This window comes from Pagrus major, chromosome 13 (genome assembly GCF_040436345.1).
Source record: "Pagrus major chromosome 13, Pma_NU_1.0".
Taxonomy (NCBI): Eukaryota; Metazoa; Chordata; class Actinopteri; order Spariformes; family Sparidae; genus Pagrus; species Pagrus major.
In genome coordinates, this window is record NC_133227.1 from 20,339,739 (window position 1) to 20,483,917 (window position 144,179).

Consider the following 144,179-nt stretch of genomic DNA (forward strand, 5'->3'; position numbering starts at 1 on the left):
TGGTGAACACCAGTCCGGCAGGTCCCCGTGGACGTCCGCAAACTGTTCTTCAACCCCAAACACACAGGCTCAAAATAACTCCTGTCCCTTTATCTAAATTAGATTTATTCCCTCCCTCCCTGTCTCACACACAAATAGACACACAGTTGCTCTGCTGTCTTGCAAGTTTTATGTCCTCACTCACGCCATCTGTTTTTAATTCAGTGTGTAGAAGAGCTCAGGAATAGTCCTTTTATTTGTAAATGTCAAACTTTCAAGATTCTTCTCTGACAAATTACACAAATATGTATTGTACAGTTTTTACATCTGGGATTGCAAACTAATGTAATTTAATGGCCAACAGCCTCGCTGCGGCTGTCATAGCAATGCTCAGATACAGCACACAGAGGAGAGGAGGGAGATGGTGTAATCTGTGAGATTTGGCAGCAGCGGCTTTTCCACAGGGAAACACTGTCCTCTTGTGGTAAAGTTTTTGAGATGAGAGCTCATCAGTAATAAAAAGGCCTAATTGAATTATAACAGGTGTTCTTGGACAGTGGAAACATATGCTTTATGTACATGTCAAATCAGAATCAAAACTAAATATAATTGAAGCCTGAGCAGTGACAATGTGCGCCCAACAGCCTCCCAGGACAAAGGAAGTCTTAACCGTTGCCTAATCCTTAATGGATGAGGCTGAAGATATTCTATATTTTTCATACTGTCAACAAATCCAATGAATCCATTGAAAAGACCAAACACAACAATAAATGTGTCCTTATCAAAGCATAGTATAGCTTTATACACTACTATATATTATTATTATATATTTTATTATACTATTACACATTATACACCAGAATGAAAAGCTAGCTGTATTAGGTCAAAGTCTAATATTGCTAAAATTAAAAACACATACACAAGCCATACTGTTGCACTGGGTGACATGTTTTTTATTTATTTTTTTTATTCTGATTAACACCTCGTTGCCGTAAATACTCACTAGAGCACCAAATGTGTATCAGTCCACTGCTGAAAATAGTCCCCAACAAAATGCACTATATACTCCATTAGTATCCTCTGCTATGACTGCAGTACACAACAGGTTTAGGAAATTACTTAGCCTTTTTTCAAAATGTATTTCAACTATATATTTGTGACCAATTTTAAATATTTGCGTCTTCATTAGGAACCAATGGGCTTGAGGCTGAGTGCCATAGTGTGTGCGTGTAAGTTGTAAAGCAGGCTATTGTGAAATGGACTGATGCATTGTTAGTTTTGGTATTTAAAAGGGGTTTGATGATAATAATACAATATAATGGAATAACTCCAGCTTTACACTGGAAGGTTATGTTTGGGGGTTTTATTCTCTCATTGTCTTAAATCACCCTCCTCAGTCATCCACTGCAGTAGCTGACAAAAAAATCACATTATCAGCTTGTTTGAAATGTCAGTCATTGAAGGGAGGGATAGTGTGCAAGTATTACAAGGGGATGAAGTATAAGAAAACCTTAGCAAAGGGAAAGAAAGAAGTGTAGAAGAGATTAACTTTGCCAGGAATAACTCACTGTTTGGAGTTTGCCAGTCACCACAGAAGAAGAGTGAACTGAGTCGACCCCTTGGTAAAAGAAATGGAATTAATAGAAGAAGTTATAGTATATATTGGTAAATCATTTATTTGAATTTTTATTGAAATATATTAAATAATTGGTATCATTGTGTATGTGGATATTCATTGTCGACAACGCATTAAGCACTGATAAAAAGTAGAGTAGAGATAAAAAAAATCACGGTTTTTGAGTAGACATTACCGATCTATGCGTTCTCATTCTATGTCCACGTTCCTTGTCCCGGAAGTAAGAGGTCGCCGCTCTGACGTCACACTCCCAACAGCGCGAAAACTGTATGGCCACTTTTTTCATCCCTGAAGCATAACAACACGCTGAGGTGAGCTGAATTTGTAACATATATACAGCTGGAAATAACTGCTACGAACGAAAGCGATACTTTTACTCCACAGAGGAGCTGTGTTTTGACCAGTGAGTCGCTAATTGTTAAATACGGCAACGTAGCGTGTAGTTAGCCGAACTGACGTTGTTAGCTAGCCTGCTGTGTTGACAGGTGAGTTAGCTGTGTGTCGTGTTAGCTTTCCAGACGCGTTTGAGCTGCATACTTCAGGTCATTCAACCTAATCACGTTAGGAAAGTAAACTGTGTTAGCTTGTTAAACATCAGGTCTCCGTGTTGTCCTAGATTCATTCTTTAACTTGTAAGGAAAATAACTTTAGTCAAAGTTACTGTCTGTTAACGACAGCCTTTGCATTGGTTAATTAGCTAGCTCAGATTTTCTGGGAGGTTGTTACAGATGTGTGGTGTGTAAAGCTGAATGCTGCGTCTTTGTGTTTCGCTTTTACTCTGGGGACAGAAAGCAGACCTGTCCCAGGTGATCTGAGAGACCTGGACTGATACTAGCACATCTATATTAAAGCTGGCTGCTTGTTTGTTTGAGTGTATCAGAAATGTTTTTGCACATTTACATGAAAGTGCATAGCTGACTTGCATGCACACAGATCCATCTAGTGCATAAAGCAGTTCAATGTTATCTTATGTATTTGTGTATATTTTTATATTATTGTTTTTTTTATTTTTCTGTTAGTCAGTTCCTATCTTGCACTGCTACTTTTTTGTTATTGTTTGCACTAGGAGTAGACTGATTATCAGTCAGGCCGTTATTCAGCATTTTTATGATTATCAGTATTGTTGCTTTTGTGTCCAGTTGCAGATAAAATAAATACATTTTAAAATGCAGTACTTCAGCTCTGATTCAGCAGCTTTTCTCTGTTAGTGGTCACAGTTCTGTGCTCTCAGTGAGCACAACACTATATGATGTCACGAGTAATAACCGATCAGCACTGAATAATCTGAATTTGCTTGCTGAATTTATCAAATAAATGAAGTGGACTGAAATTATTAAGTAGCAGAAAATGGAAATACCAAAGCAAATAACTATTAAATTGTGCATCGGTACAGTACTTGAGTTAACTGTAGTTGGTTACAGTCCAGCACTGGTTATTCTCGACTTCGAGACTTAAGAATTTTTTATTTACTTGAAATGTAAATCAGTTCCAATTATCGGTTATCGGTCTCCTGGATTACTAATAATCAGGGTCGGCCATGAAAAAAACACATGGGTTGCCCCCTAGTTTGCACACTTGCTGTGTCTAACTGAATTTCTCCTATGGGGGATCAATAAAGGTTAAAAGGGAGCTGCAGATCAGAAATGTATTTTGGCCCTAAACCATTCAGCTCTTAAAGAACCAAAAGCAGAGCATTAGTAAATTATTTGGCACACAGGAAGCCAGTGTAAAGATCTTATAATTAGAGTGATGTGATCCTCTCTGCTGGTCTTGTAGAGGCCTCTAGTTAGGTTAGGCATGAAAATAAAATTGCCCAACTGGCCACCTTCAGCTCAACAACCTGCCAGTGCCGACATATTCACACAGGGGTGTGTGTAGCACTCGCAGAGGAACCTACTCATAAACAACTTATTTTGGTTCTGTATTTTTTAACAACCACCAGCCTCGTTCCACAGGCTCTCTTTATCTTTTGGAGTCTAACAAATAAACAAAATAAACTCACAAACTGTCAGCAACGGAAATATTCTTACACCTAATTTTCTTATTAAACAGAAAATGCAGCTGTATACTATCACTGAACTGAGACGAGCTGTGCAAAATGTCTTTTTGATGCCACCGCAGTACTTGTTAATCTCAGGAATGATATGGTACGACCAATTTTGCTGAAAGACTTGTTAATGTAAGTTAGTAGCTGCAAAGTGCAAACAGACACCACCCAAATGCCGCACGCAGCAGATCAACTGATATCACCAGTAACCACGATAAGCTTGTTTGTCAGTGTTGCACCAGCTGAATTTTAAGATGACAATGCATATTAGAAGTCAGTATTCGTCTACTTTAGCAATATGTTCTTCAGTTGATCTCACTTTGAAATGCTCCTTCTCTTTCTCTTTCTCTTTCAGAAAGCAAAAATGTCAAAGATAAGCAAGATGAGCATCCTAGGGGTGAGGAGCTTTGGTATTGAGGATAAAGACAAACAAGTCATCTCTTTTTTCGATCCCCTGACAGTGCTGGTTGGACCCAACGGAGCAGGGAAAACGGTATGAGAATATGTTTTGGTGAGAGCAAAGGTTGGACTGTGAAATATGACCTGTAGAGAATGAACAAGACAGTTGACAGCATCCTTTTGAGATGACACATATACACATTTGGTCAGATTTTTTTCTTTTTTCTTTTTTTCCCTCCCTCCCTCCCTCCCTCCCTCCCTCTTTCTCTCTCTCTTTATTTTATTTTGCAAGCAGAAGTTGGATCTAATATTTCCAAATGATAACTGCCACTCTGATAACTGATTTTTTGCACAATATGACCCTTTTATTTTACAGACTATTATTGAGTGCCTTAAGTATGCAACTACAGGAGAACTGCCCCCTGGATCTAAAGGAGGTGCCTTTGTTCATGATCCAAAGGTGAGCATGTTTTTTGTGAGGGCCTGTAGAAGGCTTTAAAAAAAAGTTTGTCAGTATCCTTAATATTTCACAGCTAATGACACAGGGATGATATTATTTTTTGGTCCACTGTGGTTTGCCGTTTACCAGCTGCACTCAGAAGAGAAGCACTGCTGTCTACTAGATATTAACCATTTTACTTTGTGAATTCCAGGACGCCCACGAGACAGATGTGCGAGCACAGATTCGACTCTTATTCACGGACGTCAATGGAGAGAAAATGTCTATCCAGCGCTCCATGTCCTGCACTATGAAGGCAAAGACCTACACCTTCAAAAGCTTGGAGCAGGTCATTACCAGAATAAAGTAAGCCACAGTCTAAAGCTTCTTTACTCATATTTTGTTTTGTTTTTCTGAACTGATTTTGATATAACATGACCCCTGTCATAACATGTGACCTCCATCATCATTCATCCAGAGACGGTGAGAAGGTGAGCTTGTCATCAAAGTGCGGTGAAATGGATCGGGAGATGATTTCTTCACTGGGCGTGTCGAAGCCTGTGCTGAATAATGTCATCTTTTGCCACCAAGAGGATTCTAACTGGCCACTTAGCGAGGGCAGAGCACTCAAAGAAAAGTTTGATTCCATCTTTGCTGCAACCAAGTAAAGCCAACTCATTCTTATATTTTTTGTCTATTTAAAAAAAAAAAAAAAGCAAAATATTAACCTCTATATGCCATTCAGATATTGCCATTAGAAGGGTACCTCTTTACTATCTCTTTGTGTCTCTCCCAGGTATATAAAAGCTCTGGAAACGATGCGTCAGCTGCGCCTCAAACAGGCTCACACAGTCAAAGAGTGTCAGGTGGAGCTGCGCTACCTGAAGCAGAACAAGGAGAAAGCCCAGCAAATCAGAGAAACGGTTGCCACTAAGGAGGCTCAGCTGATGTCCTCTAGAGACAGCGTCCAGCAGATAGAGAACCAGATTGATCCACTGGAGGTTGGTTAATGATTTGTGTTTGTGTGTATGTTGATGTACATACTTAATAGTGAAAAGGCAACCAGATGATCTCATAAACAAAAGATGCAAAAGGCCGAACATCTTCACTTGATTATTCATATGATATTATCATGTATGTATTATTAATACAATATCGGTATTTAATTTTTTAATATCATGGTTATTGTGAATATGGCAATATTGGCACACCCCTAGTCTGAAGTATAACAGTAGTGCATGTTATGTAATATTTTAACTTTTATGTTCATTTTCAGGATCGTCTGACTGATATTGACAGGAAACTGGGGAAAGTGATGAACCTAGACAACGACATCAAGGCTTTAGACAGCAGGAAGAAGCAGATGGAGGAAGACAACAAGGAGCTTGAGGAAACCATGGAACAGGTATAAAAAATGTTTTGGGAAACTTGACAAGAGGATGAATTAAGAAGAGAATGGGAGAGAAATCAAATGCGTAAACAAAGATGATGAGGCTGAAAAGAGGAGCAAAATATAACCATTTGTGTTTTGTCTGAGGGTTTATTTTGCTAAACACCTGCTTAATAACACTCCAGACTCCACTCTATGAGGTATCATTAACCCAAATGAGAAACTAATATAAAGCGTGCAGATGGTGAATGAGGTTGTTGTAATTCTGTAATGACAAGCCAGTTCATCACTGGTCTGTATTGATATGAATTTGTTTATGACTGTTGGATGTTACTGCTCCTCTGCCTGACAGAAGCTAGAAATCTCTTCCTTCCATCTGTTCTCAGTTGTGTTTATGTCTGCCGCTGAAGACTGTTTATGTTTGAGAGAGTGAAATTGTCAGCAGCGGATGGCACTTTTGTACGCGTGTTGTTGCGTCACAGGTGAATTATCATTGTGATAACATGATGGTGACATTTTGTGTTTGTCAGAATTATAAGTTGCTTTCTGTGGTCATATTCATTTGTCTCTTCTCTGCAAATAAAAATATAAATCAGAGAAGCGGCGGTAGAGTGACTTAGAGCATTAAGTAATTTAGCAATTAAACACGTTTATGGAATCTTTCAGTCTTGTTTGATTACTGTAGTTACACTAATGCCTCACATGTGATGTAGTAATGATGCAGTGCTCTCACTCTGTGCAGGCATTGTTGCACTTGAAAGAAGGTATATGTGGTGCCTTTTATCCACATCATTTTTAAAGATCCATTGGTGCTTATATTTTTATCACGGAAGGCCCCAGTAGAGTGAAAAGTCTGACCCTGACGGTGCTCATTGAGCTTCAGGGCCACACTAAGTCAGTGAAGTGCGTATGTGACAGGTGTTCCAGGGTTCAGACGAGCAGCTGCAGGAACTTTACCAGAACCACCAGAGGACAGTGAGGGAGAAGGAGCGCAGACTGATAGACTGCCAGAAGGAGCTGGAGAAAGCTGGTCGGGAGTGCCAGAGACTCAACAGAGTCAAGGCTGATCTCCTGATGGAACAAGGTACACACACCTGCATACCTATCAGTCTATATACCTGGGAAACTAATTGACATTTTGCATGAATTTTAAAGCACACTCTTTTTGTTGCAACATGTTTGATATCATATATCCTTGACTGCACTGGCAATCTTGAAATAATTGTTATAGTTAAAGGAAGGATAAAGACTGATATCCCCCTCTTTTCCCAGGTCGTTTACAACTGGAGGCTGACCAACACACTGAGAACATTAAGAACCGCGACAATGAGGTTAGAGTTAATTATTTAACTGTATGCGCTTGTACAGCAGCACTGAACGCACTCTTAGTTGTTTTGTTTGGAAGGGATATGCCTACATATTTTGACAACATAGAGCTCTTTTTCCCATGGAGGTCGAATACACTCACTGTAAGTTGCTTTGGACAAAAGTGTCTGCAAGATGAATGTAATGTAAGGAGCAAGTCCATCACACCAATGATCCCTTCAGTTTTCTAACAACGGACACTTACTATACTCAAGACTAAATATGGTGCCATGTATTAAGAAACAACAGCTGTCATGTTGATAAATACTTATAAAATGTAAGTAGAGTGCCACTGTTTTTATTAATTGCATGGATTTTACCCAAAATTAATCAGTTAACCATTTATTCCAACTTAAAGAATATGTTTAAATTTGAAACTTGTTGGATAAAGCACTCACATGCAGTATCTCTCCTCAGGTTCGCTCTTTATCATCCTATCTGGAGATGGAGGGTTACGACCGACTGCCTTTCTCCACCCTGCAGCTTGAGAGCTTTCATCGCCAAGTTAAACAGAGATTTGAGCAGGAAAACCAGACAGCCAGTCAGGTCATGGTAAGAAATGCTCATTTTGATTTCTGAAATCGACAAAATAAGTCACAACATGCTGTATACAATATTTTATTCTGCAGATAGGATCTAGATTTTATCAGTGCCGGGAAGGAAGATCAGTTAAAATCCCCACAGTGGAAAGCGTAGGGTGTGACCTTAGAGATATGAACAAAATCTTGATCGTCAAAGCTTTAAAATGTGCACATTTCATGTACTAGAATGTCAGAAACAGTGTTTGTCTGTCCAGATTGATAGTTGCTGTATGGAAATGTTCTCTCGTTGTGTGAATTATTAAATTCCTCTATGTTGCAAGTAGATATATCTATATCTATTGCTGTTTTTGCAGGATTTAATGCTATTAAACAGCTATTGTTTCACCTGCAAGAGAGACTTTGAGTAGCAGTCAGTCAGATAGCAATTAAATGTGCCATTCATGACCTTAATACCTAATTCCTCCTCTTATTATTCTCTCCACTCAGGCAGACTTTCAGGAAAAGGAGCAGCAGAAGCAGCAGTCCATTGATGAAATGAGGGATAAGAAGACCGGCCTGGAGAGAACCGTGGAGTTAAAGAGAGACATGCAGGGAAAGAAGCAACAAGAACTGAGGAACTTCAGGACAGAGTTGCAGAGACTGGAGGGTTCATCTAGCCGACTGCAAGAACTGGAGAGTGAACTGTCCAAAGCGGTGAGTACTCAGACAATGGCTACGATAAGGTTTTGTTACATGGTGTATTATCAGCTGTTAAGTGTGTGTAAAAGTGTGTTATTGAACAAAGATTTTTTTTGTTTTTGTTGTTTATATTTTATGATTTTTACAGAAAGTTTTTCCCTCACAAAATACTTATAAACCACTAAATTCACAGCAGAGTTAATCTCATACATAACATCTGGTGCCATGTGCTCTGATTGCACACTGTGTGTGTGTGTGTGTGTGTGTGTGTGTGTGTGTGTGTGTGTGTGTGTGTGTGCGTGCGCGTGTGTTTTCCTCTTCAGGAACGTGAGCTGCAAAGCACAGTTCAGAACTCCAACGTGGAGGAGCTGAAGGCTGAAGTCGTGGAGCTCCAGAGAGAAAAGGCCGAACTTGACCGCACACAGAGACAGCTTGACAAAGAGATGGAGATGCTCAACACCCACACCACCGCACGCACGCAGATGGACATGTTGAAAAGGGACAAGGTAATATGTTAACGAGATTCCCAGGAAAGCAACTGGGGTTAAACTTTGCTCTCTCTCTCTGGCCTCAGACACAGGGCTCTCTGTATTTCCTGAGTGACCCTTTCTGTTGATAATTTAACACCGTGTGCTCATCTCCTCTGTCTGCTTTTCCTCTTTCCCCTTCTTCTTTACCTGCTCCTGCTGTCTCTCCATTCTCTGTTGGCTCTCCTCTCATCTTTCCTCTATCATTCCTCCAGACAGAGAAGGAGGAGCAGGTGCGTAAGATCAAGTCTCGGCACAACGAGGATCTAGTGTCACTGCTGGGCTACTTTCCCAACAAGAGACAGCTGGAGGACTGGATCTACACCAAGTCTAAGGAAGTCAATGCTACCAGGGACAGACTTGCCAAACTCAAGTTAGTAATATGTATTTACATCAAAGCTCACACATTTGTCACAGCAGACAAAAAAAATCACTTTCTGTGGCACTGGCTGATATTGTTTCATGATTGTCATAACTCTTAGCAAGGACCTGGCATCAAATGAGCAAAATAAAAACCACAATGCTACTGAGGTGCGGAAGAAGGAGCAGCAGCTAGCAAACGACGAAGAGAAGTTCTTCAATGTGTGTGGCAGTCAGGATCTGGAGCAGGACCTGGGCAAACTGCAAGAAGATTTGGAAAAGGTCTCCAAACAGAGAGGTGAATGCTCAGAAATAGAAATTAGAAGGAGATTCTTGGTGCACACACTAATAGTAGTCCATGTTGAGAGGTGACATGACATTTGTGTAACAAAAAAAACAAACGGATGAACCAGCCAATATGGCTGTCAGTGATGATACAGACAGTATAAGAATACCATTTTTACCTTGGAGTGGCTCTACTTTATACTAGTTTTTATATTGGTAGCATTGATCTCTATGTTTGGGGTAAAACAACCAAGGAGCTATAGCAAGACGTTTTAATATTTGTTAGCTTGGCTGAATATTCATTACTGATATCTGCAATGTCACTTTGCCTCATCAAAGCTCTAATTCAAGATATCTGTAATTATATTTTTACTAATCCAAATTTAGACATGCCAGCCCATGCTAGAAATATAGAGGATTCAATTCCTGCAGTAAGACAGTCCACAAGTGACCACCATTGCTTCTGCTAACACTGTTCAAAGGCTGTGCTTGCCTGATATCAAACGAAGAGCTTTGCATTAACAACTTTAGACAACACGATTTAGACTAGTCCTAATAACATTTGAGATGTCTGCAACTATTATTTAAAGTTGTCAAAACCTAATTGTAGCTATCTGCAATTGTAATTTAAGATAATTTAGGAGTCGAGTGCGTTTTTCACTGATATCACTCCACTGTGCCATTTTGTCTAGTCAGAACAACATTTCAGATAATCTTGAATAACAACTGGGACTAGTCAAAATAACTTTGTTGAAGTTTAAGTCACATTTGCACTCATTTCAACAGCATAATAAAGCCTCTACTTGTGTTTTTATAGCCATGCTAGCTGGAGCTACAGCGGTGTACACCCAGTTCATCGGCCAGCTGACAGAGGAGAGAGAGCCCTGCTGCCCTGTGTGCCAGCGGACGTTCCCCTCAGAGTCTGATCTGCAGGAAGTCATCAGTGACATGCAGTCCAAACTACGGCTGGTGCCAGACAAGCTAAAAAACACAGAGCAGGACCTGAAGAGGAAGGAGAGGAAGAGAGATGACATGGTGGCTCTCAGACCTGTCAGGTATGGAGAAAGCTGGCTGTGGCAAGACAGAGATTGTATAATAGAGTAACAAGTGAGCACGTCTGTCAGGACATTTAAAAACATTAAATGCATTTTTAAACAGGGCTGCAACTAGAAACCTCTGTATGCTTCAAACAAGGTGCTTGTCAGATTGTTGGTGAGAAAGTATGCTTGATTTGAGCTTCTCTGTGAAGTACTTTTTGTTCATTCTTCACATAAATACTTCGCTCTATTCTATGACTGCAAGCCTTTTTTGGTCCGGACATTCGCTAATGATTTAATCATCAATTATTCTATTATTAAATCATTTATTTGAATTTTTTTTTTCTCCTCACAAGCTGAAACAAGTGAACGTTGGGTGTTTATGTAGCATTTATTCATACTGTTGTTTACTGTCAACTATTACATGCTGCAGTATAAGTCAATATCATCTACAGTGTAGTTGCAGTGTGGTACTAGGCACATATCTTACATCTCTATTTCTGGTAGCAATTCTACTTATAAATGTAAAGACGTATATAGTTGTCACATATAGTTTAATGCAAATTTGTACAGTTATTTAATATTTTATTAATTGTATATTTCTTATGTCTTCTCGATTTATATTTTATTCAAATCTCTCTATAGTGTGATATTTCTATTCTTGAAGGAGCTACTGTAATATACACATTTTTCCACTTGATTGCCCCCTAGGATTTTAAAAACAGTCTCCTGTAACCAAAAATGACAAACAGGTATCAGGGTTTCACTACTACAAGGAAACAGTGGCTTTATATACAGCACAAGATAAAACCAGAACACTCTCAGGAAGGTTCTGACATGTTCAGGATTGCCTTCTTTCTGTTGACACGTCAATTTTATTCTTTGTAGCCCAGTATCACAAATCATAATTTGTCTCGAAGGGCTTCACAGTCTGTAAAGCATTAGACATGCATGTGGTGCCCATGAACAACTTTTAAAGTAGCTTGACGATTATCTTTCATGGATGCATTTCCCAATTTCAGAGTCTGACACTAGGGTACATTAATTATGTATCATGATCAAGACAATTAAAAACAGTAAACTAAAATAAATCACAGACGTATTCAACCATTCACCCAATCATAACACACAACAGATCGTAGACTTTCTTGTCACACTAAAAAAAGATATTCAGCTTTAATCTGCTGTCTTTATTCAAGCAGTATGGCATGTAGAGAAAGGAGGATGAGTTCTATCTAGTCCACTACAAGACTGATATACTGAATTTGATTCATGAAATAAATGACCATGAAAAAAACATTATAGTCAAATAGAGTGCTCAACTAAATGTGTTTGACATCAAATACTAGTCTGCCATAAATTGTTTCAAAACCTTTCAGGCAAAAAGAGTGTCTTATTGTTTGCAATTGGCCTCTTTACACTCTTCACACTTACGTGAGCATGCATAATTAACCGTATATGAGTATTAAAATCATTGTATTAATTTGAGCTTATTCTTGTCCTTTTTTCCCCACTTCTTTGTTAGAGAGTAGAGCACATGCTTTATGTCATGCCCCCCACCAGATGGAGCTAGATTCCTATATGATTGAGGTTTTATCTTTGGTTCCCTCCACTGGCTTTTCATGACCTGAGCAGACCTCCTCAGTTCAGAGTGAAGTTACCCAGCAGCCACCCCCTTCACTTTTTATTAAATAACGTTGTGTATATATAACCTAAATAACCTTATAACAAATTAAGTGATATTCAGAGGAGTTTAACATTGAAATTGCAGAGGAAAGCTCATTCAGCTGAAACAAGTATAGAAAGTACAAAGCATAAATACAGATTGAACTGATAGACCTCCCCAAAAATGCCTGCAACCAAATCTTATTCTGGGATATGGTAGACTCAAGTAAAGACCTGCACCAAGTTGAACATATGATTTCAATTTTCTGGAATACTCCTGACAGAATGACAGAAATGTCATATATAATGCATTACCTGTGTGTATGAGAGGCCCTCTTGTAGTTTGAGTTAGCTTGAAATCTCCAAATAGGAAATACTGGAGTGTTTTGTACTAATTTAATGGAGATCCTAACAGACTTGACTGATGTTATCAAAGTAGAAGGTTTTATTGAAAAATGTTGCGCTCTTACATTGTGTCTCAGTTATCAGGTCATTGATTGGGCTTTCTTGTAGCCTTTAACCTTTATTTTGCTGGATAGAAATTTGGCATCTTTTGCAATTTGGCACCCCTCACAGTTTCTGAGTCCAACACCACTGTTGTAAAAACAAATCCTAGATCGAACAGTTTGTCCGACGTAATGTAAGTGCCAACTACAATGATCCTAACACTGTGATCCTACCCTCTCACCCCAGTTTCATAGTGCAGAAACAAGTGATAGTGGGCAAAGTGGATGACACAGAGACACCATTCATGATATTACAAGACACTGTAACATCAAAATGATTTTGAAGCTGTTATTTTTAGGTAGAAAGTTACAAAGTATTTCTCTAAATGAGACAACAAACCCAGATAATTCCCATATTATGTGTGCCTGTTGAATCGTGTGGTGGAAACTCTTCGGGAGTCGACGAAGAGAGAATATTGAATAGAAGTATCGAAATAAATGTAACTTAGACCTTTATTCTCCACTCAAAGTATAATTCTTCTCTGTTTTAGGCAGTCCATTGTACAGCTTCAGGAAAAGGAGTTGCCTGAGTTAAGAAACCTCCTGCAGACTGTGAACAGGGAAATCGAGAGGCTGAAGAGTGATGTAGAGGAGCAGGAGACTCTGCTTGCTACTCAGATGTCAGAAGAAGAAACGGCCAAGGCCTGCCTGCAGGATATATCTCTCATGGACAAATACCTGGTACCATCCTCCTGTCTTTTTGACCATCTTGGTCTCTTTCCTTCCTGTGAATTGACAAGTGTCTGGCAGTGTCTTTCCTCTATCTTTCCATTTTAATCCCTCCACTCTAGTCCATCCCCTCACCCTCCAGATCCACCCTATGAGATTCTTCCTTTTCTTGTCATTTTCTCTATTTTCCCTTTATAAGTTGCAAACAACGGCACCATAAAGAAAAGTTGAGTGAGTTGTAACACTGAAAAAATCTTGGTGATTAGGAAACATCACTGCAGACATTGCAAATTCCTGGAAATGTATATACCCCCTGTCTTTCTTCATCATTCTTACTGTATATTTTCTTTCCAGATGGACCTTAAAGAGCTGGAGAGGAAAATAGCTCAACATGCATCCAAACTCCAGGGAGTAGACCTGACCAGAACCACCCAGCAAGTCAGTCAGGAGAAACAGGAAACTCAGCACAAACTAGACACCAGTAAGATGACATCATACGCCCACTAAGAGGGAAATTCTGGTGTCCGTCTCGGTCTTATTTGGTGTCAACTTAAACCTAATTATCATGACGTCAGAATTTCAAGTGAGAAAGAAGATTTTTGGAAAGTGCGGTTGTTTGAGGTACTCATCGTATTAAAGCAGTTGACATGCCTCCAGTTTGGAGAAGCAGACAGGAGTGTCTGTGAAGGAAGTTAAGCAATATACTGCTATGGATGGGGGCCACAGCAAAACATCTGTTAGCCACCTAAAAACAAGGCCAGTATGTTGTATGCTATATTTAGAATATTATTACCGCTCCATCTCAGAGCCAGATGGGTGTTTTTTTCCAACTGGAGACCAAAGCTGTTTAATTGCTATCTTTAAAGCCACCAGACTCCATTTACAAAAACAGTAATTTACCTCGAAGAACACAGGAGTTGCTGGTCTATAGCCGCCTTGATTGGTTAGTTTATTTGTGTTATTTTGTGACTTTGGTGTTTTAGAGGGTAAGTTCAGATTGACCTCCTCCAAAATACTCGACGCAGTACTGACACATCTTAAAAACAAACCGCACTGACCATTTTGTAGGCGAAGAATCAAATCAAATAAAGTGAGCAGCATGTTTTCTTTTATTTTCATCATTATTTTTTCCCAATGGTTGTATTTTCATTATTATGATTACCCTAATATGACAACTCAGGTGAGGGTTATTATTTTATAAACTTTTCAAAAATGAGGCATTGTGGTGCTTTCATCATTAAAGCCACATTTAATCTAACAGTCTATGTCATACTTTGGAAAACATCTACACTAAAGATCAGTTGTTGGTCCCCAGCTGCACATTGTTGAGTTCAGATAAAGGAGTCAAATGAAAGAATACAATAGAGTATAAGCATTGCAATATTTTTTTGTCCTTTTCTCTGCCTGTTTGTAACATTTTTGGGTCCTCGCAGCCTCGAGCAAGATGGAGCTGAAACGTAAGCTGATCCAGGACCAGCAGGATCAAATTCAGATGCTGAAAAGTTCGGTGAATGAGACGAGAGCAGAGAAACTCAAACTCAGCAGTGATATGCAGAAACAGCAGCAGCTGGAGGAGCAGTGCATCGAGTTCACCACTGAAATACAGGCCTTAACCAGGGATATTAGGGTATGTTTTATTGTTTTTTTTGTTTATGTAAACAACTTCTTGTAAGATGTTGATGCACAGGCACTGATGAATTACATTTTGTATGTTTTAAAGTTCAAGTCCACTCTCTATTATTTTTAATTTCTCTGCTTCTATTTAACTTGTTGTTTGCTTCATGTATTTTGTAATCTGTGTATGCTCATAAAGGAAAGTCTGTCTTGTCTGTAAATTTCCTCTCACTTTGTGCCCAACCAGCAAGCGAAGGAACAGCTGTCCCCTTTGTCCGCATCTCTGGAGAAACTGCAACTGGAGAAGCAAGAGCTTGTGGAGCGCAAGAGGCAGAAGCAGGAAGAGGGCCAGGAGAAGGTGGACACATTCTCACTTTTGTCAGTCTTTCACATCTATCAACAAGCTTGTTTCACTCATATGGGATTAGACAAGGGTAGATGATATCCTCTGCTTTTTATCTCATTTTATTATATCCTGTTTTTATTTCTTCTCTTTTTCCTCTTTTCCTCCTCTTACATTTGCATAACCATTATCACATTTTGTGGTGACGATTGAAGTAAAAGATTAAGAGTGTAATCTGAAAGCATTTTTCTACAAAACAGACAAAAAGCAGCTTTAAGTTTCTTCTGCTTAATGATCAGTCTTTGTCTCACTGACAGATCAGTGCCATTAAAGAGAGAGTGAAGGCGATCACCAGCTTGGAAAGAGAAATTACCAAATACGTTGATGACGGCAAAGACGAATACAAAGAGGTAACGTGTCCCACTGTCATTCATGGATCATTTTGTATTTGAATAACTTTGACATTGGCTTAGCTGTAATTGTGTTTGGATTAATTAAAAAGTATTGAACGACTTTGTTGACATTGTCTGTTGATGTTGATGCAGCAAAAAGAGTCTGAGCTTCAAGAAACCAACACTCAGCTCCACGAGGCTGAGAAAAATAAGGAGAAGACCAACAAAGAGATGGGAAACATCCGTCAGGACATAGACACTCAAAAGGTACAGTCTCCTGAGTCATTATTGACTTTATTCTCATCTTTTGGTCTCTTTTTTTTCTTCTTTTACATGGAAATTGTAAGTTCAATCCACAAGTTAAGGACTCAGTTATCTACTTTAACTGTCAATGTTGCATCCAGTTTTGCACCCATTTGGCAATAGAGCACTGTGCTGTAGGGACATGGCCCTCTAGTTGCAAAACATTTCTGTTAGTTACATTTTGAACTTGTTTATACTTCTAAGGTCCAGGAGCGCTGGTTGCAGGACAACCTGACCTTGAGGAAGCGTGTTGAGGAGTTGAAGGAGGTTGTGGCTAAACGCGAGGTTCTTATGAAAGACATGGGCAACATGCAGGTCTTGCAGCTACGCCAGTAAGAACACTACATCTTTATAATCATGTGTAAGATCAGTAAGTAGTAAAAGGGAACCAAGCTGCACAGAAACCCAGTCTCTTTTACCTCTGTGGTGTCCCACTTGAATTTGTCAAGGTTACTCATGGTCAGGCTGATAATAATATTAGAAGTTAGCAATGATGTTTTTACCTCAACGTTTTTTGTGGTTGTCCAGAGAACGACGTGAAGGCGAACGCAAAGTGGAAGACCTGAAGAAGAACCGCAGTATTGCACTGGGTCGTCAAAAAGGATTTGAGGAGGAGATAATGCATTACAGGTGAGATATGAAGATCTATTGTTGGATTTAGGCAACTCAGAGCGTAACTGAATTCAATATCCAAACTATGCTCTTTAAATTGATTGCTTGCAGAAAAGAGCTGCGAGAAGATCAGTATGACAAAGCTGATGAGCGCTACAAAAACAAGATGATCACAATGAGGACCACAGAGCTGGTCATAAAAGACCTGGACCTCTACTACAAGGCCCTGGATCAGTAAGTGTTGCCTTAACATGTACACACACTTATATGGGGTGTTGTCCACAAAGTATTTCTCCTTGCAATTCAATGTTCAGGGTTTCAGGGAAGTGAGCTTTAATGAATTAGATTATTAATTAGGGCTGGGACGATATACTTGTCTCTTGATTCAACAGAAGCTATGGGTGCTGTTATGTATCACAATTCATAGGTATTGTATTCAATATTACAATTTATTGTGATTTTTGTTCGCTTTTTTAACACTAGACCACGGGAAAAATTTTAATCATACACTTGCGGACACTGTTTATCATGATCATTGATTTCCAAACAAATGCTTGTTCCATTGGTCAGTCTTTCTGAGTCTTATTTCAGCACTACCATTGCTACACTTCATATGAAAGTGGTAAATAAAACACATAATTAAACTTAGCTGTTACTACTCATCAAGCTAGTGCTAAAGGAATAATACATAAAATAGAAAATATGAATGTTTTTACTGTGTTCGTGTTGCCCCCTCATGGCCTGCAATATCACTACCTAGTAGTGGCTGTATTTTTAAACTTATTGGGAATGTTGAGTTTGAGTTTTGACCCGTTGAGGTTGCTGTAGCTGGTCAGTATGTTGGAGTAGTGAAGCCGCTGAGTAGCAGATTGAATTACCAATGTGAAGTCGGCACTTATTAGTTCATTCTCACAGAACATATGGAATACTGTATTTGCTTGCAAGTATGAGCACACGTGTTATGTTAAGCACATGAAGTAAAACGCAGCCGTGATGCTAGCCTCTGTTAGCACATTAATGGTAATTCCCTTTATGTGTTAGCATGGAGCTATAAGTGCTAGTTCTATCTGAATGACTCACAAATCAAAGATCACACCTCAAATCAAAGCTCACACCTAGTATTAATGTAACTTTTCTATGTTTTTTGTCGTCTGAGCTAACACACTCAAATAAATTAAATTGATTAATTAAGACAGATCCCTCCCAGGATTGAGGATGGATGCCAGCTGGAGACCTTTCCTTATATTAATGCAACAATAATATCTTCTGCTTTTTGTGATACATTTTCTCAACCTGGGAAAGTGAAAACGGATGTCAATGAACGATTCCTGTATGAAACCACAAAAGCATGACACATATACAAGAGAATGTTTGCACAGTTTTGCTTTATAATATGAGAAATGTCTTAGCGCAGATAATATTATATTATTAATATCATTTTATTAATATAAAATATTAAAACTACATTGTTGTTTTTCTTGGCCACTTAAAACAACTGCAGACTGTCATATTTGTTGTATAAGGGTGGTTAAATTATCAGAAAACATACTTAAAATCTGTGTATATCTTAGAATGGGTTTTAGAGGGTCCCCAAAAACTATTTTTTCCACTACACAAAAACTAAACAGAGTATTTGGTTTTGTTTATAAAAGAGGCTTCGTTTTTACCAGAGAGTAGTCGAGTTTCTATGATTTTCTTAACTTTAGCACCATCTAACCATCCTTCTTGTTATGAGACATCGGTGTGTTGTCATCCGTATAGTCCCTTTGAAGTCTTTAGGTTGCAAGTTAGAACGTCAGCTAGGTCATTGTGGGAAAACTTTGAGCTTGAACAGTGATGTCAATTCTCTAGTAATTCTTCCGAGCACTGGCATTGGGGGCTGCAAAAAGGCATCCGATGGAAAGTTCCACAATAAAGCGGTCGACTCTTACTAATTACTAACACTGAGGTGCACTTTTAACTTACAGCACGAAGGTTCTGGGTTTTAAACTACCGACCGGTCGGGGCCTCTCTGTGTGCAGTAGAGATGTTCTTTTTGCATATTCAACCTGTTTATCATATCATTATTTTTAGTCTATAATGTTAAATCTGAACCTCTAGTACTTGGAGCTGTGACGCACCTTGTGCTATAAAAATATGAAGCTAATGTTACCTGAAGCAGCTACAGTGCAGAACTGTCAGCAGTAGCATTTACTTCATGCTAATTCCAGTCAAATAGATATCAAAACACAGTGAGATGTGACTCACCAGCATTTTATCATTATTGCTATAAGTATTCATGTATGAAGTAGGGTTGTATGGGGTTGGTCACATTATGATAACCATCTCAGAAAATGTTACACAATTACTATTATTATTATCAACTACATTGACCCTTAAAGAAATGAGAATAAGAGGTTTTTGTTTTCATCTTTTTTGGTTGAACAAACATTTTGAATATTCTCACAAATTATTAATAACTTGGTATAAATTTGAAAATGTTTTTTTTTTTTAATAACACTAATATGGTACAATTCCAGATCTGTAGATCAGCAAATTTACACAGAATGATAATTGTGAATGGCATACATTGAAACCAGTAAATATTCATTCACAGCAATCAAAGCAAATCAGTGACGACATATATGGTAAAGTGATTACATGTGACAGCAGTCGACTTTTCTTTGTGTAGGTGGAAAAAGTCTGTGGGTACAATGAGACACGTCAGTAGTCCTGAGATCGAACTTTGTCTTTATCATTACTCATCAAAATTTGCATCGCAACACAACAAGTGTTGTGGTAAATAAACGGCAAGCATTTAATGTGGAAAGCTGTGGTTTAGTGTTGAACATTTCTTTATAACCCTCCCAGCAATGTCACATTTATCCGGTATACATTTCCGTGCATTTTAGAGCTGAAATTTTAAGTTGATGTTGTATTCGCATTGAGATTCATTGAGAAAGAAAGTCAATTGTAGTTGCAGCCCTAATTCATTAATTATTATGATGATAAAGTAATTATTCTGAGTATCAAAGCAAAGAAAATTTTGAACAGACACATTGGGTATACAGTAAGAGGTCAGTTTTTAAAAGAGAATAAGGAATAGAATTTATCAAATATAATTGATGCCCAAAAATATTTACGACTAGTGCAGTACCCATTCAAAATATGTTGTTCGGCACAGATTATCTGGTAATGTGAAGGGTTTACAGATCGAGTCTAAAGCCTCCTTAACTGCTCACAGACTCATTGGGGCCGTCCCGATAATATCAAACCTGTTTGATATTTACTGTTTAAAACCTGGATGATTGCATTGGTACTTTTCAAGCCAGAACACAACAACTAATGAGTGAGACATCCCGGAGCAGCAAACAGTTCTGCCAAGCAACAGTAAACAGCTCGCCCTTGAGAGTAACATTGGCTAGCATAGTACTGTCGACAGAAACTAAAAATGTCCCCTCCAGTTCTCTCTGAAAAATAGATAACCTATGTCACCCCGCCCATCCAGACTTGTTTGACCTTCTGCTTTTGCTTTTTTTCTCATGCGTTACAACAACAAGTTGTTGCACCAAGCTAATCTCCATTTTGTTTACGTCTGCTTCCCCATGAGATCATATGAGAGGGATCATGGGAGTCAAGCAGAGTCATGAAGCCAGAGCGCTGAAGCTGCATGGTGAGGTGTTTGCTGTTTATTCAAAACGTGTCCAAATGGCACCAAATTTGACACTGCACTTCCTTGTAGATCAAAGTAGACTGGATGACTGACAGACCGACAGACAGACAGTAAGACAGGGTGAAAATTTACTTAATTTATAAATGTTTTAAGAAAGAAAATCCAACCCAATTTTATGCTGTTTCACGAAGAAAGGACTTATCACAAAATGTCTGGTTTGTTTCCAAGAAACATGACTGAGCTACTATCATTGGTATCATTGCAATGTGGCATTTGCAGTTATGATTTCAGTGATAAAAATGTGCAGTCAATTGAAAAATTATCAGCAGGGTAGGGAAGCACGACATTGCACAGGTCATAATGTTGAAGAACTTTATTTGTGGAGTTTTAATTTCAAAACGAAGTTGATTGCAAATAAAAAAACTAGTAGGTTACTGTTTTATTAGATCACCAATCAGGCCTTTGCTCATTATTCTTTTTTATTGATTTTCTTTACCAAAATCTATTCTTTTCATTGAATCCTCACAGAGAAAATTAAAATCTAATCAAAATCTGTGTGTATGGTCATGGTTTTACACCATTTTTATTATTCTTAGATACATGAATAAGTCTGACAGAGACACTAACTGAGGATGAAAGGCATGAGTGAGCCTCAGTGAGGAAGTGTGAGCTCACCATCTCAGATACCATCTGAAAAGAGAGCTGAAGCAACATTTACCCATATGTGTGGGTTCGTTGAGCCATCAGTGTCTACACTGTTATCAAGATTGAAAGCAGGCTTTTGCAGCCTAACTGCAGACCATACATCCAGGTCACAGTTTCTTTCTGAATACACAGAAAAGGTTTTCATGGTGAGATGTTTTGATTTAGGAGTTGAATATGAAACTTCCTTAATGGCCCATTTACAGACGTCAAAAATGACTCACTTGCAACAAAAATTGTTGTGTGTGCATAATGCATCAAACCCCTGAAGACCACGCTGTGTCACGTACTCTGTTTCATTGTCATAATTAGACTTTTGTTAATTCTGTGCCTGTGTGTTTGTTATTTTATTTACAGTGAACAGTGCTGATTAATTTTAGATTTAAGGTAAATGCAATTAACGCCACAACCTGGACTAAGAAACCTGCAACCCCATGTAGAAGGTATCTGTGAAATAAGTGGACGCAGGAAATGTGCTCAAGTCGAAAACTACTAAAACATAACTTAAATGTATTCAATGATCTGCAGGCAAAGCAAAGCAAACTAAAGCATATTACATACCATTGTATAGCAACTATATGTAATAGCTTTCCTCATTAATCCCTTAAAACAAATGTTAACAAAAGAATCACAGTTTAAAATGTATTACCGCTAAGCAGCAACGAGCAACTGACAGTAGCCTCCAGATTTTATTTAAAATCGGAAAAAAGAGGAATTTTTACTCATTGTAGTGGGAACGGTTTTGTTTCAAACAAGTGTGCCACTATACGTGATACTGAAACAGAACCCGTGTTGAGATTGCGTACATTTAGGGGATTGGAAGTATCTTGAAGAAGGCCACAAGGTTACTGGTTCACAGATGGAAAGCAGTCACTGTTGGTGTTGAAAACCAAATCTCGTCTGTGGAGTTCCTGAATTTCTGTACTACTTAAATATGATCATAAAAAAGTAGTAATGCGAGGTTAACTGAACTCACATTTGGGTTTTGCAGTAAAATGGTTCTCTTGCAAACATTTGCCTGGTATCTCACTACGGTCCGGTGAGAGACCTCTCATGTTATCACAGAAGTGGTGTTACCTCTAAACCTTTTTTGTCTCGGTTAATAAACATGTTACAACCACAATGTTGCAGATTACACTGGGCATTTAACAAGAAAATGAACAAAAAGATGGTTCATTATTAAGTTTTGAGTTCCAAACACACCACCATAGTGACCTTAACAACTGAAGCTGACGTCCACAGGCAAGTTGTAAAGTCACTCTAACATTACGTACACACTAGTTTTAATGTTGGTCCTTGTCAGCAGTGCTTTTCTTTTTGTTGAACATGGGTGTAATTGGTGTAACACCAGTAATACTGCTGTAATAATTGCTGTTAAGTACAGATATTTAGCATGGTGTCTCAGGAGCAGTGCTGTAAAAATGGTAGATAGTTTTGTTTTTATATTTGTTGTTTGGTTTTGTTTGTTTTCTACCTGATGTGAATCATGACTTGTCTTCATCTCGTATTTGGGGAAAGATTTAAGTTGAATCTTTACTCATCCATAATAGTTTCACATAGAGAAATGCTCTCTTCTTCAGGAACACCCTACTTACTAGATTACACCGTCTCACAGCTGGACACTGCCCAGTACAACCACAGGCTGATCTGCTGGTTACTGAGTGGTAACTGTTTTATCTTTCAGTGGGGTAAACGGTAGAAATCCTGAGAATCTCATGCCAGCTTCCATGTATTTGATTTTGATTTGATTTGGCCAACACAGCATTCAAAGTTTGTGTTGCTATCACTCTACTGCAGCTCAGGAAGGAACACAAGGAGAAAATTACGTACTAAATAGGCCATAACCATTTTCCAATTATAGTCATTTTCTTCTGATAAACTTAAAAGCAAGGACTGGATTTTGTTGTGTATCTCTAACATTGTCAGGTTGGGAGGAGATCTTCAATAGCCAGTATGAACGTGAGTGATTTAAAAATATGATTTAATCCAAATTAAACGATATGACATGAAAAGCCAAAGAGAGGCAAATACTTTTATTGGGCTTAATTATCAGTATGCTGTTTCTTAAATATAACATCATTCTATTCCTCTGATCATGACTAAGTAATATCTCTGTTGCTTTGGTTACCCATGCAATAGGAAGTCTTAAACCATGCTTTTTCATCTCATGCATGAACAGTTACGTACAAGATAGAGTTGGTCAGATTGATGGATAAGGACTGCTTTACTCCCGCTGTCTTTTCTACCTTTCTTTATGGTTTGTCTTTCCACCATATATGGGCTTGGATGAGGCGCTGTCGGTAACACTGTTATCACTCCGAAGTTTACAAACCGCATAAGTGTTTCTCATCAGTTTTCTAGATTATAGACAAAATGCTTCTTGGTATTCCGGAAAGCAACACAGGGTTGCCAGGGTTGTTTGTATCTTTTATATCAATACCGTTGTCACGTGTCAATATTGCATGGATTTAGTAAATAAAAAATTGCTGTTGCCATCATTTTTAATCAAATTATCAGAAAATAGCCTTTTGTTCGGAGTCAGGTCGGGCCATATGCAGATATGCAACAGCACACCTCTGTAACCTACATAAGACTGATTGTTATCCATCTGTGTCAGTTTGAGTTCAAATGACTTCCCTTCATGTAAGCATCCATAATGTGCACACTGAGGTACAGTCTGCATCTGTTCACCCTGTTTGGTATGACTCACTGAACACTTCTGTATTATTAAAATATTTTATACTATTCGACGTCAATGCGATATTATAACTCAAAATCATAAATCTGCTTCTGTCTTGAGCTCAGTCAAAGATTTCTGGCTTCTAGGAAGGTAAACTAGTCTAATGTTGAGTTTGTAGCATTGATTCCTTTTTGTGTTCTGCAGAACCATCATGAAATTCCACAGCATGAAGATGGATGAGATCAACAAGATTATCAGAGACCTGTGGCGCAGCACCTACAGGGGTCAAGGTGTGTTTCACTTTTGAGTAAAATCTATTATTTGTACGTACATAGTTCTTCTTCATTCTTCCATCTCTGTGTCTAATCTCCTCCTGCCCCCTCTCCAGATATCGAGTACGTAGAGATCAGGTCTGACGTGGATGAAAACGCATCAGCTGGACTGAGGCGGAGGGTTTACAACTACAGAGTAGTTATGGTGAAAGGTGACACCGCTTCGGATATGAGAGGACGCTGCAGTGCCGGTCAGAAGGTGCCAAAAAAGTATTCTCTGTATAATACATGAATCACATAAACCTCTTGCATGTGTTTATGTACGAAAGCAGACTACAAAAAAAATACACAGAACAGGCAGAAGTTTTCTAGTTGATGTGTTTTTTTTTTGATTGATTAATTAATTCCTGTTTTTACTTTTATGTTTTCGTTTCCAATGTCGGTCTAGGTGTTGGCATCCCTGATCATCCGTCTCGCTCTGGCAGAGACCTTCTGTCTGAACTGTGGGATCCTGGCCCTGGATGAGCCCACAACTAACCTCGACCGAGACAACATTGAGTCACTGGCACACGCCCTTGTAGAGTCAGTATACACTCACACAATATTTTACCTCTAAACTTGACACAAAGCACAACCCAATCCCTAATCTTGACTGACCATCATACCTGCTGCCATGCCCCCAACTCTTACCTGAAAACATAAAACTAACTGTAACCCTTAAACCAAGTCTTAAATCATCACACAGACCCCTGAAGAGGATTGAACTAAATCCGGGGTTGTTTTTTAGGCCAAGGACTTCTTAGGTGATAGACGGAGCAGGGACCCCCTACTACATAAATTGTATAAAATTCTGTTGCACATTAAACTAGGCCTTCAGTTATGTGTAGGGCGGCCTATAGTGCCTCATATAAACACGTCGGCAGCAGTTGTAGCATGGCTGATGTTAGGCTATTAGCCTCACCCTCTACAATTTAATGGTTTCTTAGGTGGAGGTTGGTGCACAAGGATGTCAATGCGCTTGGAATTATAATGTAGATAACTAGCCAAAATGTTTGAATAAAGGGAGTTAGCGTACGATTATTTGAAGGTGCTCCATTGCACGAGTAAACGTGAGTAGACTGTTGTGTAAATTAAATGCTTTTTCACAAATGTATCTTTGCTAATAATATGTTAGATTCATTTAAACATTTACATTTTTGAAAGTAATTTTTGCAGTAAAATTGAGGATACCCTGTTGGAGACACAGGACCTAAATGTTCTCATTCTCAAGGTGCCCACAAAGATAGAATTACAAAGATACACACAGTGACTGTGCAATGTGTTGGCTCTACTGTAGAAGCCTCTTCACTCATGTCTACAGCCTTGCTTTAGCTTGAAGGCTGTTATTAGACTGATAGAAGCTCTGCACCAGCAATGCAAAAGGCTGCTTTGATATGCTGTATATATTGGTGAGAAGATGAAATGCAAACCAGGAAGTTAGTGTAAAACTTTTAATACCGACTTAAGAATTCAGCATCTGCACACTGCTACAAGACACATGCAAATACATGACTTTTTGCTAAAAAAGAAATCTATCCACATTTGGCACTTGGTGGGCGGAAAAGGCATATTAAAAGAAAGATTTCAGGATTTTATGGATCGGTAACGGATCATAAAATAATCAAATAATCAAATAAAGATTTATTTGAATCAGAGAAGGACTTTTTTTGTGCTTTTTTTTTTTATAAACCCATCACCTATAAGGAAACATGCTTTTTTGGTATAGACTAGTCACATTCACATCATCATCATTTTTCCATCTTTACTAGCAAAAAATAAAATTGAAAATTTCCCCTTTTCTATCATGACTCATCTAGCAATTACACTATGCCAGAATGATTGTGATGTGATGAAGTTTTTTTTGTTCCTTTTTTTTTAATTGTCGCCCTTGTGCACAGTGCTGCGGCAGAGTTAAGATAATCAAAGTTCATTGGTCACTGTCTCAATGAATGAATGCTGTCGTCAGTCTGAAAGTGCCTTTGTGGCATTTACAGAAGCAGTTGATGATGTGACATAGAGATACATATACAGTGGGTCCTGACATGCCGAACACTAAACATATCGACTACATTCTCAGGATTATTAGAGTTCGAGTGAATCTTTTACCAGTTGCATTTAGAGAGTTGGAAATTCCTTAAAAATTAAATTAATGCAAGCTCTTCTGCAACCAAAGTGAAATTGAATTTGGTTAAAAATTATCCTGAAAAGGTCTTAAGAAGCATTAAATTTAAGTGCGCTATACCTTTACTCAGCAAGCACGGTCAAGTCTGACTTTTTACAGTGTGAACTACATGATTTTGATATACTTCTTTATCTCTTCTCCCCAGAATCATCAAAAGTCGCTCCCGCCAGCGTAACTTCCAGCTGCTGGTCATCACCCATGACGAGGACTTTGTGGAGCTGCTGGGGCGGTCCAGCTACATCGAGCACTTCTACCGAATCCGCAAGAACCAGGACCAGAACTCTGAGATCACAAAGTGCAGCATCAGCTCCCTCTCATCATATCTCCACTGAGAGCACAAATGACTCTTTAAATCCTTCTGAAATGCACAGTCATCTTTCTGCTTGCATTGATTGTGGTTGGGCAAAGTCACTGTTCAGTTGGTTTAGTTTAAAAAACACCCTCAGTTTTGAAGCATGATGAAAATCCACTTTCAAGTCACTCCCTTTGTTAACTGGTTGGACAGTTAACTTTAGACTGGCAAATATCCATAATGTAGTAACACTTTCAGTCTTTATCTACTCAACACAAAAGATAACTGTGTTTTTCTCCATTCAGCTGTTGTTTGAAGGTTCTTTGGATGACATCACAAATCAAAACCGTTAGAGACAAACTAACACTAAATGTTATGATCCTAATCAGAAGCATGAACAATTTCCACAGCTTTCTATATTGTCATTTTGAAACTAGCACTGGTGTTTGTAGTCTTTACAAAGTGTTCAGTAGACAAGTGATGGCAATAGAAGGATCTGTTCTGCTTTGAAAAGAGGGTAATATTGCAGTTTGCAGTTGTATTTACATGTTTGACACTGAGAGCTCATACTGTTCTGAAATTAAAATTTCTTGTGAAGGACACAGCGGTCTCTCTTTCCTTCTTGAGATTTTTTTCTCTTGTGGGAAACCTACTAGTATCTATAGATGAGATTCACAGAATCCGAGCTCAGTTTGGGTGAATTTGCGCATCAACCACAGCTTAATCAAACAAATCTTATCTCTAAAACGCACACTCAATGCATTTTTTTTTTTTTTTTTTTCGGTAATGAGGGGAAGAACGTGGCAAAGGCGTAGGCCAAGCAAGTATAAATCTCGTTTACTCAGCCAAGACTTCAGAACAAGCTGCCGGCTGACAATTGAAAAATCACTTCAAGAGCTTCCAGAGGTTGACAGCCAAACAAGCTTGTATCATGAAGATGAGGATGCTTCTGCTGGTGTCGGCTGCAGTGCTGCTGGTCAGTCTAGCGGCTGCCAATCCTGCTCCCCAGAGGCTCAACGAAAACCTGAAGAGTATCATTGATCTGGCTGAAAAATTAAATAAAACGTTCAATCTGGTAAGAGCTCAACATTTAATTGCTGCATTACCTTATTAAAATATTTGACGTGATAATAAAAGCTGACTGAAGTGATTAATTATCTAATTTTTTGTCTTGTGTCACAGGCATTTTATGTGGAGGATGTGGAGGATCTGGTCCAAGGTACAAACCAATGTGAGGTGAGAAGAATGTTTTGTCTTTGAAACCTCAATGCTTGTGGTTTATCTAGTGCAATATTCAAATTGCATGAGCTGCAATTTTTTGATACCGGTGAAATGTGTCACAAATTACGATTTTAATTATAAATGATGCATTGTGTTTTTAGAGAGTCACCATTTTAAGATTTTTTTTTGAGTGAAAGATAAATGCAAAAGCTACCGATTCCCACTAAAATTGGGACTAATACTGCAATCACAGTATCTGTCAAAATAACGTTAATATACTTCTGACAAGCCAGCCCTAGTGCTGACATTTGGCTAATGTACTGATGTTGTAGTTGGACTGTAAGAATAGCATTTTTTGGCGCAAGCTTGTGTTGGTCTTGTATCTGTTTTTGTACCAAACACAGTAACTGAAGAAGACAAATTGCCAGGGAAATGGTTTGTTTTCAAAGGCTTATATGTTGTTGCTTATGTCCCATACAGGATAAGTTCTTCTGCAAAGTGCACGATATCCTGCATAAACACGAACACTTTGCCAAGGGAAAGGAAGCGAAGGAAGAGAAGGAACTTGTGAGGAACTTGGAAGCATTCATCAAAGGCAAAAATGTGAGTCTTCCTTCTGACATGAGGTCAAATCTGCGTTAGGACAGTTTAGAATACCACACACATATTGTACATTAATAAGGGAGTATGCTGAACCAGCATGATTTCTTGTTTTTCAGACAAACTGCACAGAGTTGCTAATGGCAGTGACACCTGCAGCCGACACCAAACCGATTACCAATCTTGTAGGACACCTCACCAAATGCATCCGCAACAGGAACTTCTTGGGCAACCGCTGAACTCCTCCCAGACCTGCGACTCAGCTGTCAGTGGATCACTTGAGTCCTTGAAAGTTTTTTGTTTTGTTTTGTTTTTTCTAAAAGAATTACATTTTCAAAGATGGTGTTATTGACGAATGGAAAATTATTGGAGAATATAGATTGTATTTTATAAGTATGTTGTTTAACAGGTAAAATAAGTTTGTTTCTTTGTGTTATTGTTTTTATTTAGAAGAGATTAGAAAGATTGATTTGTATTGAGTTATATTCAAGCAAATTATTATCTGCAGCCCCTCAGCACGACGCACAGCCTGCTTAGTTCAATACTACAAACAGTACATCAATGTAATAAATGTTATTTTAACAGGTATTTACTTTTACCTGCCTGGTTATCTGGCAGTCACTGTTGCAACTTGATACATGGTTTGTGCTCAGGTCTTGGCTCAAACAACTGGACAGTGTTGTGACCCAGATCTGAGCACTGTCAAATACACCTTCATATTTATTTTTCCATTGTATTTAACATAAGTTAATAATTTAAGGCTGTTTTATATATTATAAAGACATATTTATTGCAATCCTGTCCTACAGCATTGAAGTATGTGTTTACAGAAAAATAAATCTCATTATCCATGAGGACAGCGTGTGTGGAAATGATTTGTGCTGTACTGTACGGCATGTTAATCAGAATTTACAGAAATACACTCTCTATAACGTTTATTTGTATCTTTTGTGTTGATTTTTGATGATATACTTTTTGACTCATTCAGTGTTTCAGTGTACTTGCTTGGCTTTGACCTCTTGCAATGTAAGTAAATAAGTTTGAGTAACGCTGGGCAATAGTTGTAAACTATAGTGCCAAATTCATTTTAATTTTTGGTGTGTGCTGAGAATTGACCAATGTTTTATTTTTCTTCAATTTTTTTATTTCTATTAGCTGTACCATGATCTCATTGTATGCTCAGTGGCATTAAAGTGTTGTTGGTACTCTCAAATGTAAATGTAAGATTGATTTCAGTATGGGAACCAAGCTGTGCAAGCTTAGAATTTCATAATGCCAAATTTTAAGAATATGAAAAACAGGCCAAATCCCTTTTCAGATTAAAATAGGTGAATATACTTTATTGATCCCATGAGCGAAATTATGTTACAGCAGTATTATCAACTCAAGAATTAGAAAATAAAAGATTTGACTAACATTATAGAAAAGAATATATAAGAATTTGTTGTATCACACAAAATATTTTGTTTATGTGCAACTTGTTTGCAGAGCAACTGACTTATAGATATCTACTTGTACTACTTGCCTTGGATGTCAACACAACATTATTTACAGCACAAAAATTTTGACTTGAATCATGTTTCAACACTAATCCAAAAGGCTTGAACCCCGCAGACTCATGGTCAGTCCCACATCTCGTAAACCTGAAAACCATGTTTAAAATGGATCTTTAAAATGCCACGTGGCGATGCCTCGTCCTGCTCAGTAGTCTCCTGGATCCACACACTTTACATATATTATCATTTGTATCAGATATTCTGTCAATGTTAAAAGGTTTTTTCTCAATATGGCACGTTTTTCCTCACTTGAATGGAGGGTCTCCAGCAGTGGCGGTCCTAGCTTGCATGACGCCCTGGGCGAACCCCCCCACCCCCACCCCCCAACAAAATAAGTTTTTATTAAACTAATATTCACAATATTATTATGACTGAAATGTGCTTTATTTGGAAGCAATTTGTGATGTGATTGACTTTAGCCTACTGATTGCATTAGTTGTGCACTATTAGATGAATCTAATATGAATATATACATAACTAATTTCTCATTTTGGTTTGCAGTAACTGGGCAATTTTCATTCTCATATTTATTATTATTAATAACAATACACTGCCCACACTGTCTATAATTACACTGTTTATATTTGTACATATTATGTATATACGATTCTATTTCTTACTTTTTTATTACATTGTTTATTTTTTACTATTATTATTGTTTATTGTTATATGGAACTGTCCTTTGACTGCTGCGACGCACAGATTTCCCCGTTTGCGGCACCCCCTGCTTCACCGCTCCCCCGCACCAGTAGGGGGAGCTGAGGTCCAAAGATGAACCTATTGATCACTGATTTGATCTTTTCACTGTAAAACTTTCGTCGCTACAACAATAAATGACTTTATTGACAAATTTCATGTTGCTTTTCCCTAGAGACTTGGATTGTAACGCTGTATCTTAAAAATTATCCAATTGTGGTTGTTCATTAGAACATAATGCCAAGAGTTTCCAAGGTTTTTTTTAATGACACATATAGTACTAGTCTATTTGTCACAGTTTTCCCTTGAGGTTTAATACCCTTTGAAATTATATTAAACGATGTAAGTAAGATGCAGGAGGTCAGATGAATTGATGGATTATTCTGCTCTCTGTCGTTTATGCTGACTTTCTCAGTTGTCTCTATACATTCAGCCATATATGGGCCTCCGAATAGCTCTGTTGGTCATACTGCCGTCACTCTTCTGCTTTAAAACCACAGTAAAAGTTTCTCTGCAGAAGGCTAGATAAGACAAAATGCTTCTTAGTATTCAGGAAAGGAGTCCCCTGTCAGCTCCACTTATACAATTTTTATCAGTGTATGTATTTGTTGTGTATCAATACAACACGGATAAGAATTGTTGTCGCTGTCATTGTAACGCAGAATCTACAGTACAACACAATACATGTTTAACTAACATAGAACTTAATATTAGTTCTACATTACATAAAATAATCTGACATGAAGGCACTTGAAGGCAATTGGGTACACTCAAAGCACAGAAAGTGGGAGGGAATGGGTTAATCTAGCTATTAGTGGTCTAAGAGGAAGTGTTTGTTCTCCTCTACAGAATGACATTGAGATTACACATTTGAATGCTCCTGCTCCATTGCAGTTTTCTTACTTTAAGTGAATATAGATCACATTTAAAATCCATGTATGGAAGTGTGCCTTTTTTGTTATTCTCATAACTACAAATTATAACTGTAGTTGTGCTTTTAAACATGAACTTGTCAGCTGCAAATATAAGAACCTTGCTTAAATTCCATGTCGTGCAAATAGGTCATGAAGTGACACTAGGAGCATAGTTGACACTAGTAGGAAGTATAGGACACTGGCTGAACTGGCCATCTTATTATCTCAAAATTTTCTTTATTTGAATCCTAAGTTATCCTAAATAAGTAAGCTATTTCTTTTTCCAATTATTTTTATTGTGGTGTGGTGTTAACAATAATGCAACAGTTGGCTTGACTCCGATTTTCTCCAGTTCAGCATGTTAAAACTCAATTTATTTGAGGAACTTGATAATTCTACATCTGATAAGTAAAGACTACAATCGTCAGCATATAATGATATTTTAGTTTCTCCTACAATTGTTACTCTTTTATTACCTGCCAGATTTTATTTTAAGAGCTGTCTCTCTGTATATCAGGTTCAGTGGCGGTTCCTCATATGGGCAATACAGGCAGCCACCCAGGGCGGCATTTGTGGAGGGGCGGCATGAGCACCCGCAAAAAAAAAAAAAAGCGAGCAGACAGTTGCCCACAGTAACCAGCTCTGTAGCAGCCACCTCTGGGCTTATCTCATCTCAGCGGATCAACCCCAGTGCCGACCCGTACCAGCTGCCTTAAATTTTGTGTTGCTCATTTACACGTCAAGTCAATATGTCATGTTGCCGTGTGGGGAGTGGGCGGCTGGGCGCCCTCTGTTTTGTAAAGGTGCATCTGCTGCTGAGAAAGTCTCACATACAGAGGTTGTGGAAGAAGGAGAAGGGGGAGGGGGGCAGATAGGTTCAGCTCTGGACCTCAGCTCTCCTTACTGGTGCGAGGGAGCGGTGAAGCAGGGGATTCAGAATCAGAATCAGAATTCCTTTATTAGTCTCGTAAACAAAGAAATTTGTGTGTCACAGCAGCCAAAGGACAGTTCAATATAACAATAAACAATAATAATAGTAAAAAATCCCCCAGTGCGTCATGCAAGCTAGAACCGCCACTGATCAGGTCCTTTGTTTTATGCTCTGCTGTGACAGTTGATAATAAATTACTTGTAAAACAACCAGGCTATAATTTCTGACGTTCTCTGGTGACTTTCAGTAAGTGATTGCTTATTGGTATAGCAGCTTTCCTATACTGAGTTCAGAGAAATTTGTGAATTTGCTCATCAACCACACAAATATCAGTCACATCTGATCTTGCACTGCAGACCGACAGCTTGATCTTTGTGCTGAGTGAAACATCACAGCAAAGGCGTGGGCCAAGCAAGTATAAATCTTGTGTTCTCAGTCGAGACTTCAGAACAGGCTGAGTGATCAATTCAAGGGCTTCTTGAAATATCTCCATCTTGAGGTCAACAACCAACAAGCTTGTGTCATGACGATGAATATGCTTCTTCTGGTATCTGCTGTGGCTCTGCTGGTCGGTCCAGCTGTTGTCAGTCCTCGTAATATTCAGGAGTCTGATGTAAATCGGCTAAAGCTAAACGCGATATACGAGCAGGCTGAGAAATGCAGTGAATCTCTCACTGAGGTAAGAACCCCTTTGATGAATACAACTGTTCTTCCACTTATTAACATCCTATTGTACCTGAAGTCCATATCAAACTCATTCTTCTAATATGTGCTGTAGGATATCTTTGTGGAGAATGTGTCACTTCTGACTCAAGGCAGGGACCAATGTGGGGTGAGTGTTTTTGAAACATTAGTTTTAATATGAGCTCTGAGTATTTTTCAGAAACAAATAACAGTACACTAATAATTTTTCTTGTATTTATGTAGCTTTTTGCCAAAGAACAGTGAAAATTTCAGATATTTATATAAATAATTCCCAGAAATATTACAGTTAGTGTCCTGTGTGTGTTTGTGTTAATCTATACATTTTCTGATGGTCAAATAAGCACCAAACACAGTAACTGGAGGGTAAAAACATAATAAGATCTGTTTCAAAGCAGCCAACAGAAGCTACAGAATTTGTGTTTGTATGGCGGGTTTATTTGATGTATTTTTGTGTTGTTTTAGAAGTTAATATAAGATTTTTAAATACTTTTGGTCGATTCCATTACATGGTCGTAACAATAACGTGTGCTCCCCTAAACACAGTTGTGCATATTAAAAAGTATTTCCAAACCTTGTCTGGGGAAGTTATAAGAAAATAAAGCAAAATTCTAAGAATAAAATAAACTCATCTTTTCTTTGAGGATTTTAGCAGCATGTGTTTTTGCCGTTGAGCTTTTTGGTTTGCTATACATTTTTGTCTATGTCCCATACAGGATAAGTTCTTCTGCAAAGTGCAAAAGATCCTGCTTAATAAGCATGAAGACTTCTGTAAAAGCACGGACAAGACGGTGCTTGTGAGGACCCTGCAGGCATTTAACAATGGCAGAAATGTAAGAGTTGGTTTCTTCTGACAAATGTGGCAGAAATCTTTCTTTAAACTGGCGAAAACAAATGAAATGTGAACATAGAGTGACAGTGGAGGAGCATTTACACAGGTCTGACATGATTTGTCTTTCAGTGTACACTACATGGGGTGACAACAACTGTGGAGGTTCCAGTATCCAAACTTTTGGGACATGTCAAGCGCTGTGTCCAGCACAGAAACTTCCACGGGACATATAAGAAGTAGCAGCCCCTGAATAACATGGAAATCCACCAAGAATATGTTTTTTTCATTTTAACATTGAATATGTTGTGGTCTGAGCCGAATGCAATCAAATACAGGCTAAGAGGTTAGAGTTAGCTTGTTTATTTATTTTTTGTCCTGTATTTAATATAATTTATTGAGCTATTGTGTTAAACATATTTGAGTAGCATATTTATTGTAATGGTATCATACAGCATTGAAATACAAAAATAAATCACACTTGTCATGAATGGAAATGCTTTGCGTTATGTGTCGTTTTAACTGAATTTTATGGAAAAGCGCCTCAATAAACATATTAAGGCATGTCATCTCACAGTATGAATACTGGTGTCATTAAGCTGCTGGCTGACTTTTGAAAGTGTGCTCTTTCACATGTGAAGATATTAAATGTACGTATTGCTGCCGTGCCAGATAAAGAATCAGATCAGTGTCATGTTTAGACTTAAAAAGTTTATCATTAAAAATAGTTTTTTTTCACTCACAACAAGACACATTATTACATCATACAAATTCAGCGCAAAACAATAGAACAAATATATTATTTATCTTGTCATGACGTGAAACGTTTCAAGTTACAACATGATATCACGTCATAACATGATAATAATATGTAACAATGACCGTGATATTAAAAAATTAAACATTGCTATTGTGTTAATTACACACATATGATGATATTGTGTGAATAATACAGCAAAGATGTTCGGCCTTGTGCATCTTTTGTTTATGAGTTCATCTGGCTGCTCTTGCATTAGTGACTGATTAGTTTGATAGTAATTGTCCTTTTTATGGGTTACAGACTCTCTTCACCTCCCTGCACTCATATATTGGGGGTAATTTATATGCTAAAAACAGACACAAAACACATAGTAAACAAAACTTTAAGAGACTGTGATAATATCACTATCGTAAATTTGTTTGGCCATGATAATCATGCAGTGAAAATCTGATATAGTGGCAGCCCAAAACGCGATAAGCTTGTATTTCACAGTAATGTGAAAATACCTTGATAAAGCATGAAAACATCTTGTAACTAACATTTTTCTGGTTGTAACATGATATTGTTCTGTTTGTTTTGCAATGAGCTTCCGTACTATTCAACTAATAGTCGCCATGCAGCAATTGATTGGTAAAAATTAAAAAAAGGAAGTTTTAAATTTTAATAAATTCAAAATGTATTATACAAAGATGATTTTAAGCAGTCCAGACTACAAATTTAAAAAAACAAAAAAAAACAAGAAATCTTTGAATAACCTTCATGACCGCTCATTGATCATTTACTTTTCAACAGGACCAGAGGGAACCACCGCATGATGACAGTATTTTGTTATTTATGTGTGTGCAGAAATAGCAATGCATAAACGTTTAGAAGTTCAAATGATCGCTCAAATATTGATGATTCTGTAAATCATTCAGCCCCCAAAGAACTTCTGAAGAACCCTGTGTTCATGGAGTGCACTCAACCAATCGGCGCACCCCAGAAATACATTTGTGTAGCTGCTCTCTGCCTGGCTGTGGTGAGCTGCCTCGCCGACTGACTGAGGAGCTCTCTGAGAGAAACATTTTTCACCACTCTTTTCCCCCTTGCCTTGGACAATGTACCCGTCACTCAGTGACTTGATGCAATGTGAGAGCTATGGGGAGGCTTGCTCTTGGTGGTGGTTGGGTCTCTGTGTGGCGTTCAGCTGTGTGTATGTGCGCTACTGAACCGTGGCTCCCTCATTACTAAATAAAGAGAATCACTCTCCTTTTCAACAGCGCTTTTTATAGAACTGTTGGAATATTCCCAATACTTTGTAGAACCTTCCTTCTCATGCTTCTCTTGAAGGACTTCAAAGGACAAATAAATTCATAGATCAGTTTTTGTAATTGAAGATGAACCTCTGCTCGTTCAGTGGGTCACTACATTACATGAAGACGACAGACTGGTAAACAGAGATAAAAACTTGTAACATTTCTGCATTAAAATGTTTAAAAACAAGAAAGAAATCCATAATTTCACTCAAGTTAACGGCGTGTTTCATTCGGTCGTCTGTCTCTATGACATCAGGGAGAGAGTCAGAGAGTGAGGAGCGTGCAGTAACGTAACGTGGATAAAACTTTAAAGCAGTACCTCGTCTGAGATAGAGGTAGATGTAGATAGACCGGTTGCTTAACAATAAAGACAGCAACTCCCACGATCCCACGTTTCTGACGTCTTTTGTTTTGCTTTAATTGAGAAACCCCGAGTGGCAGAAATGACATACTGTGCATTTAAGTAAAAGGTCACTGTGCAATTATATAAAAATACACAATAAAAAGAAAATAATAACATTGTTTATGCTGTTTTATTTTTTTTGTGAGGTAGAATGCTTTATTATCTGAGCACGTTGGGGAGAGTGGGGCGCAGAAAGTTAGAAATCCTAGTACCATTTTGCATTTTTAAGAACACAATACAATACAGGAGGTAACTGTGTTCCACCATTCACTTTCAGTTTAACATTAGATTATGTGGCAAATAAGACCTACTTTCATTGTGTAGGAGCCACAATTAAGTTTATAGTTAATTAATTTTTCATCTAAAATGTGTCTGTACAAATGTGTGCACCCTCCTAGTGAGGGGCGCTAATCTATAAATTGGTGCTGGGGACAAGGCGGGTTACAGTAGACACCGTCATTTACTTCATTATTGACCTACATTTTTGGGAAAACACATTTGGACCCGTTTTTAAGCCAGTAAGACAATCACATATATGAAATTCTTTATTTTGAGTCCTAACAGCCCAGATTATGAGCTGCTGACAGTGTTTCAGATCAAAGTTTTTTTTTAAAAAAAAAAAAGAAACTAAGACATTTAAAAGGTATTAAATCACTCAGCAAACTAGATTTTGGACGTTCCGAGATTTGCATCCACTTGTTTTTCAGCCGATCAAATATATGAAATTCTGAATGTTGGGTCCTAACAGCCCCGAATATGAGCTGCTAGGCTGCTAACAGTGTTTATCAGGACCAGTTCCAACCTCAAAAGTTTGACAGTTATGTTTTCTAATGAAGCAGTTTAATTTCAAAGAATCTGTGTTACCAGTAGTATCATGTGGCCTCTTTAAAGGATAAAATAAGATTTGCGTTAGATCTGTTTTCATGGCTACCAGTTCAAACCCCATGTGGGAATGTTTGCAAGTATGCAGATGAGTCTGAATCTCCCTGAGGCGATATAACCTGACCTGTTATTGAACTCTATCACACCGGCTTTGCTCTTCCGATAGGATCCAGCAGGTATCATGCTGATGACACTTACTGCATCTCACAACAAGAGTTCAGATCTTTGCTTCTCACCAGCATCCTATAACAAAACAAATCCCTGTGTAAAAGCGGATCAGGATCTTCACAGTGACTTGATAAATATAATTTTGTGACGCTCTTGATCTGTACACACGCAGACATACGCACTCAGCTGCCTCTGCTGCGTTTTTATTGTGTTCTTGGTCGATTAGCCTCGGGGCTGTCTTCAGGGCCTGGAGCCAGTGGGAGCAGGGGAGGGGAGGAGCGGGTGGCTGCATCTGCCAGGGGACCTCCTTCAGGGGCCCCACTGTGGCCTGGCTCGGTTTTCATGTCTGTCTTCAAAAGCACAGCCCCGTGGAGGGAGAGAGCGAGAGACAGAGGGGAAGACGTAGCGCTGCCATTGTTATTTTCCCGTGTGCCCTCAGTCTGTATATGGGTCTGCAGTGGCGCTGCGTGTCAGCACTGAGCTGCTTTACACGTCCTTGTTTACATGTTTTTCACCCTCAAGGCGATCAGAAATGCAGAACATACACAGTACTGTCAACAGACATGTTCCCATCCAGTGTTTATGATTTTGTAAGCACTCCTTTCTTCCATTATTTTACTTAATTAGTAGCAAACTCTGATATATATGCTACTTTAGCAGAATACTTGTTGTTGTAATAATATCGTTCAATGTATGGAAGATGATTAGAGCCAAAGTTCTGACTTTAATGTCAGAATATGATTATATCATTGTTTACACTACCTTTTATATGACTTATTTTGTATTGTAGGTTACTTATTTTCCTAAATGTATCTTATTTTATTTTATTGTTATTCTTTTAGGTACTGGTGTCAGCATTTACTCCTTTTACACTACTAGTCTACTGCAGTGGCGGACTCAGGATGTGTGAGGGGCAGGGGCAAAATAAAAGGGGGGAACCAGCTGTATGTGGTGGGGCACCAGCACACAGAAACTCACCAGATACATTTACAGTGAACTGTAGGGGGACTCTAGAAGGCACTTTATCATGTTTTATCTACCATACGGCATCCAAGACGGCACTCACGCAATGTTTTGGGTTTTTTTTTACATCCATGGCGCTAATCCTCTTCTGTATCTACAAAAAACACAATGTGCTCTACGTTTCTACAGCATATACTGTACCTTTAATATTCAAAAAAGGGCTATTTTATAGGTTCCTCCCACATTATATTGTATTTATTATTGATAATACAAAAAATAATTTGTTTCCTCTGCCCTCTGTTGTTGTTCTCACCTGTCTTCGAAATTATTAAATATATATTTTCTAATATATTTTCTAGGATTTGTGGAGGAGCAGAGACACTTAACAGTTGGTGGCAGCGTTACACCAAGGCTGCATCTGTATTTTTGAAAATTAAATAGAAGAAAAAAAAGCAGCTCTCATCCTTCAGTCTTTTGCCAGGATTTAAAAACCATACTGCGATACCTGTTATTCAAAGCAGGCGGAGTGAAGAGCTAATTAACAGTGTGTAAGTGGACATGGCTTTGATTGGACGATGTCCCCCTCCTGTGTAGGAGGGCGTAGCCTCCTCGTGCCACCCCTCCTCTCATGGCTGCGGGTCCTCTGGGTGCTCCTGCTGTCACAGGAGTTTAGTTTCAGGCTGTCCGGGCCGGCAGGGACGCATTCACCTTGACATGATCAAGTTGGAAATGAAAAGAGCTAAATCCAGACAGTCAGGATGACAGCCATGTGGACCGTCAGGGATTTAGTCAGTTTCTTTCCGTGATTCTCTCTTTTCTTTTTTATTTTCTTCCCATTCACGTGTCATTTCTCTTCTTCTTCCTTCCATCTATCCTTACTTTCCTCCTTCCATCTCATTTCATCCCTGCGTTTTATCTCTTCCTCTACTTCCTATTGTACTTCCTTCATCCCTTCCTTGATAGTCTTCTGCGTGTCCCTTCTTTTCCTGACCTTTTTTCTTTCATCTTCTCTCTCTGACTCTCTTTCTTCCCTTTCCTCCTTCCTCCTCCAACACTTCTTTCCTCTCCTCTTTCCTTCTTCCTCATTTCCCCCATCTCACTACACTACAGCCACATTTTCTTAGAGAGGATTGTTATGTTCAGCAGACTGTACGGTGATTATACGTTCATATACTCTAATCTGAGTTTGTGTGCAGACCTGCACCCGACCAGCTAAGTGCTTTGTAGAAAAAAAAATCACGCCACAGTCAGTTATTTCTGGCTGGGTTAATCTTATTTCTCTGGGCACTTTGATAATGGAGAGGACTTGAATAATGAATGGGGTGTATAATACTGTTCTTCAGGCCCGCTGAATGAATTAAACAAGTGCCTATAAGTGAGTTTCTGTGAGTGTCTCTAATACAGCGTCCCTCCTTTGTCCTTTCCAATTCCACGCTCTTATTTTGTATTTTAGGGATTCAAAAAATTACAAACTTCTGCAGGAAGAAAAAAAACTGAATAAATGATCAAATGTCATTAATTTATGCTAAAACAACACAATTGATCACAGCTGTAGAGGAAGGATCTCTCTGCCTGTGCTCATGTCCCGTCATGTGTGTGTGTGTGTGTGCACATCTCAATAGCCTCTGCATAATGCATGGTGTGTTCGGTCGTCAGACAGCTTGACCTCACACACAGACTATGAGACTCTAAATGTTTCTCCGTCACAGAAGTTCACTGATCTCTCTGCAGAGCTGACACTTAGTGAAATAATAACAGATGAATGATGTTGCGTGAGGAGGAGGGTGTTGATATTTCAGAACATAGAAGTGTTTTGTTTTTTTTTTCACTCATTAATAATCATAATTTGGTTTATTTGATATTATTAGTAAGTAAAAGTGACACGAGCCAAGATTTCTCTTCAGTCACAAACTTATTAATACTGAAAGTACTGGAACACTGTTTTTATTATTTCATTTTCATTCCATTATATGTTATTTTTATTCATAATTAATTTAGAAAATAGTGAAAAATGTCAGTCACAGGCCCATCCAGACCAAAACATCCAAATATTATTTTATAATGATGAGAATAACAGGAAACTCTCTGATTTGAGATGCTGAAACTGAGAAATGACTCAGAATTGTTTTTGATCAGTTTTCTGTGAAGGGATTCATCAAGTCATTGACTAATTATTTCACCACTATGTGACACTATTGTGCCAATCTGTCCTGTTTGCCTATTGCACCATCAGAAGCAGAAGAAGTATTCAGATCCTTGACTTTAGTTAAACATCTCTGTAAAAATGCTCCAACACAAGTCAAAGTACTGCATTCAAAACTGTTTAAGTTTAAAAAAAAAGTATTATCAGCAAGATTTACAGTAAGTATTAAAGTAAAAGTAAAGTCTAATGTTGAAGCCAGCCGAGGCGGAGCTGAGTAGTTTTATTTTTTGGAGTTAATTAACGCAGTTTTCACTCTAAATTTAGCAAAAAAGAGAGAAATATTAAAGAAAGTTTGCAAGAAAAAGTTTTTTCAAGCATCTACACCAACCACCGTTGATGTCACTATTAGAACTTTACAACTAAAGTTAATTTACAGGTATTTACCTAATATATAAAAAATGGGGTTTCCAACAGTAGATTTAGTAAGGAAGACGAAGAATCAGACTTTTATCTATGTTGGTATTGTGAGGAAGAAGTATTGTTCAGGGTTGAAGTTGAAAAGTGAAGCTCTGTGAATAATATTTCCAGCTTTCCTCTCATCCTAGTGTTTGGTGTATTTAGGGGACGATGCAGGAGGGAAATACTTGAACAGCATCATCTTTCTGATGGGAGCGCTTCCATATCTGAAGCTACGAAGAGAAAACAAATGATTTGAAGCATCGTTTCCTCTCGAAGGATGTTATTAAGGAACAGAACTTAATTTTTGAACCTGGGTGGGACAGTTCGAGTCACGGAGACAGCTGGAGAATTGATACTACCAAGTCGATAAGGTCAATTAAAGGGATATATACATTTTATTTATTTATTTATTTTACCTTTATCTGCATAAACCAACAAATAATTATGTATGGCAGTCTTTATATATCTATATGTACGAGGTTTATATAGCTGCATAAAGATTTGTGTCTGTATTTACAGTGTGCATACGTGTGAATACATGAATTATGTGTACACATATGGATGTGTGTTATTGGATATTAGTAGTACTCTAACTTATGCCTTATAATGCACTACTTCATGCCACAATTAAATTCCAATGGGAAACAATTTCTTTCTTTCTTTCTTTCTTTCTTTCCTAGTGGGATGTAAACCCTTTGACCTTATTAAAAGAGTAGGAAAACATTTAGATACATCAGAATTGTATGATACAGTCGACCCAATCACCAGAATAAATACTAGCCAAGTACATTTCTGAAAAACACCAGATAAGTTAAAACTGAACATTTCTTTATGTTGCAATTTTCCGTTTATTTAGGTTGAATTTTCTATTTTTCTCTCATCACAATTAGTTATAGTGGAACAAAGAGCTGTCCGTCTTAATAGAAACTCACACATGATGTGGATTCACACACCAAAGTGTAGAGAAAGGAGAGAGGAACAGCATCTCCTCCCATACCTTTAACGGACATCCATCACCCTGGCCTCGAGTTTCCAGAGAGTAACACAATCTCCCTGTGGTGTGTGTGTGTGTGTGTGTGTGTGTGTGTGTGTGTGTGTGTGTGTGTGTGTGTGTGTGTGTGTGTGTGTGTGTGTGTGTGTGTGTGTGTGTGTGCTGCACACAGGTATGTGTATAGACTCGAGCAGTAGGTTTTGGCTTCTGATGATAATAGAAGGTGACTAATAGAGAGCGCAGAGGTAGCTGTCTCCCATCGCTCTGGTCACATTTGTTGCTGCTGGCATCAGATGAATTATTGAGTTGGCGGTGTTTGGGGCTCCCACCCCTCCGCTCACATTCCCGCACTCTGCTCCCAAAGATGACAGCCACCCCGTGTATGTGTATGTGTGAGGGACTACATGTATATGTACGTGCATGCGTACTTCGGCAATTAGACGGAGCCTCATTCTGTCAAAAATGGTCATCCCTGCTTGAAAACAGCTCAAGCAAACACAGACATCTCTGTTTCTTTCCCTCCTCTTTTTATCTCTCCTTATCCTTCTTTTTTATTTTGGTTTTCTACATTTGTCATCTTTTTAAAGGGGCACTATGTAGAAATCCAAAGTCAGAATTGTGATATTTACAATATTAATGAGGGAATAAAACAAACTCTTTTTCCATTACTGAATAAACGAGCAGTTCTCAGACGAAAATGGGCGTCCAGAACACTGTTTGGAGCTAGAATGGTGGCAGGGTCCGCCACATATAAACAAAGTAAAACAGTATGAAATTGTGTTGTCCTTTAAGGTCAGTTTGTTTATTCAGTCAGTGAAGATATTTCTCTTCTGATTGAAATGTCTTCCCCAAAACTACATAGCGCACCTTTAACGTTCGCCCTCTCCAAAACACAATCTTTAGCTCCTAAATTCTAGTTATTTTTTAAAAAATTGGTTGCATTCGCTTCGGTTCAGAAGGAGTTTTCATATTAAACATAATGCACAAATTGGCCCGACGCACCTCCATTATTGCATGAGAAAACGCAATATACCTTTCAGCTGCTGCTGAATAATTGAAGTGCCCTCAGTCGCCACATGCCGCTAACGCTCACAAGCCTTCAGCTCAACTTACCACACAGCGACTACGTTATGATATCAATATGGGGTATTACAAAGATCAATTATTCAGACGGTCCACGCTCCTTTTCTTTTTTTTTGTTACCTCACATTTACGTCAGAAACACCTCATTCGCAGCAGCCACGTGGTGCGTTTGAGGCCCTCGTCCTTATCAGACACTTCGACAACACTTCTTGATGACGAACCTTCTTCTGCTACGTCACGAATAAATGTGACACCACAATTCCCATTTTTATCTCGCCTTCCTCCCCCCTCTTACAAAAAATAGTAAGGCTTTAAATTATTATTAATCACTGCTCGGCATCAAAGAGAATATTAATAAGAGCCACAAACGCTTCCGTGTATCGATCAACAACCCCGCCGACAGTCTCGGTGGGAAAATCAACACACCCGCGGGTCATGTTGGCAGTGAGAGGAAGCTTTTTATTTTATTTATTTATATTTTTATTTATGTTTTTAAAAAAGAAATGTTTGCTTATTATTAGGAGAAGAATGTGACGCTGACAATATTTAGGAATTGCGAGTAAAATTTAATTTTAGCAAACTGGGCCTCCTGTGGATTTACGAAGATGCACGGAAGAATTAAAATGCGACACATGCCCTCTCTCCGCTGAAATAAAAATAGAAACGACATGAAAAACAGGCCCGTATTTACACATTTAATACATGATATTGTAAAATAATAAAAGGAGGAAATACTCACTTATTCAAACAAGAAAAATACAAAATAAAAAACTTAAATTTCCTTTTTTTTTCCCCCTCGGTGAACCTGTTGTGTCCCGTCTCTCCCCAGAGTCAGACTTCTGCTCCCAACTCCTCCGCATTACCTCGTTTTATACCAATATATAATTAATATTGCATCGTCATTACTTAATAATTTCAAACCCCGTGCTTGCACACGACATAACCCGGTGACACGAAGGCATCCATAATTAAAAACTGCGCTAATTACAGGCAGGGGGGGTAAAAAGGGGAGGGGGGGTCATTAGGCAGCGTGTGGGGACGCACATCTTCCTGCGCTCCGCCGTGTGAAAACTACTGTGAAAGTGGAGGCCCTTTCATTTTCTGGTGCTTATATCATGTACGACAATACATATTTAATCCCAGCAGAGCTTTGGGGAGTCATAAATAAAACAACCGGGTGAGTTGACAGAAAACAAACAAAGATATATATTTATATATGTGTGTGTTTTTATCGACCATTGGATAGGTAGAAAATCACGTTTTTTAAAAGAAGACAACCCCTCATGATGAGTCTGATATATTCTGCACTTGATTAAAATAAAGCACAAAAAAATAAAGTCGCTGCTTCAGAGAAATCTTTAGAAAATAACCAATAATTTATTAAGTTTAAACTTCACACATTTATTTTTTTCAAGTGAACTCAAGAGTGAGGAAATAATAAATACTTAAATTAGGTGACGTAGCTCTAAATATACTGTATGTATATATTTATATATATATCTGGGCTATATAATAAATATATAGCTCACCTGTAATGCTCCGAAAAAAACAAAACATGTTCACATCAAAATACTAAAATATAGCAGCAGCCAAAGCCACACGGATGTGCCTCATATATGACGGTGTCGTTTTCCATTTTTCTAAATAATTCAAGATCAACAGACTCAAGTGTGTCATGCCTCGTGAAAGCATTACGGTAATTATTCATATTTGTGCGTAAATGACCATCACACAGTTCATGGAGAGGGCAGATTCGTTTGCAAGAAAATAAATGAAATAATAAATAAATAAATCAATAAATAAAAGGTGGTTTGAACCCCTCGCATGAACTCACATTCGTAGATGGAATAAAATAATAAAGAAGTGGAAACACAGTTAAAGGTGTGATGGTGAACTTCTGCACATGTGAGCCAGTGATGTGAAGGATATAAACTCTGATCTCGACCAACGTTACAGAATAAAAAGAAAAAAAAATAGTTATCTTTCCATAAAATCATCATTTCTTTCACCTCCAAACTCTTTTTGTTTTTTTTGTTGTTTTTTTTAAAAGGTGAGTTAACATCCCTGAATGTGACAAACTGTCAGGGTTTGGAAAGTTCGTATTTAGTGTGCAAGATACATGATCGACAACATCAACACAATCATTTAGAAGTCCACATATTCATGACAAAAACTTGGAGAGGGAGAGAGAAAAAAAAAGTGCGACAACGAAGAGTGAGTGACACCAAAAAAGTCTTTTTGGAGATAATCCAAGACGAGACGTGAGGAGCTGCTGATAAATCCCTGTTAGTTAGGCTACTGAGGCTCTTATTAATCACTCGATCAAAAATGTAGTAGGCTATTTTATTCATGATGTGTGAAAGTCAGTGCACCGCAGAGTATTTCATTCGTTTCTGTTTTTGCCGCTGGTTGCAAAACCACACTCGAACCACATTCTTTTTCAGGTCCAGTTTTTCGGCGATGGCCGCGATTTTTTCCGAGGAGGGCCGAGGCTGGATGGCAAAGTACGCCTCCAAAGAGCGCTTCTCCGGCGCGGCGATGGACGTGCGCTTTCTTTTCCTCTCGTTCCCATTGAAAAGGTCCGGCTTGCTGCTTTTCTCCCGGTACGCAGCCTCCGCCTCCTCCAGCCAGGCCTGGAGGACCGGCTTCAGCGCGATCATGTTGTTGTGGGACAAGGTGAGGGACTCGAACCTGCAGATGGTGCTCTGGCTCAAAGACCCCACTCCTGGGATCTTGAGGTTGGCCAGCGCCGACCCGACGTCCGCCTGGGTCACCCCGAGTTTGATCCTCCTCTGCTTGAAGCGCTCGGCGAACGCTTCCAGCTCCCTCGGATCCGACTCCACGTCGTTGACGCACGCCATGCCGCCGTGCACCGACAGAGAGTGAGGGTGCGCCATGGTGGCCATCGCCTGGTGCAGCTGCCCCATGGTCTGCAGGTGGTGGTGAGGGTGCTGGTGGTGGTGCGCCGCCGTGGTCATCCCGGGAGGCTCCGGAGCGCCCATCCCGGTCACGGCCAGGCTGGTGGAGAGGTGGTCCAGGAGGTCCCCGGCCTCCAGAGTCTGTCCGAGGTGATGGTGGTGATGGTGGGAGGCGATGGTGGAGGGGATGTGGGAGATGGGCACGGTGGTGGAGGAAGAGGAGGAGGCTGAGGTGCAGGGGACACTGCTCATGGTATGGTAAGTCACGTCTGGTTTGAACGGGTGACTCTTGCCGTGAGAGACAATGCTGTCAGCAGCCGCCAGAGCCTCTGCCCGTGCCAGCAGGCTCTCATCAAAGCCTCCGAATATATTGCCCTGCAGCTGCAAGCAAGAGTGCGCATACTGGAGTCAGTGGGGAATTCTGTCAGGCAGCTCTCAGGATCTAAAAAACATTTTCCAAAGGCAAGCAGCGCTGAGGAGAGGAGAGAACCCTCCTCAAAGCGCAAGTCATAAAAATTAATATGAAAGCAAGAGCATTGCTTGAATAGACATGTGGATGAGAGAGGAGGGGGGTGAGGAGGGGGGGCTGGAGAGGGGGGGGACACAGACAGAGAAGAGAGAGAGAGGGCGAGAGAGAGAGAGCGGATAGAGAACAAAGTCCTGTCAAATCAACTTTACAGACATTTCCAGTGTGATATTCTTCCCCTCCTCTCACCCCCCGACCTGAACGTACCTGCGGGGCGGGCAGACAGACTCTGCGCATGCCCTCCGAGCCTGAGTGCAGGCCGGGATACTTGGGCTCGTGCAGAGCCGGGTGCATGGAGAAATGCTGCTTGCCGTTCATGGTCATCATCCTCCTCCCTGCACGCAGCTCGCAAGCAGTGTGGCCCCTGACATGAACGCCGGGGAGCGGACAGCTACACAGCTCCTCTGCTCTCCCTCACCAGACTGAGCAGCTCACACCGGCAGCGCCTCCCGGCGTCCCCCTTCTTCCTCCCCTCCTCCTCCTCCTCCTCCTCCTCTTTCAGCCTCCCTCCTCCTCCCCTCCCACCTGCTCCTCTGCTCAACTTACAGGTTGCAAATGTAGTCCTCAGTGCGCAGGCGTCGAACAAACGCGACCAGAATCACTCTAATATTATATTAAATCATTGTTCACTGATGACTGACGGAGTTCAAGAATGAGTAATACGCGTTTTTATGAAGTAAACCTCTTTTATACAACTTTTTTTTGTTAATTCCAGGAAATAAACGGGGCCCGAGTTGAACTCATTTACGCGTTCAGCGCGGGATTACGCACATCTCGTCTTGTTCAGCATGTGTTCAATGTGTCAACAATGCTCCACTAGCTGAAACACTTTGTGGGGCCAATTATATTCGCATATGTAGACTTTAAAACAGCGTTAAAACTTGAGCGCCACCCGCTTGTTTCAGCACCATGGACAGCGCAGCACCGCCCGGCTCCACAGATGGACACACGGATGGAAACAGTAGTTCTGGTTCTCGGCCCACATGCTTTGACGAGTATCTCAGGCCTACAGGTTGCTGACCAGCTGACCCGAGGTCCTCGTCCTTCCTCTCCGCCCATGCGAAAGCTCAATCCTCCATACAAGGCTTCTCATGTGGCCGCCCGGTTTAAGCTCACGGAGCCGGGGGTTGGACGGGCCCGAAAGAGGAGCCAGGCGGCCAGAGGCGCACCGATGACACAGCGGGTCCATCCGATCCTGTCGGCCGCCTCTCTGGTTCCCCAGACTCTGAATAATTTAGCAGCACGGTGGCAGGCATCCATTACCACGTTGGCATGTTCTTATTCATTACACAGATTAAAACAGCCGAGGCCTCTTTTTTTCTCACCACGCAAAACCTGTTGCAGGCCGGGGAGAGATAAGTTTAAGAGCTGCATGGAGACTGGAGAGGGATCTGTGCGTCTTGTATTGATATAACCGAACACGATGAAGATACACTGTAAAGAAATAATAACTTTATTGGGTTTTCTCCCATTTATTTTACAGATTTTCCCTTTTTTTTTTAAATACACAAAATATTCACCCAATTACAAAAAAGACCTTGATTTTACACATCTAATGTAAAATAACAAAATAATAACAAGAAATAACAAAACAATTCTACGGATTTTCCCTGTATTTTTCAAACACACAAATATCAATACAATTACAGATCTGGCCTGTGAATTGACATGTTGAATGTAAAACCACATGAAAAAACTGTAACTTTGAATAACCAGATTTTTTTTTTTACAGAAAATGAATTTCTCTCCGTCATATAAATACTTCCGCAAAGTTTTTTAATTGAAAAATGTTGAATCCAAGGTTAATAATTACATTTATTAACTTAGATAAAGTAAGTGACGATCAACTCTTAAAGAATTATTGATTCTGGTGTGGTGTAGTTGCATAGATGTTTGTTAACTGACAGATATCTTCTATACTTGTGGAGGTTTTAACAACATAAACGTTGAATAAATGTGTTTTTTATCAACTTCCTAGCCGTTTATTCACAAACTAGTCAGAAGCTTTACTGTGAAGACACCACTTGACTGTTGAGTGTAAGACAGTGCTGAGAGTCAGGGTGGCTCACATTTCCCATCATGCATCGTGCTGAGCAGTTTCTAAGTTTGCTGTTTTATGTGCTAAAACAAATGTTACTGTTTGTTAGTGACCGTTTAATGTTCCAAAACACCTTTTGTCGGTGTTTGTAATGCGTTTGTTCAGAACATCCTGGCTTGTATTGATATTTATGATAATTTGATTGTTTTTATATGTGTAAATATCACTTATTTAAGATTAAAGGGCCAAATAATAAAAAAGATGTCATGCAATATTAAAGCTAAAAGCTGTCTTTTATTAACTTTTTTTTACAGTGTATGTTTAGTTTAGTTTTTTTCTTAAAGTTTGATTGATACCTTTTAATTACAGATGAAATCTTTTGATTTACTGAAACAATTTCTGAGGAATGTATAAAAAACACAAACATATATCACTCATAAACCCTGCTGACCTGTGGCAAAAGATACAGAAGTATCCGCTGTCGTACCACCAGACTACAGAGCAGCTTCTTTCTTCACGCTGTACGACTCCTGAACTCATCCTCAACACTCCACTATAAAAAATATTTTTCCTTGTTTATCGTAAGGGGACTAAAACTTACAATCCCATATTGTAAAATGACAAATGAACCTTGAACCTTGCAGAAAAGGCCACATGTGAGAAGCTGTGCGTTTTAATCCCGCTGGATTTATGAGATGTTGGTCTGAATAAACCCTGAAGTCCCTTTTCTCAGCCTTTGTCCTACAGCTGGGGCCATTCATAATTCAGCACTCGTATGTTCACAACTCTGTCACCTCTGTGCTCGTCATATTCTGAAGATTGCTTCTGACCTGTTTTATGGAGAGTGTTGTCGTATTTGTGGCTAAATGTGACGGCGGCTCTTCTGTTCTCACCTCCCCTCCATCTGGCCTGCATACACGCCACCAGGAAGACCTGAGTACTGTGCCCGCATTCACTCCTCCACCCACTGTGAGGGGTCATTTCCATAAAGAAACATCCGCTTCTTTAATAATCATAGACTTATTGTTATAATTTTTTTGGTCAAATTTTATGAATAATCCTATTATCAAATATTAATGGCAGAATTTGGCTTCCATAGAGCCCACTTCCCCCAGTACTTCTTCCCTCACCTCGCAGTCACAAGGCCGCCACGGGACCTGCCGGGAGCGGTGCGCCCGCCCGGGCCCCCAGTTTGAAATCCCTTCCCCCGGGGAGAGCCGAGAGTCCTTGCATTAAACTAAACAGACTCTGAGTGTTTTTTTCACTTGACTTCCTAAAGTAAGAAACGCTCATGCATTATTCAGTGATATTTTAATATGTCGTAGTCGCTGGGTGCTGTAATTAAACTGAGCGTCAGAGGTCTCTTCCTGTGATGTTTTGGGATTTGTTTGGGGGCATGGTTGTCAATGTGAGTGTCTGTGTGTATAATGATGGTTTTATTTGCCTTCATAGAACAGACACAATGGAAGGTATTGGATTATTTTGATCCTATTGGCTTATATTTGTACCTAAAACCTACATAGAAGTAGTAAGAATAACATAATAGTAGTAGTTACGTTGATTGGTTGAGGTTCATTTCATTATTACATTGCCATGTTTCTGATTGGCTGATAAGAATCCATTAAAATCACCAAAACATGTGAATATAACACTGTTCAGGTTCACCATTAACTGCCATTCTACATCAGTGCACAACTAGTAACAGTGTTAGTTGTCTGTGAAGCAATAATGCACTTCAGTGTGTCCTATTGTACGAAAATAATGAAGTGGGACAACTCAATCGCCAGAAAAACACACACACACTTACATGTTAAACTTAATGGTGCAACTTTATGTCTCTTTAGGCTCAATTTTAAATTGTATCCTATGCTGTTTTTATGATCTTGTTAGGTTTAGGCATAAAAACCCTTTTCTTAGGATTAGGAAAACATCATGTTTTGGCTTAATATATCTGTTTTAGTCGCCACAAACACAGCTGGAGATGTCCCGAGCTCATTTTTCCTGCCACAAACACGGCTTGAGAGTTCTCAACTTCCCGTGAGAAATGTAATTTATTTGTTGCGGCAAACAGACTGGAAACGGTCCCCTTAAAAATATCCTGTGATGTGACGCTTACAAATGTTGAAACGCAGCCTCGCCTGTTACTCCACTACCACCTAAAGATAAGAAAGTCAGGTCATAATCCATGTAATGCAAACATGTTATGATACATTTTGCAGAAATGTCAATATATTACGTAGCCTATGATAAATGTGAACCTACATGTTTTGCGGCAATGATAAGTGCCAGAATGTTATCCTGGTGACGTAGCTGATTAAGTGCTGTGTTTTTAATTCATGTAAGCAAACTGATAAACAGATTGACTGTAGCTCAGGAGGTAGAGCGGGTTGTCCAGCAATCAGAAGGTCACTGGTTCAAATCCCAGAGTCCCCGGGCTGCATGCCAAAGCATCCTTGAATGAGATACTGAACCCCAAATTGTTCCTGATGAACAGGTCAGCACCAGTGGTGACTTATAGTAAAGAGGTGCAATGTTGAGAGTCAATAAAACATGAAGAGGTCCATGAGGGTACCCTATCGAAGTTCTGCAGTTTGGCCAATTTTAGATATGTCATTTGTGCAGTTCAAGGATGGAAACTAAAGAATACGTAAATAACTTTTGAGAGGAACACTCTTCTCTACAGCCATCTGGCTATAATTGAATTGCAATTTAAATGCAATATTGTACTAGAATATGTTGAAAAATCATGATAAAAGTGGCATTAAGTTATGCTGATGTGCTAAATCAGATAGATCTTCTGTTTAAGTTTACTTTTCCATTCTACGTCAACTGAGGGGTCAGTTAGCCAGACACAAACACACAACATTCAAACAGTTAAAGGAAAAGCTCACCCAAAAATGAAAACTCAATCATTATGTACTCACCCCAACGCCGATGAAAAATCAGGTAAAGTCTCGTGGTCCACAAAACAGTTCTGGAGCTTCGCAACAAAACAGTGTTGCAGCATTCTACTTAACAACTGAAGTAGATGGGGACTTGCTTTAAAACTTTAAAAAGGGCTCCATACAGCTTGTCCGGCGTGATACAAGTCTCCGGAAGCCCAGATATCTCAAAAAAGTATTAGAAAAGATGTTATTCTCACCCTTTTAAAGGCTAAATGTTCACTGTAGCTGCCACAGCACTCCGTCTTTTTAAATCAATTTCCAATCTTGGGGCTTCTGGAGACTTGGATTATGCTGAACAAGCTGTATGGGCAAGCAAGTCTCCATCTGCTTCTGTTGTTTAGGAGAATGCTGCAACGCTGTTTTGTTGAGAAACCCCACCGGACTTTCCAGCAGCATGGGGGTGAGTGGATAATGACTGAATTTTTATTATGGGTGAACTCTTCCTTTAAGAGTCAAAATGTCAATCTTATGTTGTTTCTATCAGTTAACATGCAGAATAAAGGAGACCACACAAGAGTTTAAGGTAATATTTTCTGGAATGCTTTTGCTCGTATCTTTTCCCCTCTTGCCAATGTTTACTTTTTTTTTTTAGTCAATTTTCTTTCTTTAAATCAAAATTCTTTTTTTTTCTCTCCAAGATCCAATCCAAAAATGTTTTTTTTCTTTCTTTTCTTCTTTTTTTTGTATCCTCTTACAAGCACCCAATTCCTCCATCTTTATTGGCAAAAGCAAACATGCTAGTAAATTAGAAATCCATTTTTTACAAACAAAATACATGAAGAAAATACATCCACATCCTGCAAATATAAACAGTAACAAATCCAAAACTATTATCCAATAAACATTTTACATTTTTTTTTACACCGTTGTGTGATAGGAGCATACAGAAGATAGTACAAAAAGTGGGGGAGAGACCTTCCCTGAATCCTCACTCACACAAGCGAGAACCCTGCCAGTATAGGTTTGTCCTTTCCAAACTGCCAGTGACCTCGTGTGAAAAAGAAAATCACGAGTAAGTTCTGCTTCCGCTTTCCATCGTACACCTGAAACCCATTCTGACCCACACAGTGATGATGCTGGGAACATGAGGTCACTGGCAGCAGGCTTCTGAGTTATCAGTCAACAGCGAGATATGCAATCCAAACAAGAGCGCTACCGACAGTGTAGGTGGGAGGAAATCACGCAATGTGTTTCAAACACTGCACACTTTCACGTGTTGCCAGAGAAAAAAGGAGATGATCTGTTCTAATTTCTCGGCTTACTGACTGTTTTCACACGCAGACAGAAATCTGTATGTATATTTACATGCAGATTCCACACACATGCATATTTCTGCCTGCATGTCTGTGTAATGTAGTGCGACTGATCCAGTTTATCTACCAAGTTCATTTCTCTCCTTCGCTTTGGTGCTTTCATTCGACTGGTTATGTTACTGGATATGATCACTTGATTTATGATAAGCACACATCAAACGACACTTCAATAGGCTGCATGTAAACGTAGTTATTTGTTTCAGAAAAGCAACAAAACTGGCTAAAAATGTATTTTCTTGCATCGAGCACATTTAACCTTTCCTCCCACCCTGAGGATTCTAAAATACAGTATGTGAAAAGAAGGCAAAAAACGCAAAGTCAAATTCTGTCATGAAAGGTGCACGTTCTGCACGACAATATTTAGCTGCACTAATGCACAAATAATATTGTGAGGTGCCTTTCAACAGAGTGTTATTTTTTTTTTCACAGCTCAGAGCAGCTCTCAAAGTGTCTTCAAAAGAAATGTGCTACTTCAATGACAAATTTAGTGAAATATCAACGTGGACTGGTTTAACACAAATGCAAAATTCTTTGCGAGTAAGCAGAGACGCTAAGCACTCTTGCTCGACCTTTTTCTACCTGACACAACCTTGTCATTCATTTAAAATGACAGAAAAATAAACTAAAAAAAAAAAAAAGTACAACAGTAATTTCTCTTTGAAGCATTTACAAAATTTACAAAAGTAAATCACAAATCTTGTAAAAATTCAGCCATCCGCTGATTGTGTAAGGCAAAGAAATTATATATATATATTTATATATATATATATTAAAATCAACTGTTCAGTATTACATTCAAACACCTGTCTATGGATCTCACATTTTTCTTTTGAAATGGGTGATCTGATCCCTGTCCTGTCTGGCCTTTTGGACGACCAGGAGACAGAATTAAACAAGTGAAAAATGTTACACACTCTTGTAGAAAATGTAGAACACCTGTGTGGGTGTTTATATTTACACAGAGTGGCACTGGACATTTAGTGGGGAGAATTTACTACAAGACTGTATCTGACGTGCATGGACACGGCAATTTGTAAACATAGTTTGGATTTTTCTATTGCACTGGTATCCTTCTGTACCTGCACTGGCTCTAATGTGCTCACGGTACAGTATGGTGGCTGTTTTTTGTTTAAGGAATACAACATGCACAAATTACCATGAATTCATGCCAGGACAGAGAGCCACTGTCAAAAATAGCAGGATCCTTTAATGTTTTGTGGGTGAACCCATACCAAAACAAACTGTGAGCAAAGTGAAATGGAGAACTACACCACACTGTGCCAATGTAGGTACTGCAGAGTGCATCTATGCAGTGGAAAAATAAATAAATATCTCTCTGGTCGCAACAGAGAACGTTCTATCGGTGAAGGAATGGCTGTCCCTGAACTGAGGACAAGATCTTTAAAAAACTGGTGAGAAAAGAGCTTAAATACAGTATGTATAAAAATACCTATTCACAGTAGACACAAATGTTGTGCATTACTGATATTTATCATCTGGTAAGCACACTGAAACTTACATAGGTTATTTCTATCTATAAGAACAACTTAACATTTATCTTTCTCAGCAAAAGTGAGATGCTTTAAATAATTGTTTAGTCGAGGGATACAAAAAACTATCAGCCCTCTCAACTTCTTTTCATGTACAATAAAGTAAAGACGTTTTTACTTTGATTAGAGTCTAAAATTACTTTGTTTCAAAATACTGGAAAGGAACAAAAAAAATGTGACTTCAGTTGAATTGATTTTGTCTGCACGTGGGGAAAAATGATGACTGATTCTTCTGGAGAGCAGGCGACGACGAATCGCGGCGCCTTCACCGTCTCCAAGACCGGCTCTCGTACTCGTCGTCTTCGTCGTCGTCCTCTTCCTCCTCCTCTTCCTCTTCCTCACCAGGCAAGTAAGAGCTAGCTTCCTTCTGTTGAAAATCAAACAAAAAAACAAAAATCTCCCGATTAGCTTTGAATTCTTCAACTTATTAAGATTATGCGATGGTGCTTTACATTGTGCCACATATTTTCTTTACAGTAATTGTGTCATTTTGTCTTTTCAAATTTGTACCAGTGCCCATGATAGACGAGATAATTATTAGCTGGCGAGAAATTGAGTTACGAGAGGAAGAAACATGTCTACATGTTAAATTTAAGTGAAAAATTCTGAACTTCGTGAGGTTTTCCACATGAAACATATTGCTTGCTGCTTGGTATTACTTAATTACCTCTTCATTATCAAACTATCACCCCACTACTGCCACGTTACTACTGAGCCGTAATGTTAAGTGCTCCCCAAAACACTACAAACACCTTTCAATATACAGCAATATAACACATCATACACAGTGCCAACAAAACGCAACATTGTAAGTATTTATTGCAGTGTTGTTGTATTGAATTGCACTAGAATGTACAAACGTAGATTATTATAAAGTTTATATTTAAAAAATGTCTCCTCACACTACATGAATCATGCAGAGTATATAAAAAAAGTATTAGGATTGAAATAAGAGGGACTTTTCGAGTGGATCAGCTTCCAGAGGGAGACACATTTTCATAATTGTTATCAAAGATTTCTAAAAATCATACAAAGCGCACTGAAGTGACGGGAACGTTCTTGTGCACAAGTCAGACTGCAGCCTCAAAAACGCAACTCAAAAACATGAAAATACAGTACGAGGATTTCACCTGACAGTAATGCAGTTTTACTCAAAGGGCTAAGATGCTCTTAGTACTGAGAGGCTTGCCCTGATTTTCCATTGGGAGCTGTGGTGAAAAATTTAGAAGCACTGGAAAGAAATGCACAAGTGAAATCTGTGAATATAACTAAAACTTCTTGAAGTTTCCCCGTATCTGGGTGACTGTATGCTGCTTATGTTACTAATGATAACACATGGAGCCAGGCTACACATGCCAGTGTGATGTGTCTCACCGCATTGTCCTCATCTTTAGCCTCCACCTCCTCTGGCTCTGTTGAAACGGAGGGCGTCTTGGGCTTGAACCAGGAAATCTGCAGCACACGACCTTTGAACTTGGCTCCCTGGTTAGCTGCCTAGAAAACAAAGCAAGAGGGCAAGTTGCAATGACAGCCTTCACTGATTTTGTGCCAGTATAACCCCCCAAAAACTGGTCTGATTTAGAGTCATGACAGTGGCTTACGTTCTCTGCTTCGCTTCGTGTCTTAAAGGTCATTACGACACTGTTGGCGTCTTGATCACGGACGTCCTCGATCTCACCGAATTTCTAAGATTAACAAGGAAAAAAAAAGATCAGAATGAATGTTCAATAATCAAGTTTAAATTCAGTGCAACTCCCCTTTAATATTTAATCTTTTTTAACTAAATAACACAAAAAAGAACAGCACAGTCCTTACCACAAAGTGAGGCATCAGCTCTTCCTTCTCCTCCTGAGTGACCCCCAGAATAGCCAGGGCTCTGGGTCTGTGGTCGACCACCATGCGGTTCACGCTGCGAGCCATCATCTCCCGGCTTCGGCCCCTGCCGCGGCCCACGTGCATCGAACCGGGCTCCAGGGGCATCTTGCCTCTGCCACGACCTCGACCTGCTGGAGGCCGTATCAGACCCAACCGAGTCGCCTGAAGGAGGACAGATCGGGATGTTTGAGGTTATAAAACAACTGGCTGGCTGAATAAATGGGCGCCACCTGGCTGTGTTAAAAAAATCATCATGAACAGATGTGGACAACAGATTGTGACTTGATGTAAGCATGACAACATCAAATCTTAATTTGTGTAGTAAACTACAGCAAAGACAAAATATTACACATTTTTCTCATCCTTGGAGCGTTAGCACTCTACATGTTTGGCTCTGGTCGCCTCCTCCGTCCCTCTCTGCCCTTCACCATTAGTTGTCACTCCTCCATTTTTAAAGTGACATCTTGCTTCCTAACCACGCCACAACCTCATAACCACTCTCTCTTCCATTTGTCCCTCCCTCACTTCTCCCTCTAATTGTCATCCCGCGATTTTCTTACAAGGACCAGCGGCTCAAACTTTAATGAGACGGGGCTCCATCAGTGTAGGACCCGTGTCTGATTTGGCTTTCGTTAGCGGCTGCTCCTCGGGGCTTGCTTAAGTGGCTGCAGTTTAATGTGCAGAAGGAGGGTTGGGTTTGGATGGGTGGGAGGGGTGAGTATGCATTTTTAACAACTAAGCTAATTTAGCACCCACAGGGGTAGAGGGGGGGAAACATGCCAGGCAGGGTGTTGCAAACAAAAGCTATGTTCTTGTTTGGCTGATCTTGCGACACAGACGACCTCGTCTGAGCGCTGCCAGTTTAGAGGAGGGGGAGATGTGGGGCCAAGTCGAGGCTGGCTAACACACTTGGATGCAGCAAAAAGCAGGGCAAACTTTTCTTTTCATGAACGACAAGAACTATTTCGTTTAACTTTTTAATGACTAGCCTCAGCAAGCACACTCACCAATTTGTGTTATTTTCAGTTAATAAGTCATAATGAGTGTGGAAAACAACATATCTGGCGATGACTCAAATAAAACTAAACTTGAATTCAAACAAACAGAAACCGTGTGATGGCATAGCATCATACAGTACTTCTTCTTATTATCATCATGTGCCCTTTTATTTGAATGAGATGTCATGGAAAGCATGGTTTTAAAGACATCTCTGCATAATTTCTTAAAGTTTTAATACTACTGATGATTCAGTCACAAATTGCATATAATTCATTGTAGTTGCAACCTAAGATTTTTGTTAATGATAACCGTCATAGTTTCTACTTAAAGCTGCTACAAAAAAACTTTCATTTGATGTCGATTCTGGTGGCCCCTGTGGACAAAAGTGGTATACGCACCTCTGCCTCAAATCTAAACATCTTGATCTAGCTAGTAAGTCCTTTTTTTTTTTTTTTTAAACAACTTAAACCAGACGTAACATATTTTTAAAACACAGCCGATTTCAGGATGCATAGTGATGGGGTAATGTACCCATTTGTGGCAACAAAGTAAACAACATAGTAAACTTTGTTTTAGTGCCGTACCACCAGATTACATAGCAGCTTTTTTCTTCAGCCTGCGAAAATACTCAATTCTTTTTTCAAACTCTGCGATAAGAAAGAAAGAAGTTCCATTTTATGACTTATTCACCGTGGATAAATTGAAATATGCGTAAATAACTGCTTGTATTACATATTACAAGTTTTAAAAACAATCTCATAGATTATATTTGTAGCCTAGCTTTTGTAGACAATAATACCTCACTTTGTCTTTCAAATGGCCAGTATTACACACCAATTAAACATATACATAAACTCATTATAATGACATATATACAGTGTAAATTATCCAAAAAGTCTATGGAGGCCAAAAAAATAATAATTAATAATAAAATAATAATGCAGTAATATACAGTAATACATTGTAAAGCTCCTGATCAATCTTTGGCTCAACTACTGTATTAGTGTCTGTGAGTTTTGATATGATTATAAAGTCATCCATTAACATGTCACTTGTAGCTTACAGAAGAAACACACATTTTCTTCAGGTAAAGCTTCTGTGATTTACAAAAAAAAGGGCTAGACTTCTTGTACACACATGATTCTACCAGTGTTTCCCCAAAGAATCAATTTAATTGATGGTGGAATTAAAAGAACTGAACACTGAGGATTTTATTTGTATTATTTATTCCTCTCTGAGGATTTAAATGTTGCCTTATTTGTATTTTTGGTATCCATTTACACATTTACAAGTGCTGTTCACCTGTTAAAATTGATTTGGATTTGCATGTTAACATCTCTCTTTTCTGCTTACATACATTCAGGCAGTGTTGGGTAATATCCTGTCTGCTGACTTCCTCTAAGGGCATTTTTTGAAATGACATCCTCAAATTCAGCCTTAAGAAAAATGTTGATGAAGTCCACGTCATTGTCATTGACCTGTGTGTGTCAGTTCTAGCCATCTTTTCAGATCACTGTTCTGTGGTTATGTACTGTCTATGTACGTGTATGTGTGTGCATTACCTCCACCTGTAGTTGTCCCAGTTTTCTCTTGAGGTCTGTTGTATCCTCTCCAGAGCTCATTTTCTTGTGAAAGTCCAGCTCAGCATCCAACAATTCCTTCTGGGCCTGGTCACATATCATGTAAAATGAGAAAACATTTCATTCACAGTCCTACAACAGCAAGACACTGTGCAAGAATTGCGTATAAGAAAAGTTAAGGTGTATATTGATGTTACCCTATCCACAGTTTACACAGTAACAGTATCTATGCTGGCCAAAAAGGACTAAAACTTACATCAGTCTTGGTCTTGGACTGGCTATGGTTGGGTTTGGCGCCGGGCGCCTGGGAGGCAGGGCTAGGGTTCATCTCGTTCTGCAGCTGTGCGATCTTCTCTGTCAGCTCCTTCAGTGTCTTCATGATGTTGGCCCTCTCCTCAGGTTTCATCCCTCGGTTCTTCTCCAGGCGGTTTATCAAGGCCTGAAAGAAGAAGACAGACAAGCGGTGAGGGAGAAGAAGGTGTGAAAGGCAGAATCAGAGAGGGTAAAGACAAGAGAGATGAAGGGGTGTTGAAGCCAGTTTTACCTTCTGCCACTCGATGTGCGTCTTTAACATCTCTTGCTTCTTCTTTCTCATGTCTTGCTGGAGCTTTAATGCCTCCTTAACGAAAAGAAAGACAATAAATAAAATATAGTCAGTGAGGTGGAAAAAACACTATATGCTATTGGTGAACATTTCATTTCTCATCGGTGGCCCCTGGGAAAAACAAATGGCTAATCCCGGCTTTGCTATTCTCGCACCAGTCAAAATTTGCATTAAAAATTAAGCAGCATGCCTGTTTCTTCTTGAGGACTTCCTGCGCTTCTAGTGCTTTTCCAGTTTTCCCAAGGCTCTTTGAGGAGGACTTCAGGGCTATGGAAGTGTAGGGGTTCTTCTGTGTGTTTGTCAGTGCAGGCGCCACCTAAGAGAGAGCGAACATTTAGATAATCAGAATGAGATGGTAGACAGCTGCAATAGACACAAACAAGAATGCACTGTTAACTAACTCCTAGTCCAACTATTGAATCGACTGTTATGCAATGCTGTACAGACATTCATGGTCCTCAGATGATTAATTTTAATGACTCTGGTGACCCTCTGACTTTTCCTTTAGCACCACCATGAGGTTGGCATTTTTTAAGTGAAATGTCTTGACAGCTATTGAAAGGACTGAATTTCTGTGAAATTTGGTACAAACATTCATGTTCCAAAGGGGATTTCAATACAAAAAGTTTTGAAACTGGTCCAGAAGGTCGCCTCAGCTGGCAGCAAAGTAGTCCTTGTGGGCATCTTTGACCATCAAAGTAAGTCCACTAAAAGAGCGAGATTATATACCTAGTGTCTGACAACATTACGGAAAAGATCCCTACAGACATAGACCTTTTTGATAAAGAGTAAAATCCTATTTATTAACCAGAAACAAGTTGCCAAAACCCCCCAGACTCAACAAAAAACAGTAATTTTATCATTTTATCACAGTACATTCAAACTCAACAGAAACAAAACAGAACAATCTACTTGAAAATGCTACTTCAACCCCATGTCTGACATCACCTGACACACACACACACACACATGTACAGAGACTATAACGTACAGTGACAGTGTCTGGGTTCAGGCTGTCCGGCTTGGCTGTAGCTGTGATCCCAGCCACCGCTGGCAGGCGATGCTTGGGCACAGTCTTGTTCAACACGTAGGCTGCTGGACTGTGCTGCTTGATCTGATGGTTTCAGAGACGGGGTAACACTAAGAGATCAGTAAGAAAAGACAAAGGACTTCTGTGTATTCAGCTCTTATACTAACCTTATGCATAGAGCTGTGTGGCGGCCCCTGGCTGGGTGCTGCCCCGACTGCCTGGCTCCCTAAGCTCTGCTCCTGCTGCTGGAGCCCTGTGGCGTTGGTGCCCGGCTCGCGGTGCCAGTACACACGAATGAAGCGGTTGTTGAGGACCGCCTCGGTGCTGGATATGGCCCGTCTGGCCTCTTCATTTTTTGTGTACTGGATCAATGCCGCTTCAGGGTCTCCGCCAAACACCACCTGTAAAGCATGCAGGTCAGGTATGTGTATATAATGAAATAAACTCTTCTGCAGAGCTGAACTTCATGAACTCACTGCTGAACATTGAGCTATTCATTTTTTTGTCCAGAATTCTACACATTCAATTAAAAAAGGCACATTTAGAACATTATACAAAGTAGCATGACCACCATTCTATAACTAAAGAAAGAAAGAAAATTAATTGCCAACTATTTTGATAATCAATTAATCATTTATGTTCTTTGTCAAACAAATGTCAAACATTTGCTGGTTCAAGTTTCTTAAATGTAAAAAAAAAATGCTGCGTATCTTTGTCATTTATGATAGTACATGCAAAGTCTTTAGGTTTTGGACTGTTAAGAGAAACTCAGCAATTTAAAGATGTCATTTTGGCTTTTGGAAGAAAATGATTGTATATTGCAGCCCTACATCATTCAATAAGATGATATATTTAATGTATTGCATTCCATATAAACACTCTCTAATTCTCAGTTACATTACTTTTACTATTCAAAAAAGGGAAAAGAAAATTGAAGCCCTGTACAGGTTTCCCTAATGAACGACAGCAAATGATGCATTTTACCTGGATGTTGACGATGGTTCCAAACTTGCTGAAGTGCTCATTGAGCTTGGTGATGTTGTTGAGCTCACGTGGGACCTTGCGCACCTCCAGCTTGGTGTTCACATAGTGATACCTCTTGGGGAAACTGCTCTTATGTTGGTTGTTAAAATTCGGCCTGAAACGAGAAGAAGATCGTGATGTTTACAACTTAAGTATTCCACAGCATTTATTTTGGAAAAACTGGAAAAGCTAATGATCATTTTGGGCAGTGAAATGGAACCCAGATTGATGACCTGAGGTTCAGGTTTCTGCCATCATACTGAAGTTTCTAAAAGCTATAACAGCTGACCACATGTCCACGCTTGACACCCAAGATGGATCACTAGTAGAGCCTCACCAATGGAAGCATCTCAGTCATGAGGATGTGTGTGTGAACCTGCTTCCCACAGCTGAGACAAAAGATTAGCTCCTGACCTATGAGTCACCAATTTGTATGATCGAATTTCAACCAGCCAGTTTCTTCAAATGTCCTCACAATACCTGCTTCTGTTTGGGGAAGGTATAAAGTGCGAATGATCGCTCTGGGCAAGCTGTGGAAATTTCATATCCCCGAGCTTTATCACGAATAAAATATTCAGTAACTGCTGTGTTAGCTGTGGAAATATTTCTCAAGAGGACCTTCACTGTTCCATCTTTGCAGTGCTTTATTGCCATGTGAAGTGAGGACAACTTCTTTGATTAGGATGGTACCACATAACGCTGATGCTGAACAGATTACAGATTTTAATATCTAATTTCAGAGTGAAACTTTTCAAATGTGTGCGTGTCTTTCAGTTCTTACTTCTCCATCCAGGGTTTTTTAGCTGCTGGTCCCTCAGTTGTACTGGGTCCCATGGTTCTCTTCCTATTATCCTGATCCGTGTTAAAACGGGACACGTTACTTCCAGGAGTGCTGGCTACAGTGGCGGGCTCTGTCTGGATCACTATGTTGGCAGCTAGAGGACGCACAAACAGACAAAAAGATGAAGAAACAATAATAAATACATATAATAACTAATTAAACATAGGTGTTTACATTTATAAATTCTAGACTTTTATTTACACAAGGATCCACACTTCTCTAATCAATTCACATCAACCCAATAGCGCCCACTGCCCAGGATTACTTTGGTGAAGAGTGTCGGCGCTAAAAAGGCTAATAGTTGTTACCTCTGGAGCCCTGTCCTTCGTTGGAGGTGAGGCCGATGAGGTTGGATCGCTGTGTTTGCACCCGGGGAATGAACTGACGGTACGGGTTACGCCCTGCTGCAGTCAGGCCTGGGGATTCTGGGTTATAGCCCTCTGGATCATAATTATCTAATGTGCAAAAATGGAGACACACTCATGAACACACAGGCTTAGAGGGAATTGGAAACACTTTTTAACTGTCATAAAACTTTGTGAAAAAACTTTACAAAGTACAAAAAAGGACCTGAGAAGAATAAAATGACACAATAAAATCATGCAGCCCAACATGTATAAATAAATGAGATAAAAGCATAAATAAAAGCATCGTTTGGAGGATTTTAAATGTGTCCAATGGAGTGACACCTAGGGAGGGGAATCGAAAAACAGAATAAATTGCCCGATACATCTCAACTGTATGCCTTAAAACTGAGCATTTCCTTTTATCATTGTTGTCAAATGACGTCAAACTCATGTGTCTATGCTGCTGGAAGCTTGCAACAAGAAGGAGTCATGGTGAAAAGTAGGAATGTTCCAAAGCATGGCTTCATTTCACAAAAAAAGTCTAAAACACTGTATAAAGGTCTGTAAAATTATAATTTCAAGTAAGAGTGAAAATATCCACAATATGCTGATATATCTTTCTACTCAATATGGTTTTTAATTCCAGGAATGCAATGTATTTGACACACCAGAGTGCTTCTGCTTCCCAACCTAGTATGTCCTTTGTTGACGGTACATATACTTGTTATGATATAGTAACATTGGCCCCATGCAAGCAGACTTGCATGGGGCTAATGTATGTTATTCATTTTCAGACCTAAATGAATATGAACAACATACAAATACTATTTTATTTCATCATTTTAGATGATTACAGACTGTTGCTACAGCTGGCTTTTCAAGCTACAACCAGATCGACTAAAACTGATCAGGAATCAATAAGTCAATCAGTAAAGGATCAAAGCGATAAGCAGACTAGATATTGGCATTGCCATCTATAAAATCTTATCAGTTCCCATCCCTAGTGACAGCTACCTGTGACATTTTAAGTTAAATACAGCTCTGTGTAGTACTTAAAACAAATACGTAATATTGACAAAGATAGAATCAAATGTACATATAAAGAAAATAAATAAATAAAACTAATAGAAAAAATATTTCTAAAAGATGAAACATGACTCTTTTCCTGGACCATGCTTCACTTTAACAAAATGGGACCTTTCGTGACAGTTTTGACTTTGACTATCTGAGTTCAATTAAGGTCAAAAACTGAGTTTGTAATTAACTCAGAATAGACCCACTCCATTTCAACTAAGTCTTAGCTTTTCTGCATAACTGTGTAATTATTCATGAGCCGAATTACAGGGAAAGCACTTAACACAATAAAGATGTAGCAGAGTTCATGTTAATTGTGTATAGCTACTGTCTGTTAGGTTAAGTAACAGTGCTACCTGCTGGTCAACAGCTGTTACTGCAGCCTGAAGAAACATGAACATGACACACTGCATACACTACAACATCACACACAAACCAACTTAAAATGACAGAAAACAGAAACACAAAAGCCACTTAACTTTCAGTATACAACTCATTGTGATTCAGTTTTAACTTATCAAGTCCGATTTACTATAACTAAAAGAAAATGATTAAAGAAAAGTCAGATCGGGAAATAGAGCCGGAGCCACAGCAATGTCGCCACCCAAACAGACAGTCCCAATCTGAATAGGAAAAGCTTCACTGCTTACATTCAGACTGGACATATTGGGGACGAAGAGACACAGATGAGGACGAGGAGGGAGGAGGTGGAGGAGGAGGAGGAGGAGGAAGAGTAGGTGGCAGCCCCACACCAGGCGGTCCAATAGGAGGAGAAGAAGTGATTGCCGTTTGGTGGTTGGGGGTATCGATCCCACTGGTTGCTATCAGTGGGGGTCCTGAGGGAGACACAAGCCCAAGCTAATGTCTCAGGTATATCGCAGGTATGACAGTGAGCCTTGGTTTGAACTACCACTACTGGTAACACATTATAACAACCACCATTAATAACTGGTAAATTAATAGTTGATTAAACGTCAGTTAATAGTTATTTGACTGTTAACAAAGAATAAAATGCTTTATAAATCATTTTTAAAGCAATTGTAAAAGGTTTATAAACATTAATTGCAACTTTAAAATGACAATCCAGATAATGTTTAAATGAACTACCCCGCATATATTAATAATTTACAAAGTATAATAAACATCAGTTGTAACTTTATAATAAACAATTTCTCAACAAATGGTTTATAAAGCATTTCAGAGTTTGTCAACAGTGATATAGCTAATAACTTAAGTTTGATTAGCTATTAATTTACCATTTATTAATGATGGTTATTATAAAGTGTTACCCTACAACTTTTTTCATGCCAAACTGGTTGTTTTAATATGACAATGAAGGCGCCAAGAAGTGATAACAACTGTTCCATGCAATCAATGAATTTTGCATCTGATTTAAGGCAAATCAGAAAAAAACACATCATCATTTCAAGAAGCAGCGTAATCACAGCAGTGTGGCTGTGAAATAAGCAACAATTGTACTGCACTGTTTTAATCACCATCAGTAACTATTCGCTTGCTCATTAAGTCACATTCATGCAGCAAAACTAAAACAAGGATATCTTAAAGGTTGAAAGGAGGAAGAACAAATACATAATTTAGGAGCTTTGACTGAAGCTGTCAATGGTAATCTCAAAACAACTCGCTATCAATTTTAAGTTGAACAAAAGAGCCCAAAAGAACTGTTGTGTCAGACATAAACAATCCTCAAAACACAGACACTGATACAGGCTAGGAAAATGCATAAATACATGAAAACTATTGAAACCATTGAATAGCTCATAAATAAACTCTATTATGCTCCAAACGGATTTTTTTTTCTGGCTTGCACTCAAACTGCCTCCAGATTGTGATGTTTATTTCTCCACCATGCTGAGTGAGCAGGTTTTTTTAATGGCACAAAACAGTCCTATTCAAGTAGTTAAAATATGCTGAACTAAAATGTGCTGCTCTGTTATTGTGGAATGGAAAGGCAGAATGTTATGCAAGAAACAGGTCAGCCTTGTGAAAGGCTTTTCCTTCCACCAGGTACAAAAACAACAACCTGTTATGTCACGCATAATGTAATCTACAGATTATGCTGATTCATACTGTACACACATGAAAGAAATAAAAACAAGGGTCACGATAACAACCAAGATAGTGAAAGTATACCTTTACAACTTGAAAAAAAACTATATAAAAAATTAAAAGGCTACACTACAAGAAAAGAGAAAAAAGATTTCTGATCATCATCTTTTATAAGCAGTATAATCACAGTGTTTGACTTAAATTGGTGATGAAAGCCTGAAAAGTGGTCATCACTTAGAGATGACCATAAGTGACATGAAATGTATTTTTCTCAATAAAACCAAATGAGAAATTGCTAAAGGAGCAAATTACCAGACATGGAGGAAAAACAGGTCTTACTGTTCAAACAAGTGCCAGGAGGGCAGTAACTACAACTAGCTGCATTCATCCGTCGCTCTTTCATTTATTAAAACAACTGGAAATGTAACAGTTCAAATCAAACGTATGCAGTTTCTAGCAGTTGCCATTAATGCACTGGTGTGGTGGTACTACTCACCAGTCATGGGGAAGACGCCTGGTGGTGGTGGTTGACCGTAGGGTGGCATCGCAGGCATCCTAAGGGGAGGGGGTGGCTCAGTGATTGGGGGCATGGGCAGGCCGGCGGGGGGCATGACAGGCGGTGGTGGAAACGGAATCATGCTCGGCAGATTGACATCATCGACAATGAGAGGGTCGTTTCCATGGTCGAATGGACAAAGGTCGCCACGGACGCAAAATCCCTTTTCTGTGTGAGGGAGGGAAACGTAGGTGTAGAGGTTTAGGACACCATAAAGAAACATTCTCTGAGCAAGACCTACAAATCTTTTAGTTTCATCAGATACCTCTGTAACCTAAGTTCAAAAAGGGTTTTATGCCCCTGGCAATCAAACCCATTCTGAAAAATGTGAAGAATAAAAACTAATAAAAGAGAATAAATAAACAAGATGACAGATTAAATGATTGTCCTAGTTCATAGCAGCTAAGACCTACAGTGCATGTATTTACCCCACAGTCTCATTAAGGAACTGGGTCCCTTGTGGCTGTGTTTGAGCACTGTGACAGAAAGCAGTGTGCTACAGGGACAGCCGGTAAATTTGAACCCTCACTCTCTGGAGAAGGGATTGCTAAACAGTGGTCATTAGTGAGGAGACTAAACAAGGCAATCATTAACTCTCATGGGAAGATAACAGTGGAGATTACACCATAGCCAGGGCAAACTTTACAATAGTCTCTGAGATGGAGGAAAGGAATAAAAGCAGAAATCAAATGAAAAAGCGGAAAGGATGATTCACTTGGTTCCTACCATCATAATCCCTGCAACGCTGTTTGAGTGAAGGACCCTTGTTGCTGAACGGCTTGTTGACACCATCTTGCCTCTGGGCGGCGTAGTAGCCAGACCAGCTGTCCGTCGTGCTGTCGGGCAGGTGAGCCGGTGTTGCTATGGGAACGCCTCCAGCTCCCGAGACTCCGGCGGACGACGAAGAGGAGGAAAAGGGGTGAGGAGGTGTGGGCAGGGGCAGGAGAGGTGGCGGGTGCTGCTGCTGGGAGCCGGATGTGGTGGAGGAGTTGTAGCAGTCTGTGTCCTTCCTTTCCAACTCAAACTTTGACTTGAAGTCTGTTGAAGACGAGCAGAAACAGAGACATTTTAGCAAAACATTAATAAGTATTAAAGTAGAGTAGGGGACTACAGAAAAAATTCCAAATGCTACAAGTTTTAAGCTACTTCACTCATCATGCCAAACACTCAGGGATGTAGATTAACCTTGTGGGTAATAAGGCCAGTTCCAGCCTGTGTTGTTGAATCCCCACTGATATGATTGCAAAGCTGTCCACATTGCTCCTTATCGATAACAACTCCCAGCAACACTGACCAGAAATCCAGTAGAAAATAATATAACGACCACATCCAAAATTGTTGTCTCTTCTCAACAGCACACCCAGGATGTCTGCAGCTGCACCTATGCATCACTAATGCACGGTTCAACTGTGCTGACAGGTGCTTCAGGAACTTCTGCACTCCTGGGTCTGGTCCCCTGTGCTGTTGTTATTGGTTGTGTGTGTGTTTGGGGGGGTGTAACTTCTCTCACCTCTGCCTCCTCTGTGCTCCCTGTCCCTGCTCTTTCCTCGGCTGCCGCTCCTGCTCCGGCTTCGGCTGCGGCTGTAGCTCCTCCCACGAGGGCTTCCCCTGCGACGCTCGTGGCGCTCCCGCTCGCGGTGGGAGTCGCTGCCGCTTTTTCCGTGCCGATCGAAGTCGCGGCGCTTGCGCTCGTCTCGCCTCCTGTCATCGCGGCTCCTGTGTGGTTGATGAGTTAGAAGGAATATGTTTGAATTACTACATTTAAACAACAGACACGTTTAAGAGATGTTATGGCAATGCAGATAAGATGTTAATGTGCTTAAAGTTGCCAAACCATAAGTCATATATGCATGATGAAGTATAACCCTAGAGTGACTGTTGTGAAACTTAATTAATTATTATTTGCCATAAAGATAAAGTGATGAGTATGGCTTTTTATGTTGTTCGCAGGCGTTAAGTTCATTAAACTCTTAAGCTGTTCTTTTAAATGACAGACCAGCAGTCATCTGTTATTGACTAGTCATGCTATAGTCAAGGGACAGGTTACTGGACACCTGGGCTCTCATCAAGCTAAAAGCATGACTCATGGGACTTCAAACCAACCATACAAATGTATCCATATGCTAAGATCTCTACACAGCTAGAAAATGTAATGATGTTTTTTTTTATCAGCGGTAGGAAGTCAAGGCCCTGTGTAGTGGAAATTTTAGCATGAGACTAGGGTTAGGGAGCCATATGTCTCACATGTCAGAATAGTTTCTATGCATGCCTTGTGCTTGGTCATTAAACCGAGGTGAAACATATCCCTGAAGCCACAGCCATACCTGGACTCGTTGAAGTCAGGGCGGTTTCTCAGAGGACTTCTCCTCCGCCTGTTTTCTCTGTCCTCCTCTGGAGTTTCAGCCTTGAGGGGAAAAAAACAGACATTTAATTTAAAACAAAAACTTCTGAACAGTAACAGAACCACCTTCTGTTTTTGTTTTGTTTTTTCCTTTTCCACAAAAAGCACTTTGACAATGAATAGTTTGTCTCAAAAATCAATGTTTAGAGACTAAATAAAGCAAATAAATTCTTCTCACCTCCACAGCATCAGACTTGACTGCTGGTGGTTTGACCTCCTCTTTAGGAGCCTCCTTCGCAGCAGGAATTCCCAGGTAGTTCTTGGTTGTCAGACATTCAAAAAGTTTATCGACAAATCCCATTGTCTCTGCAATGACAAAAGGAAGTTTGTGAACAGAGTCAATCTTCCACTTGAATCATGAGCAGTTTTGCCCATTCTCCCTCAAAGAGCAACCTGTCCCTTAGGCGTGAAATGTACCAACATTTCTCCTGAAACACACTTCACTAAATACTTCTGTGCTCCTGGTAGGCTAAATATAACCAAAGTCTAATAAACACCAAGTGAGCAATAAACACAGAGAGAGCACAGAGATAAAACAGGAAAAGCTGCTTGATAAATAAAAAAGTACATGAAGGAGAAAATGCATATACACACCCACAAAAAAAACAAACAAAGTACATTAAAGGAGATAATTTGAATAATTAATTTACTGCAATCTTTAAGTATGTTATTCCAAAGGCTTTACACTTCCTAACTTTGTTGTGGTTTTATTGTTCCCCTGGGACTGTTATTATACTGTACAATTCAAAGTAAAGGGAAACCACTTAATCATGTCAATCATACAAGGAAAGACAGCTTGATCCAACTCAAGCGAAACAAGTTGATGCTTCATGTAATTCAGCCTGGAGACATTAGAGGGGTACTTTCAACTGATGTTAACACCCCCTCTGGTGGCTGTATTGGGGACCCACAATTGGTAGATGGGGATAATATACAGGTCATTGCATCTCTGAATGTGTAAATTAAGCTTACGGTCTGGAAGGAATTTTAAAGACGGACATTATGTCTGCTTGCAAAATGCAAACTAGCTCAAATGTATTAAATACACATCTTTTCTTTTCTACAATTAACATCCTTACTGTTTATACATTGTTGTTGGTTTAATTGAATTTCTTATTTATATTACTTTGATTTTAATCATATCCTTTATGACCATTTTACTCTTTATTACTGTATTATTTCCTTTTATGTACCTTAAATGTCTTTAATCATGCATACCTGTATTGAGGCAGATTAACTAATTTGCTATCACTGGAAAGTACTTGAGGTGTACAGTACAGGTGAACTCCTGTTGCTTTTATATGTGGTATATAAATAAAGTGACTTGACTTAATTATAGTGTCTGACCAACTAAATATGACCATCCCTCTCACCCTAGTTGTCAGTTATATAGCTCGTCTTTCAGACTAATTTCTTACGTTTCTGATTGAACCTTCTTCTATCTCTATTTTGCCTTTTTAACATCAACATGTTTACATAAAGTTGTTTTTCTATCTAATCCTCATATCCTATTTGCCAATAATCAGACTGATGGACCACCATAATGCCACCGGCTATGATTCTAAGAGGATTTATGACATAACTGCAAAGGCTCTATTGTCTGTGGAGGGAGAAAAATAAATGCTTTTCCCTCGTTAGCCAAAAGATCAAAATATCTGCTGGAAGACCATGTCCGCATTACTTTCTTGACAGGCAAACAGTAGGGTCAATATCAAAACAGCATGTTGCGTTCACTCACATTGACACAGAAGCTCTTTGGGGAGTTCATACCTTTTTGTAGGAAGACATCAAGCTGATCAGCACAAAGTGCTTTCAGCTCCTTCTCCGGTTTGTCCTTCTTTACAAGAGCCACCACATAGTTGGCTAATGCAGACGGATCAGCATCACATCTGCGGGTTAAAATATATGTGATTTTAGAAATTCAGCTTCCCAGTATGTTATTTTAACAGTACAAAAGAAATGGAGTTAAATTTATAATTGTACATAAAAAAATACTGATATATCAATACATATTGATTCTGAATATTTGAAACAGGTTTGATACACATTTTTTGCAGTATCAATACAGCAGGACTAGCTCCCTGCTTTTTGCTCTCCTCTCCGACAGCGAGTTGACACATGCAACCCTGTCACAGCCACATATTTTCACCTCCACCAGATCTAAATTAACTTAGATGCTGTTGTTCTTCACATGCAGCCTTGTTATATCTATCTTTTCATTTATAAAAAAACTAAAAATGTATGCCCTCAATGTAGTGCCTGTGGTATCGAACAGGGTATCGAATATCAATAATTATCATAGTATTGCATAAGAGTTAGAAATTCCAGTATCTTGACAACTCTACTTTATTATTTAACCAACTGTAGTATACTGTTTGTCAATGAGGTGTGCTACTGTGGTGTCCACCTACTGATGCATGCAAACATTCTCAAAACAAAACCTAACCATACTGTATAATAATATAACATTCAGTACCAAGTGAGACCCTTGCCAATGCTTGTAGGGAAACAACGTTATAAAAGCCTAAAAATCCTACCATATGCTTTATTTTACAAAACATTTAAAAGGGATAATAGATCATGCTAAAAGCTCTCTCAGCCAGCAAGTCATGAGGCTATTGACATATTACCAACACACTCTCAAAACTACTTTAACTTAAACATCCAGTGATCACAAATTAGCAAGTGAAAAGTAAACAGTTAATGTTCCTAAAGCTTAGCCAATTATATTTTAAGTGCTCTATCCCAGGCAACTTGACTTGTTTCAGTTTCTTGTAGACATTTCACCTCTCAGCCAAGAGGCTTCTTCAGTTCTGAGCCAATTATAATTTCTAGGATTTAAAGATAACAAAAACAACCAAGATTCAACTAGTTTCCCTATGAAGCTATTTTCCCTCAGAGAATGAGAGTGCAGCACACTGGCAGCACTTTCAAGACATGCCCGTCTCTGTGGGACAGTAAGTGGCTGTTACAGCATCACCTAAACAGAGCCTGTGTGTCCTACACCTCTACCCCTCTACATATCAACCCCACTTTCTTACATATTCAAATCCATCAATGCATTTAAACGAGTTCTTTGTCAGCTTCGTTATCCTACTGTAATTACAAAGTCATTTACATTAGAAAGAAAGGGAGAAAAGTAAGAGTGTGTGCAACTATGGGGACTGGTATAGCAAACATTTCCAATTTTAACAAATGCAATAAACATATCACATAACGCTGCAAAAGTCCACCACACTCAACACTTACTACTATTTTAATCACAAGCAGCAGCAGACGAGTTAGGCTATCTGTTGCAGCTTCATGGCTTGCTTCAGAGCTGGGATAAAGTCAAATAATCGTGGGCCAGCTGCTTGCCGAACTGCCCCAAAATAACGCTCCAACAAACGTGCTACATCGTGCACAATATTGTTTTAATCTCTAGCATTCGCTTGTTTATCAAAAGCGCTGTCTCTCTTTGCTATTAACAGCCAGCTAGCGGCGATGGTGGTTAGCTAACTCGTGCGAGAATTTGTCATCAGATTCTAGCAAGCCCCACATTGATGCCTGGCTAACCCACTGGCTAGCTAGCTAGCTAGCTAACGTAGCTACGTAGCATGCAACCTAAATGTCATTTCCAATTCAACACTCACATCGGCTCCAGTAGTTTTGCCAGCCATGACTTCAGGGCTTCAACATTCTCTATGATCATCGTGAGAAAGACTAGAATACTGTCTATAAAATGAAAGTGCGTTTTGATAACCCTACTTTCATCGTCTATAAATTTATAAGCTTTCAGGCCGTTTGTCTCTCTTCACTGGCAGTTCGGACGAAGTGGTTTACGGCATGGCAACACAAGTTGACTTGTCGTAAAACAGGCCAGGCGACGGACGTTGAAACCTTATTCAACCGCGACTTATTAAAGAAATGTCGGAGTCCCGCAGTTGTGTAATACATATGTGAGATTAACAAAATCACGACTGTGCGATTTAAGGTCCTAGTTCATTAGCTATCTAATGTTACGACGCCTGAAAACTCCTACGGACTACATTTCCCAGGAAACCACGCGGGAAGCTGCTTGTGGGTGTCATCAGCCAGGCACCGGTGGCGTGGGCTCCCCTTGTCAAACTGGAAACTATTTCTACTGTTTCTTCTGTCAAAACGATACAATAGTTAACAGCTCGTAATTTGGGTCAAAATGACGGTAGGTCTAACACTTTTATGCCCTGCGCCTTTGAGTGGTTAATGCTGGTTTAGAGGAAGCGGAATGGTTATGTCCCATTAACTTACTGTAGCTATTAGCTTAGTTAGCTAACACAAGCTAGTTGCCGAGCCATCTGCAGCAATAGACCTGAAAGAAATCTGACTCAGCTGGACCAGAGATTACAGCTGTTTTGCTGTTAATCACGTGTTGAACAGTTTTTCTGTTATTTTCTACTCTAGTTTAGTCTGGTATATTTTACTGTGTTATATTCTCTTGCACTTGGCAGCTTCATAAAGTATATTTTTTTTGTTAGGATATAATCTATATTCAGTTCATTTACACGTGTCACTGTTCAGTCTTTGTTTTCTCATGAGCTGTCATCTTGCTCGTCGTTGTATTGCAGGAGCGGAAAGGAACAGCAAAGTTGGACTATTTGAGAAAGATTGAGCAGGAGATTCAGGAGAAATGGCAGAAGGAGAAAGCATTTGAGAATGATGCACCAACAACAATTGGGGAAAGCACAAAGTGAGTATCTGCTGTTATAAGGAAGGACCCTATTTACTATTACCCAAAGAGTGTTAATCTCTGTCACACATGTGAACCAGGAATAATTCAGTATGCAGCTGTAAGACTGTCTGTGAGGGAAACACTTCACATGATACTCAGAGGAGTTTTTGCAGGCGTGCTTCCTTCATGTGATATCATCCTGATGCAACCGTGAACACCTAGTGTTTTAATAGGTATGGTAATAAAGATTTGTTGCCGTTGAAGAAGAAACAAGCCATGCAAGTGTGGGTGGGGCTCTGACCACAATAATGTAGTGCAGTCAACATACCTTCAATACCAATGTTTACCTGATGTTATTTACCAGTTTACAAGCACTTTTTTTCCTAATAAAATGATACTTTATACAAGATCATTTTGGTCTCACGTGTATATTTTGCTTAACCCTTCCCTTTTGTTTTCCTTCCAGCAAAAACAAGTACTTTGTCACCTTCCCTTACCCTTACATGAATGGCCGATTGCACCTTGGCCACACGTTCAGCTTGTCAAAGTGTGAGGTGGGTTTGCGTTCAAAAGCAGACAGAGATTAAACTTTTTCACTCTGCACATATGACAGATACTTGAGATGCAAATATTCCACAACAATAATCACTGGGCTCTGAGTTTCTCCTGTTTAACTTCTTTCTTTTAGTTTGCTGTTGGTTACCAGTCTCTGAAAGGAAAGAAATGCCTCTTCCCATTTGGACTGCACTGCACAGGAATGCCAATCAAGGTTAGTCTTTCTTTTTCATTGATTTTTAGGAATGATGCTTTCTGGTACTGTCTTGTAACAAAAATCAGTGTAGTTTGCCTTTACCGTCTCTCTGGTATTCATACATCCATACTGTTTCCACCAGGCCTGTGCAGACAAACTGAAGAGAGAGATGGAGCTGTATGGTAACCCTCCGGAGTTTCCAGACGAGGATGAGGAGGAGAAGGAGAAGGAGAAGGAGAAGCCATCAGATGAAATCATCATCAAGGACAAAGCCAAGGGCAAGAAGGTCAGAGTCTTGGGGACAAGACTGATGGCATTTTCCATATAGAGATGAAAAAACTCAATTTTGTGAATGTTTTTTTTTATAAAAAACTAGTGCTCATTACTTTACGTTTTCTTGCGGCTCAGCATTCACAAGGGGTGTTTAAATCTACATCATTTTTACATGCATTTTTAAAAAAAAATTTATTTCTCCATTAGAGTAAAGCAGCAGCCAAGACTGGAACCGCCACTTTCCAGTGGGACATTATGAAGTCTTTGGGCCTGAATGACCAGGAGATTGCCAAGTTTGCCGCTGCTGAACACTGGCTGGAGTACTTTCCTCCTCTGGCTGTGAAAGACCTCACAAAGATGGGAGTCAAGGTAACAAATTTGTTTCTGTATCTCTAGTAAACAATTGTCTTTGTTTTGTTTCTGTTTTTATTCTTTATACTTTGTTATAAGACATGTTAAAATATTCTTTGCTTTACAATTAACTATCGAGTCTTCATGCAATGTCAATGAGCTAAATTATCTTAACATACTTTATGTGTTAGAGTTTAAAAGTTGTCCTGCTATCACTTCACAGGTGGACTGGAGGCGTTCATTCATCACCACAGATGTGAACCCTTTTTATGACTCCTTCGTCAGATGGCAGTTCATCACGCTGAAGGAGAGAAAAAAGATCAAGTTTGGCAAAAGGTGAGATGATTTAGAAGTGTCTGTATAACTTTTATCTGAGCACTGTCCACGCAGTAATATGAATAAAAATTAGGAAAATACGCAGTGCCCCACAGTATGTAATATGATGATGTCTTGACCATTTGAATTATCTTGCCTAAAACAATGCCCTGTACCAATGTCATGTCTGTCTGTCTGTCTGTCTGTCTGTGGGGTAAAAACAAAGTGGATATTTAAAAGCTAGATAACTGATGTTAGAGTTTGTCATTTTGTCTCAGGCAGTTTGGTTTGATGTTTTGGCATGGGGTGTTCTTTCCATAATATAATGTGACTGTATATGACTCCTTGGCAGGTATACCATCTATTCCCCCAAGGATGGACAGCCATGCATGGACCATGACAGGCAGACAGGAGAGGTATACTTGTCCGGCCCAATGAGAGAATGTGTTCGTAGAGAAAAATTGTGATATGATTATATGATTAACTGTGAGTCCCACAGCAAACATGAAAAGGGACTTTGATTCACTAGCTACATTTGATATTTTTGTTCTCCATTGTACTGCACTTTTAACAAACTACATTACATCTCACATTCAAAACACGTGACCATGGGATCACTTGTGATTGTATTTGACATACCTTTTTTGAGTTTTCCTGCAGTTTAATTGGGATGAAGAAATTTCCACATAGTGAATTTTGCTCAATTTTGTTTTAATGATGTCGTGATGAAAATCGAATTTTGGTCTCTTACTTTGAACTGAGGCGATTTAAGAGCTGTATCTTTTTCATTTTCTTCCAAGTAACATTTTTCTTCACTTTAGGGAGTTGGACCTCAGGAGTACACTCTCATCAAGATGAAAATGGTTGAACCGTACACAGCAAAATTCAAGTCCAAGGTCTTTTATAGCAGGTAAATAATTACAAAGTGCTGCCAATTATTCTTTTTAGGAAGAATACTAAACCACAGACAGGTCACTCTCTTTAGTCCCCCTTTGGACATTATTTTGGAAATATGGTAGTCGATAGTGAGAGACAATAATTTTTTGATCACGTTTGAATTGTGCCATGATTACTCATATGATGTTTGCCAATTAAACAAATAATTTTGCAATTCAAAGAAGTCCCAGTTTGTTGTAAAGATAGTAAAATACTGTTTAGGTTTGTCTGACACTGCACTGTGAACTACACCTGTCGTCTCGCACGGTATACATCACCAACAATAACATGGCTGTCACCGTGGCAAAATTCACCTTGCTCTTCCAGAAAGAGGAAAAAAGTATTTAAAGAGTGGAAAATCACTGCATGTGGTGATTTTGGTGAATGTCGAATGTCACTTTAGCAACTTTTGGATGTGTATTCTTTCTAATTACTTATTTTGACAGTCTCATATGTCAGTCAGCTTCACAACAAAAATCAACAAACAAAGTCTAATTCATGACACAGTTCAAACTGGATCCAAATTTTGTCTCACCAATATTCTTTCTGAAATAAGGTCTAATGATGATCTTCCAGAAGAAAACAAAACATTGCCTCTCATTCTCATCTTGACGAACACAGTGCCGCTAACTCTTATTTTCATACAGAAGTCAAGCACTAATGCTAATCTCCCCACAGCGGCATGAAAGGCAAAAACATCTTCCTGGTTGCTGCCACTCTGAGACCAGAGACCATGTTCGGTCAGACCAACTGCTGGGTGAGGCCCGACATGAAGTACGTCGCCTTTGAGACAACCAGCGGAGACGTCTTCATCTGCACCAGCAGGTCTGCCAGGAACATGTCTTACCAGGGCTTCACCAAAGAGAATGGAGTGGTGCCAGTGATCATGGAAATACTGGGACAGGTACTAACTTTGTGTGTTTCTTGCTACCAGCTGCAAATACATACATGTATTTCAGTCAGTTGTCTTTAATTTGATTGAAGCTAATGATTTAAGATAAATGCTGTCATCTAAAAAACAGTCAAGCAGCTTGCATTTACGTAACATTAAAACATGCTGTAATATCAGTCATTATAGTCTTTGAGAGTTTTTTAAGAGTAAACTTAGCAGGGTAAAGTCAGTTTGAGGAAGGAGGTTTCATGGTTATTGCACAAAAACCTGCAAAATTGATTCTGTTTAATGTATCACTCCTGCTCTACCTTCTGTTCTGCATCATTTGTGTCTCTTCTTAGGATATCCTTGGCTGTGCCCTGAGCGCTCCTCTGACCTCCTATAAGATCATCTATGCTCTGCCCATGCTCACCATCAAGGAGGACAAAGGTACGTGTCAAAAAGTTTTTAAGAGATTGGTTAAGTGTTTTTCCAAGGCAGAAATTTGTCACATTGGTTTAAGGGTTGTAGTTGTTGAAAGGTTTCTTTCTCAGCATTGCTCAGAGTAGTGAGAATACCCTTGAGTGGGGGCACCTTACTCTCTCTCTTTTACGTACTTGAACTTGAGTTTAATGCGTCTGCCTGTGGGTGAATATTTCAATATGAGCTGCTTGACAATATGTCAATGTGTTTATATCTGTCTGCCTCTCAGATAAAGATAATTTATTCCAGCTCATGTTGCTTTAGGTATTACTTTCTGCAGAAAATCTGCACCGAGCCTTATCCCTTAGTCCTCCTTGTCTAAGATATTCTTGGAGGAGCTTATGGAAAAATACTTGGGTGTCTCAAAGTAGTAGGCCAAGGTCATCATATAATTTATAAAGTGGTGTACTGTGATGCCAAAGGATGGAAGTAATGGCTGTTTTGTTTGCCCTGAGGAAGAACATTTGTAAACAAATAAAAGGGATCTAATTGCACTCAGAGTGGCTCTATTCTGTTAGAAGTCAGTACTATCTATTTTCTGGTGTGTGGTGCTCCAGGGCTGTAGTTTGTCTGTTAGTCCGTTTATTTTCATGTGCCCTGTTGATGAATTTATGTAAGTGGCCATAATTGGAAAGTCTGGATGACTTAGTTGAAATGTCAGAATTTCAGTAAGAATAAATCACCCGTGCCCAGTGTGCTGCCCTGTTTATAAGGGCTATGTTAAGCAGTGAGTGAGCGTGAATCTGGGACGACCTGTGACATTTATCAGTTGGCGGACCATGTTTATTCGTCCTTCACCTCTTCACAGTTAGTTAGTTGGTCCGGTGTGGTTGCTCTGCAGTTGAGGGAATGCGGCGGCAATTGACATTTAATATCTTTGAACATGTATAATGTAAATCAGAGCATCGCTGAGAAACACACTACCTGATTTGCATAAATACATTTTATATGTTGGCCTTTTGCCTTGCCTGCCTTTTCCTCAGGTACGGGGGTCGTTACCAGTGTACCCTCTGATGCTCCTGATGACATCGCTGCTCTCAGAGACATCAAGAAAAAACAGGTGACATTTAACTACATTTCTACCATTCAGATTAAGTCAGCTGCAGAGAAACTCAGAAATCAGAACCTCTCTGAAACTTTAAATGCAGTTTGGAAATTAAGCTTTTGACATTTTAACAGCACTTTACAGGAGACACAACAGGTGAATTGGGTACAAATTTTAACTACAGTAATCATCATGAAACTTCCCCAGTTGATTATTTGTATTCAAGATATAATATGTAGAAATTCTGCCCTAAAATGTATGACCTTTTTGTTATATATTTTGTTGAGTTGTGTACACTACTCAAGGTAACGGTGCATTTCATTTGGTTGCTTCCAAGATAAGGAAGTCAGCTAAACAAGACTAATCTTAACATGAATAAAACTTTAAAACATTAACACGTCTGAGAACATCTGTGGCTGAGTCATGAGTCACCTCCTTGGATCGCTGCTGCAGTCAGGTTGATAAACAGGAGTTAAATACACAAATTAGGCAGTATATAATTAACACACACACATTTGCATACATTTACAGGAATACAGTATTGATACTATAGATACAGGAATCTTTACTAAAATAAAAGTCTTCATCTGTAGTGTCTCCCTTTAAGTTTTCTACTTTGCTAATTGCTTGATTTCAGCTGGACTGAACCACTGGTTCATAAGAAAGAGATGTGACCATTTAACACCCAGTGTTGAAGAATGCACTGCACTTTGCTCTTAATTAAAAATGTTCTCAATGTGTGCATTTCCAAAAGGCTCTAAGGGAAAAGTATGGAATTGAAGACAAGATGGTGTTGCCTTTCGAGCCGGTAAGCTGATTTTGTAAAGTCTGTTGGATTTCAGTCAGGTTGCAGTAAAACCAACTATTCTAAATGCAGCCTCGATGTGTGTGCACATGTCAGATCCCAATCATAGACATCCCAGGCTACGGGAACCTATCTGCACCTCTGCTGTGCGATGAGCTGAAGATCCAGAGCCAGAACGACAAGGAGAAGCTGGCGGAGGCCAAAGAGAAAGTCTACCTGAAGGGATTTTATGAAGGGGTGAGTCCACTTAATGGTTAATGAGTAGAAAACAGCTACTTAGGTCAGCAAAATGCAAGCCCTGTGCTGACTCCTCATGGATTTAACTTTAGGTTTGAAGCTTGTGTGATTTATCTCCCAGACACAAATCAAGTGATTCACAGCTTACGGCTAGACTAAATTATTCATTAAAAGGCTATTGGCTTCATGTTGCCCTCGGACAGGTTGGTTCTGTCTACTACTGAGAAACTCTGCTGTATTTCTCACTTCTTGCTAAGCCCCTCACTGTTCAAGTTATTATAACATTATTCACGTTGAAATGTATAAATTTTGCCACGTTCACTGTCCACAGATTGGAAATTTAAATGTTACATGCCACAATTTGCAAGGGGCCATTCAGCAGCACATGAAGCAGAGCACAAGTCATAAGCGTACTCTGAGTATGTGTCCTCTCACTGAGCAGTTTGTCATAATTTGTGATTGAGGAATGCACTGTGGAGGATCAGCCCACTTCTTGTTGAATGGTCAGAATAGTGAAATAAATGCAGTATGAATGAAATGTTACTTCCTGTGTCAGATCATGCTGGTTGATGGCTACAAGGGGCAGAAGGTTCAGGATGTCAAAAAACCTATCCAGAAGATGATGGTTGAGAGGGTAAGAAATTCTTTGGTCCTAATGCAAGAAAGTCTATAATATGCCATGTATGATATACTGCATGCTCTATATTTACCTGTACTGATGCTAGCTCTGTAATGATCTCCAACAGGGCGAGGCCATGATCTACATGGAGCCAGAAAAACAGGTCATGTCGCGTTCGGCTGATGAGTGTGTGGTGGCTCTGTGTGACCAGTGGTGAGTGCCAAGTAAAATTATCAACCCAGGAATCTTTATAATATAAAACCTGAATAGTGTGTTTATTAGTAATAAGAAGAAATGACTTGTCGTAAGTGGAACTAAAGCTTCATGGTAGTTTTGTAGAAGAATAGAAGTGAATATAAAAATGTTCTTTCTTGTGAGGTACCTTTTTTTGTGGGGGGGAAATGGGTTCATGCTGGTAACAAAATGTTTGATAAATGATGACAAAGATGATTGGAGATTGATCTATATTGTCAAGTGTAGAGCATCCTGTGCCCTTTGGGATTAGCTGTGTGCTAATGTTATATGTGTCTGTCAGGTATTTGGACTATGGGGATGCAGAGTGGAAGAAGCAGGCCAATGAAGCCCTCAAGCCTTTGGAGACGTAAGACACTGATCTCTGACGTACCAATTTCTCTTCATATATTGCTTTGTGCAGTTTGTTGGGCTTCCAGTGAAGGTCTAGACAATCTAGTATGGGGGTGTAATATATTGAACCACTTTATTGCTTAGAAATGTCATTCTGAGAACAGAAAATGTATCTCACCATGCCAAAGTCCAAAAAGATGAATAATTGCATCTCCTTCCTGTGATTACATTTGTTCAATTTTGCAAACTATACAGATTTTGTGAGGAGACCAGGAGAAACTTTGAAGCAACTTTGGCCTGGCTGCAGGAGCACGCCTGCTCTCGTACCTATGGACTTGGTGAGCGTTCGCCTCTATTGTGTGTGTCTTCCATAAGTAATGTTGTTTCTTGTGTTGAGATTAAATGTACCACCCTGCTGAAGATGAAAAGGAGATGTTTTTAGCTGGGCTGGTGTACGACTGATGTTTTCGGTCTATAGATGGAGACAAAGGACTGCTGATAAAGCACCTAGTCTGCCTTTCTGTTCATACAGGAATAGATGCAGACTGAGGGCCAGCTGGCATACAGTGCAGGCCAGGCCTGGTGTAGACTCCTTCTGTAGAAATCTCCCCACAAATTTACAGAATATGAAGGTTTTACTGTAAAAGTGCAAGTTGGCACATCAGATTCCATTTCACTTCTGTCTCACTTGTGGTAGCAAAATATAACTCAAATGTAAAGATGCAAATTAAGTGTGTATTTTGATCAATGTGATCACTGACGGAACATTTTTATTCATACAGAAAAACCTATTAGCCAAAAACTGACTGACAGACATATACTCTATATCAATCTATTGACACCTCCTGAGGTTTAAAAATAAGACATTTTCTAGATCAGTTGTGTGATATCTAATAAGATTTATTTTTCTGAACTTGAATTCAAATGAATGAAAAAAAGATATGGCGTGCAAGAGTAGGAGCATGTATTTTTTATTTGGTAATATCAACATTTCATAAGTAATGTTGCTCAGATCTCATGTTTATGTAATTACTGCTTGTGAAACTTAATAACTGCTCAAGCTTGCAGTAATTTTACGTTTTTAACCACTGAAAGCTGGTTAAAAAAAATCACTCACTGGCAACACAAAAACACAAGTTTTCTGCCTTTGAGGCTGATTGAGGAGCATGTCTTTCATAACTCCCCCCCCACCTCCACACTCTTTGCCCTAAAAATTGTGTGTCCGTGAGCGAAAAAATAAGTCACCAGTTGTTTGGCAAAGCAGTCGGTTTGGTTGAGTTTAGTTTATTTGACGTTAAAGTTTTACATCTCAACTTGTTTGCCAAGGATTACATAATAAAGCCCAGCACTTATTCCATTGTGTGAGGGTTTCTCTTGGCACCAGAATGCAACCAGCTTGACGAGATGGCAAATGCAACAAAGGATCATGTCAGCACAGAGGAGACAACAATTGTCTTTCTTCATTTTTTTTTTGTCTTTTTCTCTCACACGGCTTTGTGCCTGTCTGTCTCTGTCTCCTGATTTGTGGTTGCATGTGTGTCTGTGTTTGTGTGTGTGTTTGCACGCCTCCTGGTTACCATAGGAACGCGGCTGCCTTGGGACGAGCAGTGGCTGATCGAGTCACTATCGGACTCAACCATCTACATGGCTTACTACACTGTAGCCCACCTTCTCCAGGGGGGTGTGCTCAACGGACAGGGAGCCTCACCACTGGGCATCAAGTATGGACACAAGCATGGCATGCATTCACACACACACACACAGGGACAGTAGCACATTCGCATAAACAAGTATTAAGTCCTAACTCATTCACTCTGCCTCCTCTCCTCCTCCCATCTCGCTCTCTCTACCTTCAAACAGCCTTAGATGTGGGCCACCTGAGGGAGAGAAGATAACAATTTAATAACTAAATTTAATCATTTCAAATGACAGGTGTTGCTTTTCAGACTTTTTTTATTTTTAAAATAAATCGATTTGTTGCCTGTTATTCATCCATGAAATATAATCTTCAAATGAATAAATAATATGTGCAGTCAGTGACAAATGCTGCCTTTCAAAAACAGTTTTAAAAAGTCAATTCATAGCTCACTATTGATTTAAATAATATCAAATAACTTCCTCCGCACTAAAATGAAAGGGCAAAGACACACAGGCATTTAAATACCTCAATAGCATTCGTCTCTGTAGCCTTGATTATTTTCTCTTTCTCTTTTTTATCTCCCACAGACCGCAGCAGATGACCAGAGAGGTGTGGGACTTTATCTTCTTTAAGACATCTCCTTTCCCCAAGACAGACATTCCTAAAGAGCATCTACAGAGGCTGAGAAGGGAGTTTGAGTACTGGTACCCTGTGGACGTCCGTGTGTCTGGCAAAGACCTGGTGCCCAACCACCTCTCGTACTACCTGTACAACCATGTGGCTATGTGGCCCAAAGACAGGTGAGTGTGCCCAGTTGACAATTTTTCAAACTGGGGTTTGATAGACTGCTGAAGGAATAGTTGACTGTCTTACTCTCACAGGATGAAAAGATTTCTTGTTTTGTTATGTATAATAAATGAAAAGCTACAGCGAGCACGGAGACTGAAACAGGGAAACAGGTAGCCTGGTTCTGTCAAACAATAACACAATCCACCCACCAGCACCTCTTAAGCTCACTAACAAACACGTTATATCTTGTTTTTAAGACGAGCAGATTCTGAGAGAACTAATGCTGTCAATTGTAAATGGAACACTCTAACCAAGTGCATTATTAAAAATATTATGTTTAAGAATTGAATTCAATTGTTGGTGCAGATTCCATCCACATGACCAAGACTATTTTGGCATCCGAATTGTAAGCAAAGCAAATTGTAATTAAAATGTTTTATTCAGGTTTTGTTTTACTCGCATGTAAGTCTTTGTTTTGCTGTGGAAAAGGTATTTGACATACAAGATCTGAAAATGATTATAATTTGGTTTTAAAAAGCGAGTTGCAACGTTGGATTAGATTGATGATGATGATGGTGGTGGTGGTGGTGGTGAAGGGTGACACTGACGACAACATTCTCTCTCGTCCAGTGGAAAGTGGCCACAAGCAGTGCGAGCCAATGGACATCTGCTCCTCAACTCTGAAAAGGTGTGTCAAATATTAATGTTGGAAAATATTAATCTATACAGTAATTAATATTAATATTTATCTCTGAATAAACGTAATTCGTTAGTAAGGTTATAATCTCAGGAAAAATGGTCTGGTCCCATTTTCTGTGTTCTGGGGTTGTTTGACTACTCACAAATTAAACCTTATGTAACAATACTAGATTATATTTTGCCTCAAACTTTTTGTATTTATAATTTTCTATTCTCATGTGCCACTAATTAACTAGTGTTTGATGTTGTTAAGAATTTTAATTACTGCGCGTGCTGTTGATTTGCACTGCAAACACAGACATCCTGTGACACAATGTTTTTATTCGACTCCGCTTTGTAAGAAACATGTGTGGGCGGGTGCACTTGAAAGATTCTGGCTGCTAACATCTGTTTTTCTATTCGCCAGATGTCCAAATCAACTGGAAACTTCCTCACTCTCACTCAAGCCATTGACAAGTTCTCAGCAGACGGTACACACCGTTTTTTCTTGATTTATCACCCTCCTTCGCTCCATTTCTTATCTTTTACTATTCTCCTCCTGTGATTTTCTTTCAATATTTCTGTCATGTTTCATTGAAACATTGGAGAAAAACACATCAGGTGCTCATCTGGAACAGATTAAAATGTGCTCTCATAGTGCATGGGCCATTACACTTGATTATACCATAAGCATCTTTTATCCCTTGGTGAAGATAATTAGAAAACGCCCCATTGTCATAAGACGGTTGACGTGTTGATAGTGGGTGCTATGAGCTATTGTATATCAGATCCCTTATACCGCACTGTAACTAATGAGTCTCTATATTATAATTCATTATACATACTTTAATCAAAGTGTAGCCAAAAGGAAATGTATATTCAAAATGATCTCTCCACCAGAAGCAAACAATGAATATCCAACAGCTTTATGATGTTATTGGATTCAAAATGTTCACAGGACAACAAGATGCAGAGGAAAGAACAATAGTCTCTGAAATCAAATATTAATGGGAACATGAGAGGAAAACAAGTTATTATACCCAGAATGAGAGACTTGATGTACAGTGGCATAATTTGTTTCTCAAAATGTAATTTAAAACAGAAGCCTTTGGTTTGGAAGGGTCTTGTTTTGCATCATTAATGATAATACTTTTTTTTCTCATGTTGTTCATCTCTTTATGTTTGTTTAGTTTTCAGTCTTTGTTTTCTAGCAGTGCTTATCTGATCATTCTCACCTCTACCTGGTAGGGACATAGATTAATCCCCCTGCTCTCAGTATACTCGAGGATAAAATTGATCCATCTTTTTTTTTTTTTTTTTGTTTGTTATTTTCACCTGTGTTTTTATGTTTGCATGAGCTGAATAATAGATAGATGTGTCTGTTGTGTCTCTAGGAGCTGTCGCGCCGTGGAAGTAAAGAACTCCATGGTCTGACAGCAGATAGATGTATTAAGTTGACTTCCTGTCTAAGAGCTCGAAGTGATGTCTGCTGGGTATTTGAAGTTTTCTCAGACTGGAATTTTCCTCTAAGCCTCTGAACATGCTTGGTTGTCGAAGCAGAAGAGAAAAGTTCAGTGTTTCGCGTGTGCACCATGTGATTAAGGGGAACCATATAGTTCGAAAGTTGTTTTGAGCAAATTAGAAAGCAGTGACTGAATGAAGGTGTTGGTGACGATAACTACAATTCATCTTCAAACAATTTTTTTTGAGGGCTGTCGCAAATGCTTCAAAGCTGCTGTTGCCATGGTAATCGATATCCAATTCAGTATTCGAAGGAAGGAGACATTGAGACGGCTGCACCGAAAAAGTGGCAAAAGACTGAAAAGATTTAGCGACGAGCCCAAGCTGACCCTCAACTCTCACAGTCCAGTTGACTTTTGAGACTTTGGAAGCAGGGACAGTGGCTGATGTCGACCCCTCGTGTCCTCGTCTCTCACCAGTAACATAGTCCACACAGGTACATGGATGTAGACGCGAGGCAACGAGAGATCGATTTTATGCATTGTTGTATTGTGGGTTGTGTCGCTCGACATGCTTAACACAAGGCAAGAGTGGGCTGCAGTTTGAGTGTTGCAGCCTGCGGGCGCTGTAGCATGTAACAACAAGAGAAAAGTGACCCCTTCTGTTTGGGTTATTTTTCACTAAAAACAACCACTGCCTACCGGTTTGATGAAGCTCTAAATGAACATGTCGGTATGCATCGACATTAGGGATGGATGATACAGATTTTTTCCAGCGAAAACGGTTACCTGAGGGTAAGAAAGGCTAAGATGTAGTGAGCAAAGATGGATGATTTAATAATTCATAGCACTAATAAGATTTGTGTTAAAACTCTTTTTCATTCCTGTTGAAACCTTTGTGGCACATGAATTGCAAATTAGAATCATGTTGTCTTTGTGTAAAACTGTAAAAAAAACAAAACAAAAAAAACATCCACACTGGTGCTGACTTGTTTGGCTCTCTAGCCTTCACCATGTGGCTTTTGCCAAGTGCACCAGTTTGACGTCATGAGCCTAATCTCAGAGTTCTTCTTCTTCTTCTTCCAGTCAATGAAAGCTAATTGGCTACATCTCTATATATATACATAATATAAATTATCCAGTATCAGGCTGATCATTTATTGGGCTGATACTTATCAAGCATCACTAACTGGCATAATTACTTTGTCACCTGTTCTCTCCTGTGCAGTAGGTCCAGCAATACGTATTCCCCCACAGACACAGTGTGTTTGTTTACTACTGCGGTCCCAGAAACGCTCTGATTAGCTCTATATTGCTGCTTTGAGGATTAACGTTTATTACCTCCATCTGTGCCTAAGAGTGCACATTGAGTATGTTCACTTGGGACACACGTTTATGCCACATTTGTCATTTACGTTCGCGTGTGTTCAGTGGACTAATTTTTATGAATGGTAGCTTGTGTTGAATGTCTCTCACCCCGCCAACACTGAAGCTTCAAATATTCACGGATAATTCTCACTGAGGCTTTAAAGACCTTCAAGACAGCCGTTATTATTTTGCACCTGTTCTGTTGTTCCCTGTACCTCCTGGCATTGTACCATAACTCTTCATTTCCTCTCTCAGGTATGCGCCTGGCTCTCGCCGATGCCGGGGACACAGTGGAGGACGCCAACTTCGTCGAGACCATGGCCGACGCCGGCATCTTGCGCCTCTACACCTGGGTGGAGTGGGTGAAGGAGATGATCGCCAACCAGAACAATCTGAGGACAGGACCTGCAGACACTTTCAACGATCGGGTCTTTGCCAGGTAGATCACACATACATTAATGAGGACCATATGCATGGGGTTTGAAATCCTGGAGATAAGGAGCTTAATCTTTGATAACTAAATTCAACATCCTTGAAGATCAGTGTCATTGCCATGTCAAAAGATGCAGGGCTTGAAATAATGATTATTTTATGTTTTGGGTCAACATATCATATCTACTCTGTATGGAGCAGACATAGAAAAACAATACCGTTTTCAGCACTGGTCAGATACGACTTACATAAAGGTCTAAAAGTGGAGAGAGATTCATTTATTAAAGTGAGTTCTAGTTCTAGTTGAATTGAGTTTTGTTGAAATTGAAAAGTAAAAAGATATACTGTGGTCAGTTCACACTCAGAGGCAAGAGGTGGAAATCCAGGGAACTTGTTTGACAGTTCGGGATGGCCTTCACTGAAAATCTTGACTGAAAAGTGAATGATAAACTGACAATGCAGACTTACTGAAAGAATTTTTTATCCTGTCTAGCGAGATGAATGCAGGCATCTTAAAGACAGAGCAGCACTATGACAGGATGATGTACAAGGAGGCTCTGAAGACCGGCTTCTTTGAGTTCCAGGTAAATAAAATGTCTCACTCTCTGGATCATCGTTATATCTGAAAGATGAGCATACTTTTCCATCCTCACTGGGTGGATATTATGGATGCTGCAGTGACAGATTAAACAGTAGATGGAGCATAAAATGACTGAGGATTCAAATCTCAATCTAACCAGTGATGATAACGACCGTTTTAAACTGTTTTTGTGTACGTATGCAGGCTGCCAAAGATAAGTATCGTGAGCTGGCTATCGAGGGTATGCACAGAGACCTCGTCTTCCAGTTCATAGAGAGACAAACTCTGCTGCTGGCCCCCATCTGCCCACACCTTTGTGAATACACCTGGGGTCTGCTGGGCAAGGTAAGAGACTATGGATTTGGCATCATAATGTGGGTTTCATGTTCTGAGTTGCCTGCATGCTCTGACTGCGGCTTCAAATGTGTCTTTCATCCTCTCCGCCTTTCTCTTTCATGTTAATCTCCCCTGTAAAAAGAATGAAAGTATGAAAGACGTGTTTCAACTTCCTGTGTTCATTCACATCCATGAACACACCTGGGAGCAACAAGCTAAGAGATGTGCCTCATGTAGGTCTGCAGTAGCGCAGGTCCCCATGCTCATTTACCTGTGTGAAATGGCAACTAACACACACACAAACATATTACCTCAGTTGATGCACATGTCCACCAGGAGCCACGCTTCCTTTTTCTCATCCGTATAAAAAGGAACACACACACACACAGACTGTTGCACACTCCCAACAGCACAGAGACCCGAGAATATTTTTAATACTCGAATTTATGAATATGAAAGAGTGCTGCTGTGCCGGAGATGGGTTTTTCGGTCGTCGCTTAGCAACAACAAAAGCCCCACAACTCCAATCATGTGTTCAGCGCCGCCAGCTAAAGAGCCAAGAGGCACTCAGTGGACACAGAGGTACACACATCAGTCTGGGATTCTAACACATGCCTGGTAAATATGTCGTGTGCCCAGTTTTGTTATAAAGATGGTGTGACCTCTGGCTGTGCAGTTAATAGGATTCTCAACCTCAGGTGCACCTCAAAGTTTTGTTGTTTTCCTCGTTCTCCACACAAAACACTACAGCAGTCTTTCCCCGTCACTCATCCACCATCCCTCCTTTCTACTTTTCTCTCCCCTACAGACCGGTTCAGTGACCAAGGCATCGTGGCCTGTGGCTGGTCCAGTCGACGAGATCCTGATCCGTTCCTCTCAGTACGTGATGGAGACGGCACACGACCTACGGCTGAGATTCAAAGCGTACATGCAGCCGCCCAAAAGCAAAGTAAGAAATGTTTGTTACCCATGCTTCACTGCCACTTTTCCTTCACTGCTGTAATGGCTTTTTTTTTTTTGTCATTTCAAAAACTAATATTGATTTCAGAATTGATTGCTTTCTTTTGAATAGTTTTTTATGAAATCCAGCACTTGTTTCGAAGTGCATCAAGTGTGGTAATTAAATCGTAGGCAGCGTTGTGTCAGTGTTTTCTCCCTCGGGTGTTGTTTAACAGTTTCATGATTGTTTGATGGGGAGCACAATGAGGCAGAAAATAATAAAAACAGCAGAATAAGAAGATTGAAAATATCAGGCAGCGTGCCGAAAGTAGATTTGGGTTCATTGGCATTTTGTCATGTTTGGTTCCAGTATACGATCTAATTATTGCATCTGAATTTCAAAACACTTATTGAATCTAATAAGGTTTATAAATAATGAGTCTAATTAAAACCAAGAACTAGAACTCACGGTTTCTTGAATAGAATATTTGCTGTTAAGAAAGCTGATTTTAACTCTCTCTCTTTGCTAATTATAAAGAGAGCATGTGTTTGTGTGACCTAGAGCTTCAGAACTATATATTTTACCTGCTTGGAACTGGAAAAACATAAAAATTATGTTTTGATCAAAGAAGTAGGTCTTCCTGCTCTCAGTCTATGTAGTCTATTTTTTCTATTACCAGGCCAGCTTCACTGACCCTGTTTTAAACATGCATACAACAATATGTAAGAATCACCTTTTTGATGCTCCACACTCACTTAGACACGTAGCGTTTGTAGATTATTGATGTTGTCTTCCTTTTTCTCTGCCACAGCATCCTGAATATTGAGGGTGGGTGACATATGCTGTTCAGAAAGCCTCTTTTGTGTTTTGTCATATTGAGCTATATAAATACAATTGACTTGACCATTCCCTTTAGATACACTTTAAGATTCAAGTCTGTTGTGTTCACAGCTGGACAGTTGGCCTATTGTTTAACAGTTGGGCATTTCGATAAGTGGCTGTAGGCAGCTGGGAGAAAAGCTGAACAAGTATTGACAAGATTTGAGATAGCCGATATCTCAGGCTTCCAGACAGCTGTTATCGATTTCCTGCAAATATTTTGTTGCCATGGAGGGATGATGGGAAAAGAAATACTCATGTTCTCATACATGTGTGTGAGAAGGAAGACAGATAGATTTAGTTGGCAAATGAGTTTCTAACACTGCCCTCTCTCTGGATGGCGCCATCAGGATAAACTAAATTGCAAAAGTCTACTCTAGAAATTAAGTGATTAAGAAATAAATAGTCAAACTGTTTTTCAGAAGTACTAAGCAAGGCATGGCACCATTCAGACACAAGGCAATTCAAAGTGCTTTACAGAGACATAGAAATACATTAAAATAAATTAAGAGGCAGATTGCAAAAATAAACACTAAAAGAATGGCATTTAAATACAACAAAAACAAAAGCAAGCAAATTAATCTACTTATTTGAAAAGCCACAGTAAACTGTAATGTTACAAGCCCTGATTTAAATGAGCTGACAGTTTTAGTGGACCTCAGGTTTTCAGGATGCTTGTTCCACAGTTGGTGCGCATGGAATTAAAAGCTGCTTCGCCACATTTTGTTTTGATCCTGGGAACACTGAGGTCCAGGTGACCTGAGGGGTCTGGATGCTTCTTAACATACAAGTAAATCAGAGATTTATTTAGGCTTATTTGTACCTAGACAAGTAATGCGATTTTACAATCTATCCTTTGACGCAAAGGAAGCCAGTTCAGTGATTTAAGGAGCGATATAATGTCCTCCGCCTTCTTAGTGTTAGTGAGGACTCTGGCAGCAGCATTCTGGACGAGCTGCAGCTGTCTGATTGATTTTCCCGTATCCACGCCATTACAATAGTCCAGCCTGCTGAAAATAAAGTTTTTCTGCATCTTGTTTTTGACAGAAATCCTTTCATTCTTGCCATGTTTTTTTAAGGTGTTAGTTGGCTGGTTTTGTAATTGGGGTGGTAGAAATTCAGTTCTGAGTCCATAACTACACCAAGACTTCTGGCATGATTTGTAGATTTTAGTGCCATGGATTCAAGGTGAGAGCTGACTTTTAATCTTTCTTGTTTGAGGCGGGAAACAGTCATTTCAGTTTTCTCAGGGTTAAGTTGTAGAAAATTCTGGCTCATCCACTCACGGATTTGTTTGATGAACTTATTCAGTAATACTGTCATGTATCATTAATGTTTCCTGTGGACATAAAACTTTCTTCAACATAATTCACTGTTTTACTTTGTTTATATTTGGCGGACCCTGCCACCTTTCTAGCTTCACACAGTGTTCTGGGGACCTTATTTTCCTCTGAGAACAGCTTGTTTATTCAGTTATGGAAAAAACAAAATATTTCTTATGATATAAGTTTGTATTATTACCTCATTCGTATTGTAAATATTAAATTCTGAGTTTGAAGTTTTTCTCCAAATACTACATAGTGCCCCTTTTAAGTTCAAGTAAAATGAACAACACCAGTAAAGGATTTGTGAAAAGTTTCTGCAATAGAATTGACCCAGTAAAGGCTGTATGAGTGTAAATGTAATGTTTTTTTTTCTTTGCACAATATGTCCATCAAGCTGCTTTATCCAATTTTCATCATTTTTAATTTATAGTGGTGATGTACTGTCACATCAAGACTCATTTGTGGGAGCACACATGTAAGCACACATATAATACAGGACTAGAGTAGACTTGACAGCTGTCACATAGAATAAGTTCACAGATCCTCATCTTCATTTCAGAAGATCACACATACACGAAAAAACAGCTTGCTTCTTGAATAATCCAAGCACACTGTTTGCCTTCCATTGAGGCCACCACCCACCATTCAAATTATGCTGTCACTGCACTGAATAGAGGCTAAACCATCAGGTCTTATGCACCTGGCAATGTGGATAAATGAATCTGAAATGCTCTTTTTTTTATGCTGTTTTTCCTCCAACAGAAAGGTGACTCAAAACCCCCAGCCAAGCCCTCCCACTGCACCATCTACGTTGCCAAGAGCTACCCTCCATGGCAGCACAGTGCCTTATCCCTGCTCGGAAAGCACTACAAAGTGAGAAACGAGCATTAACGCACAGTGGTAAACGTTTACAGATGTACAGATGTCCATAGTGTAGTGATGCAATGAAATAAGTATTCCTGTGTCTCCATCAGCTACCCAGGACTCTGTCTCCATCCTTGTTTTCTCTAACCTGTTTTTGTTTTTTTCCCTTCTGTCCAGAGCAACAACGGGGCCCTTCCGGACAACAAAGTGATCGCGAGTGAGCTGGGAGCCCTGCCTGAACTGAAGAAATACATGAAGAGAGTCATGCCTTTCGTAGCCATGATCAAGGTACATCCCGTCCCCTCTTCACCCTTCTACACTTCTAACCAGGGCAGTAACTCAACGCATATTTGTGATTTTTATATCATTTATTATTAATGCCAGCATTCCACACACATATGCCTTCAGTTCTTTTTTGTGGTTTGATTTTTCTCAAGTTGAGTTTGTTTACCGCTGAAAAAGCTGTTTACCCAGGTTGTTCGTAAGGTGGCTTATCTTTTGTTTTGCCGCACAGCTCTATTTAAGATTGGTCTAAAGTCTACCCTAGTAATTGTCTTCAGAGATTTGAGTCTGCTTCTTCAAAAGCTATTATTTATATTCCCCTTTGTGTTAAACAATGGCAAAACTGTAGCCAATACGATAAAACAAATTGAGCAACAGTGTTGCTTAGAAAAAACATTTCAGAAATACTTTGTCTGCAGAGTTTAATGTGTTTATTGATTGAAAAAGTACAAACCCAACTTTTTGACAGGCTGCCTCAGCTTGTTCCAGTGTTTGCTTGCCACCTTCATAAAACTTTGAAAATGTGTTTTTGTCTACAACTCTGTCCAACCTTTCACATTTTGTCTGCTTTGCAATCAGATTAAATTTGTGTCACAATGTAAACTGCTCTTCTAGTGAGGTTGTTCTTTTGATGTAATAGCAGCATTCACTAAATATATCGGAGCATCACAGGTAGTAAAAAAAAAAAAAAACAGTCTCACTGCAGTAATTGCATCTGTTATATCATGCTACATATACACTTAGGGTCAAGTTGCTAATAAATGATCAGAAGCTTGATGCTTATTAATATTTTAGTTGTCATATCTCCCAGGTGCCCACAGCTTTGTTCAGGTGTTTCTCTTTCACTGCAGGGATCAAACAAAATGAAACTAATAAATAGTCATGATGAGCTTTGTGTTCATCCATGGTTCGTCTCTCAAGTTCTTCTTTCAGCTTTCAAGTTGTTTTCTCTCCCAGCTCTCCTTGTTTGATGGTTTGTTTTGGCATCTTTTGTTCCCAAAGCTTTTTTTCCTCCCTTAATAATCTCATGGTGGCAGCTTCAGCATATCAATGAACTTTCTGTGTAATGCTGAAAAACGTGATTTCTTCAGTAGGTGGATGAATTATTGCATTTCGTCCTATTAACTGCTGTCTTGTTAGAAAATGTAGCAAATTAATACTGAATGTGAACGCCCTGTTCATTCCTCTGGAGAGTTGAGATTGCTTATTAATTCATGCCCATTATTCATACCTCCATGCTTGATTTTGATTATTTGGGCTCTGTTTGTGTTCTGTAGGAGAACCTGGAGAAGAATGGACCCAGGGTCTTGGATCTGGAAGTGGAGTTTGATGAGCGAGCAGTTCTGATGGAGAACCTGGTCTATTTAACCAATTCTCTAGAGGTATGTTTTGTGATCCAACTCTCCTAAGATCAGACATGATTTGTCTTTCAGAGCTGAAAATATGCCTGAGGGGGTTCTACACTTTTGTGAGCCTACAGTTGAACATAGCTGGGAATATAATGCTAAATTTGTTACACAGCAACAACAAGCAGCAAAAACCATCGCAGCTCTAGCAGTGCTATATCCCCAGGATCCTCAAATATGAGCAATAAACTGAGCACATTCACTTTATTAGGTTCTGTTTGTCGTTATATAAATGTCAAGCTGCAACATGCAAGTGCAGCATTCTGGTTTCCTTAAAATACCTCAGCTTTAAAGCTGAGTTTTACTACTTCTGCAAAAGTCAGTAGAGACAATCCTGAGCTGAGCTGTCAGTCAGGAAAGCCGTTAATACTTTTGTCTGCACAGAAGCTTAGTCTGGTGAAAAAGTAAAACCCAAGTCCCAAAGATTCTTTTGTGAAACCGGCACATTTCACCACAGAAAAGAACGACTGTACATGATCTACGTCAAACTAACACTCAGAATCCAATTCCCATGTCTCTGATCATTCATGGCTAAAGATAAGCTGCTACACAAAAGGCAAAATTTTGTAGGATAATACTAAATCATAGAAAAGAGGAATCACAGGAAGAACAGGCTGGTGTATTACTTGCCTCAAAAAGTAACACTTAGAATGGGGTTTAAGTGATTTCAAAGTGATACTCTAACTTAAAGGTGCAATATGTAAAAATATTAGTTTAAAACCAACAGAATGAGAAGAAAAAACTGTTCTGATGTTGTGTCAAAGACGTCTATGTATTGTGTTGCAGTGATATCTATTGAAGTTAGCTATCCAGCTAGCCTAGCCAGTCCTGGTTCATAATATCACTTCGTACCCCAGGAGATGACAGTCAGATAGTATTGCTCAGGCCTCTGGAGGTCAGCACTGATGTCCGACTTCCCTCCCACTTCACATCTCCCCTGTCCCTGCCTGAACCCACCGTATCTGTGTCGTCCAGTCGTCAAGTTCCAGTTGGAGCCACTGTAAATCACCTTGGTACTGTATTCCCTGTCTTCAAACTGGTCTCTGTCGTTCTCTAAGGTTATGTTTAGTCCCAGAGCGGCCGTGTTCACTGAGAGGCTAATAAGCCAGGCTCACCCAGCTCTGGTTCTGGTGCCCATTCCATGAAACCCTTCTCCCCCCTGGAGGTCCAAAGCTCTTTTGCTAGTGATGAACTGTAAATGGCAACACTCCCCCTGGGCTCCAAGCTCCCAGTCCAGGCAGAGTCGGCTAGGACCACTAGCTGCAATACAGATTAGTTGACGGCAGCTACAGTTAGCAGCAGATAGGCCCTACTCTTGTGATATGCTGTCCCCCATTTGTCACATAATTCACCGTATTTCTTTTTTGAGAAACAAACTGTTGCTTTGAAAGGTGGTTGTTTTTATAAGGATGGTCCGCAGTGAAGTGGTTCATGCTGCAGATAAGGTGTGAGAAGTTTTTAAAATTACTTTACAATCCTGTTATTATTAATCTCAAACTGGGTCTCTGATCACTGCTGGAGGCTGGTTAACACTGCCAGCGTTTGCCAGGGTGCATACCAAACACACCTGTATACACACTGTCTGCTGGTGGACTGATCAGCTAATTGCTGTTCTTTTGCACATCTCTTCTCCTCCACAGTTGGAACAGATAGACCTCCTGTTTGCGTCTGAGGCTGACGACAAAGTGAAGGAGGACTGTTGCCCAGGGAAACCGTTCTGTGTTTTCAGATCCGAGGTAAATGCTTTTGGTTGTGTTGGCTGCTCTCAAAGTAGGCTGTGTTTATCAGTGTGCGTTATAGAATAGACATAAGCTTCTTTTTCAGTCACCTGTTTATCAGCTTGTGTTTGCATATTCACAGTATTTTTGTGCGTGTCTCTCTGTAGGTGCTTGTTTAGAGCGTATATACTTTCTGCAGGACTGTCTGTGTGCCCATGATGAACAAATTGCTTGTTGTAACAAACGACAATTAAACTGTGTGTTTTTACATTGTGCCGTGTGTCCATCTCCCCAGCCTGGAGTGTGTGTTTCCCTGGTCAACCCTCAGCCATCCAATGGCCTGTTTTCTACAAAGGTCGATATCCGACAGGGGGACAGCAGAGACAGCATCATCCGTAGGCTAGCCAAGGTCAACAGACTCATCAAAGGTAAGTAAGATAAATTGGTATACAGGAGAAATTCATAAGCTATTGTTAGGAACGCAAAATGGCCCTGGTAATGAAAAAGATTAATGTTGTAATCTAAATATTTACTCAGTTTATATGAAAATGTTTGAGAACTCTGCCCCCCTTTCTCCATCAGATCTGTCCAGAGTGAAGCTGATGAGGTACGAGGACCCTGTGCTCGGGCCTCGCCGGGTGCCCGTCCTGGGGCACGAGGAACGGGGCAAGTTGCCCATCTCCAACAAATCTGTGTTCAACATCAATCTGGAGGAGAAGAGGGTCACTCTGGCTGACAATGGCCTCACTGCGGACATCGGGGACACTCTGGTTTATCTGGTTCAATAGAGTAACAATCACTCTCTCTCATATACACACAGGCAGATGGGGGGGCATTCAGCAGTGAATCATTTATAAAAGGTTGACATGTTACAGTAAAATGGGTCATTTTGACTCGAAGCCATAAACCATTTCCTCAAAAGTATTTCTGTTTTTATTATGTATTTTTCTGTACCGCACCATTTGCTCCAGCACACGGTGTTAGATTTGACAGATATACTGTTTTTGCACCTTTTCACTGCTGAATGCAACCTAAGTGGGATATCTGAAACTAATGGGACCTGAAAGTTTGCTTCCATCTTCCACATACAGATTATTGGGTCAGGTTCTTTTTAATGGTGTGAAAAAAAATATAATTTTGAATATATCCAAAACCTTCCCTTCAGGATTTGGTATGGGAGGATCACACAAGAATTTCTATTCTGTTCCGTCTTTTCACTGTCTGTTAGTTTAAAATTGAATCTTGTAATTTTTCCTTTTTCCTGTCTGAAATGTCGCACAATAAACAAGCAATTATCTGTATAATGAAGCTTTTAAATAAAGTTTTTCATTGGAAGCAACAAACAAATGTCTACCACCACTTATTTTATTTTAATACATTGTGAGACTGTTCCTGCACCCTCCTGAATGCCTGTTGTTTTCATATAGATGGTAATGTGTCTGCTGTGTTGTTTTATACATCGGGTGAGGCGTATCGTTCCCTCATGCTTTGTCAGCCTGTCAGACAGCTTTCCTATTTTCGAGCTGTGGATGGTGCTTGTCTGACTTTCTTGGTGCTTTTCCAGAGAAATAATAAAATCTATGAAATATTCAGCCTCCTTGTTTCTTGTTTCTCCTTTTTCTCTGTGCTTTTTTACCTTCCATTTCTTCTAAGGACATAAATAAGACGACTGTTCCCCACAAGAATAAGACTCTTGACACTCAATAGTGTGTCATGGTTTTGGTGAAGTCATTGGATCTTCGCCCCTGTAGTGTAGATGGTACAGATTGTCTTGCTGTGTGAGCAGTCGTCTGATGAGAATGATGTGCACAAAGTGTATCTGTTGGGGTTGAGGTTTTATGAATTCAGGATACAGAAATCTGCGTTTTGTTGACAATATTTATTGGTGAGCTTGAGTGGGGATGTGCAAAGGGGACAGCCAATAAACTTATAAATATAAGCAAACCTGAATTATTCTTTATCATTTAGGGAAATTTGCCATATTTATTTTTCTGAGTAATAGGAAGATTGATAACCCGTTTTAGTAGCTATGCTAAATTTGAAGCTAAGTTAGCTAACATAGCTTAGCAAAAAGAGTGAAAACAATGGGAAACAGGCAGCCTGGCTATGCTCAAAGGTAACAAATTCTGCCTACCTGCACCTTTAAAACTCACGTATTGTACTCACTTAATGTTCTTGTTTGTTTAGCAAGTGGAAAATCCGAAGCTAAAAATTAAACACCGCACTTTTTCGCGCAGTAGCTAACTTCCGGGTTTCTCAGCTGGTTGCCCGGCAACCGTTCCCGGGCAGGAAATAGTTTAGTTAGCTAGCTCATGGCAGGTAAGCATCATTTTCTCATGAAGCTAGTTTATTTTAACCAACTTTAAGGTAAAAGCTGAAACTTGTAAAACTGACCAAGTACATTAACAAAGCTTGATAAAGCTCAACTTGCAAGTAGGTAAATCTATGAGGCCTCACATTTCAGTATTGGTTTAATATAAGCACAAATTGCACGCTACCTAACACTAATGTTACCTGTGTTTAAAGGTGATGGTTCATACTACATTTTAAGTTACAAATGTATGTTTTTTACATTTTAAGCAATATTTTTATATTGTAGCACAAAAGGGTTTGCGACTTCTCGTGTTCCAGGGGTTTGGCTGTGCTTGGTCTTGTGGTTCTCATTAAAGACATTAGGGAAATGACTCCATTAGGGATAACTATTAGTCAAATGACTGCCATTATTCAAATAAAAAGCCCTTTTTTATTTTTAACACCCCATACAACTGGATGGATTTTGATGCTACTTTCTTTAATAAAAACTAGGATGAATACAATAATAATACAGTATAATACTATAATAATTCTTAAAATAGGCTACATTTTCATCATCCTGAAAATGAGCTAAACCAAGGGGAAAGATATCCACTTTCCATTTACTACATCATCATCAACCATTGTTTATTCAGGGAAAATTGACTGAGCATTATGCTCTTTTACAGCAGTGCCCTGAATTCACATTCACACGGGCTAGACGAAATGGTAATAACTATCAATAATTATCAAGCCCAAATGAGAGCAAATAGATCATTACAAACAATATCTAGCGAACAAGTCTGGAATAATCATCAATAGCAATGATAAAAACAAAAAAATAATTGGAAGAGAGAAGAGAAAAGTAATGAATTATATAATATATAAATAAAAACAATAAATAACAGCTATGTTTGTGAATTACCTAAAGCAGTTACACTGTACAACAACCATTTCATCCATGTTCCATATATTTGGTGTGAAGAAACTAGAAGCTAATTTACCAGGCTCAGTATTTATTCAAGAAACTTCAAGGGACAGAAATTCTTGGGAGCGAATGTGATGACAAGTGGATTTAAGTTGAGAAGTGAGGTGGTAGGGTAACTTGGCTAGGAACGCCAAATGAATAAAAAGGAGGCAATGTCTGTCACTAAAAGAAGACCAACCGATGTGCCTGTATAGCTCATAGTGGTGAGTTCTGAAGCCATCACCAGTGAGAGCACTCTGGTCGGCTGTGTCTAGTGATTTCAGTGTGGAAGGGGCTGCGTGCATATACATAATGTCACCATAATCTAAAACTGAGAATATATGTGTGATTTAACAAGTGTCATTCTAGTCTCTAAAAAAAAGCATGTACTACATGTTTCTCCCAATGTTATGTTTAGACCCAGTGTGCATGTGTGAGAACAATCTGAACCTCCAAACCCCCGATAGTTTCACTACGTGGTCTTCCACCATGCAAAGCTTCCCTCACTTCTCTCTTTCTCTCGACCTTTGCACACACACACACAACACATCAGTCTGGATTTAAATGTCAATGTCAGAGAACAGGAAATACATGAATGCAGATGACACCCTCTAAACATGAACCACAGGTTTCTGTTTGGTTATAAAATGCATCTTTCATTTCCCAGCTCTTCACTGTATGAGTCTGTGCTTCAGCCTTAAGGGTAAGTGTCACCGTACGTCTTTTCACTCACAAAACTTTAATAGAAACAATGTCTTTGAATGTCAGACATGCTGTTTAAAATGATTTGTGTTTGAGGGAAAGAAAACTCAATTGTTTTTACTTAACTTGTCATATCTGTGCGCATATTTTAGATGTGCCGTGTATCTCTGTTCTACTCTACAACTAATCATGTAAATAAATACCAGGATTTCAGCCTATTCCGACCTGCTGGTGTTTGTGTTAAGTGTATGCATGCATTCATATCTGATTATTCTATGCCAGACATTCATGTTCATGCACCCTGATGTGTATCTGCCCCCTCTGCATTTGCTGTATTAGCGGGGGGGCACAGTGGAGTCTGAGACGGAAGACAACTACAAGACTTATCTCTGTCACACAGCTTCTGGCCAAGCCATCCGACTGCTGGTTTATCTGCTCCAACACACACCCTCTCGCTGGGGACGTGTCACTCCACCGCCCCCTCCTCCATCTCCTCATTTCTGCTGACTCCCTGCTCACCCTCTCCTCTTTCGCCTCCTCACCTCACCCCTCTCTGGATGCCAGTAGCTTCTAGTCATGGAGCAGATGACAGTCACACACCAGTAAGTGGAATTGCAGCAAACAACTCACTTATCTTGCTCAGCTCTTTATTGCTGCTGTGTTTCCTCTTAATCTTCTTCTTCTTTTATGTCTTTATGATAATACAAATTAAACAGGAACATTTCCATAAACTATTGTTGCTGCAGCTCCTGCTTTTGCACTCCTTTCTTCTAAATTTTAAATGTATTTCTGCAATTTGCTGTGATTAAAGTGTTGCTGAGGGCTTAAAACTGTTGAATGCAGGAATAAAGGGAGGAGGATGGAAGGATAATATTAGGAGAATACTAGTGTATTTGTGGTGGCTTGCTGCTAAAATTTCCTAAGGAAGGCCAGCTGAGTACAAACCATTCTGCTCTAGGAAAATTAAATTAGCTGAATGAATGAAATTAATTAAGTTCTTGCTTACAGGAAAGCAAAACACAGACTAATTTGCTAATTTGAGACTCTTTTAATGCCAAGCCTGCAGTTAAGTATAAGTGACACATTGGCATGACAAGCCACAGTGAATTTATCGGCCCTCTATATAAAGACAGATTCATTAAAAAAATCTAATTTCAGACCTGAACTGTCAGTCACCGAAGCCTCAGCTTCGGCGTCACCAGAGGAGGAAGTGGGGAGCTTCACCACAGGAAGTGAGGGCAACTGGAGGTCAGACAATGTCCCCGCAGTGACAGACCCAGTACTCACACAGCCCGGCCTCGGCATCACCACGACAACCATCACCACCATCACGCAGACGGGAGGAGACTGGAGCACTGGCCTGTTTGACGTCTGTGGAGACAAGACTACATGTAACATTAAAAACACTGGATTCTTATAAGCACACACAATCACATCTTTATCACTCTCTTGATGTTTCTACAAAATTAATTTTATGTAAGTCTCACATCTGAGAGATAAATGTAATATCTAAATCTGGTTTTTGTCTGTGTCTGTGCTTGCAGGTATTCTCGGGGCTCTGGTTCCCTGCTGTTTGGACCTGAGTTTGTCTCATCAGTATGGCGAGTGTCTGTGCATGCCTCTTCTTCCAGGTTCCACTTTTGCCATGCGAGTTGGAATCAGGGAGCGGTACAAGATACGGGTGAGTGTGCGTATTCAGTCAATAGGAAGTGATGTTTGGTGCTGTTTGTTAGAGCGTCCTTGAACACACCAACAGGCAGACTTTACAAAATAGTAATGTGCCTTTAACAATAGAAAATAAACTAGACAAAATGTTCAGCATGGTAATTTCTTTAGCAAGTTTTAGGACTCCACAGAAAATGGAAAACCAGCAGCTACCAGGAATGTAATCAATTCAAAAACATTGTCAAATTTGCCGCTCCAGTTTTCTTCAGTTGGTAACAAGCACAGGTCAATACTGAAGCCTCTTTTTCAAATTCTTCATATGGTTAGCATTACCAACCAACCAATATATCTTAGCCAAACAGTTCAACAATCTCACCTCCATTATTCACTCAAACCACCTGAACACTTCATACATGTCTGAGAATACGTTTGTTGGACCATAACACTGGCAACAATTCTCACTCGAAAAGCATTCACACTGTAACACACAGACATAAAAAACACTAACTACAGGGAGAATTACATAAATGGTGGACTTTGAGTTCGAATGATAATTCTCATAAATCATTACATATGTAATTGCTTCTCACTTTATTCACTGTACTAAAGTATAGTCAAGTCAGTTTTATTTATATATCCCACAATCACAATCACATTATCTCAGCGGGCTTTACAGTCTGTAAAGGGGGACAACATCCTCTGTCCTTAGACCTTTGACTCAAGTAAGGAAAAACTCCCCGGACAGAAAAACCCTCTCCCAGCACAGTACGGACATGCAATAGATGTTGCATGTACAGAACAAAGAATATACAGATTGACTGACAAAATATCTGACACAAGATTACATAAAATATATGTGAAGAATGTGGATGAGGATCCAGGAGGAAGACTGAGCAGGCCAAGGTTTCGCAAAGTGGTGTGCGAGCCACACGACCTCCTCTCCAATCAATCATCAATCAAATCAATCAAAGCTTTATTGTCATTTAGCTGTACCGACAAAAGTAGTGCAGCAAAAATGAGATTGCGTTTCTCCGGGATCCCATAACACGAACACAATAAATACACACAATATATTACTATAATAATTTAAAACTAAAACTATGACTAAGGCTCATGAAGTGCAGTAGTGCGCATGCTCCAGATCAGCAGTTCAGCAATCTAACAGCTTGGTGAAGGAAGCTGTTGATTAGTCTGTTTGTTCGGCCTTTTAGACTCCGGAAATGTTTTCCTGATGGGAGCAGTTCAAAGAATGTGTGGAGGGAAACTCCGATGACCCTCTCAGCTCCTCTAACTATTCTCTGCAGGGCTTTTTTGTCTGACATACTGCAGCTGGACTACCGTGTCGAGATACAATATGTCAGAACGCTCTCCACCACACCACTATAGAAGGTCCTGAAGATGCTGATGGGGAGAGAGGCTTGTTTCAGCTTCCTCAAGAAGTACAGTCTCTGCTCCATAGTAGTGACCCGGAAAAAGGCCTGTCCTCCACACAAGATAATTAGCAATTTTACTAAAGGACAGATAAAAGATGATCGTAAAACAGAAGTAAGCATTGATCCACGGGGGGGCCTAATGGTATGACGATCCAGATTCAGCATATATGTGAGGCACCAAGAGCACCTGTGGTATATGGTGAATCAGAAGTGCAGCAACCTCAGTATCCATTTTTTCTATATCTCTACATATAGTAATTTACTTGTGAACAACGAAGTTGAAACAAAAAACTAATTCCTGAAATCCCACCTATAATAATTACAAAAAACATTTTAACATGTATTGTAGGATCACTCATAATGAGTACTTTGGTACTTTGAAGGCTTTAGTTGTAGTACATATGTTAAGATGCTAAGATTTTCTATGTATTTTAATATGGCTATGTTACTGTGTTTTTAACAGTTTTGAAAAGATTGTGTTAGTATTTAAAAATGTGTGTTGCAGGTGGTACAGAATGAATGAGAAAAGAGTTTTTTGCAAAATGTGGTAATTGAATGCATTTTTTGTTAAAGCAATGACAAAAAGCTTGATCCACATAAACTTCTCTTTAGCCGACTATGTGAAGAGTTGTTACAGTGTGACTTTCGTTTTTAACAATGTTTGTTGGCAATAGAAAAAAAATATAAGTGAATTTCTTTGTTTATGTTTTTATGTCTTTTCATGCACTGTACCTCATAGCTCTCGACATGTTCCTGCTGCATTGTTGTGTCTGCACATGTGCTTCTTCTATATTTGTTTGCATGCGTGCGTGTGCCTGTCTTGCATGTTTATCCACAGGGAAGTGTGTGTGAAGACTGGACCACAGTGTACTGCTGTTACCCTCTGGCTGTGTGTCAGATGATAAGAGAGATGAAGCGGAGGATGAAGACACAGACGTATCATGTGTCCACTGCCCTCGAATGCTCCTGAAGAAACTGTAGACGCTGAATGAGGCCTGTCCTTTTACAATGCAACAGAGACTGTGGAGGTCTGCAGATTTCTGGTATGAACAGCACGAAGAATCAATACTATGAGGTTTGAACTTACTTTTAAATGCCCCTGAGGATGCCTTGGCCAATAAATCAAGCCTATCCTGCAACATTCAAAGACTGGAAAGGACAAACTTTGATTAATAGCATAAACAGGAAGAAGAATCAGAGCTGTAAGGTCTGGACTGGTGTGTAGAGCTTAAATTGCCTTGAAGGCTGTTAGATTGTAACTGAAACCTACTTTTAATCTACTGTTGGACCCCTGTTTGAAAGAATATTACAAATAAACATTGTAACAAAACATTCTGCCTCTGTTGCAAAGGAAGAACTCATTAACTACATTTTGAGTTGGGTGAAAAGCAGATGGCAAGACGCACGCAAAAGTTTGGGTTCAGTAGCTGTCAGTGTCAGCAAACAGCACCAAACATCTGGTACAACTCTCAGACAGACAGTGGAAACTTAAAAAAAAAAAAAAAAACAGCCAACTTTCTTTAATTGTGAGTATCTTAATACTAGAACTGCTGAAACTGTCATGCAAGTGTTTCTTTTTTTTCCGATAATCTTAATCAGGATACAACCATAATCATAGTCATTAACCAAATTTAATACAAATAGGATATTGTTAAACATTTGGATTCCTCGAGGCGTGATAATCTCAGCTGACATTTCTGACTTTAAGAGGCTGTGTCATGCTCATTTTTTAAGCTAAGATGAAGGTAGTTTTTTCATGTAAAACTAGACAACCTAAGGCTACCATGTCATGCTAGCATGTTGGCGAGGGAGCTACGTAATGTTAGGCAAAGTAAGGCTAAACTTTGGTGCGGAAAAATACTCATACTGGGGTCCCTAAACAGTCAGAATTGCTTAAATTGGTAATGACTGGAAAGCTCAGACTCTTGTGGACTCAATGAGCCCAACTGTATTCATGTATGATTATGTTAGTACCCATAGCAGCCATTCCATTGCAGTGATACCATTTCTTTTTAACTTGATATCACTGTTTAAAATGACCTACTGTGACCTCTAGGATAATCGCAGCCTTGTGAAACTTTACAACTTTATTTTTGACCATTTTTATGAATTCTTTAGTGGTCAGAGATGGTTACATTTTGCACCATGTCTGTGTAACGAATGCTATCAACCCCAAAAGTGCTGCAAAGACTTATGAGACATAATGAGCATGGGAAAGGCCATCATATAATTCCATCATAATGTTCTCAGCTCTTATACTTAACCTTCTGTTTTTGACAGATTTATGACTAGAAAAACTTGACACCTAAAATATATCTTAAGATTACCAGCTTTCAGGTGATATATACCACTTCAGTGTGGCATATACTGTTGACCCTCTGTCTCCTCATAAAGATCCCCACAAAAATGTGTCTAAAGCGGGTCGGTGGGTAATTTTCTAAGTCACCGCTATGATTATCTATCTAGGCCTGCACAATTAACATTTTGACTTGATAAAAAATTCAGTTCATGGGTATAGTTTCTACGTTAGGAAGTGAGAAAAGATTTTGTCTGGCATGCCAAAGGTCACCAGACACATTATTATATTCAGTCCCTCTTAGACATGAAGGGACGATGGACTGATGAAACACAATGCCTTTCCAGACCTTTAAGCAAAAATTGTGCGATAAGGGCATATCATTAAAGACAGTACCTATAAATAAGACTAAATAAATCTAATTTTCAAGATCACATTTCAAACTCAATCCAAGTATAGCCATGAAAAGCTCAGAAAAGCTTAGTCAGTTCAGTTTGATCTCAGCAGTCATTCGGTTTCTTAATTAAGCATCAATGCTTTGGAGAGTTGTTTTATTTATTCCAGACTGTGGGATGAAACGAGTGTGCCAGTCCATTCAGTATGCAGAACCACTTGTCTGATTACCCGGCAAACCGGCCGCAGCGTAGCTCCGATCACAGTCAACAGTTCAAGTACAGTCTGATGATAATAAAGCCTATTTCCATATTTCTGATATTCTTTTATGCCTCTGTTCCTTGATTCACCTCAGGCATTCAATCATATTATTAAACTGATCCTGATTGCCGTGGTTCCCTGAACCCGAAATGCCAACCAGCGAGAACGGATATGGAAAATGTTATTCATACACAAAGCAGATGGGTCCTCAAAGGGCAAATATGTAATTTGTTAACTCTTACCGATGTGGTCCCCCACCTTGCAGCTGCTCCAACTGAAACGGGGAAAAGAGAGAAAATGGATTTGGTGAAGGAGAGTGATGTGAATAATAAAATCAAGTCATATTTTACACACAGTACACTGCACATTTCAAGGAGTTCATCTCCTGAATTAAAAAAAAATCATTTTTCAAATCATTGCAGTTTTTCATAAATGTACATTTTTCTCATATGTGATTATTCTGTTGTTTGTTCTGAGTGTATCAGAAGGCCTCACCCTTAACCAACAGTGTTAGTATCAGAAGTATCAGAATGACTGACTATGGCAAAACCCATATTTGTCAGCAAGGGCAAATTATACCAGATGATTGCCTTGCAACCATGGGATAGATCACAGATGGTGAGCATGCCCATAATTGCTAGCTTTGTACCCCTTTCACACTGGACAACAAACCCACTAACACCTGGTGAAAAAAACAAAAAACAGTACAATCGGCATTCATTCCCAGGTCAAATCACTCTGCATTTAGTCTCACATCGCCAGACCACAGCACTACGTCAGCGCTGGAGAAAAGTCTGGTTGCAACAACAGTACATGCAGATAGGAATAATGGGGGGTCGAATACATATCAGGCAAGTCAGTATACTCCGCAGTAGTCACAGGTATTTATCGGCTCCAGCCTCAGAAATTTCCAGGCGATTCATATAGTCTGTTCAAATTTTTGTATATTAAATTATAGCTCACTGGCACAGAAGTTAATCACAGTAATCAGTAACACTACCCAGTAAGAAAGCACAGGAAATGGGGTAAAGTGGACCCTGCTGGACAGGGACAATGGATAGAGATTGTAAAGAAATTCTACATAATGGAAAAATTGACTCAACGCAGCTAGAAGAAAAGTGGGCGAAATGGACATTATTCAAAACTCAAAACAGCAACGAAGACTACAGAGAGGACTAACTTTTAGTTGATGAAAGTGAGAGAATGGATGGATTACTAAAAAAGTAACTCCCAAACCAGTAGTTTTCTTTTTTGTATCATTCTGTTATGAGGTTTGAAGTGTTTGTGTGTGAATCATCAGTAAAAACTAAAGTGAAAATAAAATAGCCAGTAATAGCTCCTGGAGCTAGCGTCCCTGTGGTGTCCCCTAGTTGTTTTTTTACTAGATTTAAAGTTCTGCTGCTTTTTTTGTGTCTTTTTTTCCATCTTCACTTTTGTATTGAAATAGGAAAAAGTTTCCTGACAGCTATAGCATAAATTCCATCTGGCCCTGGTGGTAATGAGGTCAGCGATTTCTGACTTATGTCTGCATTAGGCTCCAGTGTTTCCTGAGCAGCCCTGGATGGATAAATCTTCCGGCAGCTCCGCTCGTTTCTGTCTGCTGGGAGTTGTTAGTGAGCTGGATCTGCCTCGAGCAGAGCTGCCTTCAGGCACTGTGGTAACATCTTTCCCTCCCTATGCAATGACCAAATGTTATTGCTTCAGCATCAATAGCTCTACATTTGGCTGGTAAATTGGAAACCCATTTGCTTTGCAAACCAAATACGCCCTCAAAATGTCCTACATAATCTTTTAGACTTTGTATCTATATTTACAGACTTTTTTTTTTACATCTTACATACATACTGTATGGAGCTGCCATACACAGCGTTTCATCGTCTTATGTTGATATGATAAATCAATGTTTTTTGACACCACTCGCGCTAATATAACCGCTTCTAATCGAGAATATGTCTGATAAAAAGTTGCAAATTGCACTGGGGAAGAGGTGAAGAATAAGAAGAAAGTGTGCTAAATGAGTGAAATCATGGATACTGTAGCGTCCCTTTCTCTGTTTCTTTTCTAGTTCACTGATTGATTAGCTGAAAAGCCAATGAGACTGAGTCTCCCACTGACGGCCCACTGCCAATTCTTCATGCTTGATCGGCCAACAAGGTCCAACTTGCGCCAACGATGTGTTACACACCGTAACAACTGGTGCCAAAGATGGTCACGGACAGCATCCGTCCAAAATAGTGGCTGTCATGACAAGGGACTTTCAACTATTGTTGAAACTTTCTCAAGCCAACATTAAAGTAGGCACCACATTTCTTGTTTTAAATGGTCAGTTTGCTCAAATTACTCATAATTTTGAGTGAACTGGCCCTTTAATTTTCTCAGGTGTTTGATTAACTGATGAACGAATCTCAAAATATGAAAAATCCATGCCTGTGCTTACAGTTAAACGGCAAACTCATACACTTTGTACATCATTGTGCCACACACACTCACACACAGCCTGGCCTTACGTCATCTCTACCAGACACACCTCTATGCCTGAACCATTAGAGGGCAGTGTTGCCCCAGCTCGGCCCCCCCTCCTCCCCTGCTGTCTGTTGTCTATTCCCACAGCTGCTCAGTGGAGTGAAATCAGTCTTAAGTGCTGATCTGGGGTCAGAGTTGGGATTTCCGCAGCAGGAGCAGTAGAGGTCAGGATCTGGAACAGTGAAGCCCATCCTAAGTCAGCAGTCGGACAGGGGCCATAAAACGTCTCTGCTGACGTTCTTTCCTGCTGTTTCAGCACAAAGACGACTTTCCCCGCAGATGCATCAGGTGTAGCGCGCAGGCTGTTATCGACAACAGCCCCTCGGGGAGGGAGGTGTGTGTGTGTGGGGGTGGTTGTGTGTGTGATACTGTACATGCACATGTATCCAGCTCTTCCTGTGACTGTGCTTGTTGTGAGCTGAAGTGGCACAGAGAAGAAAACAGTAAACAGATGAGATACAAAACTGAGAAAAAATAGATCATACCCGAATAACAATGAGCTGGAGGTGAGGCGTTTGAGCTTTCCCAAACTACACGCAGACGTTTCTGAAATGTGTTTTTTTTTTTATTCATTTCACATCTCTCTTTCCTTCCCTTCTCCATCTTTCCATCCAGCAGATGTGCACCTCTGCCTCCCACATGTGTTTCAGCTCGATTGTCCTCCTCATCCTTCCTTCCCCCTCAATAATCTCCCCACTTCACCTTTCCTGCATTGCCCTCTTTTGTTTATTTCCCTTCTTCTTCCTCTCTCTCTCTCTCTCTCTCTTACTCATGCTGGTGTGTGTTTGTGAAACAGAAAAAAAGAGAGATGTGTGGCGAAACCTGCTAAGCTGGAGCAGTCGTCCCCCCGGTGATACTTCTATCCAGGACAACAAGCACCACCTGGGGTTTACATAACGCACACACTTCCTCACACTCTCTCTTCATATCACTTTCCCTCTGATACTCTTTCGTTTCGTCCTTGCCTTCCCTGTGTCTCTCCTTGTTTGTCATTCTGTCTCTCTCACACGCATCATCATCATTGGAGGCAGGAGGGGGGGTTAGCCTGCAGCTAGAAGCTTTGGCAGTTTGTACAGCAGTCTGTGTGCTCTGCTACTGAGTGCAGTTGTCTTATTTTTGGGGTTGTGTGTGTGTGTGTGTGTGTGTGTGTGTGTGTGTGTGTGTGTATTTGATGATGGAAGCTTGGAATTTGTCGGCACCGCTCCGCTCCTCAGACTAAGCAGGCGGTTTCTTTTTTCTGAAGACAGACAGTGGTTTTTCAAGTCAAATCATTCCTACAATGAATTTCTCCTCCTGTCATACACAGGGATTATAATACTAGACACTTGTCAGCTTTTGTAGTTTTTGTTCCTGGGCAGGACTATATTACTGTCTGCTAAAGAATTTATCCTGAAATTCCTCGGATGACAAGAAAAGGGAGGATCTTCTTTTCTTTTTTTTACCATCTAAGCTGTGTGTCCTTTGAGGTCATCATTCAGTGGCAGCTGCCAGAACTAGAAAACATAGCAGATGCCTGTTTTCCCTCCAGCATTAATCAAAATAAACAAATATGGGCTATGTTTACAATTCGGTCATGGATCATACTGATTTATATGGTTGGATTTTAGCAAAATGTTTGATATGAAAACATTAAACCAGCTCATGATTAGTTCAGTTATTATTTATGACAAATATATAATTTTTTACTTTTACAAAGCAGATTTCAAAACAGTTGGGACACTGTGTAAAACCTAAATAAAGCCAAAATGTGATAATTGGAAATCCCTTTTGAAACATACTCAGTTGAAAACAGAGGAAAGACAATACACTTAAGGTTTTACCTCATCAGCTTTATTGTTTTTTTGGAAATATATGCTTGATTGATTCAAGTTAGGACAGGGGCAACAAAAGACTGGGAAAGATGTGGAATTCCCCCATGTTAAAAAAAAAAGACTGGTGAAGAATGTATTTGCATGTCATAACATTATGTTAAAACAGTTTATATATAACTGGAAATGAATATAACTTCAAAGTTAAATTTCAATTAGAGGTACATATCAACTTCAAAGGAGGTCTGATGTGACCGTATTAAAAGCTGAGCTGAAGCAATACGAGGCAAGAAACAGAGGTCAAAGGAGGGCAAATGGTTTTTGAGATTTCTTGCTGTGCAAGGAGTGTAGTCAGAAAAAACAAACACATCCTCATGTCTAACCAACTGGATAGGTCGATGTCAGCATCTCCCAAAGCGACATGTATCACCGTTCCCAAAACAACATGACTTTTGTAGCGCACCAGAAACAGCCGTACCAGACCTTTGGCGTTTTGTCGCAGTTTGGTTAGGTTCAGGCCCTAAAACTGCTCAGTTAGTATAAGGCAAGAAACTCCTTGGTTAGTTTTCTGCATTAAAAACTACTTGGTCAGGTTCAGGCACCAATACTTCTTGGTTAGGTTTAGGCAAGAAAACGTCTTGGTTAGGTTTAGGAAAACTTCTGTACCTTCCATTACAAATGTATTTAAGTTATGTTATGTAACGTTAGCAAGTTCAGACAACTCACTGCTGACTTCTGGTTTCACACTGGACATGAACGACGGTGCCCTGAACTAAAGTCCTGTGCTTCTTTAAGCCAACCTTCCATCCCCAACCTCCTCCCTAAACCCTATCCAGACTTTTCATCCATTTATACTTCTTCTCATCACTTCCTCCTTTGCAGCTGTAATAATTACTAGCTGCTAGAGCTCGCCGCCAAACAACAAACTCATAATAAGCTGCTGTCACTTAAGACCTATGTAGTCGTTTTCATGTGGAAGACAGGCTTTAAAAATACACGGACACAGTCAAAATACGGGAGGAGGATCAGGACTCGCAAGTCACAACCAACAAGAATAAGGAAAAGCTAATCATTTCCTAATTATCCATGTAGATCTTTCTCAGTTTCTCAAACTGCTGCTCAATGAAATTGGAAGAATTTAAAAAAACTGGAGCTTGGCTTGGATACCCTAAAGCCTCCCAGCACAACAGTGAGTATTATGCTGTACATAAGAAAACCACACCTGCATTTTTCAGGGTGTTCAAACAGAGATGCCTCTCTGTTGAATGTCAAGAATCTTACTCAGTCTTGTTTGAACACCGCAAAAAAGTCAGATGCTTTTCTTGATTCATTCTTGCCCTCCTGTGTAGATCCTTTTTAAAACTCACAGTCGTGCCAGGATGCCAATTTATACATTTCTTGCTCTTCTTGTAGAGGTGTAATTTTCCACCATTTCTGCACTTTTCTCTGAGCTCCTGTGGCGTTCCAATACAGAAACCCGCATGCTCACAGTCCGACAGGTTTTTGAATCTTCCTCTCTGCAAAATGCATATTTCGATGCAAGCGCAGATTATAAAATGATGGGTGAATTGATGGGCAGGAATGCTTAAAGTGCCTCCTTCTACTGCAACTGTGTGATCATATTTTTGATTTCTCCCTGCAGACTCGGAGGACCCATATTGCATGATGTCGGTACGGAGCGCTAGTCCTAAACGTCCAACAGGAAACCCGAGGGGACAAACACTCCCTTTGAAGGTGTCGTGATGGCTTCTTTCTTGTGACAACTTCAAAGTGAATGTTTAGGTCATTCCTTCCGTTTGCCAGAAGGACATTTTGCCATTTCACTGTGCAATGAGAAATCATAGCAGTCACTTCAAACAGAGACTCTTCCTTTTAGGATCCCCTTGACCCCTGGGGCTTCAGGTCATTCCCTGGTCGGCTTCTGAAATCCATCCATGGATGGGAGGGGTGTAAATCTGAACCCATTTGATGAGTCTTCCTTTTTCCACTGGACACATTTACATCTTCAGTACGATGTGTCCCTCCCCAGTCACCAGATGTAAATATTTCTGTTTATAGATTTCTTCCTCCTTCGTTCCTCAAAGACCAAGACTTTTTGCGCCCTCTGAAGTTGGTCCAACATCCCACACACAGATGAGGATTTGTATAATATAAATCCAAGTGGACGGAAGTTGCCCGAGAGGAAAAGGCTGGTCCAACTCCTTTACACATGCTGTATATTTTTTGGTGGATCATTTTGCCTCTTGTACGAAATCTTTCCAAAGGAACAGTTCAACAAACAGCAGTGACTTCCTTGTCTTTCCTTGTTTTTACAATTCTATGTGTGTGGTTTTAGTTCAGTGTTTATGCTAAGCTAAGCTAATCACCTCCTGGCTCTATATCCATGTTTAAGGCATGGAGGCATAAAGCATATAATCCTAATAAAAGTATATCTTAAAATATGTCCCATAAATCTGTCTGTCTCTAAATTATTTATGAATATATTATAAAAACATGTAAAGGCTTTTATTGTGTTTATATAAGCTTTTATCTTGACATATTTCTAATTCTTTATGATAATGGGGTGAATTGTTTTTGTTTTTGTTTGCTACTCATAAATACATCTGTTAGAATAAGTTGGCAGCAAATGACATCAAAACACTCTTTTCAAAGGGTTGCGAAACCTTTTGTTGCCACCAGGTTGAAGTTGATGTAAAAAAATGCTGCAGTCCTCACAAGTGATTGTACGCTCATGAAAGCATTGTTTGATTTAGTGGGTTTATTTTCATATTTGATGCATTTTACATACTTGGAACAGAACCCAGAAAATCCATTACAACCCCCAAAAACTATTCATCATGATTCAAAAAATATTTTTGCACAGCACAGCACAGAGTGGTAGAAACTGTCATTGGAAACAAGACCTAACATCTCCGGGGATTTACTCCTGCTCATTATCCACCCTGGCTGATGTGACATAGGAGGGTAGATGGCATGCAGCTCTGACAGAATGATGCCTCACTTTAAGCTCTGCTACTTCTATCCTGTAATATATCTGAAGTTTTTTTAATTTAACCTTTGTTTATACCAAAGGTTAAATGCTTCTACTTATGTACCTTTGGTTTTGCATATACTACTATGTCGTATATTTAATATTTATTGTACTTATCCTCGAGTTGCATCATGATGTAGGCGTCTTTTTTGGACTTTTCCGATACATAGATCTCTTGCATGAGACACAAAGACCGCCATGCTGTCGCCCATCGTCATCCTTTGGGCCGATGAACCTCCTACAGGCCATTTTCAATCCGTCAGTCCTGTCACAACAGTTTTCCTGTACTGTATGTCTTCTATATGTCTCTCCATACAGATGGTATAACTGAACGTCATGTGACTTCTAAGTGTGTATACTGTATGAATGTGTGTTTAGGCTGCCTCGCAGCTGACATGAGGGGTTGTTACAGGCTGGCATTTGTTGCATAATGCTTTTATCTCTACGACACACGCGCTTCCACAGTCCTACCATTGATGTAGGTGTTCTTTCATCTGACACCTCAAAAGTGTGTGTGTGTGTGTGTGTGTGCATGTGATTACTACAAGTCAAAAGGCTGCAGTGCCTCAGTAAGTGAGGAAAAATGTGTAGGTGTGCTTTGCGAAGGCAGTTGTAATGGTGCAGAGAGGAAAAGAGAGTGAGTGTGAGAGCGAATGATGCAAAGTCTTTGAGATTCATCTTCTCCATCCTCTATCCTTTGCCACGCTCCCTCCTTCTTTCCCTCCCTGATTTCTTCCATGCTATTTGTGTAGCAGCTTCAGATGTGGTCCAGAGACGTTTCTCATCCCAACTACAATCACATCAGCTGCAGAACACTGATGATTAAACTATAAAAGCCTCTGACTCATGCATGTCTGCAAACTGCCGGCGCTGTAATTATATCAGATCAGAATCTACACTACAAAAGCTCGCTACACACATGAACGCATCAAAATGTGATAGAGTTGTTTTGGTGATGTATAGTGTTAATAACTGGTCCAGATGTCATAAACAAATCTGTTTATGACATCTGGACAAGTCTGCGTGTAAATGAGCTCTATCTATCAAAAATGCCAAAATATGTTGGGGCTACTTTATTGGTGTGTGTCGAGTCCAAAACGTGAAAACACATTCACACACTACTGTTCTGATTTCTTCCCGCCCTGTCAGTGTGAACAGCCAGAAAGGAATAGTTGGGCATTTGGGGAAATGCGGTTATTCACTGTCTTGCTGATAAATGAGATCATTGATGCCACTCCCTTGCTTCAAGGAGTGAATAGCCTAGCTTAGCATAAAGGCTGGAAGCACAGGGACACATCTAGCCTGTGTCCAATCCGTAAACAAAGACAAATAAAAATGATTTTTGGTTTTACCTCCCTAACTATTTCTTGATGAACAACAATTTTTTAAGAACTTTGGGGAAGCATCGACAAAACGCTGACTCTGGGAAGTCAGTGCTTTATGATAAGCTAGCTCACGCTAACTGTCTCCTAGCTCTAAATTCAAAGCTACAGCCAACAGCTACTTAGCTTAGCACGAAGACTTGAAACAGCTAGCCTGACCCTGTTCAGAGAAAAAAATAATTGCCTAAAATTCACCTAAATGCCCTTATTTATGTTTTAATTATGTTTTCATTAGTGTATAATAACCAGGAACTAAGAATTATAGTGTTTTCATTACCTTAGAATGAGCCTGTTATAAATACAGAGGGAGTGGGTCCGCCATGTTGCATCACCAGGTTCTACGGTAGCCCTGAACGGACAAATCAACACTGGCTCTAGAGAAGGCCTTTCCATGTTTTAATGTTTTTAACATAGGGGGAGGGTGAGACGAGGGGTGTTCAGTTAGTGGCAATCTGAAACCTTACAGCTAGATACCACTAAATCACACTGGACCTTTAACATGTTGTCATGCTTGTCTGTGTATTTGGGGTGTTATTGATATCTGGCGCAGGATTTTATTTCAAGCCAATTCTAAGGATCTAATTACATCCAGCACGCAATGCAAAATGAATGAAGGGCAATGAAACCAGACAATGGCAATGTTTACATGCACATTATAATTAGATCATGGCCAATAATCAGAGCAAGGCATCACTCCAATTAGGGTGCTTACATGGGTTGACTGCTCCATTAATAGTCCTGTTTCCATGCTACACACAGTGATTTATGGCTGAAGAGTGTCCTCCATCTGATGTTAAAATGTCAAAGCCTCTCTACAGCATTCAACCCCTAAACCCGATGTTTCTCCCTTGAAGCGGATGTTGTATAACCAATCATTAATATTGCAATATTGAGCTGTTTTTTTTGTGTTGCATTTAAAAAAAAATAAAACATTTCCAGAGAAAGATGACCAATGACACAGTCCCGCTGGAAGGTTAGTTTGTAGCATTGAAAGTATTCATGAATGATGAAATGAAATGTCCCAGCAGGAAGGACAGCTCGTACATTTGACAAAATGTGGTTAAAACTCTGATTTGAAAGCCCTTTATTATTATTAACACATTTACGTACATTCTGATTATGCTTTCCTCTATTCTGTTTACCACCAGTGTTGACAGTCAAGCGGCCTTTTCAAGCATTACTTTATATTTGCTGATGTGGATTTTTCCAATCAAATATTCATACAGAGTGATGACACCAAATTCACTGCTTCTTCAAGGATTTTCCAAGAATTACCATGAGATCAAGCTGCAGGCTGCCTTTTCTGTGTTGTTCAGAATAAGGTCCTTGTTTGTTGATTTAAATTTCCTCTGGGACAATAACTGGAACATTAGTCAATCAGCTTCCATGTCCTAGACATCCAAAAAATTAATTAGTAACAAATATAGTGCCTTTGCCTGTGTTTCTACACACACAGAGAGATGCAGATGCAAGCAGACTCAGACACACACGGAGAGGAAGTACAAAAAAGAAGAAATGAGTACGGTGCCAAATGCGCTAGATTTCAATTGAATAAACAATAGAATAAAACATCAAAACAACAAGTAGCTCTGTGGAGCTCATTAAGGCACACACACACACACACACACACACACACACACACACACACACACACACGATGACAGATGGACCATGGCTTAATTCAAAGACTTTCAACAACAAACTAAATGTCAGAAGGCCTTCTTCTGTGACAGGTGTGTGTGTGTGTGCGCGCGGGTGCGTGTGTGTTTCTGTGTGTGTGTGTGTGTCTGTTTGTTTGGTAGCAGAGTGGAATATTTTATAAACCAAGAGCAAACGATAACATTAGACGAATAGAAGAAGTTAAACACGTAGACGAGGCTCAAAGCAACACAGCTGCAGTTGCCAAATGTAGGAAGAACAGCTGACAAAACTTCTCCGACTGTGCATCTGTGTGAGTTAACACAGGATTGTAATATCACTGTCCCATCATTAGGGCAAGAGTAGATCTGACGGGGATTCGAACCAGCGACCTTCCGATTACTAGACTACTACTAATAATAGTTGCAGAAACAGTTATTTGGCTTTTTACAACAAGTTAGCCAATGCGTGTCTCTCTCTATCTGGGGCGATCTTTTTCCACAGATTCAGAAAATCTTTGTGTTCTGCCAATGTGCGAAGCGTCATTTGTCCATGGTGCCTGTGGAGGAACATGTTTAGTATTTAGATTAACAGTCAGATAAATAGCGTTAAGATTTTGACAACACAACAGAATTGTATATTGAATTCCTAGAACTTTATAACCCGACTCGCTTCTGGTGCTCTAACCACGCACATCTTTGAGACCGCAGTCAGGAAGTGTTCTGTGAACCTGCCTCCTGCTGTCAAGATGGAAACTCACCCACCACTAAAACTCTGTATTTATAGTCCATTTTGCACACGTTGACATTCTACTACTGCTACAAAAAACAATACTGTTAGTGTGAATGTTTTCGTTCAGTTGATGCTCATTTTAGCTGAGCATCTACCCAGGTGATTTACTTGATGATCTGACAGTGGGAAAGCCCTGATCATAATCATCAAGTGCATGAGGGCTTTCTCCCACACATTTTTAGCCCGTTGTGGCCGCTTTCCGTAAATCTGCATTTCTGTAGACTTTGCCTCAGGGAGCTACAGACAGTTCATAGAGTTTTAATGTTAAAGACATGATGATCATGGGATACCAGAGGAAGCCAGAAAACATTTCCAAAAACAATGATAACCCAGATAATGGCTGATTAAATCTGATTCTTTTCATTATTTTATATGCAATGATTTTATTCACAAACAGAAGTGTTCTGAATCACCTCCTCAAATCTAACATTTACTCCTTGAACTGATTCCCTACTTACATCAACCAGTTTATTAACCATCAAACAAGAAGCCTTTGAAACATTATGAGACTTGAAATAAAAAGTCCCTTGCAGCCTCTCGCACTCAAATACTTCACGTCAAGTAAGTCCGCGAGGGTTCAGGGCTTAAGGCCTCAGAAGGGCACACTGGGACTGGGTCAGAGAGATGGCTTTCAGAAGATGAATAGTGGCCAGGAGAAGGAGAGGAGTACATGTAGTGCTTGAAGCCAGGCCAGCATCCAACAAATCCATCTCTGCAGAAATGGCTCGTTTCAACTTGGCCAAAAAACACGCTGGCGAGGAAAACATGTAATTGGAGCAACAGAGGATGTCCCCGTCTGAAGGGATGCCAATATCGCAATATCCGCTACAGTTTTAGGAAAGAGGGCAAGTGAGACAGAATCCAGGAGATTTTATAATTGCATCCTAGCAGAGAAACTCTCCACCCGCTTCCGCCTGGACGACCAGCTGATCCTGCGGATTTCAGACTTCCTGACCAACAGATCACAGAGGGTGCTGGTCAATAACACCTTCTCCGACGTCTCGGTCACCTCTACAGACTCCCCTCAGGGCTGCGTCCTCTCACCTCTGCTCTTCATCCTTTACGCTGATGACTGCAGGTCCACCCATCCAGACTGTCATCTATTTAAAGTACGCCGATGACACAGTTCTCCTGTCCCTGCTCTCAGGCCCCTCACATCACCACAGCTCAGTGCTGCATGAGTTTGTGTAGTGGTGTGATAAATCGGCCCTGGAGTTAAATACGGAGAAGACCAAAAAGATGGTGGTGACCTTTTCCAGCAAGCAGATGGAGCTGGCTGCAGCTGCTGTCAGCAAAAGGAATGTAGAGATTGTGAAGGAGTACAAATACCTGGGCACAATTTTTGACAGTACGTTTAAATTTGCCTCCAACACTGAGGAGATCCTCAGGAGATGCCAGCAGCGGCAGTCTATCCTGTGGAAGCGCAATATTTTGGTCATCACATTCTCCATCACCTGGTTCCACTCCATAAGCCTGCAAAACAGGACACGCCTGCAGAACACAGTCAAAGTCTGCTCTAAAATCATTGGACTGCAGGTCAGAGGACTTTCCACCGTGTGCGAGCAGCAAACACTGAGAACAGCGTGCAGGATCCTTCAGGACCCCTCCCACGCTCTGTTCCCAGCGTATGAGTGGGTCCCCTCGGGACGCCGGCTCAGCTGCCCGGGCTGCAGGACACAGAGGAGGAGAGCAACCTTTGTTCCCAAGGCTGTTCAGCTCCTAAACTCCCATCCACCCCTGCCCCCCCAAGTATTTGTGTACTTAACTTGCTGACTTGTGTACGTAACGTGCTGACTGTGTACTTAACGTGCCGACTTGTTTGTGTCTGTGTACAACTACTCCACGTGCCTTTAATTGCCCCCCAGGGACAAATAAAGTTTTTTGAATTGAACTGAATTGAATGGGTCAATGTAGTCACAGAGTGGTTTACAGCCTATGTCAGGACGACGACCACCAGCCGCATCATCAGATGTCTCTCTTGGATTCCTGGACATATCTGCAGAAGATTGCCAGGGACGTAACAGACATGCAAGACGATTCTTTTCTCCCAGGTGGATTGCAACAGAGGACATGAGGTGTGATGTGGACGAGGACTTGTGCTGTGACATGTTTTGGTTGCATTGGCACATTTGAGATTAACAGTTGTGCTGACCCACATGGCGGTAAAAGAGAGCTGTCCTAACAGTTTTGAAAAAGTCAACTCAGGATAGAGAAATTTGGGTCACCAGCTGTAAAATAAACTGTATAATAGAAGAGGATATCTCTAACCAAGACCCTGTTTGAGAATCTGTGATGGAATGGCATTATACCTGCCTACTGGCTTAGGAGGAAACATTTAACTGTTTATCTGGGGTTGAGTTTTCTTCTGGCCCCCTACATGTACTCATAAACTGGTTAATCCTCGAAAATGATAAAAAAAAATGTGTGTGTGTCCGTGTGTGTATGTTTGAGAGAGAGAGTTCTACGGTGGAAGAGTTGAAAGATGAAAGCTGGTTTCCATCATTCAGCATGATAGCGGGATACTAGCACCCACCAGTAAATGGATTACCTTATCACTGACTTCTGGATGAGTGTGTGCCTGCTTGTCACAGTTGTCACTTAGAGATATGACCAGAGAATTTTCTGTACAGGTTGGTGGGCTGTGTGTGTTACTCTTGGTCACCTTGTCCATGTCTTTCACTCTTTTCTTTCTTTTATTTAACCAAGATGCCTCAAAATGTCCCTCAATTCTTGACTGTTTTCTTTAGGATCATTTCAATGAGAGGTCTTCACAATTAGGTCCGTCTTGTATCCGTAGACTCTATAGACGGATGCTGCTGAGATTCCATTCACTATTGATGTGAGAGGAGGCAGAAAGCTCAGGGACAGATATCTCCAAACTCAGTCAAATAAATACAAAAATCTCTGCATGGATAGAGTTTCTTTGTAATGTGATCGTTTTGTTCACTTGTTATAAAGCCTATACTTTTTTAGCTTTTATTAAAGGGGCACTATGTAGTTTTGGAGAAGAAATTCAAACTCAGAAGTTTTATATTTACAATATTAATGAGGTAATAATACAAACTCAGAAATATATATTTTTTTTCCATAACTGAACAAACAAGTCCTTAGAAAAACCGTTTGAAGCTAGAAAGGTGGCAGGGTCCGCCAAATATAAACAAAGTAAATCACATGTAAGACAAAAATGTTGTTCTTTTATGGTCGGTTTATACAGTCATGAAAACAAAGAGAGCTTGTCATTTTAGTTTGTTTAGGCATTAAAAAAAAATCAATCAATGTAGATCTTTCTCTTCTAAATAAAAGCAAACTGCACAGTGCACCTTTAAAATATCCACACTTTTAAGCGAGGAGCTGACTATCAACTCGTGCAACATTACATCAGAATGATAATATCAGGCTATTAGCTTCATATTAACATATTAACATCATACTCACATTGCAGAACATTGCAACACCAAAGCAGAGGTTTCTGACTTGAGACAGGGTCATTAGATGTCTGGAGTTTTTCTTCTTCTTCTTTTTATGCTCCCCGGCTGCATAATGCATCATCCAGATCCAGTGAATTATTGGGATAAAGATGTCCTATCTGTCTGTTTTAATTAAATCATTATCAATCAATCAATCAATCAATCAATCAATCAATCAATCAATCAATCAATCAATCAAGCTCTATTTGTATAGCGCCAATTCACAACAAAAGTGATCTCATGACACTCTCCAAATTGAGCAGGTTCGGACCATACTCCTTGATTCATTTATTTACAGAGACAATAAGCAAGCATTTATAAGCAAGCACTTGGCGACAGTGGCGAAAAAAAACTGCCTTTTAACAGGCAGAAACCTCGAGCAGAACCGGACTCAATGGTGGGCGGCCATCTGCCTAGACCGTTTGGGTTGAATGAGAGAGAAGCATACGGCACCTGGTATTACCAGGCAGTCTCCCATCCAAGTACTAACCAAGCCTGACCCTGCTTAGCGTCCGAGATCGGGCGAGATCGGGCATGTTCAGGGCAACATGATGTAGAAATCAAGAGACAAGACTCATTACGTCATAACTATGTCATTTCTTGAAAGCTTGTATCTTAAAGTAAACATGCGTGTAACACTGTGATCCTCCCCTCTCACTGAAGTTCCATCACCCTATTACAAGACACTGAACCATTAAAATTGATTTTGAAGCTGTTATTTTAAGTTAAAAAGTCACATAATGCAGCTTTAAATGTGGCCTATTTGCAACTCGCTCACACGGTATAGTTATTTAAAAAGACAGCTGATTTTATTGTGTATGTTTCCACCCCATTGCAATGTGGGGTGCTGGTTGTATTTAAGACAAAACAACAAATATATTCCATCAAGTTTCGACTTTCTCTTCATGATGGAAATCTTTCCAGACGTGATCTGACTCGTCCTGATTTGACACGCCTCACCAATCCGAGAACATTAAAACAAATACTCCCGATAATATGCGACTACTGAGGCCCTGATCTCCCTGTTTGAGATGTCTAATCAAAACACAGTCTCCAGAGTGTGAACAAGTATGGGAGTCTATAAATAAACCAGAACCAAACTGCCTGTCTTTCTTCAAACGCAGCCCAGGCTGGGATCACGCAAGCGTGTCCAATCTAGAGTGCCTGGGCGATGCAAACATCTTTTGAGGATGACATGTCAGTCAAACGAGCAGGAAAACAATGGAGAGCGATGAGCCGTGGAGGAGACCAAGCGGCTGAGGTGTCATTCAGTGCACACAAATGTACGCATGTGGAAATGTGTATATATATTCACCCGCACGTGGTTTAAACTGCCACACACAGAGAAATATTACAATTATTTTAGCCAGAGAAGATATTTAAGTCACGCTGACTGATGCTGCTCTGGAGAGACACAACAGCTGAAAGGAATGGAGAAGAGAGGGTGGGAAAGGACCCAGGGTCAGGTAGAGAGACATGCAGAAGAAAGGATATATAGACAGACACGCAAAGGCTGCAAATAAGCAAACACCCCTTCGACAGAGAGACTGACTGCAAGAGATGAGAGAGCGGGAGTGAGGTACACAGTGGAGAAAGGATTCAATTACAAAGTATTGTTTTAGCTCCCGCTCTGTGACACCAGCAAACATCAGTCTGTCAGCAGGGCGAGAGCAGTATGTGTGTGTGTGCAGTCTGTGTGCGTATGGACACAGTGCACTGTATCGTACATGTGTGTCTCAACATGGGCTAAAAGCTCTCACGGTAACATTGCCTGTGGTCGAGGTGAGTCTGGCCCCAGGCAAGCCCTGCAGAAAACCGGAAAATAAATGACAGGCTCCATCTCCCAGCCAACACCTACATCAGTCATCCTTTCATTAGTACAGCTGAGGGCTGCACAAGGATAGAGAGAGAGACAAAAAAGGAGAGAAAAGGCGACAGGGGAGACCAAAAGGATAGACAGGAAGAAAGACTATGATAAAAATAGCAAGATGGATACAGACGAGACAGACAAACAAATATGCATTTTGAAAGGGAGATGAGAGGGGAATGGAAAATGAAGCCAACGACGTTCTCTGCGTCCTCCTCGAGTTTCATTGACAAGCTGAGGGGGAGGAAAATTTGACATTTCAAAGTTGACATCTGGTACAACAATGTGTAAAAAGGAGCGAGCAGGCGAGGATGAGAAAGAAAGAAGACAGTTGTAGAGGCACAGACAGGTAGAGAAACAGACACTCAAATGCAGGGAAAACAAATGACAAGCCAAAGTGTGTGAAGCTCCTCAGATCTCACTCATGACAGACAGGAAGGTGAGAGCACCGAGATATAAAGCACAGTGTGTTCGCATGGTTAAGCTCGATTGTCTCCCGGCGATGAGAACATTAACTACCAAATGGACCTTGTGGTGAGATTTTCTTTTTTGCTCTTTCCTGTTTTTCTAATTCTTCACTGTGCCGATGATGCTGTGTTGTGAATGAGACACTGAATGGGTTAGTCATTGCTGAACCTAACTTAGCTTTTAAAGATACAAAAAATCCTATCTTCCTTTTACAGAAGCAATTCCTCAAATCATGGCTGTTTCCTCTCCAACCTCAAACCTTGTCTCTTATCTTAACTTCCCTCGACTACTAGAGCTGCGGCCTAAATATGAGCTTTCAATCAGCACTCATTCTTTCATGCCTGTATCTGTGTTTCGGATGTAAATGAGACTGCCTGTCTCCATGACAACAACTGTCTGACTTCACTTGTCACTGGCTAGCTAGCTAAGCTAGCTGTAATGGAAAAGATAGGCATTCCATTCTAGCTTTGATAAGTCAGAGGCCTTATCTGGAAGAGGAGAAGGATATATTGTAGGCTATACCCTTTCATACTTAGTCTAGCATAGCCAACAGACTAATATTGATGTTAGCTTCTCCAGCAGGATAGCAACAGGGTTATATTGATTTTAGCTTCTGTAACAGGCTAAGGCTTAACTCTTTTCATTGTCTTTGACAGTGATAAAGTCATGTTTGGAAGTTGTTTTGAATTGAGGTCATGGTCTATGCCATCCTTACTTCTCAACTTGGATTCACAACTGACAGTTGTGTGATGTTTCCCCCCTGAATCCAGTTGGAAATATGTTTCTGTAGCCTAATATCAAAAAACCTAAGGCAAGATATGATTTCAGACTAGGAAGTTTCTGCAATAGAGTCCCCAGGTCTGGAAGAGTCATAATAAAACGGATAACTGAGTGTTTATGAACCTGATCCTTACAGCTACTAAAGACAGTTTGGGATCACAATCACTGTACATTTAAAACACACATAATTAGTAGACTAATGGACTCACAATAACTACCTAAGCACGCTGCAAGGTTTCATAAAGTATAATGAAATTAATGGGCGAAACGACAGAATATATTTGGAGACAGCTATTTAATGGGTTGTTCCACAGTTTTCCTAAGTCTTAAAACAATATCCAGGTGCAGATACTAACTCTGTAAACAGGTTTTGCTTGCTGCAATCAGTTGTCCTTTCTTGTTTGTACTGGCAATTAAGAGACTGTGCCTCTTGTGTGCAAAATTGTGGGGACCTGTCCTTTAAATTAGCACCGTTCTTGTTTTGAGCATCCTTTTGACCAGGCATTGTATACAATTTCAAATGTTATAAATCAATACCCATATGTTTGAAAAACCCACCACAATTGACTCCAGAGGTACATATAATCACACACACTGATATGTCTGGCCCACCTGCACCACCTGCTGCACTGTCCATGACAAATATACCCGACTGGAGAGAGCGTGGCACCAAAGGGTTTGCGGTCTATTTTCCACTGGAGACAACCATGCCAGAAATATGGATTTTTGCCCTGGTACTGCAAGGCATTTTCGAGTAATGCTTCCATGAAATTCCCTTTGCTGTAATTTATTACAAAGAAACCACCTTTTCCCCTCACTTTGCCATGGTAATAGAAAGAAGAGAGAGATATCCACAGAAGGTGGGTGAAGAATAAGAAATGGGGTGAAGAAAGGTCAAGGAATCGGAGTTTAGTCGGGGGAATGGATGGTAACGGTAGGCAGAGAGGAAAATAGAGAGAAATTGGCACAACAAAAATGTTTTCAAGCTAGTATTTAACATAAAACGGTAGAATCAGAATTACAATTCACATATTCATTCACAGCATTGAGAGAAGAAAAGTAGTGTCAACACCAGAACAGGCTGACAGGCCAGTAATTAAAATACACGCAAGTCTGCAAGCTGATGAAGTTGATATTAACAACACAGCAAGGTCATTCAAATGAGCATCAACACCTGGGAAGGGGAAAAAAAAAAAATCAATAACTTCAAATAGTGCCTTTTTAAAACAACTGTCCTTGAGCATCCTTATCTCTTCTCTTTCTGCCTGAACATGATCACATCCCTGCAGCAGTTTAACCCTGATTAGCCCTTTAAATTTTTAGCAGCTCTGGCTAAAATTAGGATGGCTTGTAAAAGGGCAATACAGACGGCTTAGTTTATGCTTTTCTGATGTGTGCGATGCATATAAAGCACGATCATTAATGCACTCTTGTGAGCAAAATGCAAACCACGGTGCATATATATAACATCCAGGACAGATATAATGTGAGTGTATAAACAGAGGTCGTCACAGATAAATTGATTGAAACAAAGTCTTGAGGAGTTTGGAAGATTGATTTTGTGCAAGTCAATTTTCTTTAATTCAGTCCATTATCTTGATCCCACCGGGCTTCGCTGCAGTGTTCTGTACTGCATCCAGCACTACGTACTGATTAATTTAACTGAAATACAAACCTGACACCACAGGGATTGTCATTCATGTGAGGTATTTACTGTTTGTAACAGGACAGCTGGAACGAGAGTAGGAAAACAGAGCAGAAGATATAAAAGTTTAGGGGACATGGTGAGGTGAGGGGACTATTTATTTCAGCAGCCAAGGTCAGGAATATGACAAATTTTTGGGCAGAAACCTGTTTGTGGATAATGGCATAATCCATCACCTTTGTACTCTCTCGCTGATATACGGAGCCATATCTTGAGAATAGTTGGGATGAAATAAGCATCCAGACAGGATAAGAATGTAAAGCTGTTTATAACACGCAGACAGTTTTCCCATGGTGCTGGAAACAAATGTAGAAAATACAATGAGGCTTAAAATGAGTAATTTCATTACAATTAAAAATACCATTGCATCTTGCTTGCTACCGTTACTTGTTGATTGTTAAGTCTCATTCCCAGGTCATCAAATACAGACATTTTGGGTCGGTATTCTGCCTGAAATCGTAACCCAAAGCGTTGGTATTCAATGACCTGGGAATGAGACTCAACAATCAACTACCTCTCTCCAGAATCGCCTATCCTACCTTTGAGGAGTATCCAAAAAAACTGGACAGGTGTGCAAGGAACCTGGTGCACTCTTTGGTTCCAAGTCTTAAGGAAATGAGAAACACCTCCTCATGAACGAGCCATGAACACCAAAAGGGGGCTGGACTAAAGGAATCTGCATAACATGATGTTTGAGAACACTGGCCCATCTGCAGATCAAATGATCATGTACAGCTTATTATTTTGAGGGCTGGCTACCATCCCTTTTGTAATGTATCACACAAGTCTAAAGGAAGTGTAGGGAAAGACCAAACCTGACTTACAAAATCAGACACCTTGTTTTGTTTGTTCTGTAAATATGACCACCTCCTTCCCCATCAGGTGTACAGAGTCCTAGCACCGAGGGAAAAGACCAAGGACAGCATCTGTCTCTGGGTGTGGAACATGCAGCAGGCCAGACAGGAGTTGAATATGAAGGAGTCAAGGAGTTTTGGGTCTCCCAAGGCAACACAGGGTCTTCTGTATTCTGGCAGCTTCAGCTTGGGTCATGGCAGCTGTAAAGGAGGAGGTAAATAAGCTTCTGAGTGAATCTGGCCAGGAAATCCTAATATAAATGGTGGCCCTTTGATCAACGTCAATCCTGGAAAGTTCTGTAGTTGAAACTTGTGCTGCACGACTCCTCATCAGGGCATGACTCCAGGATATGCCTGTCAAGATGGATGATGGGTGTGAATATCATCTTCACCATGGTGACAGAATGGCAGTATTTTACTTAGAGTGCTGTCCACACTTACCCACAGATCCATCCTGACCGACGGTCATTAAAACACGAACCCTTTCTGAATTCAGATGCGAGCATAAAAAGTATAAAGCAGCAAAGAATGGGAAGGACTACAACATGCCCACAATGAGCTGAATCTGTTTGTTTTCATCACGTTGGTCAACACCTTGAGTTTGAGCGTAAGAATTCTGATGAGAAGATACCCGATAATAAGGTCAAACAGCACCATATTTGTTTACTTGACAATCTATCACATACAAGGTACAAGCTAAATGTATTTGTCATTTTTAAAACAAGGGTTTAGAGTCCTTGAGCCCTGCTCTTTTATATGCAGTGTTGAGTGTTGTTGTTGAGGATGAGTTCAGGAGTCTCACAGCCTGGAGAATGAATGAAGCTAGTCTGGTGGTACGGCAGCGGATACTTCTGTATCTTTTGCCAGATGGCAGCAGGGTGAACAGAGTGTGGCTGGGGTGGGAGTTGTCTTTTAGTATCTTTAATCATAATGTTGGTCATCATGTTTGACACACCATAGTGCAACTAAAAACGGGGAGCTCCAGGTGGTACTTTGGCCAAAGTCGACAAATACACATTGGAGTTTCAGGTGCTGGTTGCACAACAAATGGATCCAACATGTGTAATTGTGGCCTGACAGTGACATCATCCCTCCTATTATAGGCTGCAGGTGGAACACATACAGTACCTGCATTTTCAGATGGCTGTAAAGAGAGTCCTCAGGGTAAATGAAAGGCTGTCACTATGGACTGCTGACAGATGCTCGGCTGAGTCACTCATTAATCTTTATTCTGTCTCACTGGCTTTATTGCCATAAACTGAATGAATGTCTATTTTTTTCTGTGTGATTGGGTGGTAGAAGAACGTTGAATGAAAGTAGAACAGACAAGCTAAAAATGACTGAAGGTTTCCGGTGCGTTGATGTCCCTCTACCAAATAAAGTGATGGAAATATGACAGGAAACAGGTGTGCTGAGTTGTCGACCTTCTCCGAGCAGATTCCACAATTTATTGCCGTCCTCTTCAACGAGATGAGAAAATGTTGTCTGTGCGGTTGCTGGATCAGCAATGACACACCCTCTACACTCCTCTCCTCGCTGTAGTATGCAAAGATAGCAAATAGCCCACAATGTTCTGTTTGTTTTATATTCAGATTACAATACCAATAGTGTGAATGCTGATTTAGCATTCACAGATATAGATTAATAGATTTTGAAAATAATCTTTATTATTATAATAAATATGGAGGAATCTTTAAAGTATTTACAATCCCATTCAACTTTTAAGTTCTTCTACCTCAACTTGCTTTCAGCTACAGACTTCAACCTTGACAGATAATACATTTTTATATCTTTTTATATTTTCTTTAGCACAGCATTTTCAGTCTTTTGCAGTGCAGTTCATCAGTCTGATGATAATACAAAGCATTTTTCTTCTTTCAGCATTTTAAAGCAATTTCGTTTCAACCTACAGCTTTTCCCGTATTACAGTTTAGCTCTTCTATGAAAGTATTTCGCCTCTCATCTTCATTAGGTAATGCACTTAAGCTTTCGAAAACCCGACGTAACGCTGCTAGTTTTACATTTCAGCTTCCAGTTTTTGTTCAGCAATGCAGAATTTCAGCGTTCTCTCGCGTTTTTCCCTCAGGAAATGCATTTTGTAGTCGTTTCTGATTCTTTTTTCTCCGCCTCAATTTACGTTAATGATCAGAGGCGATATTAGGAAAACTTTACACCGCACACATACACACATACTGTTCCTTCACCATTATTGTGCTTTGTTAAAATATAATTACATGTATTTTACCATTTCAAATGAAACTTTCACAACCCACCCGAGGTGGCTGTACAAGGAGGGCTTACGAGTCTTTAGATCAATATTATCTTGAAACGGGAAATTAACAGGGGCTCCTGCTGTTTGAATAACACAATTTATTGAGGCAATATAGTGTGTAGGGAGCTGTGGTACCCATATGCATCCTTTGGAAAATAGACCTTATATTGTAGATGAACATTTTCCCACAATTTCTAAGTTTATAGATCTGTCTGAAAAAAAGACATTTTGAAGAATTAGTACACTAATTTTAAAATCAATGAATGCTGCTTTTTACCCCCATCCAATGAGGACATAATCTTCCCTAATAGCAAACAGTATTTCAGTGGTATGTATAATTCCAAATTGGTTAGAACGATGCATCTGGTTGTCTGCCCAGGTAAGTCAGAAGTTCTTAAATGTACTTAAATCTGGTCCTGTCTGGAGTAATTGTACCCATCGATCAAAAACTGCACAAAAGTGTTCTGGGGCGGAAGCAAGTAACCACTGTAATTATATTGAAAATCAGTGTTTCCATTTAAGTATACTTCTTTCTTCTGTTATGACATTAACAAAAAAAAAAGAGCAAATGTTGTCTGGCACAGTCCACGTGCTCTGCCTATCTTCTGTTTGGGCTAAAAGCTGGTGGCCTTTAATTGACAGAAATAATATGCTATGATTAAGACATTAATGCAAATCATGTAACCTTGCTACGGTGGTACTTGACAGCCGCGATAATTAGAATATTGCCTCAGTCTGATTAGAATACGTGTCGTCGTCGTTTCAGGCAAAGATCTCATCAGCTGGAAAAGGTGACTGTCAAACTTTGAAGATTATGATAATATGTTTTGTGAAAACAGAGCTGATTAGCCCTTTTAAAGACCCAGATCTCTTGGTCCATCCTCCATCTCTTTCTAGCACATAATCCAACCACCCCTACCTTAATTTCTCCCCCACTCTGCTGCTTCTCCCCCTCCCTATGTGTTCTGTCACTATGGCTTTGTGTCATATCTATCTGTGCTCGGTAATCATGCAGACAGCTATGTGTAATTGAAGGTACTTGTGTAGGATAGGGATTGATGGAATACTGAACAGTCGTGTGTTACTGAGAGAACACAGCGCGTAAGGAAGGGAGGAGAAAGAGGAGACCTGGGGGATGTGACAGTGTGACAGGCAAATCGGGTTTAGAGGGAGGAGAAGAGAGAAAGATCGGGGACTGAAGGGAGGAGGGGAGCAGAAATGGAGGTCAGGATGGGGGAGGAGGAGTGCAGAGGAAAAGAGTTTAGAGACAACATCATCCACCATGGTGTTACACAAGTGTTGTTCAGCTCTGTTCTGTCAAAACTGATCAGAGTATGACAAATGGAAGATCTAAGCTACTGTGTGTACTGTATATTTAAGGAGAGTGTAAAGGAGTTTAAACAAAAGAGCAGGTGTCAGTTTCAACTTACTTCTTTGGCAGCCCGGGTTCCAAAAAACAGGTACCTGTATTTGTAATATCATATTTGGTCCACAGAAGTTCACAAAAAAAATTCAAATTCAGTCATTATCTGCTCGCAATAAACAGAGAAAAACACAAAAAAGGCGTAATCCAAGTCCCCTGAAACCCTGAGATCCCAAATTGACTTGAAAGACATTATTTACACCCTCAATGAGCAGTCGAGCATGTGCACCCACTTAAGATGGGATGCGTGCTCACACGTTTATGAAAGACACTTTTATATGAAAGAATTGACCACCTGTCACTTCAAAACAAATAGGGGGCAGCAAATTACTAGAGTAGCTGCTAACTGCTGCTAACTGTGGTTGCCGTTAGCTGGTTAGCTCAGTCAGTCGTGGAGCTAGCAGTCCGGATTGGGGGTTGGGAGAACCAGGGAAGTGTTGGTGTTTACACCACTAGCACAGCAGTTTTAGACTGGGACATATTGGGGCTAGCTGGTTAGCGTGCTTTACAACATCATTTCTTTTGTTTTTAAAATTATTCAGCAAATTTTTACATGACAGAAACACAACAGTTGGAGCAGTAGCACTATGAAACATCGACCCGAAGAAACACAATAAAGGAAACGAAGGAAAGAAAAGGTCTAGACTCAGTATCCATCAGAGACAGAGCAGCTATTAGAGCATAATGCAGTGCATTAGAGGAAAAAAAGAAAAGGTCTAATACCACACAACATGCACTTATAACACATTTAGTCATAACAAACCAGCCTGAGCTTGTGCAGTCTTGGGTCAGGGTCTTGTTTAACCTTGCAGTGAGTCATAAATTTTTTATGGTTTGTAGTTTTTTCCTGAAGGTAAGAAGCCAGTGTTTGTTTATGTTAAAATCAGGGTTAGACCAAGACTGCATAATAAACTTCTTAGCGGTGGTAGGTTTTTTATTGATAAAAGTAGCCTGACTTGACTATGACTATTTATGCACATTGTAAATTCAAATCTGATATTTTGCGGGCCCTCTTGGCGTGTTTCTTTTCTTTATCTTCTATTTTTCAATTTCCTGCCAATACATCTTTGCATTGCTGATACAAAACAGGTCCATCGTGTTTTGAAGTTCATTTCTCTTAAGGGGACATATTGTGCTCATTTCAAGTTCATAATTTTATTTTGGATTACTACTAGAATAGGTTTACGTGCTCAAAAAACACACTAATCTTGTCTAATTTTGTCCAGTGCTGCAGCTCTGTATTCCCCCTCTGTCTGAAACTTTCTTTTTTAGCACCTGTCTCTTTAAGGCCCGTCTCTTGAATACTCAGTCTGCTGTGATTGGTCAGCTTACACATGCCTGTATCACCAGTAACAACACCAGAGCAGCTGTGCTACATCAATTCTTAAGAGCCAAACTACTAGGCATCAGTTATGCAAATGTGTGCCTCCTTGACATAGTGTGATGTCATAAAGTCACGGAATTAAAGGCGGGACCACTGGCGAGGCGTTTCAGGAGCAGTGTTTTCTGTTGGAAAGAGGAGCTTCTGTTGGTGCAGACTTCAACCTTTTTATCTTTCAAGATTTACATGCAAGCACCTATATAAAACACTGAAGGAAATGGAAAAAAAGAAAAAGCATACTTCACCTGCGTTTTGGTATTTGCATCTTTTTTGAATTTACAGTCCACCCCCTTCGTGTTTTGATGCTTTATGTTTATGTTTTTGTATTTTCCCATGTTTATTCATTGTTAAACTGTAAAACTATAGTTAATGCAGCTGTATTATCATTGTTAAAATGTATTCATGATGTTTCATTGCTTTATTTTCATAATGCCAATATGCTTTCAGCAGGCCAGCAGTAGCTTTTTTAATTGTTCTTGCACCAATTTCTTTTTTGGCACACCAAAACTCGCTTTGCTTTAGCCGTTGTCTCGTTGTTGGAGGTCTTTCTGATTTATTTTATTCGAAGGTTCTTTTGTGTGTGTGTGTGTGTGTGTGTGTGTGTGTGTGTGTGTGTGTGTGTGTGTGTGTGTCTGTGTGTGTGTGTGTGTGCATCTGTGTGTGCGTGGCGATATCTCTTGTTTTGGGCTTATGTACAGGATTCAGGAGGAGATGGACAGGCTAAGTAGACAGAATGTGCAGGCAGAAGAAAGAGCCAACCAAGAGATGGTAAGCTGCTTTTTGTTTTGCAGAAAAAAAAAAACATTAGCGACAAAAACGGGGGAAAAAAAGGCACACACAAACACACACACACACACACACACACACACACACACACACACACACACACACACCCAAAGACTTAGACAAGGAGTATAAAAAAATAGCAAACTGCTTGCCTCACTGCCTTGTCGCTCTTCTAAGCAGTCAAGCATCGTAGTTTAGAGGCTTACCAGCTCCTGCTATGTTTTTTCACTCTCTGTTGCTTCTTCTCCGATGTGTCAAGGATTTAGAAATGTGTCTCATTCATACAGTTTTTAATTCTACATGTCACAAAACAATTAATATAATCGATATTTGATAACAAATGTGATAACCATGGTGTTACATCCTGCCCTTTTTTGGTTATTTTGTGTACGTTATGAAGGTGAAGTAAGGATTCCTTGAAACTGAAAAAAACCTGCAGCGATAAGATTCAGCAGCCTCTGCCGTAATAAATACGAGGTGATGCTTGTTATTTTGTCATTCCTCTGGCATAATCCCTTTGTGCATGCTTATGTTATTATAAATCTACAGCGATATCCCTCTAAAGGTCATCGGAGGCTCAGAGGAAGACTGGACAGACTATACTTTATTTTCACATTGCTTTTGCTACAATTTTATGTCTTGTGGTGAATGTGCTTTACATGTTGAAATCTTGCATCCAGATGCATAAATTCTCAATTTGTATTCTTTGAATAAGAGAAATGTACTCACCCCACACACGCTGTTTTTTACTCATCTTTTTTTTTTTTTTTTTCCTGTAAATGGAGAAAAACTGGAAACAGAAACGTGGGTAGTGCTCTTGTGGCAAAAAGCAAACAGAAAGAAAAGTGATCTCTGAACAGGGGGCCTGCAGAGAAGGCACTATGAGTTCTCCCTAAGATGAATAATGGAACTGTGCGACAGGTTGAAGCACTGCGTTAGACTGAATACACTGAGCACAGAGCCCTCGCCACAGGCCGTCATCTACACCATTATCAGACCAATTATAATGCTGGATGGGAAAAGGGGAGAAGGGAGATTGAGAAAGACAGAGAGGGTGAAAAACAAACGTCACACCTCCGGGAATTCATTTGCGAAAAACTGCATAATCACAAAGTACATTTACATTTTTTCAGACTTGATATGTATATGGCCATACAGAGCAGGATCTGCAAAAGGTACGGAAAGTTATTCATTTAATTTAATTATTAATTTCAGACATTTAATTTCCAATTCATTGTGTGACACTTCTTCTTACACTGATCTCTTCATCATTTGCCAGTTGCATCAGCTGCTAATTGAAAACATTGGTACGAAATATTGCTGTTGCCACGGATATGTTGAAACTTTACATTTCCTTACGTTGCAATTTTATGGTACTTTAGGTTTAATTTTAAATGTTATGTTGTTACAACACTGTGCTTATGATCTGATGAAGTGTAGGCCCAAAAAACACTTGGTCAGGGTTAGGAAAACATCATGTTTTGTCATAAAACACCAGTTTTGGTCACCACAGACATAGCGAGAGATTTCAGGTATCAGGAATATAGACCAATACACTTCACACAGATTAAGATTTCCTGAAGTCCCATTAAAAAATATCCAGGGGTGTCACACTTAAAAATATTGGAAGGTAGTCTCAAACTATGGACACTGGCTTGGCAGCCTTCTTGCTTGTAACTCCACCACCATGTAGAGACATCTAGATATCTCTACAACAAAATGCACAGACGTCATAACATCAAAACTATTCCGTCACATTCTGGTGATAATTTTAGTTAATTTATGATTTTTTTTTCCAACTAAAATTCTTACGCATTGCACCTTTAACTGCCAACATTTTATCCGGGCTACTGGGCTGGTATTCCTGCTGAGCTCTGGTAGAGGGATAGTGACAAAAGGAGCAGAATAACAATTTAGGGATTTACAAACAGCTGCAAAGCCTCCTCCAGATGTGAAACATAACTCCTGTCAAATGTTCAAATATTAAGCTCATAAAAGTTTGTTAAACAAGTTAAACCAAATACTTACATATACTTGATATTTGTGAAAGAACGAGGGTTCAATCTAACCTTCTGTTCAGTATACATCATAACACTCTACACAAGCTGCCATAATAGAAAGTATTTCTTCAAAAGACATAAAATGGTATGAATGTTCATCGAGACAATATTTTCATTATACATAATAAAGCGAGTATTTATTGACACAATTATTTCAAAATATGTATGAATGCAGATATCTGGTCTTTTATAGCTGGTATCTTTGGGTTTGGTGCATTCTAATCCAAAGCTTTTTGTGGGCTGCCATTGTGTTTATTTTGGATTAAGGACTGTCTGTTTACTTGATTTCACTCCAGAGCAAACTCCCTCTTCTCGAGTGACATCTGCCACGGCCGTTTCTCTCTTTGCACTGCAGCCAGACCCTCTTGAAGTTAGAGCCTCCTCTAGAGCCAAAAAAACCATTAGACAGAGTTGGAGGCAGCCAAATGCTGCCTCAAATTCTTTTGCTCCTTTAGTTATTTTTGGAAACAAAACTCTGGTGTCTGATACAGATTAAAACAGACGAGAACACACTAACTGAAAATCAAAAATTCTAGTTTCTGAAAACAAAAACGAAATGAAATATGGATCATAACAAGCTGCTTGCACAGCCGACCTACAGCGTATGGTATGGTTGTTTTTCTGGTGAGGACGGCCCGTGTCAAACCTGTACGATTGATACCAAAGATTGTGGTCTGAGATATAGTATGAACTGCCGGTGCATTGTGGGAGACAGCACTGAAGTTGTGCATACCATCAGATAACCAATCAGCTACCTCTATAATGACCAGTGACAAATTAATCTCACTCAAGGAAACATGGTCAGCTTTTATAACCTCCAATTTTCTCTCCAAAGCTTTTTTTGCTTTTTCGAGTTCATTCTCAAGAGTATGATGAGTAGAACTTTTGTTTCAAACAAGTCCAATTTGTCTAAAACTACAACAACAAAGGAGAAGTTTCCATTAGAATATACCGCTGTAGATGGGGTCTTTCAAGGAATGGCCTCTGCTCTATTCCTTTACTCAAACACTGTTTTAAATATTCAAATAGATTTTTGACTACATTTACCGCCTGATTTAATTTGAACCATCAAAGTAGTTTTAGGATTATGTCAACTCAGACATGCTTCACTGCACACTGATTCCAAAAAATGTCCAGCCGATCACAGCCCAAGCCATTGGTGTTAAAGCAGTAGTGTGACACTTCAATACCCGGGTTAGACAACGATGAATTATGCATTTGGCTGTGACACCTTTTATTATGCTAATAGAACAGGTTTGCCTGATTGACTTTTCTGGTACATTTTGATATGGAACTGAAAAGTGATTTGGAAAATAGATGTCTATCAATTGGATGGAACAACTTGCTTCTTCGAAATGCAGTTGTAAGTCAGTATCTTGTCCAGGGCTACCGATGAAGTGTTCCCCCATAGCTGTCGCATGTGATGTCACACCCAACCGCGGTCCTGTAGGTTGTCTGTAGGGTATAGCAGAAGAGATCTCGGGGTGCTAAATGGTTTGTTACATGCACTGATTCCTTGTGACTTTAGGACTCTGGCTGGATGTTCTGACAGCCCAGCCGTGTAATAGAGTCCCATCGGCACGCTTTCTTTGGTGTTCATATTATCCTTTCTTTGTACCCATTGGTGCTGAGTGGCCCTCTTCCTCTCTCTCCTCCTCTTCACTAATCGGAGCTGCTCTCCGTGGGTGGGTTTACAGCACCAGGCTCTAATGTTGTAATTTGAGTTAAAATTAAGATGCTGTTCTACGAGAGTAGCTTCTCTGCAAACTGCCATCTTTATCTTCCTGTCAAGCATTTTACAATTTTCTTTCTTTCTGTTCACTCAAGGACTTGATGTGTGTTGATTTCATTGTTGGTTGAAGACTGTTGGCGCTGAAGCAGTTTAGTGTTTGTTCCTGTGTCAGGACAATCTGTCCAAAATGTTCCATGCGCAAATAAGCTACAATAACCCTGCTGTTCTTTTAGTTTGCCTAAAAAATGTTTTTTGCCATGTACTGTATAGTGGCATGGCTCTATGGCAATGTAATTCGGTCCAGTGGACTAAATCCAATTATACTGCGATAATGGTTTGCCATGACATTTTTTAGACACACAGTCGTGGTTCCAAAAGAATGACTCCTCTAACTTTATAAATGTCGTGACTTGACCTCTAGTTCCACCAAGCAGATGACAGTTTTATAACATTTTTAAAACATTTTTGAGAATATTTGATTGCTATGAAATGTGGTGCTGACAAGCTCAGACACAGATCAACATTTTCACTGCTCCAATACTTTGAGTTTCATGTTAATTAGCAAATCTTAGCATGATAACCAGCTAAACTAAGATGATAAACATGTGTCATTCGTCATGTTAGCATGCTTAGCAGGTGAGCTTTTAGCTCAAAGCCACCACTGTGCTCACAGAGCTACTACAAAAGCATGACTGTACTCAGCAGGCTTATGTTCACATTGGTGCACAGCATGGAGCACATTGTCACAGCATCGAGCCTGTGTCTTCCCGTGGCGCACTGAATGTATTTCCTTTACACCAGTTTGGTGTCGTGTTGACTCACCATACATAGCTATGACATACGGTTGACATCTCAGTGCACTTTTGTTACATGATACTCCTTAACTCATGTTTTTTCAATCTTTCTATTCTTATTCTGTATTGTTCAACCAGTGCACATGCAATCACACACATGAAAAAGTTGAACTCAACAGCAGAGTTGTGTTTGTTAGCACCGACTGCTGGCCAACCAACCCAGTTATCAATCTGCATGCAATTAAGACAACTTTACAGTTAAACATTTCATGCAGTGCATACCCCACATTTTGCATGCAGGTGATCCCATTCTCATTAACTTCTGTGAGAGCAGATCCATAGTCAGATAATCCTTTTCATCATCTATAGGTTTAGGGAAAGATCATGATTTGGATTAAAATAAGTACGTTAAGTTACATTACGTACAAGACACGACTTTCAGACATAAGTTAAAACAAGTCAACATTGAGGTTTCACGGGCGACACAGACACAAGTCTCCTGAATGAAATCCGTTAATCACAACCTCCTCCCTGCATGGACTTTCTCGCTCTATGTACTATGTCACCATTTTCTGTGTGGTAAATGGATGCATCTGCTCTCCACAGAAGTTAATGGGAAAGTCTGGCGTACGCAGCACGCAATTTGAAAGTGCAAAGCTCTGTTATTTGTATACAGATTGAAGCTACTTGAGACCACTTCCATTCATTCTTTAGATAATGTGACAACAGCCGCTTCACAGGCCATTTGAAGATTTCCAAACTGGCCTTGCGACAATACTTTTTTACAAAACCGAGTAAGAGCATCATCTGCTTCCTGCCAGTTCCCTGCCCTGATTCCCCCGCTGCTATCCTGAAGTCTTTTTTGAGAGGGCTTTTTCCTGAAGATGATGGGTGGAGAGGTCACAGGCGAAGGCCTCGATAGCATCCCAGCTACGAGTTTCTGCATGGGCTTGAGGATTCATGGGAGCCGTCACTGCCACCATACAGCTAATTAAAAAGAGACAGAATATCAGCCCCAGCAAAGAATTAAATATTAACTTGTCTGTGACGTGCTACATCTATCATTTGACAGACACTGTAATTAAGATAATAAAGTTTAAATGCATTCGTAGTTCTATTTAAAACATTGTCGCTGTGGAACAGATTCTTTTAAATGACAGTCTAATCTAATGTCGTGTTGAAGATTTCTGCTTTGTCATGATTTAAGTCCCTTTCTGAACCCAGACAACTCATGCAATATATATAGGACATTTTACACAATCCAATCCTAGGCAGGTAAAAATTCCACGTCAAACCAATTTAAAATTGTAGTCACATCTCCTCATAGTCGCCTTTCGTGTGTTTAAGTAGTGGGTAGTTTTTGACCTCCAAATATTGGACCCTTGTAGTAACCAAGGTTACTTTTGAATTTTCTTGCTCTCCTTTGTTTATGACATGATGTATGGTCTCTGTTATTCATTTTCCAGACATTAAACATTGCGGAAAGCTGTACCCACTGCAAGTACATTCTCTGAACTCTTCAGGGACGGCCATAGTTTCCATCTGTGTACAGGGTAGTATGGCAGATTGGTTTAAATAATTAAAAAGAAATGTCTTCCTTCGAAAGCCCTCAGGTCATGGCAGTAAAGGAGAAAAAGAAAAAGTGAGGTGACATAGAGTTACGAAGTCCGTGTGGGGAGGATAGACAGGTCAACAGAACTTTCAGATGGGAGACCGCTGTTTGTTTCTCATTTTTTAAAAGCACGACCATGATCAATCCCTAAACTTTACCAAGTGTTTAATATTGTTACCATGACATTTTGAATGTGTCACAACTCTCTCTACTCAAGGGCTCTGCTGGGAACCTGAGGACAAGCCGTGGCAGTGACTTGTCGAAGTATAACCTGCACAATTGTCTTTTTTTACTCTGAATGGGAAAATAACTAACACATTAAACCTCATGCTGTGTTGAAGTACACTTGAAACTAGCAATAAAGATCATCAACTCATTTGGAAACTGTTTACTGAGGTAAAAAAATCAAGTGAGTAGTGGGGTTTTCTCATAAGCTTACATACAACAGGACCTCTTTATGAAACCAGTGGTGTTGCCCCCTGCTAATACAGGTTTAAGGCACTTTGAATTGGCTTCACTTTTCAGACCAGAAAGCTCCATCCATATTTTATACAATCAATGGCAACCTCATAAAACAGATTTCTCTTTCAACAGTGATCTGGCACAGACAAATGACATCCTGCAGATGGGATGGCGTCATTGGATTAAAAAGCCCCTTCTAGAGAGTGTCGACAAACAAACAAGGACTCGCTGAATGTCCTCTGTCGCAGGAATGCAAACTAACATCTTATATCAACACCTATGAACGATTATAAACTTGGGCCCTTTCCATGAAGAGCATATGCATAATTATATTCCATTCAGTTACAGCTATAACAGAGGTGATAAAACTAGAGAGAGAGACACTTTTAAATTACTGTAGATGAACCACAACCCTAATCTATTATCTGAAGAGCAGACCTTTAATCTTTTTTTTTTTGTCTGTAATCTCCAGAGAGGTTGTGACATTAGTGTCTTCAGTCGTGATTTAAGACAAATAAAGTCTTCCACATTCATCCGGAGCTTCACCCACTCCTACCTTATCTACTTGGTTCCCTCTCATACTCCTCCTCCCTCCTGCCTAGAAGCCACCTAAGGGCAGAGAAAAGAGAGCTCAAAAAGTACAATCTGAGTTTGGTATTTTCCACCATTTTAAAATGGCAAAGCTGTAGTCTCCTTTTTTTGTGGTAAACACCAGGTGATCATTACCTCCTTGCAGAAGTCTGCTGACCTGAGGGGGCAGTTCATCCTCAGAAACTCCCTGTATGACACTCTGAGTAATTCCACCTCTCCCCAGAAATTTGGCTTCCAATGTGCCTCCAGGATAATGACCGCTATGGAGAAATTTAAGCCAGTGTTTGTGACTGATCTCTGTTCCGCTGTTGCCTGAAAATAGGCGCTGCTGATATGAGAGTCAGTCAATACCATTCCCCTCGGGAGGGTGTCAGAAATAGTACGGGCGAAATAATGAGTAGTGAGAGTTTTACCGGTTTTTTTTTTGCGCTTCACTTAGACAGGGCAAACCTTCAGAGAGAAAGGAAGAGATAGAGAGAAGAGGGAGAGTACAACAGAGACTACATAACAGGAATCGGTGGCAAGGATGTATGCTACCCACAGGCCCTCCCAGTGAGACCTCCAAAGTCTGATACACACACCTCCCTAGGGTACCGCCGAACCCTTGGGGGTAAATAATAAAAGTTAAAACACACACATGCTCCTATAAACACAAAACGACGACTCTAATGAAAATCCATTGATGCCAGATTAAGGTAGGATGCTGTACAGTGGCGGCGGAGGGTTTGAGGCATAAACAACTGGGAGCTGTTGTACACAAGACAAGCAAAAGTAGATTAAAATGATTTAGAGAGGAGCGTCAGGGTCGCACTTGATTCATGGTCTCTGCATATAGATAGAGTTTCGATTCTAATTAACACATCCACAACAGTTAGCAAGTAGATGTTGCATCCGGCCACCTGGGGAATAGTCTTCCATTTTGGTTTAAATTTGTGGCTCAATGAGGCTTGTATCGTGCACTTGGGTCCAGATGCATTATCACTAGCACCGTGAAACCAAAACTATTATTTCTCAGCTTCGATCTGTACCATCAGACACTGAAAAATGGATTAAATGAAGATCTATAGCCAGCAGAGAGCATGTGCTGTACCTGGGCAATGAAGCTGATATGGCATATTGCATTTGTGGAGGATAATGGGGATAATAGAATAGACATGAACTGTTAATGTGGAGACAAAGAGAGACAGATTTACAGTGGCAATCATTTAAACAGAAAGCAGTGAGAATCCTGGCACATTAAATGATTCCTTCACAGCGATGCACCCAAAACAATTTCTCGCTCGAGTGACCGTACTTGCTTGTTCTGCAATCTGATTAAGCCGATTCTCGGTCAGGGAGGAAACAAGAGAGGGTCTCTATCTCTCTCTCTCCATTTTTAAACCATGCATTCACTCTCTGCTTAATAACAGTCATCTGTAAGGATAATTGTAAGATTGATCTCGACATGCACGGGGTTAATAGCATCCATTTGTTAGTGTTTGTTCTATAAAATGGCCTCTTGAAGATGCAAGTTGTGGCTTCGATCAGCAGTTGCAAAGTATAGATAATAACACCGCACAATAACACAAAAATCTGTCAATGGAATTTATGGATTGGATATTGGCCGCTCGCAAACACAAAATCGATGCACACACACACCGCGAGGCCCAAGACATGACGACAGGGTGTGACCTCAGGAGAAAGTGACGCAGGAGTCAATTTCAGCACTCGTCCTCATGGATGTGATTGAAGTTTTAAATTAGTCTCTGAACTCGTGATAAAATGATGCTTAAAAGGAGGCTGACAGCATGAATCATGCCCTATTAGCCTTAATAAGAGGCAGACAGGCCAATCTGGAAATGACAAACAGCAAAATTAGACGTGTGAATGATACTTTTATATGATGAGAGCATTAAATAGAAAAACAATTGCAAACTAGAGGCTTATGATTAGACTATAATTGCTTTATTTGGGTTGTAGATAACCAATCCCAGCCACTGTTTGCCACTTGTGAATGGTCATTCAATCATTCCTCTTGTCCGTACAACATTCCTCTTGTCCGCGACACCAGTACGGACAAGAAGAATGATTGAATGACAAAGAGATCCTTTGTAAAGTGTTTTCAGTGTAAGTGATGCGCGACAAAATCAGCAGTCTATTTTCAAAACTCACTTCAAAGTTCAGCCAAAGCCATTATAAGGCCTCAGTAGTCCGAGTGAGACAAATGAAATTGGTTTCTTCAAAAGTTACAGTCTTTTTAGTCCAGAAGTCATGTTTCTGTGATATTGTTTCTTGCTGAGCTGCAGTTGGGGGATAGTTTTTAAATAAGGAGGAATTTGGGACTAGAGCAACGTCCTGGTGTGACTCGCCTAAGTCCTGTGCTGGCTCAGGCATGTGTGAGCTGACCAATCAGAGCAGACTGGTGGGGGAATATAGCGCTGCATTACTCGATAGTAGGAGAAAACTGTTGTGTTTTTTGAGCACTGAACGTGTAAACCTATTCTAGTAGTAACCTGAAAATGAGCAATTTTTAACTAATCATAACTGTTAGAATAACTAAAATAATTCTGGGGTAGATTGACTGACATATATTCAGTGTCAGACACATTTTGGTATATCACCTCAGTTGAATGTCTCGGCTGAAGTAACTTTCTCATATTTTCTATTATTTTATCTAAAGAGCTACAATTCCTGATATAACTCTGTTTGATTTGTCTTTGAATCTTGTTGGATTCTAGATGAGGTCCCTGAGCTTTTGTCTGCTGGAGAAAACTTCTCAGTCGTTCTCAGGTGAATGAAAACTTTTACATACCTGAGATACTGTGACAGGCGCTCTTTAGATCAGACTTTCAAAGAGACTGACTGAGCCTCCACCGAGTCATGAAGTAAGACTGGATTTGAGGGCTCGACTAAGAACAACCACACAACACAAATGGGCAATCTTAGTAATAACATATATTTTGATGCAGGCAAAGGTTTTCAGTATGATAGCAACAAACATCAAATGTCATGTTGTACTGTATTTACACTGATGCACTCGGCTCCTGTCCAATGACAGGCAGTCTTACAACTATCAAACAACTCCCACACACACACACACACACACAGACTCACTCTTCCTAAAACACACACAAATACAGAGTGCTCCACTCAGGCTCCAACTACCTTCTATTCTGGTCGTCATAATTATTTGATGACGGAGCTTCTGGTTTCCCAACCACGCTTTTGTACACACGATCTTGCTGTGAATAATTTAGCGCAGCGAACTAGAAAGGTGGTCCCTTAAAACAGCAGGTGCAGGCAAACTCAGGAGGCAGGACACACAGAGAGAGCTTTATCTCTGTCTTTATCTGGTCTTCCACCCACTCCTAACACACGGCTCTTCAGTTGGGCTCTCATCCACCCTGTGCTTCCATCAAGCTGTGTATCAATCCATTTTTTCGTCCATCCATCCGTCCTTGCTTTCTTTCATCACACCAGGCACCACGGTGTCCAGCTGATGTCAATTCCGTAAAGAGCTTTTTGGATGGACTGACGGTCTCTCAGCGTCCGCTACTCGATCGGCCACCATGGAGGAGCTCCAGAGAAAACTGAATCAACGCTATGAAGGCACCAAGCCCAGAAAGGTGAGTTGTTTTGAAGTGCTTTTATAGATGTACTGTGTTGAGTAAGACACATATTAAGGTCACTGCCGAGCTTTCTGTTTAAATTATTATTTTATGCTTTATATCAGTGACATATTGCTTGATACTGTAGCACGCAACCAAGTGAGTCTGGTGTGTTTGAAGATCAGCTTTAAACTACATCTGATGCTGTCAAACTGCAAACTGAAAGAGGGAATGAAACAGGAAGTTAGCTTGTATGTTGAAATGCATAAACCAAAACATTTCTACTCATAAATCTCCTTTTGTTGCTCATAAGCTGAACTGCAGTAGTTAACATACCAGCGCATCTCCTCAGCATGTAAAACTTTTGTCACCTGTGTCACCTTCAACCAAAAACCACAGGTGAGGTTCAAGCTGGCATCGTCCTACAGCGGTCGGGTGCTGAAGCACGTGTACGAGGACGGTCAGGAGCTGGATAGTCCAGAGGAGAAATACCCTCACAGCTTTGTTCACCGCAAGATTCCCCCCAGCCACCTGGAGGTGGAGCAGCTCTGTGGGTTTGAGGATGCTCAGGGGGACCAGCAGGGTGGGTTTTTATTATTGCATAACATACTCTACCACTGAGTCTTTATAATCAGGACAGTATGGAAGCTAGTAACCAGGGAAACCAACAAGATATTACACGGTACTCCAGCCTATACAGCTGAGTGGTTCCCATGAAATTACTTGGGCATGTTTTTGCGGTCATAGTAATAATGATCATGTATGACTGAGATGTCTTGTACAGAGTGTATGTGTGTGTGTTGAAATGGAAACTACCAGAAAATCATCTAAGATACAAAGCGTTACAGTAATCATAGTAATGATGATGGGGGACATCTCATGGCTACAAAATTACATGCTCAACAGCCCACACATCAGCTAGAGGTGTGGCATGTTCTATATATGTAATCATTTGTTTCCAGTCATTTTTTATTGATGGAGAAGTCATGAGTTGAAAACATTATCTGATATGCAGAGTTTTTCCTGGGACGTCATAATTAATATTGCTCAAAGGCCATAATTGCAACTGACCAATCATGGTTTTGTCAGCGACTTGGGTAAAGATTGGAGAAAGATGCACACGGCCACAACCTAACCAAGTATTTTTGTTCCCTAAATCTAACCAAGTATTTTATTGCCTAAACCTAACCAAGTATGTTTGTTGCCTAAACACAACCAAGTATTTCTGTTCCCTAAAATTAACCAAGTATTTTCGTTGCCTGAACCTAACCAAGTATTTTCGTTGCCTGAACCTAACCAAGTATTTTCGTTGCCTAAATCTAACCAAGGTAGGAACAACACCAACACAGCGATATCAGATACACCAAGTTGCAACATGTTGTCAGGAATCAACTGTTAGCAGTCTGGCTAAAATAAAATCTAGCTTATTCCTAAGTGCCAGTGTTATTACAGTCAGCTATTTTGTTAGGTCATATGCAAGAACATTATCAGTTTTAAAGAGATAATGCTCATATACTACGCTATTCAGTGAGCTAATTACTAATCACTAATTTAAAGCTCCAATTTGTAATTGTTGAGTTTCATTCCCAACTCGTCAACTACTGAAGC

General features: G+C 39.9%; 6 protein-coding genes across 9 annotated transcripts in view; 4 read left to right on the top strand and 2 right to left on the bottom strand.

The window, feature by feature from the left end:
* Positions 1-1,845: 1,845 nt before the first annotated feature.
* Positions 1,846-27,209, top strand: rad50 (RAD50 homolog, double strand break repair protein). The gene is made up of 28 exons (XM_073480007.1): positions 1,846-1,926; positions 4,018-4,155; positions 4,438-4,521; positions 4,715-4,866; positions 4,979-5,164; positions 5,297-5,501; positions 5,777-5,905; positions 6,809-6,974; positions 7,163-7,221; positions 7,673-7,807; positions 8,284-8,490; positions 8,799-8,981; positions 9,218-9,375; positions 9,485-9,660; positions 10,465-10,702; positions 13,347-13,536; positions 13,879-14,005; positions 14,958-15,151; positions 15,386-15,496; positions 15,799-15,891; positions 16,027-16,140; positions 16,381-16,508; positions 16,705-16,806; positions 16,900-17,022; positions 24,027-24,112; positions 24,211-24,353; positions 24,543-24,676; positions 26,461-27,209. The coding sequence occupies exons 2-28, from the start codon at positions 4,027-4,029 to the stop codon at positions 26,645-26,647; spliced, it is 3,939 nt and encodes a 1,312-aa protein (XP_073336108.1). The 5' UTR covers positions 1,846-1,926; positions 4,018-4,026; the 3' UTR covers positions 26,648-27,209.
* An 18,357-nt stretch (positions 27,210-45,566) lies between these two features.
* pou4f3 (POU class 4 homeobox 3) lies at positions 45,567-46,974 on the bottom strand. Its single transcript, XM_073479854.1, has 2 exons — positions 46,855-46,974; positions 45,567-46,502 (listed from the first exon to the last, which is right to left on the bottom strand). The coding sequence occupies exons 1-2, from the start codon at positions 46,972-46,974 to the stop codon at positions 45,567-45,569; spliced, it is 1,056 nt and encodes a 351-aa protein (XP_073335955.1).
* A 5,173-nt stretch (positions 46,975-52,147) lies between these two features.
* Positions 52,148-72,655, bottom strand: rbm27 (RNA binding motif protein 27). 3 transcript variants are annotated; one of them, XM_073479852.1, is made up of 21 exons: positions 72,523-72,655; positions 70,661-70,779; positions 69,069-69,196; positions 68,814-68,893; positions 68,000-68,205; positions 67,216-67,527; positions 66,430-66,657; positions 64,517-64,702; positions 62,754-62,900; positions 62,386-62,539; positions 61,566-61,719; positions 60,749-60,982; positions 60,543-60,665; positions 59,742-59,867; positions 59,492-59,566; positions 59,204-59,386; positions 58,936-59,034; positions 56,309-56,530; positions 56,095-56,178; positions 55,868-55,987; positions 52,148-54,860 (listed from the first exon to the last, which is right to left on the bottom strand). In XM_073479852.1, the coding sequence occupies exons 1-21, from the start codon at positions 72,579-72,581 to the stop codon at positions 54,759-54,761; spliced, it is 3,141 nt and encodes a 1,046-aa protein (XP_073335953.1). In that variant the 5' UTR covers positions 72,582-72,655; the 3' UTR covers positions 52,148-54,758. The 3 variants fall into 3 exon arrangements, with proteins under 3 accessions (XP_073335953.1, XP_073335952.1, XP_073335954.1); XM_073479851.1 differs by having other exon boundaries at positions 58,930-59,034; XM_073479853.1 differs by lacking the exon at positions 64,517-64,702 and having other exon boundaries at positions 58,930-59,034.
* Positions 72,656-72,969: 314 nt separating this feature from the next.
* LOC141006949 (leucine--tRNA ligase, cytoplasmic) lies at positions 72,970-96,894 on the top strand. The gene is made up of 32 exons (XM_073479264.1): positions 72,970-73,073; positions 73,477-73,598; positions 74,047-74,134; positions 74,269-74,349; positions 74,474-74,617; positions 74,812-74,973; positions 75,179-75,291; positions 75,623-75,686; positions 76,092-76,180; positions 76,885-77,110; positions 77,440-77,527; positions 78,544-78,620; positions 79,360-79,413; positions 79,507-79,647; positions 80,204-80,281; positions 80,394-80,479; positions 80,802-80,867; positions 81,107-81,189; positions 82,434-82,572; positions 83,078-83,290; positions 83,910-83,967; positions 84,385-84,448; positions 87,041-87,224; positions 87,711-87,801; positions 88,002-88,142; positions 88,942-89,082; positions 92,040-92,150; positions 92,319-92,429; positions 93,701-93,805; positions 95,470-95,565; positions 95,843-95,975; positions 96,130-96,894. Exons 1-32 carry the CDS (start codon positions 73,068-73,070, stop codon positions 96,333-96,335), a joined length of 3,561 nt encoding a protein of 1,186 aa, XP_073335365.1. The 5' UTR covers positions 72,970-73,067; the 3' UTR covers positions 96,336-96,894.
* Positions 96,895-99,914: 3,020 nt separating this feature from the next.
* Positions 99,915-112,320, top strand: plac8l1 (PLAC8 like 1). Of its 2 annotated transcripts, XR_012179939.1 has the most exons (5): positions 99,915-100,110; positions 100,667-100,899; positions 101,053-101,189; positions 103,445-103,649; positions 111,530-112,320. XR_012179939.1 is itself a non-coding variant. In XM_073478818.1 (4 exons), exons 1-4 carry the CDS (start codon positions 100,085-100,087, stop codon positions 103,574-103,576), a joined length of 528 nt encoding a protein of 175 aa, XP_073334919.1. In that variant the 5' UTR covers positions 99,915-100,084; the 3' UTR covers positions 103,577-103,938. The 2 variants fall into 2 exon arrangements, 1 of the variants encoding a protein (XP_073334919.1); XM_073478818.1 differs by lacking the exon at positions 111,530-112,320 and having other exon boundaries at positions 103,445-103,938.
* A 30,194-nt stretch (positions 112,321-142,514) lies between these two features.
* Positions 142,515-144,179, top strand: part of LOC141006583 (glutaredoxin domain-containing cysteine-rich protein 2) — an 8,167-nt gene continuing 6,502 nt past the window's right edge. The window contains exons 1-2 of the mRNA XM_073478794.1: positions 142,515-142,589; positions 142,971-143,154. Coding sequence (XP_073334895.1) covers positions 142,533-142,589; positions 142,971-143,154 — 241 coding nt within the window. The 5' untranslated portion in view covers positions 142,515-142,532. The remainder of the gene's footprint in view (positions 142,590-142,970; positions 143,155-144,179) is intronic.

Excerpts from the sequence above, each read along its gene's own strand:
- rad50 (XM_073480007.1), top strand. The coding sequence starts at position 4,027 with ATGTCAAAGATAAGCAAGATGAGCATCCTAGGGGTGAGGAGCTTTGGT. Across the intron at positions 15,152-15,385 it reads CCTTAACCAGGGATATTAGG|CAAGCGAAGGAACAGCTGTC; the intron begins GTATGTTTTATT and ends GTGCCCAACCAG. Across the intron at positions 24,354-24,542 it reads GCTGCAGTGCCGGTCAGAAG|GTGTTGGCATCCCTGATCAT; the intron begins GTGCCAAAAAAG and ends ATGTCGGTCTAG.
- pou4f3 (XM_073479854.1), bottom strand. The coding sequence starts at position 46,974 with ATGATGACCATGAACGGCAAGCAGCATTTCTCCATGCACCCGGCTCTG. Across the intron at positions 46,503-46,854 it reads TCTGTCTGCCCGCCCCGCAG|CTGCAGGGCAATATATTCGG; the intron begins GTACGTTCAGGT and ends TCTTGCTTGCAG.
- rbm27 (XM_073479851.1), bottom strand. The coding sequence starts at position 72,581 with ATGATCATAGAGAATGTTGAAGCCCTGAAGTCATGGCTGGCAAAACTA. Across the intron at positions 69,197-70,660 it reads TGATGTCTTCCTACAAAAAG|AGACAATGGGATTTGTCGAT; the intron begins GTATGAACTCCC and ends TTGTCATTGCAG. Across the intron at positions 61,720-62,385 it reads AAAAAACCCTGGATGGAGAA|GCCGAATTTTAACAACCAAC; the intron begins GTAAGAACTGAA and ends TTCTCGTTTCAG.
- LOC141006949 (XM_073479264.1), top strand. Across the intron at positions 75,292-75,622 it reads AAGATCAAGTTTGGCAAAAG|GTATACCATCTATTCCCCCA; the intron begins GTGAGATGATTT and ends ACTCCTTGGCAG. Across the intron at positions 78,621-79,359 it reads GAGACATCAAGAAAAAACAG|GCTCTAAGGGAAAAGTATGG; the intron begins GTGACATTTAAC and ends CATTTCCAAAAG.
- plac8l1 (XM_073478818.1), top strand. The coding sequence starts at position 100,085 with ATGGAGCAGATGACAGTCACACACCA. Across the intron at positions 100,900-101,052 it reads CTGTGGAGACAAGACTACAT|GTATTCTCGGGGCTCTGGTT; the intron begins GTAACATTAAAA and ends CTGTGCTTGCAG. Across the intron at positions 101,190-103,444 it reads GGGAGCGGTACAAGATACGG|GGAAGTGTGTGTGAAGACTG; the intron begins GTGAGTGTGCGT and ends GTTTATCCACAG.